Below are 141,536 nucleotides of genomic sequence, written 5' to 3' on the forward strand. Positions count from 1 at the left end.
TGACAGCTCCTTCCCCTGGCTAGGTGTGGTCCCAAAGCTCAGGCTTCCAAATCCCTTCCTGACTGGGCTGAAAGATGCTGAGGATGATGGTGCCCTCCCCGTGTTTAAGAATGGAATGTCTGCCGTTTTGAGGATATGATGAACAATAAAAGAGATTGAAATTATGATTTTCATCACCTCCTAAAATGAAAGATAATCCTTTGCAGCAGTAGTTCAAACCACTGCAGGTGATCAGAGGGAGTGCAGCACAGGGAAGGGGGAGCAGAAACACCAAGGGACAAACTCCAGTCAAGCACCCAAAGAACCAAGAGCTCTTTTTCAGCCAAGCCTGCATTGTTGGGTGGTTTTGTGTACAGACACATTTGTACCTCATGAGTTCTAGGAATTCTTGTACAAGGCTTCAGGGAGCTAAGGTCCAGCCTGGATTTTCATCTTATTGGAAGGTTTTTATCACCCCAAGTCTTTTGTGGCTCATAAAGTTTTTTTGCAGTGATCAGAAGGCAATTCTGAATATTTCAGAGAAACCAGAGGCAAAGAGGGTTTAAGCAATATCTCACACAAACTGAGCAGAAGAACCCAGTGCAGAACACAGATGATGTAATTCTACTAATTTCTCTACTCTTTTTCTTTTTAAAGATAGATAACTTAAATGATTCCTCTTAAAGGTGCTCAATTGATTTATTTCTCAATTTTTGCCCTTTTCTTCCCAGCAGATTCTGATTTCCCATCTCAAAAGGAAATTAAGTTTTCCTATTTCAGGAACACTTTTGAAGCTACAGATTTAAAATATAAAAGAACAAGAAAACCCTACTTCATTCTCTAAATCTAGAATCCTATCATAAAGAATTTCAATGCCTGCAACCAAATTATGGTACTTAGCAATTCTTTAAATCACTTGGTATTTTCATCTGTGGGGAGAGCTGCTGGTTTTATTTCTCTGTCTCTGTAGATGGAGGGGAAAAATACTGATAATTTGCCTTAGGGGAAAAAGCCTTTTTAGAATTCCAAATAAGTTTTGACATGGAACATCTTCACTTGAAAGAAACAACTTAGTGCTTTACATTTCAGGAGAGCAGGCTATAAAAAAGCCAATCAGTCTGAAAATCCAAGCATAAACCAGCACCAAATGCATGAAAGATTTTCATACAGAAGGAAGGCCAGCTGTGTACAAAAATACATATCTCTTACATTTCCTCAGCTCTCAGTCTTCCTCCTGTACTGCAACATTTTTCTTTTTTTTCTTTTTAATTTCAATTAACATCTAAGAAGCACAACAGATAGGAACCTTTCAAAACCAGTCCCTAACTTCTATCACAAACTTTCACCCTTTTGGGAGGTTCACATCCACTCAGCAGCAGTGATGAGACAGCAAGAAAATCTGGCTCCTGTTTTATTTAGCAGCATCTTATGACATACCATACATTGGACTTCTAGAATTCTATCTTCAACATCACTTTTGAGAAGAGTGCTTTCATTAATTATTAACCAGCACTTAGTTAACCACTGACTCTGGGAGCAGATACAAAAATTTCCCTCGCTCCTTCTTGGCTATTTACAGCCCCACCTACTTCCACTTGAAGTTGTATTGGCTGCAGCTGAGATGCTCCATTCTAACCAACAGGATGTGGGATACAGAGCAAATGCCAGGACTTCACCCAAGAACCAAAAAATTATAGGGAAGAATGTCCCATTATAATAACCCAATCTTCAGTCTCTCCACTTTTAGTTGTTTCCTTTCTGTTTTTATCCTTCAGACAGCTGTCCTCAGAAAGAAAAAAAACCAACTTCTGTACTTCTGAAATATCTGGAACAGGCACTTGCAGCTGTTACAGACAGGTGACTGTCTGAATCCTTCAAGTCTTGTCTAGATATGACAGAGAAGGAATTTGCAAGACCAATTTCAGATAAGACACATGACCCTGGCTTCATTAAAAGTGTGCATTTCCTTACATTGTTGCAGTTTTGAGACAATAAAGGGTGTCTTTTCTTTGTAGTCAATAGACTTGAGATAGAGCTCCCTTCTCCCCACATCTTCTGCCTCTCACCTCACTTTTGCTAAAAGTCAGGTGAAAACTCTGTGGTCTGCTGCTTCTGGGATGAAAAAGCAGCAGACTTGAAGCCTTCTCTTCTTGAAGAGAAGGCTTCCAAAAGCAAAAGGCTTCCAAACACTCATAACCAGATTATCTGTAGAACAGACACAAGAAAGCTTCAGTTGTGCTGCCAGCATGTGTGGGCAAGCAGAGCTGGGAACTGGACCTCTGTAAAAAGACAGAAAGAACATGGCCTACTGCTACACTGGAGCACTTGGAAACTTAGCCAGCACAAAGATCTGCTTTTGGCTCAGGATATGGGAAAAGCCCAGAGGAAAACAAAGCACAAACGTGTGCACCTCATGCAAATGAGAAATTGCAATAATTTGGGTGTTGAGGATGTGTTGTAAGAGGGCTGGAGGTGAGCCAGATGGGCCTGGCACACAGAATCCTGGCACAGAGCTCCGTGTATCCAAGCAAGCCAAGGCTTCTGAGCCTCAGCAAACCATGTAGCATTTTCCTCACTCTGGAAGAAATTCATCTACCCTGAAGTGTTTGCAGAAGTGTACCCTGTTGTACAGTGTCAAATGAGCTACATTCTTCAAAGTGTCAGAGGCTGCCCCTTCAGCTGTGTCACAGAGAATCCCATCACAGACCACGCTCTGGGGCTTCCTCCTGTGGAGGGAGGGTGTCATCTTGTCCAGGATTCCTCCTGTGGAGGGAGAGTGCCATCTTGTCCAGGATTCCTCCTGTGGAGGGAGGGTGTCATCTTGTCCAGGATTCCTCCTGTGGAGGGAGGGTGTCATCTTGTCCAGGATTCTTCCTGTGGAGGGAGAGTGTCATCTTGTCCAGGATTCCTCCTGTGGAGGGAGAGTGTCAGCTGGTCCGGGATTCCTGCCCCGGGAGCCCTGCTGGAATGTCGGGAAGGACTCAGCGTGGGGGAGGCGCTGCTCCAACTGAGCAATGCAAGGCAAGCAGCAGGAGCTGGATCCCAACAAATATGGGAGCTTCTGGGAGCCACAGTCAGCAACTCCAGCTGGGCCATTTGCTTAGGCTGCCTGCCAAAACGTTTATAAAAAGAACAGTAAAGAATGTGCCATGGCTTTAAATACGAATTTCAAATACAGTGCAGCCAATATCTACATTTGTTGAGGCTTCCATCCCTCAGCTTTTCTCTAAGGCTCAGTCAGGAATGCAAGGAGTTTCTCCTGCTGATCTAATTTTATCCCCCCGCAGATATCCACCAGAATGAAGGAATGAAGTAGAGCCAGGGCAGTTTCCTAATTACTTCCAGCTTTTAGAGAGGGACCCAAAAGATAATAGTGAAGCAAGCACAACACAGCAAAGATGCTAAACCAGCCTATAATTTGTGTGTTGCTGTACACAGCTCTTGTGATAATTTACTAATAGGTGACCCCAGCCTTTTCTCCAACTGGTGCCTGTCCTAATACCATAGACATTTCTATGAGTTTAACTGCAACACAGCACAATGGCAAACAAGAATGGCTGCTACACAGTAAGTGAAATATGCAGATGACTTCCCCATCAGACACATGAACTGGTTCCTCAAATGCCAACAACCACTTTTTAGCAAGATGTAACTTTCCATTACCTCAGAGGTTTTCCATATTCTATATCTGAAGCACCTTAGCGTGACTGGAGGTGGGTTTATTCAAGTTCAGCTTGTGCTGAGCTTGTGCCAGCCACAGGGAATGTCACCACCAAGGTTCAGCAACCTCCCAGGTACAGAAAGGAAATCAAATCATTAAAGGAGTTTTTGTCCTCAATATGACACACAGAACCTCACAGTGAGTATCAAAAGTCGTGTGTTCAAAAAAGTGAGTTATATCACAGAGCATAAAACCCCCACAGCACCAGCACAGTAACCAGGTCAAGTGTGGTAGCTGAATGATTTATTTGATTCTTCAATAAGCACACATATAAGCATCCACTGCTGCTGCAGACACCTGGATGAGATGGGGTAGCGCAGCTAGAAACGAGTCAGAACAATCACAGGCTTCTGATCTAATTAACACAACAAGCTGCCTCCTCCTTGTGACCGCATGTCTGTATGAGAGACTCACAGATGAGTAAAAAATTGGAGTCTGTTGGGTTTTTTTCCTTCTTGGTTTGAACACCAACCTGGAATGGAGTGTGTGCACGAGGTACACACTGCCTCATAATGCCATGATTGCTAAAAATCAAAATGCACACACACACACGCACAAACCCCTGACTAAACTGCTCCACTGAAGTGAGAGTAAAACAGTCTGACAAATTCAGGCCCCCCTCACTAGCCAAGGCTCCTCACCTGCCTTTTAAGAACCAGAAGGTGCATCTTCAGCTAACAGGATGGGTTTGCAATCAGAGGGCTCAGAGCTCCACAGGATTCTTCTTGCAGCAGGAAGGTCTCATGGTCAGCACTTGTCTGAGTGCTGTTCTTGGGAAGCTGGAGGCAGTCCTGCAAGACACTGAACATCTGCACATATTTATGGCACAAAATCTCCTTCAATCTCAAGACGTTGCTGCTTTACAGACATGCTAGAAAAGGTCAAAGTCAGGAAGTAACAGTTTAACAACAAGCAAGGAAACAGAAGGCCAAAAGCTTCTCCTACCCATAGGTCACCAAGATTCATCCCCTAGAGAAATCCAAAAGTATTCAAATTCCTCATGGGACATACTGTCATTCTAAGGTTTGTGGCAGTGCTCTTATGAAGAGTTCATGACCATGCTGTGAGGCAGCCAGCAAAAGGACTGTTTCAACACATAGAGAAAAGAATAAATAAATCAAGACAGCCTGAAATGTTTCTAAACTCAGTGTTTTATTGCTCCGTGATTATTAGTTACACTTTGACACATTGCACTTCGGAATAGATTAGCACCTACTACATAATTTAAAAACTTAGTATCTTACAACTTATATAATTGGCACCAAAGAGAAAACCCAGAGATCTGTCATTTTAACCCAAGACTAAAAGAGATAAAATGTTTACATCCTTTATTGTTGGCAGGTGAGCTTTCATTGTGGAAGGCCCTTAAAAATAGTGAACAGAAACTAACAACCTAAATGCCCTCCAAAAATATATAAAAACAATATCAGATAAATCACTCCCTTCTTTACACCACTCTTTTTGCTTTGGTACTCTTAGTACCCAAGTGCACAGTTATTCCCTCATCACTTTAAAGGAAAAAAAAGTAACATGATCAAAACTATGCTGACTACTTTGGGTGAAAAGAGGAGAGACTCCCACACACCATTCTCAGCACCCACACAAACAGCATTTTCATCAAAAGTGGCATTGTCTCAGGATTTAACACATCCCAAGAAGTTTATAAATAATAAACGTTGGGGGTTTTTAAAAAGGGAAGAATTCTTTTGAATAAATAAATGACAGCTCTAATAGCTGCATTGGCTTTGGTGACCAGTTATCTAGATGCAGCATAAGTTATCTTCATAAGGCAAGTGATGAACTAGCAGAAGTGAAGTCCCTGAGGATCAGCATCTCCACGTTCAACTTATTTGTTTCACAACGTGTGTAGACAGCCTGGAAAACAATCAGTCCCAAGGCATCTGCTTTTTAATCTCCCAGCACAGCTGCAGACCACACAATGAATTATTTCTGTACCTTTTCTGCAGGCAGGAATACATAAATAACGCCAAATACTTAGGAGGAGGAGGCAGGGAATTAGTTCTGCTAAACCTGGGCCAAGTGCTCCACCTTGTGTTCGTGCTCACGACACAGCTCAGAGCGAAGCTCCCGATGCCTGCTCCACACCTGCAGGTCCTGTGGCATAGCTTCTGATTCCTTCTGCCTGGGAGCAAGTGTTGTCCATGGTGCCGTAGGACAGCTGCTCCGTGGGGGCCAGCACCGTCCTTTCGGTGGGATGAGGACGCAAAACCTGGGGGACGTACATCTGAAATCACAAGTGAAGGCTTTTAGTGGTCTCACAAAGCACAGGGCTGGGATAACTCACCCAGGAGAATTTTTCCCCTTGTCACTCTTCTTTTCATCTTTTTCCCATTCTTCACCTTAACACCTCAGGCCTTTTGCACCCTGCTGGAGCCTTCCTGGTGCAACACTTGCCTGCACCTCTTGACTGTGGCACCAAGGCCTTTCCTTCTACCTCAGTCCTACGTCCTTCTCAGTGACATGGCAAGCAAGACCTGCTACATGTCACAACATTCAGAACCAAAGCAGTGACGACTGACTGCATTTGGCAGCTGTCCAGATGTGAGGCTCTCTGGGGCAGGGCACAGAACACAGCACACAGAGCTGCTGGAAGCAGTGTGTCTCAGCTACTCCTAAAACAGCAGCCAAAGGTACTTCTGGAACACCACCTGGGAGCATCAAGAAGCCCAGCTGCAGAGCTCTCTGGTCCCACATGCACCTGGGAAATCCCACAATCCATGCAGACTAATATGTGCTACACAAGCTCTTTGGTAAGCAGGGTGAGAAATTAGGTTTTTCTAGGAAATGCAAGGGAATATTAGTAACTCTTAGCTTCTTACAGAAGATGTTGGGACTGTTGGTACATCTGTGTCTTTTCCTCTTTCACCTTGTGTGTCTTCAATCTGTAAACAGCAATAGGTGGGGAAAGAGAGAGAGACAACATCAAAGTGGTGAGTGAAAACAATACACACAGATCATGAGCACCCAAAACCTGCACAGACAGATCTCAGTGCAGTTCTGGCACTCTCTCCACCAGTCCTTCTACACAGAATCATAGAAAGGTTTGGCTTAGAAGATCATCCAGCTCCAAGCCCCTGACATGGGCAGGGACACCTTCCACTAGGCCAGGTTGCTCCAAGTTCCATCCACCCTGGCCTTGAACACTCTCAGGGATGGGCATCCACAACATCACTGAGCAACCTGTGCTAGTGCCTCAGCAACCTCACAGCAAAGCATTTCTTACTATTGCCTAATCTAAACCTACTGTCAGTTTAAAGCCATTCCCTCTTGTCCTCTCACGACATGCTCTTGTAAAAAGTCTCTCTCCATCTTTTTTTGTAGGCTCCCTTCAGGTACTGGAAGGCAGCAATTAGGTCAGCCCAGAGCCTTCTCTTCTCCAGGCTGAACACCCCCAATTCTCTCAGCCTGGCCTCAAAGCAGAGGTGTTCCACCCCTCTGATCATCTTGGTTGTATTCTCTGGATTTGCTCCAAGAGGTCCATGTCCTTCCTGTGCTGGAACCCCAGAGCTGGATGCAGCCCTGCAGGTGGAGTCTCTCCAGAGCAGAGGGGCAGAATCTCTTCCCTCAACCTGCTGGCCACACTGCTGGATGCAGCCCAGGATACTTTTTCCATACTGCTCTTTTCTCTCAAATTCAGTTCCTGCAGACACAGAGACTTTCCACTCTGCCAAGCAGCCTACCTGCACTACTGGCTCTCTTCAGGCATCTCACCATGAACAGACAATGCCAGCAGGAAGGAAGGGACAACCCACCAGGAATAGCTGGTGCTCCATCAAGCGCACAGATAGGTGCTGAAAGGTCAGGTATCCATCACTTACCCTATAATTCAGTGGGCTCAGGTACTTGAAACAGCCAAAACAAGTGTAAGCCAAGCAAATAACGATAGTGATGTTGACAACCAGCAAGGTAAACATTGTTGTAGGTGCTTTAAAACCTAGAAAAATATCCAAAGGATACAATAAAAAAAATATAGCAGAAAAATCCAACAAAATCAAAAGAAGCCTTTATTTATCCTGCTCATTTTCAGAAGCCTCATGGATTTTTTTTTTCTTAGAGAAATGGGCAGTCCACTTCCAGCCACCAACAAGAGAATACCATTATATACTAAGTTCTCCCACTTTTCCTAGAGGCCAAGAAATGTTGCTGCAATACCTAAATGATAGACAAGACTCAGAGTGATTCTTCTCCTCCCTCATTCCTCCATTCTGGACCCACTTCTTAAGTACTTTCATTAATGATCTGTGAAATATAATATTAATTACATTGATAATTTTGATGATGGCACCAAATTGGATGGTTTGCCATCAGCTCAAAGAGATGGAGGTGGGGCAACAGGAGAATCAAAATGGTCTTGGTAGATAAAACCATCCCACCTGCTTTTAAAGGATCAAAACAAAAAAACCAGCAGCAAGATAAAACTGCATGTAGAAAACAGCCATTAAGTACAATTTGGAAGGAAAAATAAATGTAGATATGAGGGATAACAATAGCACTGCAGCATACAACTGCTAGAAAGCAGTCAATAGTGGTATCAAAGAACATGGGAAGAGAGGAAAATGAAAAAAAAAAAAAGACAAGTCTCTGAAGTCTCTGGCAGCTATACAAAGTAATTCAGTGCTACTAAGCCTTCAGACAGGTAGCCTTGTCTACAATAAAATATGGACAGAACTGGGAAGAATCCAAGGAAAAAGACCAAGAGAATGGACAGTAAATATGAACTAGGCTGATAGGTAAGTTTTAATTCAGAGAGTGTAATAAACTATAGGAAAGGACATGGTTGCCTAGCATGGAAAAAGCATTAAAGATTACAGTGACTTCTTATTTTCCAAATCCACTAGGGAAATATTCTAAAGAAATTAATCTCATTTTGCAGTAAAGATGACTTGAATAGAATATTAGGAAAAAGTATACATCACTGCAAGCCCTAGCTGTTTCCAAGCTTCTTCAGACAAAAGAGGCAACACCAACTCTCAGACATTTTTGTGGTAACCTCAGCATATGCAGTGGCACAGAATAGACAAGTTTTACACTTTGCCAGGTTATAGAAGCCCTGCACACGTCTGTTCACAAGGGGAAAACCACCACACACATGCAAAAAACAAAACCAGAAAAGCTCTACGAACACATCACTATTCAAACAAAAAAAGGGAAGTGAAAAAACCTCCCTAGGGGTATTCTGGAATGTCCTTCAGAGGGGCTTGTTTTTATAAGCACAGGTTACATGAGTATTTATCAGGTGGCAAGGTGTGTCTACACCAAAGCCATTGTATTTGTGCAAACCACAAGGCAAACAGTAGAGATTAGGGAAGGAAAAGTCTCCCACATCAGTTTTCCCTGCACAGTGTCCTCAGAACAACTCCTGCCTGCCAACAGCTCTGGAGAACATGGGATTCAAGTGACTGTCCCAGGAGATGGGGCTTGAACTGCAGATAGGACCTCACCTCCTCTGTGGTGAGAGGCCCAGTGGTGTAGGATGGGTGGGTGGGTGGGTGGATGGCAGGCAGGCATAAGATTTCAGAAAGAATACAGGCACTGAGAAGGAAAAAATGGGTGCAGCTTCTCACCTTCTGTATGCAGTCAGGTGGGTTTTGATTCTGACTGAGAATGGGGGAGAGGTCTTTCCACCTTTACATTAATGTATGAGGAGTGAGAAACCAGAGTATTGTCACTGGACTCTGCAACCAGACTGAAACACCCATATCAAGCCAACCACACAAGTCAATGACCAATCAAGCTTTATACCATAAACTGATCTATTTTGCAGATAAGGAAGCAGAGCTCTCTTATCCTTCCTTCCTTCTTTTTGGCACAAGAAACAGCAATGAAATCAATGGCAATGAAATCAAAGTATCAAATTCCTACTTCTCAGACTGCCCTGTGCACTGACAAACCACTGAACAACATCCTGCAAAACAGGATACTCTACACTGACCAAGGCAAACATGGTAACCCAGCCTGTGTTTCCCATTATTAAGGTCCCTGAAAAATGATGGTTTTACCATCCAGAACTAGAAAACATTATAATAAAGATTTCATTTTTACTTCACCAGGATTTCCTTCCTAACAATTAAAGAGGTGCATCAGAGGCTGAGTGCTTGGAGTTGATTTTTCTCAAGCATGCTCTAGAAATTCTCCTGTTAATTTAGAGGACCAGATTTGTTGGTCCTCCTGGTTGCAAAAGCAACTCTCAAAACAAAGGAAAAAACAAGCTCTCAAACATACAAGTAATGCAGGAACATCTGTTCAAATCCAAGGACAGCCTGAAGCAATAGTTCCAAGTGCCCCTTGCATCCACAGGGAGCTTTCCCTATAGCTTTACCTCTCCCTAAAGTTGGATGACAGCCTGCCAACAATACCTTTCTGAATGCTGCTATGCTAAAAAACACAATCATTTGTCATGAGGGCACAATACAGTTAGCTGTCAGGAGCTTCCTTCTAACGAAGGGGAACCCAACCCTTCCAGCATCACTGACATCCCCATTCCATGCCAAATGCTTTCTCCTGTATCATGGATAAAAACCCATAAGCTGTTGCCTACCCTTTTTTTGACATCAAAGATGTTGGTACAGCACGGCCAATACGATCAATGCCAAGTATTTGCAAAACACAGAATGTCTGTATTTTAAAGTACATACAAAACATGAGGTTTTAAACTCCAGTGTGGGAAAGAGAGTCAACATCTCACTGCAGTCTTCAATGTAAAATTTGATGGATGATGTAGAACACAGAAGGAGTAGCATTAGCCAACATTTTAGCATTTTTTCCTAAGTGATGGCTGTACAACCAAGGTAGCAGCCAATTCAGCCAGGCAAATTAAACTTATGCCCAGGCTGCACAAATGCAGGTAGTGAAGCCAGTGATCATCTCACTATAAAGAGCTAATTCTGAGTAGATTTTTGTTCTATGTAGTAATTTTTACTGTCTGTCACTTCACAGCCCAACTGGCCAATTTGAGGTATACTGATTTAAGGAATACACCATCTCCTGTGAGATGAAGGAACATGGAGTCCCATGCTAACAGTTTAATATATCAGCCATCTCCATCAAAGGCTCTTGGGCAAATCTTGTGTAGTTCAGTTCCACAGAAAACCACCATGACTCCCCCTTTAGGGAAGGAAATAGAAAAGTCCACAAAGCTTATGAAAGCTTTATGAGAGCTCACATCTAATTCAGGGATGCTGGCAAGAGAGCTGGGAGCACCTTCCAGGTTGAAACAGGTCATACTTACCCAGCCTCACAAATGAGTAAAAATAGAGCCAGAAAAGGCAGAGGATGGGAGCTGCCAGGGCCTGATTGACAGCTGCAAAGTGCATCTTCTTCTCCAGCTTGGCAGGGAGGTAGGCGTAGTAGAGGTTGTGACGGTCCACCATGTGCTTCAGGAGGATGTAGATCAAACCTGGCAGGGAAAACAGCAGAGCCAAGCAGAGGTTTGATAAAAAGCAGCAACTCTGTGAGGAGGTCTGCACTAACAGAGTGGATGTAGCTCAGACACGAGGGGGGCACAGCTGCAAGACAACCTGCTCCTAAAGCTTAGGAGCTGAGCTTGTTGCACCTCCATCCCTCCCCTCTCCACACACTCTTCTGTGGTGCCTCTTGTGCTCCCAGGGAGAGCCCAGAGCTCCTGCCAGGTGCTGGCACATGAGGCCAAGCCAGTAGGGAAGACTTCCCAACTCCCCTTCCACTGTTGCTGGTAAGGAAGGCATGACAGTGGCTTAACGTCTCCCTCTCAGCCTTCACCAGATTCATGACTGGATTTCAAGTCAGCTATTTCTTATCCAAACAAACAGCAACTGCTGTGGCAGATATGAATTGTAACAGCTCTGGGATGCAGTGGCACATTCAGATATTTACAACTGCATACAAAACAGAATGTAAGTAAATATCAATTACATTGTTACAAAAAAATTGGCCACATTCTCTCAAAAATAAGGTTGTTGATTAAACCAGTTCTGAACAATATCTAATTTGGATAATTATCTTGTATCTAGCTCTGTAAAGTTTTGGATTAGAAAATGAAAATACCAACTATATAAAATTATTTAGTACTACTTATGTCTGATGTAAACCCCTCACTACCAAAGCCAGTACACTCAAATTTGAGAAATAAAATAAATATCTAATAGACATTAAATGGACTTTCAACTTTTAAAGACAGTACAAGAGCTAAGTAATTAATCATCTTTTTCACTGTTCTTCCACGAGAAGGGAAGGAAACTTGGATCCTAGTCCTAAGGATTATCAACATTTGAATGGGAATAAGAATGCAGAGCTGAGCCTTCCAAACTTCCCACATGCCCCATCTCACTCCCACAGTGGCCACTGGAAAACTCACCAAAAGGGACAATGATGGGACATGTGATGCTGTAGGCCATGATGACAGTGAACACACACAGCATCCAGGCATACATTGCTCCAAATTCATATTCAAATGCCTGTTGCTAGGAAAAAAAACAAAACACCCAAAACTCTCAAGTCATCCATCAATGTGTCAGGAGTTAAGAATAGATTCCCTAAAGCAACAATTCACCTTATCTTATTCATTCTGAGAGATCAGTTATTTCCCTAAGAGGCAGAAATGATGTAATTAGATTAAGTATTTTGTGTTTTTATTATCTGGACATACAAAAAAATGCAGTTTCTTTCTTAGACTTAAAGTAATTTCTCAGAGAATCTGCATCTACAAGAAGCAGCTCCTTAAGATCACAAGGCAGAAAATAATTGTGCCAGACTCAGAACATTCACCTCACTGTGGTAGCTACATACAGGCTTAAGTTCCCATTGTAACACCTGGAATTTCAAGCTACAGGATGACACTTCACCTGGAAGTGAAAGTCCATCTCTTAAAATGCAATATAGGCAAAAATATATATTTTGCTAGGTGTATGTTCAGTTTAAAGCAAGCTGTACACACCTGACGGCTAACAGAAGAAATTAACTCTAGACAGATTTGAATGAAAAAACCCCTGAAGTTCAGACTATAAGATAAAATCAGAACTATTCTATAAAATCCAAACCATAAAACTCTGACTAAGAGCTATGAAGAGATTGATACCTGAAACTCAGAGCTTGTGTTTTGATTTTTGACCATCTCTGACTGGAATAAATCCCTCCCTGTTATCTGAGCTGTGAATGAAGGGAATATGAACCTGTCGTGGACAAGCGAAACAAAGGCTAAAAAAAAAATGTCAGGAGATGATGGTTAATGGTATGAAGGATGGGTGCTCCCACTGTTTCTGACAAGGATCAGTCATTGAAATGCCTCCTGCTCAGGAGGGGCTCCAATACCTGTTTGATGTTTTTCCTCTCTGCTGTGGACTTGGCCATGATCATGCGTATGGTGTAGAGGATGAGGCCCGGCAGGCGCAGCAGCTCCATCCCATTGCCCACGAAAGCTGAGGCAATCACGTAGTTCACAAAGAAAGCTCCCTGGTCAGGCAGGAAAACACATCTGCCAGGAAAGACACCAGACACTGACTGGGAGGAAGGCAAGCAAAACACTGGAGGTGTACAATGTATCCCCATTGTCTTTGGAAATCTTATGGTAAGGATAAGCACTATATAAGTTAGGAAGTGGCCAGCAGAACTTCTGCTAACCTTGTTGTAAAAGAATACATTGGAGGTGTACAATGTATGCCCACTGCCTTTGGAAATCTCTTATGGTAATGATAAGTACCATATAGGTTAGGAAGTGGCCAGCAGAACTTCTGCTAACCTTGTTGTAAAAGAATAGTGCACAGCTACAAATGCAGCCAGGTATGTAAGAGCCTGGCTGAGGTGCAGTTCAGGTGAGGAGTAAACTGTTCACAAAAAGATGCAGCAGCCTGATGGGTGGCTGACAGCAGACAAGAGCATCATCTGATGTCTGCAACAGCAACCTGACACAAGATGAGATAAGACTGCAATAGAATAATCATCTCTCCTAACTTAGTAACTCCTAATTGTCTTCCTGTTACCGATTTTGAAACTGCATTTGGAAATCTATGCCCTAACAATTGCATTCTATTCTTTCCCTCCAGGCACAGGGACTTAAAATAACCAATATCTGCACATTTGCGACATAATGTGTGCAAAAACATACATTTTTCTTAAAATCAAGGTTCACTGGATTACAGAAAGAGAACTGCTGCAGCTCTTTGGTCTCACTGTAATCCTTGAGAAGATCCCCTGTCAATCATACTCAACAATCCTCATCCAATTCCAGTATCTTATCATCCTTTCTGTGAAGAAATTCTTTCTAATGTCCAATCTTATTGTCTCCTCCCCTTATTCAGAAGCTCAACATCATCCCAAAGTAGCAACCCTGAGCAAATTTTAATAAACACTAACCAAGGACAGTAAACAGAAAAAAAAAAAATCTTAAGTCCTAAGCATTTCTTTACAAAGGAATAGCAAAGAGAGAATATTACTTAGCTAATACTTACTCCAGCCTCACTGCAGAATCAGATGATTCTCTGTCAAACAGCCAGCGGAAAAAAAAATCAAGACTGAAAGAAAGATGGTGAATGTAATTCAGTCTCCCACACCTTAGTACTGTTTAAAAATGCTTCTTTTTAAGCAGCTTAAGTCAAGATAGTGCATTGAAAGAATTTAATCAAATCATCTAAACACTACTTCAGCTTTATCACAGTTACTGATAGCTAGAAATAAGAAAAAAGCTACAAAATTGAACAGAACAAAAACATCTACTTCATATTAAAGCTTTATTATCCATTTTTATCAATTATTATACAGATAGGACAAATACATGTCATAAACTGTCATAGTGGGGAAACAGTCATAAACTGTAAAGGTGGGGAAAAAAGGACAACTCCAACTGAAGTATCAGACACGGTCAGGAAACTTGGTTCTCAGCTATAATGGTGAGTATGGGCAACTTTTAATTAGGCATTGATCTTACAAGGTCTTAAATCTCTTTGTTAAAAGAAAAGCCAGTCTTTGGAAACTTTTAAGGCTCTGAGGATCCCAGATGTAAGATGAATATTGAAACCTAATGTGTAATGATAACATAACCACACACACTGAAGGGAGTGGGGGTACATGACTACAGCTCACAACTAGAAAACACAAGATTTCTCATTATAAAAGTAGTCAGCCATTATCTCATTAAACTATGATTCTTTACCTGGTCAGACCAAGGGAAGGCAGAATCAATACCATGAAGATCAAAAATATGTAGACTTTATGCATCATTATTCTGTTCTCTGCAGATCTATCAACATAAAAAGGCACTGAGTGAGAAACTCATACAAACAGCTGCCACATATGAAGGATCTTTCCTGGACAATGCCAGCACTTGTCAGACCCCCAGCTTCCCCTACCATATCACATTGCTACCAGATAAAAACCAAACATCTTTGAGACATTCACCAATATGGACCAAGCAGACTTTCAGTACCAAAAATCTTGCTGAATGTTAATCCAGCCTCTGGATGAGCACCACTACAGGTGTGCACCACACACATGGGGACGTGCGACAGGCACAGCTGGTCTCTCACCCAAAGACACTCAATCTTGCAACAGCTTGGAAACAAACAGTTCTTCAAGTGCCATGCCAGGAGGGATTAAGCAGTTCAGAAAAGGGCACCACTGCCAAGAAACCAGACACTTAGACAACCTCCCTGTCAGGTGTCAAGTCTTGGGGAACAACATGACACTACTAATGCTACACCCCCACTACAGCAGCAGGAACGTGGATCCAGTGACACCCCGTTGCCAGAAAAGTGCAGCACTATGAACACTACAGACTCCTAGAGGTGGTATCTGATAGGGCTTTAAAACCACAGGGATTTGATTATAGGAACACTTGGGCACTGTGAGACCTATCAGTGTAACTACACCGAGGCTTGAAATCAGATCTGTGATCTCTAGTGACTTCAGAAAATTATTTTAACTGATGGAGAAGGGCTCAAAGTTCACGTGTGCAGCACAGCTACCAAAACAAAGATGATGAAAAGCATAAAACTGTGACAAATGAACAATAGAATCTAGACATGGTGTCTTAGAAAAGCATTGTATAAAAATCCAAAAGCAAAACCACCAAATTTACCTTAGAATATAAAAACAAACAATGACTACAAGCTTTATGGATAAAGACTGAGGGAAGTTGAGATTGAAGTACCATGCTTTTATCTGTGTGTAGGTAAACAGGGCATCAAATCTGGTACTCCAAACCAAGCTGTGCTGATTTCTCCAAGTCAGCAGCTCATTAGTGGGCTTGACATCTCTGGGGTGCACCAGCTCAGTGTGAAACCCTTGCATCAACACATCTGCTGGGCCTTTGGCCCTTTAAGTCTTCTCAGATCACCACTGATACCCAACAGATCTGAGCTGTGAACCAGGAGTTACATCCAGACCATTCTGTCATGCCAAACAACAAAAAGATGCATGCCCTTTTTATAAGTTGTCAGCCTGGAGGGGATCCAAGCCACATGGCCTATCTTCTCAGAGGGCAAGTTAATTATGGGATTAGAGGCACTTGCCATGCTCCTGTTGAAGCTACACCTCCTGAGCCTGCTCATACAATTTTTTTTTTTTTCTGATTAAACACAAAGAGGAGTGAGGTGGGGAGCAGGGGAAAGCATAAGCAAATCATGTGGTCATATTAGATTTGTTGTGTGGGTTACAAATTACCCAAACCCTGAAGTGTGGTTACAACACTAGAAAGAGACAAGAACAGAAAATTCCCTGCTAGGACAGGTCTGCAGATTTGAGAACTCTGTAAAAGATCAGCACTTCATTTATCTTAGTAGCTCAGCTGAAAAGGTAAAAACAGAGGAAAAAGTTGCTTACTTTGTCCAGTGGGACTCCAGCAAAGTTGAGTAATAGACAATTGTTGGTAACAAAGCTGAGAAGGACCAGAGCAAGAGAGTTGGGAAAAACTGACTGATGACAGGATTCTAGTGGGGGAGAAAATGAGAATTAGTATTAAAAACACTTTCATGCAGTTGTGGTAGAACAGAAATGCTAATATTTTGCTTTTTGTAAATTATAGCAGGATGAACTGGAGAAATTATATTCAGAAAGTCTTAAATTGAGTGCTTAGCACTGGCATGCAAGACAAAAAACCAAAATGAGATTTGGAATTAAATTTCATGAGAGTGCAGTGTCACAGTAGTTTTTATGTAGTTTACACTTGGGAAAATATTTAAAAAGAACAGCTTGTAAATTGCTCTAGCTGCAGTCAAACTAGGATCAGATATATATGCAATCTTGTTTTGAATCCTATAAGCAAAATTTAAAAAAAAATTACCTCAGAGCTAAAAATCTGAATTGCCCCCTTCTTATAATAAAAATCAAAATACAAGTTGGTTTTGAAATTGCATTTTTTGGAAAGATTTTTTGATTACAACATGTAGAATTATTTAAGTTTGGACTGCAAATTTTTACCACAAATACATAAGCATGTTATAATAATACAAAACCTCAGATAAAAATTACTTCAGACTATTATCCAGGAACAAAAGAGAGCTAAAGTCCTGATTCTGGAGTTATGGTTTTAATCAGCACTACATAAAACAGTTCTGAGAATTTCAACTGAAGCTGCAAGGTAGGAATTCCAACTGAAGGTAAAACAATGAAACCCTATCAATTTACCAAAATTTTGGTCTGATCCACAGCTATATCCAAACATACGGCAATACTCACATTAAGGTAGTGAATAGGTTTAGTGACATTGAACTTGTCCATGGTTGAGATGATTATGGAAGGAGTAGTAAGAAAAAACAGCACAATAAAAAGGAGCAAATTAATGCAAGCCCATCTAAACCACCATTTCAATCCACGCACTGAAAGATTTTTCCTGGAGAAAGAGGTAAAAATAAAAAAGGTATTAAAATAAGCAACAAGCATTTGCTCTTAAAAAAAGACATATACACTATCTGTCAAGTAACAGGTGGCACTGCTTTTTCTATGCTAAGCTTTCAAAGTTATATAACAAAGCACTACACAAGTTTCTTTATTAGAAATAAGAGAACTGTGCAACCTCTCTTGAATGATACCATAAATTGTGCTTGCAGAAGAACATATCTAATCTTTCATTACACAAACACAATATCTAATCTAGTTAAGGTTTGGGATGAAACACTTTCATTGTTCAATAATACATAAGCACTAAACAGAAATGGAACAAGAAGAGACAGAGATAGAGGACACAGAGAATTTCTGCAAGGAGAATACCTATCAGAGGCAGAATCTACCAAAAAACTGTGATTTGAAATAAAATTTCAATTTGCAAACACTGCATTCCTTTCTGCCATATTAAAAGAGCAACTGTGGATTTTACACAAGTAAAGTTCTAAAATGTTATTTGAGATGGTTGCCAAAAGGACTGGAATGATTTGAGCATCAGGCAAAGCCAAATATTCAGAACAAACAAAACAGGGATACAGAGGTTCAGTAACATCCCTGATTATGACAAGTCTTCTTGTGTACTTGGCATATCCCTGGGTCCCTCTTCTTCAAGGTTGGAGGAAGAAAAGGAAAAGAACAGGAAGAAGACAGACCAGAGTTTACAGAGTGGACCAAGTTATGCTCATCACATGGCAACTCAGAAAAATATGTACATATTTTGAGGATACTGAGCACTAAAACCAAGTTGTTTCCCTCAGATCTTAACATTAGATATTCACTAGCCTCAAAAAAAGGAAATACTGAGGGACAGATATAAACAGGATTGTTTTTTTTTTAAATTTTGGGGTGGAAAAACTCTAGTCCTTTACCCCAATAATGTCCACAGACCCAAAGTCAATGAAGAACACCAGAAATGAAAATAAAGAGGCAGAGCAGCCACATTCCAACACCACATAAAGTTTTAGTTTAGTGTTAAAAAAATCCACACTCATCCCTATTTGTCATGTGCCCATTCTAATTCTACATTATCACCAAGAAATGGATGCAAGAAAGCAATCTTACCAACAAATATTCTCAGGATAAGGAGCATATGTAACCTCCCAGCTGGACACACACAGCTCCCTGCTGTAGGGCGATGGCTGGGGTTCTCCTTTACACTTAATGCTCTGACATTTACAGGCATTGAAGTCCTTAAGGATGCTGTAAGGAAAAAGAAGAAGATTTTTCCAATTTTATACACCTGAAAATGCTAAAATTGTAATGAGAAAGTCTGGGAATAAGTGATAAAGGATTTTGGTTTTTTAAAAATTTTAATAACCTGTGATCAAGATAGGGCTTAAACAACACTCTAACATATTATCCATTAATGACCATTATTTAAACAGTTGCTACCAGAGACCTGAGATATGTTTTGTTAGAAATAAAAAGCAGTCTTGGTTTAAACTCTTTACTGCTTCTACCAACATGAACAACAGCAATGAGTCATATTAAAAAAAAAATATCAAAGTCTGAGAGCATTGGGAAAAAATAAAAGACAGAGAGTTTCCTAAACATCTTTACATAATACAGCTGCCTTCAAATCAAAGTAGACTAATGTAATGAGACTGCAGACTAATCCTTTACACTAGCATCAAACCAGCCAATTTTGCCTTGAGTACCAATTCTCAGAAGAATTTTTAGCATGCTAGTATTCTCACAATTCAAAATATTAGCCTCTTTCACCTACTCCTAAAATAATCACAGTGCTTAATTCTATCTTCCAATATTATGAGTTGACTGACACTGAAAGCACTTAAAGAAAATTTAAGCATGCCCAGAATAAATGCTATCAAAGATCTCTCAAAGGACAGCAGTAGAAGGGTGAGGCACACATTCAGAAACTATTTTATTACAGTAGCATAGAAGCAATACACATTACATTTAAATGGGGTGATGCCAAAATCTGTGAACATGCTTTTTTCTCAGTTGTGGTCTTAACATAAAGAAGACAGAGAGCCACACACACAAACACCAAACTAAAAACACAACCCTCAACCCCCCAGACTTTTTCCTTACCAGAATTCAAGCAGTGATGTCAGATTGTCAGCAGCAAGCAGCAGCAAGTATTTAAGACAGTTGATTATTCTTTGATAGTTTATTTTAAAAAATACATACAGAGCAAGTTTTAGCCATCACTAAAAAGCTTCTACAACCACCTGAGCCCCCAGAACCTCACTTCTGGTGTTCTGTTTCTCTCATCCTATTTCAGGGCCCTACAGAGCAGAGCATCCTAAGGGCACCAAGTAACTTTCTAATTTAATGGGAGCCTCAGCTTCACACATCATTTAATCTAATTTCCTAGGGAATGGAGTCCACCACATTAATTCCAAGCTAAACAAACTAAAACATTTTCAGGTCTTGATGATTGAACTCAGAGATGCCTGCAGTGCAACACAGAACACTTGCTCAAGGAGGGACTATCCCATCAAAATTGTATACAACACATCAGTAGCTAGAGAAGGAACTTCAGTGCTTATTTCTTCTTTCATTTTCACATCTCATAATGTTACTTCATTACAAAATTAAGAGAGGAGGAAGATTTCATCACACAGTCACTACTCAATGAAAGGGTAGCAAGCAAAACTTTCTCCAATATACCAAATTCTTGCAAGAAATTCTACATCTTGGACTTCCTTGAAAAACAGCCTCAAAAACTGTCTCTCTTTGACTTGAAGGCCAAAAGAATGCAGACAATTTAAACTACAGAAGCTAAGAATAGAAAAAAGCATGATGTGTTATGTTGCAATACAAACATTATTCTGCTTCCCTTTACCCACTGTGTTAACAAAAGATGTTTACAAAGTGCCAACAGAACATGAGAGGCTACACACATTTTTCTCTGCAAATGACTGAATAAAAGCACAAAACAACTTCTGCTATTAGGTCTAAACATATATCTATAACAACAGGTAAGGGATATACAGAATATGTGTATCTATCACCTGTGGCCAGGTCCCTCACTGAGCCTACCCTGCTGAGATGACTTAACTGGCAGTGTAATTTGTACCCATTCTGATAGTTTGGTAATTGCACCATTTGCACAGTAGGAAATGTAGTTGTCAGTAACTCATATTCAAGAACCAATTAGTCTGGCCTCCTAAAACCTACCCTGATGGACTGGATCCCACACAGAAGAGAAAGGCTCTTTATCCCATTAAATGTCCCAAGCCTTTTAGTCTCTTAGATAATTTCTTCATTCAAAGCATAGAGGCTAAAACACATTTATGGGAAAACTTACCAGAAAGCAAAGCAGAGTAAATCCACAGAATGGTAAAAGAGAAGAAAGGAAGAACCAACATAAGCAAACAAGGGACATAAACAAGGGATCAGTTTTATTATTTTAGTAAAAAGAGAGCAAACAAGGCAATGGACAACACTTACTAGGTTGCCATGGATTTCTCTTGAAATGTTACAAAGGCCATTCCCAGTGGGTTATTATGAACAGCTTGTTCCTCTTTTGAATATTCTTCCTCAAGTTCATTTCTAACTTTGGTATAATAATCTACAGCATCCTCCTGTGGGGAAATTGGTGGCTGTTACATGCAAGTACCAGATGGCAAATATCCTCATTAACACACAGCTTACACAAAACATAGTCACCCCTCCTCATGCCACTCCCACAAATTACTAATCATGTCACAAGGCAAAGACAGGACAAAGATTTCCTTGTACTTCAGTTTGTGCACTAAGATTACATTTCAAAAGTTTTCGGGAATTCCTTTTCTACGCAGTACAAGAACATGGCAGATTAGCTATAAATGAATAAAGAATTTTCTGAAGGTCAATGAAACATGACACAAACACTATTTTCCACTCCTCTAATAACCTACTTAGCTATAACTAGAAAAGAACAGAATCTCTCACCCTTTCACATCCTCTCATTTCACAGCAGCAGAATTGGCCACATGGCTTAGGGTTGATTTGGACCCTCTTGCCATACTTCTGATGCAGGTGTTCATAGTAAATCAGGCTTTTTTCTGCCTGTTTTCTGCACAAAAAAAAAAATAAAAAAATACATCCATAACATTTTGCAAGAAAAAAGTATCAACATCAAGCTTAAAAAGATTATAATCCCTGAGAGGAAAAAATTATGCCAAGGACTGATAGCAAATTAATCAGTCACCAAAGATATTCACATGCAGTTTATTTTGGTTACTTATATAATTTATTTGCAAGTCTGTAATATCATTATACAGCCTACACTTGTAGTGAGGTTCTAGGACTACTCGCTACTTGTAGTGAGGTTCCATGACAAATAACAACCCAATGTTACTCTTGAGAGCCCAGAAGATAACACTTGTCTCTCCTGTGATAAGCACCTCTGGCCAAAGAAGCAGGGTTAACAGTTATCAATTCAATAGTTCAGTTTTTCACTTTGCACTGCCTGTCTGTAAATAACTAAGTACATACATACATAAATAATGAGTAAGTCAAAACACAACATATCACACCAACAAGAGATGAGCTGAGCTCCATAATCTAACTGAAGTCCACAGCAGAACTTGAAGAGCAGAATCCATCTTTAGGATGCACCAGGTTAGTACTGCTGGTACACGTTGATTAAGGACTAGCAAAACGTTCATAAAATTATGCCAAACTCGTGTAGGTTACAAAAACAAGTACCTTTTTTTGAAGAGGTTAATAAGCCTGGCTACGTCGTAACACAGCTGGACCTCCAGCACAGTGCAAGTTGGGTAGGCATCCCTGAAAGGAAGTAGCACATGAGAACAATAAGAACATAAAGTACAGTGAAGCAACTGTTTCAAAGAGCAGCACTGGTATCTAACAGGCATCTCATCATTCATTTAATTTCTGAATGAGGTATCAGAGCAGAGACTTCCACAGACAGTCATTGGAAGTTACTCAAGATGAGATGCACAGCTTTATTCCAAGTAAAAGTTGTGTGGGGGCATGAGTGGCAAGCGTGGATACACAGACACTTCCTTAAATTCTGATTTTAAGATCAGTTAACTAACTTGATTGAAATATAGTCTTTTCTGAATTTTAAACAGTGCAAAATTCAAAAAACTTATCTGCTTGGGCAGGGAAAACTACCAGGACAATTTTACATCTCCTATTCCTAAACAAAGAAAGAAACTTTTTACAAGGGCATGTAGTGACAGGATAAGGAAGAATGACTTCAAACAAAAAGAGAATAGGTTTAGATTAGATATTAGAAGAAACTTCTTCACTGTGAGGGTAGTGAGGCCCTAGAACAGGTTGCTCAGAGAAGCTGTGGATGCCCCATACCTGAAAGTGTTCAGGGTCATGTTGGATGGGGCTCTGAGCAACCTGGTCCAGTGGAAGGTGTCCCTGCCTGTGGCAGGGAACTGGAATTTGATGATCTTTAAGGTCCTTTCCACGCCAAACCATTTTACGAGGCTAACGTTATTACTCAAATGTGGAACTTACGTGAAATGGTTTTGCACTATCTCTTCACTCGCGTGTTTTGGAAGACCAGTTATGAACAATGTGCACTTAACCTGGGAGAGAAAATGCAAGTTACATTTTGATGAAACACATTACAAAAGAGAAAACAAGAATGTAAAGAAGGCCAAGACACAGCACAATTAGAGTGTAGTAGAGCGGGGGAAAAAAGTAGGTAATTCTGATTTTGGTGGGAGCTCATCTATTTAAGACAACACCTTCTACACTGGCAAAAGATTACAGCAAAATTTCACTAATCACTCCCCAACCCCCTTCTCTCCATCCATTTCCACAATTCACTCAGTAGAGCATTGCTTTCAGTCAATTCCTTCACTTCTATGTCACTTTCTAGCATGCAGGAGGCACCTTAGCAATTTGCTATTTTAGCATTATCCATTGGCAAATACCCTTTTTTTCACTCCAAGACAGACACTTACTGTGTTTTCTTCTTTATATGTGACATATTTCATGTGATGTCTCATGAAGACAACAGTCAGAATCAGGTAAACAACAGCAAAAACTGTGTGCAGCCAAAGAAGATTATTGCTGTCAGAAAAAAACAGAAATATGAGAAACAGGAAGAACCAATTGTCCAGCGGATACAAGCAGCCCTCAAAATGACAATCAGATCAAAACCTCTCACTGAACACAAAAAAGGAAAAAAGGCAGTTACTGCAGTCAGCCACACCTATGCAGATGCCTTGGACAGCCAACAGGATTATTTGCTTCTCATAAAATTCTATGGATCATGGAGCTAAAAAGAAAACAGATGCTCTATGACATGGACATATTTAGGCAGTGTTTGACTTTTACTTTCTCATTCAGATGACCTGTATGCCATATATGACATATGATGCTATTTGCCAAAATAGTTGTTATTTATTTTATTATTTACTGTGCTGAGTGCATAATCAAACTCTCCTTAAACACAATCCTTACTCAAATTGAAAACAGCCTCATACAGGGAGTAAATTCTGCTCTTCTGATAGCTCCTTCTTCAAAGCTTACAGAAGTTCTGTTCTGTCAACAGCTCTTCAGTTTTGTGAAGAGCATTAATAATTGCAATTAAACTAAAATACACAAACCTATTTTACAGATTAAAAAAATCAACAAAGTAAAAAAGTCCCCATTTATTACTTAGTTTCATAACATGGTTAAACAAAACAGAAATTCTACTGGACATGGTGCCAGGGATGGATATGGATTGATCAAGAATAAATCAGAAGATTTGTGCAGCTTTGTACTTCAACTATTTTACAGACATTGAAAAACACATTGAAGTAATTTTAGTTATAATCTCAGATGGGAGAGATATGCACACACATAAATCTAATGTAAGGGAATTTAAATCATCCCAGTTGCACTTTCCAGTAAAGCTATCAGCTTTACATTCTTTCTGAAGCATAGTTTCCTTTAATGGGGAAATTTCTGAAAAGAATATCACTGGGTGAGCAGTCATTAGCCAAGAGAAACATGTGGTGTAAGAAGTGAGAGCTGAGAGACCAGAAGCCCAGCCTCAGGATTTCTTATCAGCACTGCAAGTGCACAGCCTGAAGGAGAACATATCCCAGTTTCAGCTGACAGACAGGGATTAAGTTATTCCAACCCCATGAGCCATGCTGCAAGTATCAATTGTTGTGTTTAGAGACCATGGCAGGAAACAGACTTCAGCACAGAGGGACTCTGCAAGACTCACCTGGTTTGTAAATTTACTATAGTTGTTCTTCCAAAACTATAGGGATCTTTATCTAAGAAGAACAAGAACAAGGAGGAAAATTAACTGATGCAACACTTACAGTCAGAAAGTCATCTTTTATTCTATTTTTAAAGGAGTTGATATATTTCTTTTTATTGCTGAGCAAGTTAATTGATAAAAATATTTAGAATCATAATCAATGCTAGTTTACTCTGTCCTGTGTTTTAAAGTTGGAAAAGACACCCCTAGGTTATACCACATTCAAGCCATCAAGAAAAACAGTAGAGTGTTTTGAAAATCTATACACTTGATCTTTGAAGCAGTTATCTTTCTTCCTCCAATCTCCTTCCATGTCCATTAACAATATTGCTTAGGGATTGAACATATTTCATTCACTTTTTTCTTTCATCTTAACTGATTTCTTATCTCAGGCTTTTAAGCTGCATTAATTCAGTGTTGACAAAACAGTGCTGACAACCTTGGTAAGGTCAAAAATGGGTTTACATGACATTATTTCAATAGACTGTCAAGTATTTCATAAAATTGTAATGCAAGTGAGGGAAAATTGAGCAAATGATCACAAAGAAAAAGGAGTTTAGTGTTCCTAGAAAGCTAAACAGTCCTTCCAGCCCAGACTGTTAAACCACATTGCAAGTTAAGTAATCACAACTGAAAATGCACAAATCAGCTTACAGTGGAAGAGGAGGAAGAAGGGGAGAGATACTAAACCTTTGGTTTCTGCTGTATTTCCCAGACTCACTCATTAACTCAAAGGTTAATGCAGAAAAACAGAAGCTATATTGCTCTGCTTTAATAAAACCCTCATTTTAATATAAACAGAGAATTGCCAAGAAAGAGCTCATAAAAGGGAGGTACCATAAAAGATGGAAGTACCAAAGGTAAACAGTACAAAAAGGAAAAGATACAATGTATTCTATTACAGACAAGAGCTATGTCACAAGGTTCTTAAAAACCATGAACAACACTTTAAACATCATCTTGAGGAGATTGATACAAAGTCAGGTATGAAATGGGATTGTAAGGGCTCATAATCAAAAATGGAAGAATGTATAAACAGGGTTTAACAGAGACCTCACTCAAAGAACTCAGGTTTCCCACCAGCAAACTGAATGGCAGACTAGAGGACATTGTAGGTGCCACAATGGAAGACATAATGAGGACTAGACTGCACCATGAACTTTATCTAGTCAGCATTGACAAAGTCTCTGCAAGATTTGTCCAATTTTGAGACACAAACAAAGACTTAAAGAAACAATGGGAGACAGTGTAGCTAGATTAAATAAAAATTTCAAAGCATGGTTGATGATTTTATGATCAGCCAAATGGAAAATATTTCTCATTAAAGACCAAATTAACTGGTTTGTTTATGAGAAAGAGGAAAAAGCAGATAAAAATGTTTATAATTCTCAAGCAGCTACAAGGATTTTGTAAAAAGGAAAAGAATAACCTATTATCTCAAGTGACAGATAAAAAAATTATTTTAAATTAATTGAAGCAAAAGAGGTTCAGACTGGATAATAGAAAAAGATTTCTCAGCTGTGAAGATGTTTTCCATTGACAATCACCACCAATAAAAACCATAATGATCAACCCCAGTTAAGAAGGCATGGGTAAAGTTAATTCTGCCTTGAGCCTTTTTAAGTCTTGTCATCTAAGTCTTGTTTGCCGGAGCTCTGCAATCTTGTTTCTGACAACTGTTTAAAGAGCTCCCTACAATCACACCAATTTCACATCAATCTGAGGGAGTGTGTTGGGTTTGTGTGGCCAGGTTTAGGTAACAAGGGGGCTACAGAGGTGGATTCTGTGAGAAGCTGCCAGAAGCTTCCCCCATGTCCAAAAGAGCCAATTCCAGCCAGCTCCAGGACAGACCCACTGCTGGCTGAGGCCAAGCCAATTAGGAATGATAGTAATGCCTCCATGATAACACGTTTCAGAAGGAGAAAAAAGTCACTGTGCAGATCTAACTGCAGACAGAGAAGAGCAGAGTGAGAATATGCGAGAGGAACAACTCTGCAGACACCAAGGTCAGGAGGCGCTTCAGGCACCAGAGCTGAGGTTTCCCTGCAGCCCATGGTGGAGAACCATGGGGATGCAGAGATCCACCTGCAGCCCATGGAGAAGACCCACACTGGAGAAGGTGGATGCCTGAGAGGAGGCTGCAGTCCTGTGGGAGGCCTGTGCTGGAGGAGGGTCCTGGCAGAGACCAGTGGATCCACAGAGAGAGGAGCCCATGCTGGAGCAGGTTTCCTGGTGGGATTTGTGACCCTGTGGGGCACTCATGATGTGCATGAAGGACTGCACCCTGTAGAAAAGTGACTTATGGTGCAGCAGTTTGTGAAGATGGCATCCAGCCAGAGTAAACCCACTAGTGTGGTTAAAACACTACAACACCACCTTATTAACTTAACCAAAAAAAAAAATCCTAAAGAGTTTTTGCTATTATATAAAATAAAGAACTGTTCTAAGAATACAAAATAATAAATTCTTACCAAGCAGATCACCTGAGAGATTGACAGGCAATATCACACACACAGACAAAATGCTGATAGCAATCAGCAAGCAGATGATGTGACGCTGGAAGGCGAGGTAATGGATGGCATCTTCACCACACCTCTCGTGAATCTCATCATCACTGCATCAGCCAGAAAAGCACATGGTCAGCTTACTTAATATTCTTGGGAGTGGTTTATGAACACACATTAGATCCTCAGTCTACTCAGTGACATCCCCATTCCCATCAATCCCTATTGGCTTTCAAAATGGCTGTGGTTCTTTCACGTGTAAATTCAGGTTCCAAAAGTGTGTTTTTCTTGTGCAATACCACTATACAAAATCTAACACTAGGGAATTTAAGATTGAAACAATAATCTGAAAAGCAAATATGAATCCAAATTCTTCTGGACTAGAAGAGGACAAAGTCTTTAGCTGTGACCTCCTGCTTCATGCCAGTCACAAGCCTAGCTCTCCAAATTTAAGATCAGTGACAGTACTCACTCATCCCCATAAAGGCCCCCTGGGAGGCAAATTACCATAGAACCACATCACTCTTATGACATCCAGCTAACAGGAGATATAAAAGGCTTTGGAATGAACTCTCACCATCTCTCCACAGTCAGCAGATTAGATCATTAGAATAGGAGAACTTAGAAAAGGAAGGAACTGAACTAGCAAAAATGAAGAAGGACAGGCTTAACCCCCAATCCTTTCATATTTCAATATATCCAAGCTAGAAACTGATTTTTAAAGTCATGATCTACTAAGCCCCAGAGACATAAAGAATGCACATCGCATGTTTAACATTCAGTTTCTGGGAAACACTGGGATGGACTTTCCCTAGTTAGCCAATTCCAGCCCCAACTAAACCATCAGCTCTCCACAGAAACCCTTGCAGGGAAATCCAACTGCCTGCCTGGGGCCCTACTGGCTTCAAACAGGGGAACACCCACGAGGTACTCTTTGAAGAGTAAAATTCCTAGAGTGTAATTATTAGCTCTGAATCCATATAAATGCTATAGATTCTCTCAGATTCACACACTGGCCCAAGACTGGGAAGTCCCTGGGTTTCTAGCAGGACAACTGTATCCTGAAAAAGTATTCCCATAAGTTGACCTTATTTTCACTTCCTTTTTTCAACCAACCGAAGGCACCTGTATCAGTGCTTTTATTAAAACTCTATCTACTCAAATGGGAAAATAACCCCCAAAATTTTGGAATGAAAGCCTCCTTTCTAAATTAAAAAAGATCAAAGCAAACCACAGCTCACTATTTCTGTTTCATATACTTACTGCATCCGAAAAGCAGCTGTAATCCAAGAACAAAACCCCTATTAAAAAATTTAAAGAAAAGAAGTTTTTAGGAGCTGACATACAAAAATTAGAGTCTAAACCATCCAATTAAGACAAGTCTTTCTATTAAGACAGTCTCTTAGCTAAAAAGCTGGCAGCTTGTTGCTCTGAAATACAAGGGACTAATAAAAGTTAATCAGTTAAATTCTTGTTAAAAACACTGCTGTGATTACATTAAAAGAAAGGCTTTTTATATAGGTTTACAAATCCCCCAATGAAACTGGATAGCAGAATTCACATCTCACTGAGCATCCCACGAGCATCAAAAAAACCCCCTTCTCTCTCAAAAGGGCTCCTCTTTTCAAGTGAACATTATCCAACTAAATGGGCACGTGTTACTCAACAGCTAAAGTTGCTTTAGGGTTTTAAAAAGATGAAGCAAAGTGCACAAATAGCAGAGCAATCCTTATCAACCACCAGTATGCTTTTGATGCTCAGACAAATAATTAATTGCAAGGCTAGATATTAAGTTGATGCATGTATATATAAAATGTTGAAAACAGGATGCCACCACTGGACAACTCTTGCATGGCTCATTCTGAAGTTGCAACATAAAATTGTAGGGGTGTACCAATTCAACAACTTCAGAAAGACCATGGAGGGAGCCAGTTATTGGCCAAAATATTACCCTCCACTTCAAAGCATTTTGATTACTGAGAGTGCATAACATTATTATTAGCCTCACACTTGCATCCAGTTTTCTCAACACTGTGAGGAAAACAATGTACTGTAAAGAACAACTAGGTATTATTGTCAGTGTGAACTCAATGTAATTTTTTGAACAGTTATCCCAGTACAAATTATCTACTAGTCTTTTTTTCACTCTCCCCTCCCCCTTTGAAACACTAACATATAGTACCTCTCTAAATTAAAAAAAAAAAAAATCAAACGAACAAACTAAAAAAAAACAAAAAAAACAAACAAAAAAAAAAAAAAAACCACCAAACCAAAACAAAAAACAAACCAGACTCAGAAACAATGACACAAGATACTGGTTTTATGATATGGCAATAGTTTGTCAGGAAACAGAGATTATGCCTGGTCCTATAAAAACACAGTTAACAGTGCATTATTAATTTTTACATAGAGATGAACTTCCAGTTTAATGATGGTTCATTGAACTTTATGGAATGGCAAATTACAGCAGATTCCATTCAGAAAGTGTATTCAGAACTCTAGAGTACTTACCTTATCATATTCAAGATCTTCAGGTACTGATGATGATGTTGACAGCCGGTTGTATCTTGATTCACTAAAACACATTAAATGATGCATTTAAGTATCTTTAACAACAGATGATGGAGTTTTACAGAATTACTTCAACCTTAACAATTCTGACTAAGGGATGCAGTACAAACACACACTGTTTCATTTATGAAAGCTGTGGTTTTCACCCTGTAGAACGTGCCTGATTACAGTAACTTGTGTATGTTTCCTTTTGAACAGAGAGGACGTTTAGCTCCTGACATGAGAGCACATAACTGAACTAGAAAGAAAATAACATTTTATCAGGATATTAAAGCCACATGATGTAACAGAATGCAACACAGGTTTGGGAGCCTAAGCAGGATCAGATTTGCAAGCTGGCTTCTTGTTTGGATATTCCTCACTACAAGACATCACTTTTTTCCCCTTCACTTTTCTTCCTTTATGCTACAGGCACTGCTCACAATTTCTCTTCACAACCAAATCCCTGCAAAGCCATCCTCCTCACACAAACCGTCCTGTAGCAAGGCTAGAAACATTTAGAAACTCTGTAGCCCTCAAAAGCAGCGGAGTGCCTGTTTTCAGTCTGTTGCTAAAAAGAAATGTTGCAATGGTAATTACAGGAGAACACCTGTTAGAACGGAGTGTGTTCCTGGGCGTCTCTGTAATTTTGGCCAGCAGGCTCAGCTCACAGTCCAGCAGGACAAAAACACAGGCTCCTGGGTGTCTGTCTGCTCCAGCCTGTTGGTCCCACACCTCCACAGCCCAGTACCAGAGCACCTTCATGACTACTGCCTCAGCCAGCTGGATTAAAGCCTTCTCAGTTATTGCTCATTTTATTTTACATCACCTATCTTTCACAACTGTCCATAGATTACACCTAAAAACAGGGTTTGAGTTCTTTCCAGTTGCTCAGTTGTGAATTTACCACAATTTGATTGCACCAGGAAGAGGCTCACTGTTAAAGTTTCCCCACCTCTCACACACAGAGCTTAGATTCTAAACATCCCAACATAACATCCTACATTAAAAAAAAAAAAAAAATTCAAATGCTCATTTGAAATATTACTACAAATCAGTGAAGAATTTCAGAAACCTGCAAAAGTAAGTTTTTCTTTTTGAACCCTGGGGAGATTTTGTGGCACAGGCTGTGCAGGGAGCTTTGGGAGTACACTGGGCTTGAGCCAAGATAAACAGAATGGTTAATATCCCTCTGTACAGAAGCACACTGCAAACACCGGTGTGCAGCATGTCAGCAGACAAGCAGCCTATTTCCTTCTCTCCACTTCCTTAACTCACAGCTGTTGGATGAAATCCATGGCAATGGAAGCACAGGACTTATGGCTGAAACCACAGTAACTCTCTGGGGGGGAAGTATTTCACACAAAGCTGTGTGAGGGCATTTTTAATAAACATGTGCAAGTGATTACAAGCATATCTAATTGATATAAATGCACCAATATAACCCACATTTACTGTACTTTCCTCCCCACTCCCCAAATGATTCAACAAGTCAGTCTGATTACATATCTTTTTTACCTTTCAACTTCTGACACCAGAGCAACACGACCATAGTCCCAGAATCTCTTTCTTATAATGGAAAACAGTAATATTAAAATCTAGAAAATAAAAAAGAAGATATTAAAATATTTCTTTTTCCCATTTCAAAATAATCATTCTTAGGTGTGTAAGAACTGACCAAAAATGCTGTCCTAGCTCCTAAATCAATTATCATATGCAGCCAACTCAGTGGTGGCCATGCTACAGACCAACCTGTATGGGACCAAAACTACCTATCTCTGATCTCTGCAATGTATTTTTAATCTTTTTTTAATCTTTTTTTTTTTTAATCCCCCTATATTTTCTCTTTTTGAAAGGGACAAAGAAAACAAGCAAAAAGCTCCATCACTGAGTATTTCATAGCTTACCTTCTTTCTTTTTTTTTTTTTTTAAACAAGTTGCTCTACAGAAAGCAATGAAGTAGCAAGGCCTGTTTTCTATGCATATGTAGCATACACCCTCACCTTCTGGTTCCTCCTCCATCCCATACCTGTTTGGCTGGAAAGTGGTGTTAGTGATGTAACTCACTGGGATCAAATACTGACTGGCCAGCCAGGATACATGTCCAGATTATCTCTGTGTCAAGATTACACAGCTCATTTCCACATTTCACAATTAATATAACTTTCTTATGAGAGCCTTCCTCCTAACAGGGAGGATTCATTTAGATCTTCCTCCTTCATCTGGTCATAAAACTTGGTGCAAGCAGGAAACTTCTCTAGATTCTTCACAACTCTGGCTGAAATTGGTTATAGTATTCTACAGTTATTAGGCAGGACTGCCAGATAAAAATGGGAATGAAATATATAAACCTCACTTCCTTTGGAAACCATCCTAGAAATAACATATCAGAAATCCATCAACTGACAGTTACTAAAAGGATATGCAGTAAAAATGTCATGAAAATAAGAATACAGGAGTTGATAGATAATTTTCAGTACTTGGTACATGAAGAAGAGAGGAGCCTTCTGCACTGCACCCAACTCCCTACCTAACCCTGCCTGAGTGCAGAGTTCAACAGCAAGGAACTCAAAAGCAGACTTGGTGTCTTAAAACTGAGTCACAGCTTTAAAAAAAAAGGCAAACACTTCAACTAAATCTTATTAAATGCTGTGCCATTGGTGACAAAGAGCTGTAAATACTGTACATCCTCAGAAAATGGATTTATGGTAGCATACACCAAATGAACAGCAAAGAATGCCACTATAGAACTTTGAGGAATATCCTCTACATTCCTACAGAATGACCAGCTCAGAGCACAAGTACTTTAAGTTTCTACACAGCAGATTTCTAGAACTCAGAAACTGTTATCCTTTTTGTCTATTTTACAACCACAGCCACTCTTCTCAGGCCAATTTGCAGGTCTGCAGCCCTGTTTCTGGTGGCTGAAGACCACCTATACCAAGCTTACAAAAATTACCACAAGTTTTAGTGCAGTTTCAGGCCTGTCCTGGAGCCCCCAGATAGCAACTAATCATATTCCACCTTTTGGCAGGACTGAGCTGGTCAGTACGTTATCTCATCTTCATCTACAGCTTCAGGAAATCTAATTGTAAAAAGTTGGTTTTTCAAAAGGAAATACAGTATGGAAAATCTGTCATTTTACAACTTAGTAATGGTGTCTCCTTCCTGAAATGTACCCAGTACTTAAACCCAAATGTTCTTGCAGTTAAGACAAAACATGAAAATTTGAGCTACAACCACAAAATTCACTGACTCCACAAACAGATCCTGTAAAACTGCACTCTCCCTACATCTGCACATCCAACATACGGTGACACCACCATCCCATCTGTATGGAAACATTTACCAACACTTGAAAACTGCTTTGATGTTCCCAGGATGGCCTCAACTCATTTCTTATTCTGAACATACTCAGACACCAGATTCCAACCCAATAAATAAGAGAATTCAGAACAATCTCACTTTTGAGAAGGCCAGAAGTACTTTCAATACAAGAAATTAAAAACTGGGCTTACAAAAAAGAAGGTTACATCAAGCAGCAGGACAGTTGGGATTCCACCAAAAGTTACTCCTTGGAGCACTGTGCTGCCCTGGGCAGTGCTGTAGCAGTAAGTTTCATTTGTTCTGTTGAAAGGATCACTCCTGTTCCCGAAGAAGCCTAGATGAGAATGTCCAAAACCCAGAAAATAGAAAGGGTTCATTTTTTCTATTCCTTTAAAAGACAAAAAAAAAAAAAAAAAGGGGTTTTTTTTTTTTTCTTTAAAAAAAAAAAAAAAGAAAGAAAGAAAAGGTGAAACAAACTTGTGAAAAGACTAGTTGGTATTTGTGAGACATACTAATATTACAAGTATAAAAATGCAGGAAGATGCAACCAGAAAACCAACTACTTTGGAAAAGAAGGTGCCTTTGGCAATCTCTTCCCTTCACATGTGAAATGTTTTGCAATAACTGGCAGGTTCAGCTACCAGCAGTGGCCAGACAAGAATTCCAGACATCTAGTGAGCCACATTCTCTACAGAGATCTAAGGATAACTGCAGAAGATCCCTCCCAAAGAAACTTCCCTATAATTTAATCTATAACATCTAACTACATATTCCAGCCTGGACTGTGATTCTAGGAATCACACAGGCATTACATATTCCAATAACAGCAGTTTGAAAATTTTGTTCCTAGTTGATGAGCTTGTGTGAATGCACCAGCTTGTGAACTTTGTATTTAAATGTAAAAACCTTGAGATCATTAACAAACTCACCACTAATTCCACAGAAAAGAACCACTACACAAAGACACATGTTCCTTTCTGCTCTTGGAATATTGAGTGATTTTCCTTTTTCAAAATAATTCAACTGAAAGGCCAGCACAGCTGGCCAGTTATCATATGTCACAAACAAGAAAGAACAAAGAGTATTTCTCAGAGAACAGGCATCTTAGTCAACTGACCTGATCAGATAACGCAGTAGCATACAAGAATGCACGAGATTTGGCTATTGATACAAAGTTCTTTTTATCAGTGCAGGCAATTGCTCGTTTATTTTGGGGCTTTCCACTTCAAACATTTCCTTTCTTGGATCTTATTTACTTGCTGATTCCCAAGTAATTCTTCATGCAGAACACACTTCTGACTGATAAACTCACAGAGAAACCACTCCCCGAAAAAAACTCAATCCTTCAAAAGCAAATATTCTAGGTCCTCATCACACAGGTCCAGGGACATTACTTTCGGGATGTTTTGCCTCTAACAGGAATGCACGTCTCTGACGACAGCACTATTCTGGATGCTGAAAACGAAACAAACAACAAAAAATACAAATAACTACATATTCTCCTTTTAAACAGCGGGAAAACAGCACGGAGACTACTCCTCCCAAAACAGCATTGGCTAAGTGTTGGGCAGCGCGACACGGCGAGGAAGAAATTTTGTCTCAGCTGATGTGTTTCATCACGGGGGAAAAAAAAAAAAAAAAAAAAAAAAAAAAAAAAAAAAAAGAGAGAGAAAGAAAAAAAAACCCAACAACGCCCACAAAAGTTGTGCCATGACTCTATCCTTGCTTTCTACGGACTGAAATTTAGCGCTGAGGGAAAAGAAAGCATTTTTGAAGAGCCTTGGGGAATCTTCAGCGCAAACCTGCACGCTAAACTCTAAGCAACACACTGGATTTTATCACACACTGCTTCCAAATTCTCGAAAGCTGTTCTTTTTAAACAAGCCGGCTGCCAGGCAGATAAAGGGCAGGGGAAGACCTCCCACGGGTGGGGCTGCGCCGCAGGAACCCAGGGAGCAGCGGACGGGCTCCAGGAACGGGAGCCGGGTCCGGTGTGGCGCTGGGAGCCCCCCGCGCTCCCGGCTCCGGCAGGGACGTGGAGCCGCGGCGGGCGGGACCGGCTCCTTCAGGAGCGTATTGGGAAGCGCCAGGCTCGCCACTGGAGCAGGGAGCGGGTCCCTCCGCTCGGGAGCAGGGTGGGCTGGCTCAGCTCCCCGCGGGAAGGGGGCTCAGCTCCCGGCCCTGCCCGCCCCGACCCCGCTGAGGGAGGGTCCCGCTGAGGAGGGGCCGCGCTTACCTCGCCCACTCCCCTCCCCGCGGCCCCGCACGGCGCCGCTCCCTTACCTGCGCTGGGGCGGCCTCTCCTACCCCCGCCCTCCCCTTCCCTGCCTTTCCTTTCCCTTCCCTTCCCTTCCCTTCCCTGGGCCCCCGCCCCGTCACCTCACGGGCGGCCCCGGTCCCCGGCCCGGCCCCGGAGTTACCAGCGCCGGCAACAAGTCCCGGCGCCTAGTGCGCATGCGCGCGCGGCCCGCTGTCAGCGCTCCCCCGCCCCCGGAGAGCGGTCCCCCCACAGACCGCTCCGGCCGGGACAGTGACACTCCCGCCGGGACAGGGCCGCTCCGGCCGGGACAGGGCCGCTCCGGCCGGGACAGTGACACCCCCGCCGGGACAGGGCCGCTCTGGCCGGGACAGGTCTGCCCCGCCGGGAGAGTGCGGCCCCCGCGCCTCCCTCAGGGAGCGGACGCTCAGATAACCGAGGGAAAGCTGCTGCTGTTCAGCCTGGAAAAGAGAAGGCTCCGGGGAGGCCTTATAGCGCCTACCGGTGTCTAAAAGCAGAACCGAACAGAGCGTTTTGTAGCACGGGGGGAAAAAATGATCCCCAAGAAATGTGAGATGTGATTTCCAGAGAGAATTCACAGTTTCAGGTCTGGTGAAGTGGGCAAGCACACAGGTGGAAGTGGAGCAGGCCATACAGTGAGATCATAGAATCATGGAATAGAGTGGTTTGGAAGGGACCTGAAATATCATCCATTTCCAACCCCCTCCATGGGCAGGGACACTTTCCACAAGAGCAGGTTGTTCAGAGCTCCATCCAACCTGGCCTTGAACACTTCCAGGGATGGGACATCCCTGCTTCTCTGGGCAACCTCTGCCAGTGCCTCACCACCCTCAGAGTGAAGAATTTTTTCCTGTTACCTAACCTAAACCTACCCTCTTTCATTTGAATCCATTCCTCCTTGTCCTGTCACTACATGTCCTTGTAAAAGTCCCTCTGTGCCCATGCAGAAAGTCCCTCTCCAGCTCTCCTGTAGCCCCCTTCAGGTACTGGAAGGTGCTCTAAGGTCTCCAGGAGCTTTCCTCCAGGCTGAACAATCCCAGCTCTCTCATCCTGACTTTGTAGGAGAGGTGCTCCAGCCCTTTGAGCATCTCCATGGTCTCTCTGGACTTACTCCAACAGGTCCCCATCTTTCTTGTGCTGGGGGCTCCAGAGCCAGACTCAGCACTCAGCTTGGGGTCTCACAAGGGCAGAGTAGAGGGGGAGAGTCACCCTCACTGGCCTGCTGGCTAAACCTCTTTTGACAGGTAGCTCTGAAATAAATTAACAACTTAATGGTGGTAGTATGAACGTTCCATGAAATATGAACAGCCCCTTGTCTCCACACACAACTCATATGCTGTGAATTGCAAAAAAACCCAAGACCTAGGGAGTTTATGTTAATGAGTCTGTGGCAGAGCTGGGGTAAGAACAATTCCCAGATATCCACAAGGACATCCTATCCTTTAAGGAGTTAATTGCTTCCAGACAACAGGCCAGAAACACTGTACTGCAGGTCCCTGCCTTCCACCTCTTCTCTACACTTTATTGTAGTGTTCCCTCCACAGCCATTTGATACCCAGCATTGCCAACCATCCTCATCCTCCTGTGCCCTCATCCTTTGCTCCTGACTGGCAGGACTGGCCTCAGTGAGCAGCAGGCATACGAGGAAGAAGGTGGTTATGGAAATGATGAAAATGTGACTGTTCAGAGGGAACCAGGGACCACTTGCCTTCAAAGGTTTGCCCCTGCAGTCTCATGGATGAAGCAGCAGTGATGTCTTAGAACAGAAACCCACTCTAAAACCAACTAAAAATAATTAGGGCATTGCAAAGTTTAGTCTGATGTTACATTCATCAAAACCTTGGTTATCTGCTGACGTTTATGTTTAAAAGAAATTAGTGTTCCAGCTGCCAAGAAGCCACAATCTGCTCCATCTGACAGTCCTGATCCTGCCTCTCCACCTTTAATGCCTTGTATTCCCGTGTATTCAGACTCCACGGAATACTGAGGGCCCTGCATGCACAGCTGCTGTCCTGCTCCCTGCCACTTTATTCATCCACAATTGTTTTACTCTGCCAAATCCTTGTTTTCCTTTTCAGGAGAGCCTGCTCAGTGGAGAGCAGCATCGGGCTGTATGTGTGCTATCTGCCTTCTCCCACTTCATCCCACAAAAAGGGCAAAGTCCTGGTTATCTGCAGTCACTGAGAGACATTTCAAGACAGAATTTCGTCACTTACCTAGCAGATGCATTGTAGATAATCTGTGATTTTAAATTGGCTGTAATAATTATGCTAGTTGGAAAACAACATAAAAGTTCTCAGCTCAGAGTGGTTCAGATTCACTGCTGGAATAAAGAAATCCCACTGTTGTTGAAGGATGTTAGTTTTACCTTTAAACACTTTCTCTGCTCTCTAGGGCTGTGTTGGTGGGAAAGTTGTTTGGCATGAGTGTTGTAGAGTTATTGTTCCATCCTGTCTTTTCTGGAACAACTCTTCCTGTGGACAACTTATTTCAAAACAGGATTTCACAGTGGAATAATTGTAATTACTTTCTTTTAAATTAAGTAGATCTACCATGAAGGTGAAACGTCAGTGTATGCTTGCAGCTCTTCCACTTTTAGGGCCAAAATCTGCTTGAGTGTTGGGAAAGAGCTGTGTTGGTGGGAAACTTATTTGGCATGAGTGTTGTAGAGTTATTGTTCCATCCTGTCTTTTCTGGAACAACTCTTCCTGTGGACAACTTATTTCAAAACAGGATTTCACAGTGGAAGAATTGTAATGACTTTCTTTTAAATTAAATAGATCTACCGTGTAGGTGAAGTGTCAGTGTATGCTTGCAGCTCTTCCACTTTTAGGGCCAAAATCTACTTGAGTGGTTTCTCACTGTTTCCTAAGCTGTTTGTACTCTTGATTCTTTCCAGGTTTTTAAAAATTAGGAAGGCTTGCTCTGATTAGATTATCTTACTCTGTAGTGTAAAATAGGTAATATTGAGTGATCTCAACACTGTAGTCTTGACATTCTTCAATGTGATGACTTTTGCCTAGCTACAAAATAATTTTTCCTTCTCTCTCTCTCACAAGAATAACATCAAGCTTTTGTCATTTGTTTTTGTTCTTCCTCTGTCTAGACAGGCTCTTTAGCTAAGTGGTGTGATTTTGTTTATCTCTAATTTCAACAGCAGAGTCACATTTCCCTCCTCCCTACCTCTTGTAAATAGGGTTTTGTTTACCACTGTCTGTTCTTTTGGTGACAAAAGCCACATACTGTCATTAGTTCACAAACGTTTAATTATGTTGCTAGAGCAGATGGAAAGCCACCCTCAGGACCTAGGGAGCAGGTCAAGAGGCTCTGAAATCCTTCCATCTTTCTTTTATTTTGCATCCTCCATATCCACTTCAACAGCTCTTTAGCACCAGGTCGAACAAGTGTGCAGGGTATTTACACGTCCACGTGTGACTCTTCCCTTACTTTATTAAATGACCTTATGGCTGGAGAACTCCCTTGTCACTTTAGTTTGATTTATCCCAGCAGGCTGTCCCTTGATGGGTGAATTCCCGAGAGGACTTCAATAGTCTCTGGAGGTGAGTGGCAGGTGGCCTGAGCTTTGCCATGCATGGCAACTCTCACCGTGGTTTCTTCTCTCTGAAGAAACTCATCAGCCCAGCTTGCTGTTCCCTACTTATCTGCCTATTCAAATATACCTTAATGGATTTAATTCAGGCTTCCAGCCTGGCAGCCCTTTGCTATCTTTTAATCTTTGCCTTCATCTGGCAACCTGTTTATGAGCTTCAATACACCACAGGATGCAGTGTGGGCATTATGGGATTTTCCATTGAAAGGTCTGAGCATTAAAATGTTTATAATATAAACAAACAAGTAGCAAAATTTGGACAGATACACGGACTTAAATGTCATAATTTAGATCAGCAAGCAGCAAGACTTGATTTTAATTGACAATTTATCCTTATTTTTTCCCTATTCTTTTTAATTGTTTTTGGCATGCTGCTTCTCATTCATAGGTAACATGTTGACTTTCAAGGTAGAAATTGCCTTGCATTAAAGTAGGAATGTATTTTTGTTAATCAATACAACAGATTATTATACAATGTATTTAACCAAATATATCTGGTGATATATGATAGAAATTTGCTTTTTTTTTACATTTTATGTCAGATAGGAAATTATGAATATAGCATTGGTATTGATGCTTGAGCATGATTCATTTTTCTTGTCATCTTCATCAAGTTATACTTGGATGAAAACTGGAATTTTATTAAAACACACAGGAAACTGCAATCTGAAATAGCAATGCTGAAAAGTATGGGAAGAAAAAGGAGGCTTATTGCAACATACTTTGCACAAGCTTGATTTATGAAGTAGTGAATCCAAGAGCTTCCTCATCACTCACCTCTGGGCAGGGTGAGGTTTTAAACCTTGGTTTCTTTGGAGTAGTTGCAGGTGTGGAGAATCCCTCGCTGAAATATATAGGATTGTTAGGTTTATTAGCTTGTGACAATGCAACCACTGTTGGTGTGACACACCTTGGTACAAAACTAGGGCAGGGTGGCCTGCAACGTGGGTGACTTCATTGTTTCCTGAATGTACAAATTATCTAAATGCTTATCTGTGCATTAACCCCATGTGTATGGGACCTGAAGGCACTTCATGCATGGGTGGCACAGCACTAACTATAATTAGGGCAGCTCCCTGAGAGAGAGAGGGAGAGGGAGAAACCATCTGGCACAGTCTGGTTTGTCCCACTGAAGAGGAGAGCACCTGGCCACATGAGCCATTGGATTTATCAGGCACCAGGTGTGCTTGTTACCAGTATGAAATACCAAACCACTGAGCTTGTAAAGCTTTCCCATTCCCAGGTACAGCACACATCAGTTTTCCTGAACGACTCCAGTGTCCTCAAGAGCCTCTGTGCTCCTCAGGTGTCTTCACTGTACACAGTGACTCCTGTTGCAACAGTACTGAGATGAGCCCTGGACAGATTTTAGCATCCTTGCCTGAGGTTCTGCTTTCCCTGGAGCACAGAGATGAGCGGTTGTTTGTGCAGGAGACATAAAATGCTCAAGGAGATCATGCAGTCTAAACATTGGTGAGTCAATTCAGCTGGGTTTGCTGCAGCCTTGGATTGAGAGTAAATTTTTGTGAAGCAAGCTCTGAAATCCTGGTTTCAATCCAAATAGGTCAGAAGAGGAACACTAGTTTTTCCCTTTTTATTTTTTTTTCTTTCCAAATACCACTCAGTTTGACAGCTTTGAAGAAACTACTCACAGTTGATCTGCTGTATCCACGCTCTATCTGCAGAGAGTCCAGTGAGATTCCCAGCTTTTAGACATAAGAACCCTGTTCCAAGGCATCGGCAACAACACTTCCTGATTTACTGGCTTGATTTCCCTTAAAATGTCAGCATCAAACATGCTGCTTGATAATTTATAAATTTTTAGATGAAATAGTTTTTTAAAGTACTTCCATAACGAACAGGCTTTTTTTTTTTTTTCTTTTTTTTTTCTGTTGGGCAAGAATTCCCCCTTCCCACGTGTGGATTTACAGATGAAAAGAATTCAGTGTCCAAACTGTGAGGATTTCAAAGAGCTGGCAAGGTCTGAGTTCAATTTCCACAGCAGCAGCAGCGCCTTGGCTCCTTTGCAGACAGAGCAGGCGAGCACGGGGGGCCACTAATGACAGCAGGATGATCCTGGTGAGCCCAAGCAGGGGGTCAGGTGCCAGGGATGCAAGGGGCAAGTGGCTGGGGTGACTTGGTGTCAGGATGCAAAGTGGCTTAGGCAGGAAGATGTGAAGAGCTGTGGCCATGGCAAACAGCCACGACGAAGGGCAGTGAGGCCTTTTCCAGCAAGGAAGCTCCTGAATCCAGGGGAGCATGGCTTTAGTAGAGTATGACTGGAAGTTGTGAGGAGCAGCAGCATCCAGGCAGTTCCAAGTGCATGGCTGCTGCCTGAGGCACACCACAGGCACGTGGATCCTCGCTGTGTTCTTTCTGCACCTCCACTTTAGGGAAGCAGAGTGGCCTAAATCTGCTTCCCTAAATCTGCTTCCTTAGTGTGTGATTTCCTGTTGGACATTTTATCACCATACTTTCTGATTTTCCCAATCTTTTCCATCCCTGTCCACTCTTTCCTTCCTCTTTGTGTAGTATTTTATTTCTTCCCCCATTCATCCTTTCTCATATTTCCTTTCCTGTGATTCTTTTATTCTCTCTAAATCACTTTCTTTTCTTTCTGCTTCATCTTTCTCCTTTCAAATGTATACAAAGGATATAAAGGTATTTCCTCACACCTCTTCCAGCTGGACTTGTCATGTTTGACATTGCCTCATGAGTGGGAGTGTGGCCTAATCTGTGTAAAAAGGGAAAGTAATGTAGTCACTGCAAGCTGAGCACCTTAGACACACAGGTGATCTATGGATCAATGGAGAACTTTCTTCCCTGGAACAGATGGTTTGTTTTACAAAGATACTTTAAGCACAGTAATCATTAGAGTCTATTGCTGATTAGAGTTTTGTTGGTAGAAGCTGTGGTGCTTTGAAAATCAGCTTATTTATTTTGGTGTCTAAATACAGACTTGAAAATTTTGGCCAAAGCAATTTGCTCAAGGTCATCATCCTGACTCAGGGACAGAACTGGGAAAAGAGCCCAGATGTTTTCAGCTCTCCTTTCCTACTGATGTTATGTACAGTTTCAGTAAAGCAGATGTTTCTATTTAGATTCACTGAAGTAGATATTTATATATTCAGGTTATATACCAGGTGATGGGGTGAGTGGTCAGAATTAATCTGGGAGAAGTTAAGAGCAGGTCCTGTAAAGTGGCATGGTTTCTGGAATGAGATGACCTCCAGGATAGAAGAAAGGATCAGTGTTACATGGGAACACCTAGGCAAACTATTCTTGCCTTCACAAAATGGTGCACCTTTTCTTTTACACCCTGTCTGGGTCAGTTCCTGGGGCTGGACAGGCACAGCTCAGAGAGCAGGTGCTGCATGCAGAGCCCTGGCATGAACAGACCTGAGGTTTAAGGCCCCAAATTGCCAACTGCCCTGGGCAACACTGAGCCAGGATGCTTGTGATTCCTTTGGAACCATATCTCCTGTGAAGATTAGAAGAGTTTCATACATCAGTGTAAGAACTTGAACTTATTATTCAAATTATCATAGTAAGAGCATTTCTTAGTGGACATGAAATTGTCTTAAGGGACAAGTTCCCATCCACTCAGGAAATCAGACAACTGTGTTCTATTATTGCTGTGGTTTCTGGATCACTTTCAAGGCAACTCAAGCCACAGTATATTTTCATGTCCTGTTATGAATCACAGCATCTTCTCCTTTAGGACAGCAAGTGTTCAACAGTTTACCAGCCTGGGAACACAGAGAAGGCCAGAGGTAAGCTTTCCTACCACAAGGGACTGAAAACAAATCAAACAGTGAAGATTTTAAAGAGTTTTAAGAGCCAATTTTCCAAGTCTCCTTCACGTAATGATTTTCAGATTCCTCCCATTGGATTTGCAGAAATGGAACTTCCTTGAGAACATTGTTTTCCTGTAGTCTGCCTTAGAAGTTCTCCAACAGATCTGGTCAAAATGATCAAGAATTTCAAATTAACTCAGGTCACCTATGTCTCTGCTCAAATTGCAGTAATTTTTTCTAGTTTTGCTGTCACAGGATAAAATATTCCTTGCTTGATTTTAGAATCAAAGCAGAGAAAATGGACTAAGCACCCAAATTTTGCTCAATGAGAAATAGACTCTAAATTCCTTCTTGTACCTTTGAAAAATCTTCTCCACGTGTATGATTTATCAAAAGATGCTGAATTCTGCACTGACAGCTGCTAAAGCTAAGAGCCATGCTGCATAGATAAAATAAATTTTAGTCACCACATCTTTAGTTATTCAGCCTGGAAAGCTGACAGATGCCAGCTTCAAATGCATGGCATTTCCTGCAGAATCACATGTCAAAGCCAAAATTAAGGTTCAGAAATGCATTTGGTTGCTATGTGGAAATGTTGGCCATTCCTGGATTAATGGTTTTGAATAAGCAAATGGTAAGGTAAGAAGAGGAAATAAAGAAAAAACCAAAACAACTGAAGCTTGTGTTTCACGCTTTAAGTGACCTGACCAAGTGTGGCTGAATTCCCTTTTAAAATCAAATGACCATGATGCATCTCCCATGGTGCTGCAGTATGAATGCTAAAAGGATTAAAACTGGTCAGGTCACAGAGCTTTATTTTTTGCTCTTTTAAGGGCCATGTTATATCCAAGGCCTTATATTCCTTCTTTACATAGATATGAGTGCATGGCAGGAAATTACATAATTTCCTGTGCCATGAAGTAAAATACCCTTTTCTGTTCTGTTTGGAGTCAAAACACAAAAAACCAGTCATTTTTAAAGTTCTTTTATTCTGAATTCTTTTAAATTAAATAGTAATAACATTCAAAAATGTTAGAAATAAATACCATGACAATATAAATATTTAAGTGAAAACAGCTTTGTATTAACTGCTTGAGTAGGAGCAGTCTATCCACACGCCCTCCTTTCTGAACATTGTAGCATTTTTTGAAAACAAAAGAAAATTAGGGGGCTGTTTTGGTATTTGTTACTGTGCAATTCTCAATGGTGTGACAGACTACTCCATCTAGACAGAAGGGGAATGGAATGAAGAGGATAAATAATAAATCACCACTAACAGTAACCAGCTGACTAGATTTTAAAAGTGAGTTAATGATTTGAAATTTTATTAACAGATCTAAAATCTTTTAAAATGCATTTCAAATAATCTACAGGCCTTTAAGACCATTCTCTGAACAGGCATCAGCACTCCGAAGAAAAAGAAAAGCTTCCTGCAAAAATTCAGTGCCATGCTTACAGCCTCTTCCTGTTTAAAAACAATGAACATCAAGCACCAGGATGAAGGAGTATAGTCTGATCCAGATCATCATTTCCAAGATTGTTTTGTACCTCTTGGAACTCCCAGCTTCCAGGTGTGTTCTCCCTGTATGAGTCCAGCTCACCCAGAGCTCAGACAGGCAGGCCTGGTGTTGTTGCTGGGCCCATCCAGAATTCCACCTCCCCACCCTTTTGATCACAACCCCAGTGTGCTGTAAACATCAAGGACAAAAGCAACGTGCAACTAATTATTTTTGAAATTGAATACATCTAAGTTCCATGGTGTAAAACCCACTGACATGCAATAGCCCCAGAGTCACTTCAGCAGCAGATGTTACAGTTGGAAAACAACCATGAGAGTAGTTTACCTCATTTTTCTGTTGTTGCAGGTATCTTTTTGCCAATTAGTAAATTTGCTAAGGCACTGCCCAAGCTAATTTTGAATAGCTCGGTGAGGACTAGCAGAAGCCTTTGGGCAGCTGCTCCTCACTCTATCTGATGTACCAGATTAGAGAAGTCTAAACTGTCAATTCTGTCTTGTCATGTGTGTGTGTGTTAGCACTTAATTTTGCCTTCTACAATCTTTCATTGGGTTTTGTTATTTTCTGTGCAAGTAACAGGCCTTTTTAGAGTTTTCTTGCACTCCACTAACAAATTCCTGTTTTGCACAACAGTTCATCATTTTTAGCAGAAGTTGCTTTTTAGGTCTCACTCATCTTTGCCTTTCATCTTTATTTTTGGCCTGCAGAAAAAATGTATTTTCCAGAAAAGTTAGTAATGCAAATTATTCAACTTGCATTAACACATACTTCATAATCTTTCTGCCTTTACAACTTCTTCTGGCAATAGAAATGAATTACAGCTGCTAGAATACAGTGTCATTCTTTCTCTATCTGAGTTGGGGAAAAGTGATTCATTTTCTCTCTTTCTTAGCAAAAGAGGACAGTCTGTTCAGTGAAGCAAAACTTATTAGAGCTAAAATTAACTGGAGGAAATACAATCCATAATTAAGCCAGGTTACTTAGTGCCACAGATGCATAAAAAGTATTCCAACTGTATTAGCATGACAGGAAAACGGGGACATCACTCAGTTTTTGGAATGTCAATTGCCACACAAACTTGGCACAGAATCAGTAAGGGTTATGGGACATTGAATCTGCACAATAAGGCAGAAGAAATGTACTTTTAAAGAAAAAGTTTGCTAAACTTCTACACTAAAATAAAGTTGCAAGGGAAAAGCAGCATTTTAACAAGGGTGATAAATGGGCTCTGATTAGAAATTAAGTGGTGCTCCTACAGAATTCAACTATTTCTCAGTAATTAGGACATTCCTTAATGAAGTGGACTGTGGTGTAAAACAAGCAATTCGGGGCTGTATGCTTATTTATCTGATTCAACTGCATGAGCTAAATGTCAGTGTTTTTGCCAGCAGCCTATGCTGCAGCCATCAGAGCAGTGACAAGTCCTGTTTCCCCAGCTAACAAACAAGGAACAGGCTGGGGCAGTGGGGAGGAGACTGCTGAAGGCATAGAAAATGCTGTATTTAAACAGTTGTGTTTGCTTTTCTGTTTAAAAAAAAAAAAAAAAATCTTGAAGATCTCCTTTCTGCCAGAACACTGGCACTTTGCAAACGCTGCCAACACAAACCCCTGCGAGCGAGCCAGCTGACATCAGCTGACCAAGGACATGGGGGGACTTTGGACATTTTATCCATTCCTCCTCAGACAGACAGCGTTTTGTCCTGGCCATCTGACCAAAACAAGCTCATGAGTAAAAGCAGAAGCTGCCTGTGGAAGATGTGCTTATGTCAGTGCAATCAGAGATACACAGCGCCAGGAGGGAAGGACCCAATAGGATGTGATCTTTCAGATATTCCCATTGGATATTTCAGTCTGGCCTGTGCTGGTGATGAGGAAAAACAGTCTCATGTCCTTGCCTAGATTAAATGAGCAGGACAATTTCTGTATAGCTCAAGCAGGTGATAGTTTGGACCATAAAAGTTGCTACTGTAACTGGCTCCTCAGCAGGAGAGTAAACACTAAGGACTGAGGGTGAGGTTGCAGCATCTTTGGAATGAGATCTGTGCACACAGAGCAACCACAATTCGTCTCAGACATGGGACATGAAGTTCTACTTCCCAGAGTCAAGTTAGCCAGAGCTCACAACACTGATCCAAAGTCCCTCTTATGACTTTGCACCCACTGGAAAGAGGAAGGGAATGCAAGAGAGGCAGGTAAGTCAGGTGATACCTGACTGAGCACAAAGCCTTTTGGCACAGAAATAACAAGGCCAAATTTTTGCAAAAAATCAGAAAGATCAACACAACTGCATTGGGTAGCTCTGCTGTTTTCAGTCTAGCCCTGGGAGACACCCAGATATCTTGTGTTATCAGGCTTTAGCTTCTGGAAACTTTTCCATGTCAGATACTCAGATACTAGCAGAGCAAGCTGAGGCCATAGGGAGCAAACTCCAGAGAGCTGTACTGGCCCACAGAAATTCTGGCCCTTTCACATCACTCAAGCTAGAGCCTTTTTAATATGGGCCCAGCTGTGACACAAAAGGGTTATGTCCATGGCAATTGAAATCTTCAAAAGTTTAATATTCAGACCCTCAATACTGCAAATACATTTCAAACATTCTTGTTTCCCAGGATAATAGCTACATAATTAGGGGAAGCCTTTCACACTTTCTCTTTGATCCCACTGGATTTATTTACCAAAAGTCATTGCACAGATGTGCCCAGCAAATGTCTTACAGAAGTGCTTGTAACAAAATTAAAAGCTTAAATATAGAGATCCTCTCTCCACTAAGTACTGGCTTTTATTAAAACTGGGAGTTGCTCATACTTCACCCCTTGCAGCCTCTTTGAATCCTCTGTTTGACATTTCAAAAGTGCCATGCAGGTTCTAATACACATTACACAGAAAGAGCTATTATAAAATTCCTGACTTTTTCTTGTTTGCACGACAAAGGGGGAATGGCAAATCCTCCAATTGGACCAGATAATCACTGTCCTGTGAAAAGCCTCCAATATACATCCTCTGTTTTCTTCTTAGCTGCACTTCAAGTGTGTTTGGTCAATAATTTTATTTTGGGTGTGAAGCCCATAAATCACCTTCCAATACACATTGGACAGTAGAGAGTCCTGGTGGATTTGGCATCAGCCACAGGAGAAATCACATCTGGACACAGGAAAGCTGTGTGCTGCTGGAGCAATCAGACATTTTCATTTCATGTTGTCATGGTCTTTTGATGAACACTCACTGCAGAGTAGGACCACTCTCTGGGGCAAAGACTAATTGTATGGATAAATAATTATGGGATTGTGTCCTCTGACATAAGAGAGAGACCATTACAAATCCATGGATTGCAGTTTTATCCAGGTGACCATGTAAACCTAACAAACTCCCTGCTGGAACTGAGCTGGCCAACATTTTGAGAGCCCATGTGCAGAAAGCTTTGTCAGCCATGTGAACATTGCTCAGGTGGTTCCAAGCCTCTGACACAGCCCATTGTGTGAGCAGCTCTTTTACCCCAGCCTCTGGGAATCAGTGATGTGCCATTTGACTGGAGAGAGAGTCCTGAGGGAAGAGCTGGGTGTATGGAGCTTTCCTAAAGGGATGAGGGGATGAAATCACAAAGATTTCAGGAAAAAAAACCTTCCCTTTGATTCACAAGTGCAGGAGTATTTGACATGAGCTGAACTTGAAGCCGACAAATGAAGTGGATATTTTTCACTGCTGTTTGCGTCTTGGGAATGGATGTATTTTGAAGTAATATACAAATGCATGTCTAAAATTCATCTCAAAGTGCAGGATTAAAGAATGCACTGCCTTGGGCCATGCACAGGCTGTTACTTTGTTCCATTTTCATCTTAAAACTCAATTTAGCTAAATAAGGTGCCCTTTTAACATCTAACAGGGGCTTTATCATGCTTAAGAAGACAAGTTTCTTAAAAGGTTGTAAAGACAAAGTGAGCAGTAACAGAAATGTTGAGTGGGGCTCTTTCAGACGGCTTTATTGCCTTCCCCTGGGTACAAAACAGGCTGCCTCCCTCAGCTGACACTTGTTTTAATGAGGGATGAGCCACAAAGGGGTGATTTTGTACAAGTTCATTACATTGCATCCTCCAGCCAGACTGTCCTCAGGGCACAACATTCAGCCTGGGCATTGGGTGAAACTGGACCAATTTAAAATCATTTACAGAGGCACATAAAATCCAAAAGGGCCTTTGATGCTGAAGACATTTATAGGTAGGCTCAGGTATGTGGCTGCTGGAGAGAATGAGAATCTGCCCCCGGTGCCATGATCCTTCATGCTTTTATCAATCACATTTTATTTCTTCAATTCAATTCTCCTGGGATTAGTGCCAAAAATAGGTTTCCACACCTTATGCCAGCAAAGGCTGGGGAAGAAAAGGGTGTAAGTTTCCAGTTTAAATGTTACAAGATAAACATCCAGCCTCCTCACCCCAGCCTTCAGATCAGCTTCACTCTCCAGAGCCAGTGCTCTATTGTGGCTGTTAACAGCATTCAAAATACAGATATTCTTCATCCATGCTGGGAATAGTGCAGTGGTTTCTCATGTTCACTGAGAAATGATTTGCCTTTACATAAAGCCCTCTTCTTCTAAGCATGAGTATTATGAAACCCACAGGAATCCATAAAGAGTGATGGGGCGTTTTTCTAAAATGTCACACCCGTACATCTTCCACCTTCTGTGATTCAGAAGCAGCATAAAAGCCCATCAATCATTCAACTGCTGTGACTCACTGCCCTGATTCATACACTTGATACAAATATTCAGAGATCAAAGTGGAACCTAACCCCCCCACCCCGAAGATTAAAATGATTTTTCAATGCTTGCCATAAAAATGGACTTCCAGCTAAAGGTAAAGCTTCTCCTGATTGTTATTGGCAAGTTCTCTGCAGCAAAGATTGATGCTGCCTTTAGGAATCATATGGTGTAGTACATAAAGCAATGTATTCTGCAGTTGTGCTTCCTCCCTAGCAAGGCTGAGCAGGGGACACCGATTGCTCAGGGGGCTTCTGGGCAAATATTTACAGGGGATTAAAAAAGAAAAAAGGAAATTTCTTCCCCGTGATGGAATCTAGGAGCCCCCTAAACCTTCTTGTATTAACTTTGCAGTGGATGAAGGTGTTAAACTGGCATGTGTCTACCAACAGGGGAGTGATCCTTTTAAGTCCTCTGCTTCGTCCCCACTTGTGAAATTTGTTGTGCCAGTGGGACGAGGCTGGCTATAAAACCCCAGCACCGGGGACCTCCATCCAGCTCGGGCAGCCTGCCAGCACATCTCTACATCTCTGCCGAGAGCAACCCCAGGGAGATCCCCCCCTTCATCTCTGCCGGGCAGGGAGCTGCTTTGCTGACGGAGGAGGATGGACCTGAGGCATGCCTGGATGCTCTGCTTGCTCTGCCTCATCCTCACGGTCCAGGCATTCACCCAGGAACGCTTCAAGGAGGTGGTGCTGAAGCAGCTGGGGCTGTCCGAGGTCCCTAAACTTCATTCGAGAGACTTGGTGGACCTGGTTATCCCAGACCACGTCAAGAACAAGTACATGTCCATGCTGAAGCGCCAGAGGGTGAAGCGCCGAGCTCTGCCGAGCCTGGCTGGCATCCTCAGGGGGATCCCGGGACACACAGGTAACGTTTCTGCTGCTGGCAGCATCCCAAGCATCCTGCTGCCGCCAGCGAATCTGCCAGGGCTCTCCCGGCTGGCCGCAGCATGGGGAGAGGCAAACCCCCGAGGGGAAAGGGGAATGAGGGTCGGGTTTGGCTCCAGAGCTCAGCTGGGCAGAGGAGGTGCATGCAACAGCATCGGAAAGATTAACAGGCACCCTTTGCACCTGGAGAGGGAGTCCCGCAGTCCTTCCAAAGGACAGGATGCTGCTGGAGCTTGATGGGAGCCTTGGTAGCCTGGGAACAGTCTGGGCAGGTGGAGGGGGAAAAAAAGTGCAGGCCGTGCAGGTTTTGGGTGAAATCTACAGCAAGTCCTCTAATAGGAATCACACCTCTTGGAGAATGTTTCACTCTCACTCATTTCTTTTTTGTTTAGGTTATTTTTTTACAGAAAAAATTACCAAGGAGGAAAATAGCCATACAGATACAGTAGTGGCTGTACAAGGGCACTTAGAGCTTATTGTGCTTTCAAAGGGCATACACAGCACCCTGGGCAGCAAACGAAAATACTTTTTCATTCCAAGTGGTGCAGTTTCCTGCTTTCATGCCCAGCACTGGCACCGAGGTGCACAATTTTTGAGGTCTGCTCAATTTGGTGTCATGTTATGCCAGAGATTTAGTTCTTCCAGGCTGCAGAGGCTCAGACATAGGAGAATAATTAGGGCATTTGCAAGACATTGATTCGAATATGCATTAGAAAAGGTGTGTTTAGTGGCTGTCTCTGAGACTGGGAGCATGGAAGGAGTGTGTTGTGATGATAATTGTGCATGAAATGTGGCAGCTTTTCTCAGCAGGGTGGCAGTGACAGTCCATCCTTTTTGTCCCCAACTGCACAGGTATGACAGGGGAAGTCCTCTACTCCGACACAACCACACGCCAGAAGCTGATGTTTGACATGGAAGGCAGAATACCTAAAAACAGCGAGGTCACAATGGCCGAGCTGAAACTCTTCAAAAAGCCTCTGGACAGAACAAACCTGCCTGCCAGGCAGTCTCACAGGCCCGTCTCCAACGCCAGGGTCAGCGTGTACTGGGTGCAGCAGCAGCACGATGGTACCAACAGCACCTCCCTGATAGATTCCAGGTAAGAAAGGAGCCTCTGCTGGAGTTACAGAGTTTAGGTCCTCTGGGATGCATTTGGGTGTCATGGGTTGTGCCTCAGCTCAGTCTGATGGAGTTTGCATCTCTACAACCGTGTTATATGGCCTCTAAACCCAGAATGAGCTTTTAAGAGCAGATATTATGCTGAGATGGCAATATATGACGATTCTTTGAAATAATCTATGAAATTATGTTGTGTACTGCTACATCTTCCTCTCCAAAATCCTCCACCTGGTTCAGTTGTGTGCCACTAATTCAAGCGGGGTACTGGCTGCTGGTATTCTTTCCCCTGGCCATTTTATTAGCTGGTTTAAACAAGTAAATTATGCAAAAATCATCTGATTCTGTAATGGTGAGCTCTGTGGAAGTTTTGCAACCCTTGAAGGCAGAACTAGACTGGACTGTAAACTTATGGCCTTAGTGCAGCTCAGACAGCAGCAGGTGGGAACCTGATGCTTACCAGGCTGTCGTCACCAATACTGAGGCTGCACACGATCCTGCACCACCTAATTTTTTGTATGAGCATGTAAAGAGGGTTTTTTCTGGCCCTTCAGTGTCTGTTAGATCTGCATTTTTCTTTTTGAGGTGGCAATTAACTGCTGTGGGTTCTTGCCCAGAGCAAAAATGATCGTGTAATCAAGGCATGTGACAATCTACAGGAAATAAATTATTCTGCTGCAATAACAGCGCTGCGAGCCCGGGATTTTTCTGATGGGCTTTTCTAATGCCAAGCCCTTGTCATGCAGGCTGGTTCCTATTCGTGAGTCGGGCTGGAAGAGCTTTGATGTGACCCAGGCCGTGCATTACTGGCTGCGAAACAAGAGGCGGGAGCCGATGTTCCTGGAGGTGTGGATCGAAGGGGAAAGGCTGGGCAGCTACGCCTCGGAAATGGCCAGAGCCGTGCGCTTCACCTCGCAGGACCCCAAGGACAAAGCCCTGGGCAAGCCTGAGCTGGTGCTTTACACCCTCAACTTGGACGACTACGGGTACGTATGAAACCTAAAGCTGTGCTGCCTCTGGTGTAATTTTGTGCCTGAATTATTGGGGGACAGAGGACAAACCCGGGATAGGCAGCTCTTACCCTCACCAGCGTTCACCAGCTGTGAATGGAGTAGTTAGAAAGCTGCTGCTGAATCTCGCCTCTCCCCTTCCCACATCTGTTGTCTGAATACTCGAACAAACCCTGAGCACGGCCCAGCTTTCATGTCTCAGAGCCCACCTACGCTATTAGCCTCAGGGACGATTTCTCCCACTCCCCATTTTCCAGTTGCAGCACCCATTCCTGTTTCTCCCTTGGTGTCCAGGAGCCCTGGGGACTGCAGGGAGGAGGCGGCGCTGGGGAAATCCACCTGCTGCCGGCAGAAGCACTACATCAGCTTCCGCGAGCTGCCGTGGGCTCAGCACTGGATCCTGGAGCCGGCGGGTTTCCAGGCGTTCCGCTGCTCCGGGAGCTGCCTGCAGCCGCCCCGCGCCCTGCGCCGCCCCGGCTCCGGCCAGCGCTCCTGCGCCGTGGCCGGCAGCTCGGCGCTGCCCATCATCTACCTGGTCAAGAGGGGCAACCACACGGAGATTGAGGCGGCCGAGTTCCCCAACATGATCGTGGAGAGGTGCAGCTGCGTCGCGGACGGCGTGGCGCTGGTGTGACGAGGGGGTGGCCCTTCCCCTGCAGCCCTGCCAAGCGCCACCCCGGCCCCCAGCCCCGGGGACAGCGGTGAAGGTCCGGGGGGTTCCTGCCTGCACTGGGGCCCTGCTGCCCTGCAGAGAGAGCACTTGGAGGCACTGGCCGTGTAGATGGGCTCAGAGGAGCGTGCATTTCACATGTGGGAGGGGTACCTTAGGAGCCTAGTGCTTCTCGGGGCCTCCTTGGTGCCAGCTAAATTTTGCTAAATTTATTTCAGCCCCCACCCTGGAGTAATGCAAACAGCTCCAGGTAAAAGAAGAGTGCCCATCAGCAGGTGAAGGACAAATTCGTGGGCTCAGCTTTTCGTTCTTAGGCTGCTGGGTTTGGTCCTTGTCTGCCCAAGCTGTGTTTTTGTTGAGCTGGAGAGCAGAAGCACTTACATGTATATAAACTGTACACACACGTGTACACATGTACAGAGTGTATGAATAAATGTGTGTATTGTCTACATACTGGATAGCTACATATTGATTACTTACATATATATATATATGTACATAAAATATTGCCTAGAGCTCAAAGGAGCATATTTATGTGCATAAGTATTGCATGTTCATATACATATCCACATGTACATAAAATATTATCTGAAACTCAAAGGGTTATTTTTTTGGTCCCTGCACCATGGGCTTCACACAGTTTTAGCAGAATTTAGAGTCCTGGAATCAACAGGAACATTAAGACTTGCTTGTGTGAGTAACAGTTTGTTTTTCTGATTCTGTATTACAATTATTTCAATTTAGGGATATTGTCCAAGTTGTGTGTGCCACCAAAATCAAGGAAACAATAAAATATAAGTATTAAAGTCACCATATGTTTGCTTATATTTATTCTTACATCTAGAAGTGGAGGGGAAAAGGTCTGTCATGCTTCTGTGAGTATCCAGTGCCCAGCTCCTATAAACACACACAGAGTAACAGCTCTTCTCAGCTACCTGTGTGATCTTACCTGCTCCCCCAGGGGCTGGGCTGAATCGGCAGGCAGAGCAGAGCCTGCACTTCATCCTGAGCTGCTGCGGAGTTTAAACCAACACTTTCTTAGAGAGAAAACCTAGAATCTTATCTGCCAGCAGGAGGTGATGCTCTCCTCGCGAGCCGCAGCGGTGGCAGAACCTGCAGGGGTCAGCTGGAGCTGTAGTGCAGGAAGGGATGAGCTGCCTCCCATCCCCTTCCTGCCCGTATGGAGCATTTTAATCCTGATCCTTCCTGTTGGACATACCCTGGAGAAACGCCATGATCATGTGGTTTAATCTCGTTATGAACTGTTCTGAGCTGCTGGCCTCGGTGTCACCCATGCTAATTATTTCCACCTTTGTGTCAGACTCCTCTGCTTGGCTCATAACCCACCGAGATGGCAGTGGCTCTGGGGATGAAGCATTTGCTGCTGACCATCTCTGTTGGATGGTGGAATGTGGTCCCTGAGGCTCTGGTTGAACCTGCTGCTGGTGCAAGGACTCTGAAATGTGTTTGCCTGGTTAAGGTGACCATGGATGAAGGGAAAAGAAGGACCTGTTTGACTCTGCAGTGGCTATACAGTGGCTATGTTATCCATCAGGAAATGTGAGTGTTCCTGCTGCTCTGCAGGACCCCAGGTCTGAGGTCACCCAGGCATCTCTGCCGTCACCCCGTGCGTAGGCTGGCACCTCTCACTCGTGTAAATATCTGTGGCAAAAGAGCTTTAAGGGGAGGAACAAGAGCAAAAGCACAGACTCACCATTCACCAGCGCTGGGCTACAGCACCGTGGGTGGCTGGAGGCCGAGCTGGATGAGCCAGAACGATCTCTGGCATTCCCTTCTCATGACTATGTATCTGCCTAATGGCATTGGCATTCAGCCCCAGGTCCTCTCCACCCAGCTCGGGGCAGGGCGTAGCCTGAAGGCCAGGAGCTCAGCTATCACCACGAGGAACAAAGCCCATGATCCAGCCACACACTGAGCCTGGGAAGAAAGCGTTTGAGCGGGGGAAGAAAGTGTTTGAGCTGGTTGCTGCCTGAGAAAGAAGAGCATAAACCCTGGCTTTCCTCCAACCTCCAGCACTTGGACTTGGATCATTCATCCTCCATCCCAGGGGAAATTCCGTGCAGTGCAATTTGGGGCAGGCTGTTGAGGGAATTGGGGAGTAGAGCATCGCTGGAGCAGCGGCGTGGACGAGGCTCCTCCCTCCACCAGGATCCTGGGCTCTGTCCGGCACCCCTTGCTTTGTGTCTGGCTGCCTTTGCTGGTGTCCTGCGGACAGGAGCGACACAGAAGGAGTGAGCGGTGGGTCTGTGAGCATGTCTGTGACACCTGCAGGGCAGGGGCCAAGAAGACCTGGTGTTGCTGTGGGGAGAGCTGTGGGAATTGCAGGGTGCAAATCTGTGAGTGACAAAGCCCTGCCTGCCCTGCTGCCTGCATGGACACTTGGATTTATCGCAGCTGCACGGATGTCACAGCATCTCTGCAGGGGCTGGGTTAGAATTTACATTGGGATTGAAGCTCCCCACTTTTGGGGAGACAGGACACTACTCCTCTAAACTCCAGATGGTTTTGCAATGAAAATGTTGCAGACTTGGAGGCTGGGCTGATGTGGAGAAGGCTCCAGAGATTTCTACACTGAAAACTCCTGGGCAGAAGGCTGTGGATGAAATACTGCCACACCTGGGACTTCTTCAGACATCAGCCCGTGCTACAGGTAATTATCTCCCAGCCTGTCATCTTCAATCCAGGCTGCATTTGCTGTGACACCTTCTGTGTGTTACTTGCATGGGTACAACTTGTAATGCACACAAAAGCTGCCAAGCTGTCATGTTCTCCTTTCCGTCTGAGCGGCAGCAGTCTCTGAGGAAAGGCAGAACATCTCACATACCTGGCAGCAGCGTGCTTCAGCATTGTCATTGATGCTGTGCTCTAATACAACAAAAAGGAAGAGTAGTGCAGGGGTGTAATGAACCTCATATAGCCAGAAACTATTTTAAAAAATGGAAAGGTTGTTTAAGGCAAAGCCAGCGTTAAACCATCAGGCATCCTCCTGCACTGCTAAGACACAGAGCACCCAGGTGCTGCTCAAGGAGCAGGAGGTGTGTGCTCTTCACCTGGAGGACTTCAAGAGCCCTGTTAGTCCCACACTCCAGGTTAGGCTCTTGTGTGAGCGTTCTGTTCGCGTGGCAGCCAAATCTTACCAGAAGCATGAGTTTATCGTGAGTGCCTGCTCTGGCTGGGCCTCATGGCAGTGCTCACAGGGTGACCTCTAAGGGCCTGAAGTGGTTAATGGAGCTGGACACGGCGTCTGGAGCTGGTCCCATCAGTCTCAGGAAAGCTTTCCTTAAGAGAGAGGCTTGGAAATGCCAACAGCACTTTCCCTCTCCATTATCTCTAGCCATTATCTCAGTTCTAGGAGAGAGAACAAAAGTTTCAAGCCACATTAAATGCCACTGCTAGCTGGATTACATTGCCCTTTGTGATCTTTCCATGGTTTCATTTAAATCAAAGCTGCTTTCCAATTTTCTTTCAAAATCTGTGAGAAGTTGCAGCTTTTCCCAGCTGGTGAGGCCTTATTTCCTCTCCCTCTCTTGTTTTTTCCCTTTTGCACTTCACAGGCTCCTACCAAGGGTGTCTGACACTTTGCCTTTCAGGGCAGCCTCCTAATTGCCTGTGTAAGCCGAAAGTCGGATGCCCAATCCACATCCCTGCAAAGGTGATAATCAGGGAGCTCCTCTGGCTTTGGCAGGCAACAGCTGGAGTCTGGGAAAGGGGAACCGAGGGCAAACAGGGGTGGGGAGCTGATAGGGGTGGCAGGGAGTCTGACAGAGGTCCTGCGGGACTTTGATGTTTTTAGAGTACTTGGGTTCCTCTGTCCATCCATGGGGCAGGTGCAGGAGAGCAGCGTGAACAACATCAGCACATTCCAGAATAAAACAGAATAAAGAGCTCATCATGACTACCGCCTCTGGCCTATGCTCTGGACATGCTCAGGCCCTCCACAGCTGATGGGGTGCCTTGGTTTCCTGTGGTAAAACCAGGAGGTGCAGAATGGCCAAGAAAGAGTTTTTAACCATGGCAGGAGATAATAGGTTATCTGGAGATGTTGGGCACTGGAAAGTCATGTAAGCAATCCACAGCTCTCAGTATTCTATTTTTGATAACTATTGAATCAGGGTGGGTTTTCGTTTGTTTGGGTCTTTTTCCAAGCTATTTATTAATTTTGTTTTAAAGCTTGTCCTAAAGTTTATTTATGGGTCTCCTGTTTACATATTTCCTTCTGATTTTAGTTATGAAAAAATCTGCCTCTTTGGAAGCCTGGGATGTCTGTATTCCCTTTGAAGGTCTGTTTTCTGTTTGCTGAAAATGAATGCAATCAGTTCATGATCATTACTTCCCAGGTGACTGCCAACTTCCAGCCCAGTGGTCAGGAGCCCTGTCACCCTTGGGAGGTGCCAGGTAGTTGCTGCATGCTGGGCACAGCATCACACTGGCCATAAGGTGCCATCTATAACCACCAGACCTCAGAGAATTGTTTAGGTTGGAAAAACCTCCAGGATCATCGAGTCCAGCCATTAACCCAGCACTGCCAAGCCCACCACTAAACCATGGCCCACAGGTACCTCCAGGGATGGTGACTCACTCACCTCCCTGGGCAGCCTGTTTGTGTTTTCGCTGAGGTGTGTAATGTCCCCAGCAGATGTTTCACAAGCTGGCTGGCTCCTTATAAACACTCCTCTTCTCTCCATAGAGCCCAGACAGGTCTTTCAAGAGCTCCTTGCTCCTCTCTGCTCTGCAAGTTTTGTGCAAATTCCTGATTCCTTGTGCCAGGTTAGAGGCACCCAGTGAAGGCAGCAGGGAGAAGCAGGCCAGGCAGCTCCTGCATTCAGCTGCTGCCTCTAAACCCGGACTAACTACCCTGGCTTAGCCCAGCCTCTAGCAGAGCTGGAAAGCAGCGGTGCCTGTCCAGCCCCTCCTCTACGGCTGGGTGAGCTCAGAGCTGTCACCTCCCTCCCTTCAGGTGCCATTAGGCATGTTGATCTGCAAAGCCACCCCAAGCGCTCCCTATAACCAAAGCAAGCCAGCTGGGGTGCAGGCATTACCATTGCCACACAGATGTCTTGGGGAAAGCTTTAGGATTTAAAACCAGCACCTTCCCGAGAATAGGCATCACTACAAACCAGCCTTTCAAATGCCAACATTGTCCGGAAAGCAAAATATTGGGTAAGACTGAGTTGTGGGGGGGATCAGAGGGATTGATTGCGACTGTTTCAGGAGCAGGCAGAACGGTGTAAAGGTGAGCCCGTGTCCCTGCTCCTCGGCAGCTCCCGCGGGACTCGCTCAGGTGCCCTGTGCGGAGGGACGAGGCTCCGGCAGCGCTGCTGGAAGCGGACCCGTCCTCCGCGTCAGTCCAGTGCCACCTACAGCAGCCAGAGCAGAAACTGCAGCAGCCGGCAAACCGATGGAAGCAATTCCAGCAGGCTCCAGCCAAAGGCGTGCTCACATCACTGAGTGGCCTTTGAGGAACTTTTTCCTTAGCACCGGGCAGGTGAGGACAATGGAATGGAGGCTTCTGGTTGAAGGCTGGCAGCTGTTTGTGTCTGCTGGTGGTGATATTTCTAAACCTCCAGCAGCTCCCTCAATGATCTGTCCTGTTCCTTGCTGTTTTGTGTATTAGATGTACTCATCTTTATCTCCAGGGAAGAGATGGATCCCTATGAAGTGAGGAAAAGCCCTCCCTCAGGTTTGTGCCAGTGTTTACACTCATTACTTTTTTTCAGTCGGTAACTCTGAAATGTCAGTGAAACATGAGGCAGTGCTTAGGTGCTTGAAATAAATGCATTTAAAATGACACTTCAGAAGTGTGACTTCTGTAAGTCGCACCACTTGCTTTTTGGGGAAGTGATTCCGTAGGAGAATGAATCTTTTCTCTGAAAAGATATTCACAGTTTTGGTGCATTTACAACAGAAACATCTTTGAAATCTAAAGCTGCATAAATACTTAGGAAAAGACAGACACAGGCTGCAAACCGCATTATCCTCTTGCACTGGACTAGAAAGATCACCTCTGTTCCGATGCCATTCTCTCCTACAGGAATAGCCCATGTAACACTGGAACTGGTTAGTTTATTTTTTTTTCCCAGCTGTTGACTTTTCTGTTCTTGTCCAAATTCTAAAAAAGCTCAAGCACTTCACCTACTTGTTTCTCTTCTGTTGAAGGATCAGTCCAAGTCCTGTTGTTACCCAGCTGTTTTCAGAAGGATATCCTTTGAGCATGTGAAAGTCCTGAATTGACAGTGAGCACCCCTCTGGCTCTCCAGACACAATAATGCTCCAGGCTAATCCTCGATGTGGGAAGATCCTAGAGCAAGTGCTTTTTCCTTTTTTAACTCAGCAGGAGCTAAACAATTCCCAAATAAACTTGCCAAAGTGTGGAGCTGGTTCAAGGTACAGCTCTTGCCCTCTAAGACAGATGTAGGGCATTTCTTTTAATTCTGGCACTACTGAAGATGCAGTTGGTCAATAGTATTTGGTGCTACTGGTGGTTTGAAATATCCCAACCAGTGTTTTTATGTAGTTCTGCTTCTGTTGTGCTGGCAAAAATTTGTTAGAGCCACATCAGGGAACTGATTTGGTTTAATAAGGAACCCACGACACTAAAGGCAAGTAGGTGACACATGGCTTGGAAGTCACTGCATCACTACAACTGAAACAAGAGAGCAACTGCAGTGAGGGGAAATAACCTGGGTAGGAGTTGCTGCCAAAACACACCACTGACACAGTCAATTCACTTTTGTCCCACACTCTCCTTCTCATACTAGAGAGAAGCTTGAGTGTGCTCAGAGAGCTGAAGGCTCTTTTGTCCCACTCATTGTCACTGCCTTTTAGAGCTGGTGACACCAAAGGTTTGCCCCCTGGGCAGGGATTACCAGATCTAACATCCCCAGCCACTGGCTTTAAACCAGCAAAACTTCAGCATGCTAAGGTGACCTCCCATGCCCCCTGCATCCCAGTTTCCTAATGAAGCAGTCAGTAAACACACCCATTTCCTTTCCACAGAGAGTCCACTTGTCCTGTCACAACCTCCATGAGATGTGGTTTGCAGAGCCTCAGTGTTTCTCTTCTCCCTCCAACACACTGTGGAACAGATCCCCAAGCACTGTGTCTATGATGATATCCTTCCCACCTGTCCATCCTTTCCATAACTCCTTGGGATGCTAACAAAGCTTGTGGATGTGAGTTCAGAAGCTGGGGATACTCAGTTGAAAGGATACCAAGAGCTTTTATTTAATGACATCAAATACACAGGCAAAAAAAGGTAAATATTCCTAAATCTAACCAGAGGTTTTCCCTTTAGGGGGCTTTGCAAATAGGGATGGCTTGATCTGGTCTCTAGACAGACCTCTCACTGAAAAAAGCCTTGCTGCTCTTTCCTTCAAAGTGCCTCCACATTTCAGTCCCAAAGACATCAATCCCATCTTCAGCTTCTCTAAGCCCAGGGCTTCCAGCTCAGCAGCAGAGTTGAAGGCCAGCAGGTCTATTGGTTCTACCTCCTGAAAAGAGAAAAACATTTGAGAAAAACATTCAAGAAAAAACAGGAGTTCAAGAAGCATTTGGACAATGCTCTCGGGCAGATGGTGTGATTCTTGGGGCTGTCCTGGGCTGGGCCAGGAGCTGGACTTTTGACTCTTGTGGGTCCCTCAGAAGATTCTATGATTATCCCAGGAAAGTTCAATACTCCCAAGAAAACTGAATGAAGAACATCAGTTCACCATCTTGCCCAGCAGTTCAGCAGCTTCATCTCAGCTTCCAGAGGCACAGCAAAGCTGACAGCCCCTTTCTAGCCTGATGCAGAATATAACCAATATACCTCCAGCAGGAGCAGGAAGGAAGATAAGTTATTTCTAATGCAGTCAGACTGTAATTAAAAAAAAATTATTAAGAAGCATCTCTTTTTAATAAGATTAACCCCAAAAAACAAGTTGTGAAGTTCACATCTCATCCTGCCACTAAAAGAAAATGTGGATTATAATTTCATCTTCAAAGGAAATTGGTATATTTGTAAATTAACTGAAGGTAAAAAGGACCCCTACAGATAGTCTAGTCCAATCCAGAGCCTTGTCTACAAAAAACCATGGAATAGACAGGATAATCAAATGCTGGAATTTACTAACACACTATAAAGGACACCAAAATCTAAGCCCATTTTGTTCAATATTTAAATGCACATACTGCTCTTATAGTCTGTACCTAAGAGACTTCAGAGCAAGGAATAACAGCAGTGGGAATGAGAGAACTCCCCTTATGCACTCAGCAAAAACAATTCTTGCCAGCAAAATCAGAACCTTTGTCCTGCTAAGCATACAAAAACCCAACTGGTTACCTCATTATTCTCACCCTACTTCTAAAAAAAAAAAAAAAAAAAAAAGGAAAAATTCATCAAGGACTACTATAAAAATATTTCCACCTGCAATAACAATCTGACACAGCATTGGTGGAGTTTCCTGTTCTAGGAATAGAAAGTCTCACAAATACTGAGCAAAAGGTAAACAGTGAAGAATGGTAAACATCCTGTTTAAAACTTGCTAGCTCTAATAGTACAGTAGATGGCAAAGTTCTAATTGATCAGATTACATCCCTGGTCTTTTCCCCATTGAACTGTAATGAACTTTCACACATCAGAGTTCAGTTGCCAGTGGCAGACTTTACACCCAAGGTGAAAAAAGGCAGAAAAATCCCAGTAACTCCCCAGCCTGAAAAAAAGAGCTACACTCTTTTTTTATTATTGCTAGAGTAAACCCAGATTCATTATCCCCACAAATCTTTAACAGCAATATTAGGCAAGGACCCATAAAGCAGAAGTATTGGCACCTTTTGCTGCCAAGTATCAGTTGGGCTCTCATCAGTCCAGTGGGAAAGCTGGAGCTTGTTTGCTTCTTCAGCTCTAAAAGCAGCTGAAGACACACCACATTTTGTCCTGCTTCATACTTACTGGGCTCTGTACCTGGTTTGTGTCCTGTGCCTTAGCAGGAACATTTTCTTGCTCTTCTTTCTGAGCTTGAGTCACTCCATTCTTTCCTTGGGTGTCTTCCTCTGGGGCCTCTGTCATTTTACTGTTTTCTTCAGACAGAATTTCAGCCTGCCCACCTGTGCACACCTCTCCTTGCAGATCTTTTCCAGGAGCTTCTGGCTCCTCCAGTGGTTTCTCACTTGCACTGGCAGGTGGACTGTCCTCTGCTGAAGCCACAGAGCTGCTTGAACACTCATCTGAATTTCCAACACTTCCATTAGCACTGCTGCCTGATGGACAACTTCTGTCAGATGTACAAGGGGAGTCATCCTTATTGTCATCCTCACAGCCTGAGCCTGTGGCCACCCAAGGTGAAAAAAGGCAGAAAAATCCCAGTAACTCCCCAGCCTGAAAAAAAGAGCTACACTCTTTTTTTATTATTGCTAGAGTAAACCCAGATTCATTACCCCCACAAATCTTTAACAGCAATTTTAGGCAAGGACCCATAAAGCAGAAGTATTGGCACCTTTTGCTGCCAAGTATCAGTTGGGCTCTCATCAGTCCAGTGGGAAAAGCTACAGTGCTAGAGCTTGTTTGCTTCTTCAGCTCTAAAAGCAGCTGAAGACACACCACATTTTGTCCTGCTTCATACTTACTGGGCTCTGTACCTGGTTTGTGTCCTGTGCCTTAGCAGGAACATTTTCTTGCTCTTCTTTCTGAGCTTGAGTCACTCCATTCTTTCCTTGGGTGTCTTCCTCTGGGGCCTCTGTCATTTTACTGTTTTCTTCAGACAGAATTTCAGCCTGCCCACCTGTGCACACCTCTCCTTGCAGATCTTTTCCAGGAGCTTCTGGCTCCTCCAGTGGTTTCTCACTTGCACTGGCAGGTGGACTGTCCTCTGCTGAAGCCACAGAGCTGCTTGAACACTCATCTGAATTTCCAACACTTCCATTAGCACTGCTGCCTGATGGACAACTTCTGTCAGATGTACAAGGGGAGTCATCCTTATTGTCATCCTCACAGCCTGAGCCTGTGGCCTCATCCAATCCTGGCCTGGCACAGGGAACATGTTACAAATTAACATGCATCTATCTTTTTTCTTTTAAATAATTTTTTTTAATTGCTACATTTCTCTTTCTAAAACCCTCTTCAGAGAGATATAAGGAGTCACTCTAACAGCTATTTAGGTTAGTTTAGTTAATGGAAGAGCTATCAACACTGAAAAGGAGCTACAAATGCCCAAAACAGGTATTACAGCATTCCCAATACAGAAATGACTGGAATCTTCGACTTCTTTTCCATGTTACATTAAATGAAAGATGCCAGGGGAGAAAACCAATCTTTTTAAAGTTCATTGTAAATTATAATTAATTTATGAAGAAAAGGATAATAGGAAGTAGTAGAATATAATCACTTAGAAGGGATAGGGGGAAAAAGTGCCTATTTTTGCAAATGAAGTTTGTCTGCTCCATCTGGGACAGAATTATAGTAATGCAGAAATGTTTACTTTCAGTTCTTTGATTTAATCAGTTCAGTTTTCTCATTTCTATTTCAGTCTACATCTCAGACTAGACTCTGTTTACTTGTATGTATCTAACTTTATATCCTTTCTAAGGCTTAAGGCTGGAGTATAAAAACCAGGTATAACTCTTACCAAGGACATTTTCTTTTTTCAGATTTTGTTTCGCTCTTTCCAGGCTCTCCTGGTCGCTTCCGACTCTTTCCACTTTCTGATGACACTGCTTTGCTGGCAATAACCTGCAAGCCTTCAAAACAAATTTGAAAGTGAACTTCATCAGGACACAATTAATGTCTGTTGTAAATTCTACTTTACTTTCACTTCAGATGCAATTTAAAACACTAATGGAAATAATCACTATTGGTGACACAGACTCAAAGCTTGAACATAAACTGAATAGCAGCAAAAGCTTTCCTACATGGATTTACTAAGAGTCAATTAAAATTGGATTCCTGAACTGAACTATTAGGTTCTTCATCTCATTCAGCCTCAAGTTTCACTATCTAGCTGACAACAATGTAGGGATAAACAAAGTAACTACAAAGACCAGGAAGTGAAACAAGGTATTTGGCAGTTGGATTCAATATCTAGTTTTTATGTACAACCCCTTTATAGTTTCACTGTGTAACTCTTAGAGCTCAACTAGCAACAACACCCTCACAGAGTCTGGATCTTATTAGGAGGTGACCTAGCTAAGCAAGATGAAGCATTTGTATTGTGTCATGTAGCCCAGTGGAATTTAACAGACACGGCAGACAAAGAGGAAAAAAAATCAAGTAAATTTCGCTGAAATTTAAGATTTCATTTAACTGAAAAAACCCAATTATTTTTTAGATTTTCCTGCTGGAGCGAGGCTAGATGAAGCCGTACCGATGCGCAGGGACTCCTCCTGGCGCTCGGCCATCTCGCGGTACTGCCGCTCGTACTCGGGGTCGGTGAAGGTGTGCCGCGGCTCCGCCAGCTTCCGCTGCAGCCTCTCCAGCCGCCGCTGCTCCTTCTCCGCCTCCCGCTCCGCCTGCTTCTTCACCCACTCCGCCATCCTGCGGCGACACAAGGCCCTCATCAGCGCTCACAGCGGGAACAGCAGCTCCCTGCTCTGCACTACAGAACGCTCCCACCCCTGCTGGGCTGGGACGCAAAGGGAAAAGACAACAGCACCCAGCGGAGTGACTGAGGAGACAGAGACGCGGCTGCAGAGAGGAGAGCAGGGCTTATTCTGAAAGCCAGAAACAGCAGTTAAGTTCACACATCCCCAGGACTGCGGTCTTGCAGCTTCAGAGAGAACTGTGAGAATTCCACACAAGGAATTGTGAATTCTGCACCAAGAGGGGCAGAAGAGCCTCTCAGATTCAGGCTGCAGTAAAATCACATCTATTTTTGCAATAATAGAATTACACTCAGGAAAGCCCTGTTGGCTTCCGGTCCATCTGCACTTAATATTTCACTTTTGCTCTTTTTAGTACTCAAAGCACCATTTCATTGCTACGACAGGCAGTCACTTGACCTCTTTTGTTAACAGAGAGCTACAGGATCAGGTTATTTTGTGATTTCAGCTTCTGAGAAAATGCCTTACGCTTTCTCGTGATTGACGTCCCGCAGTCTCCTTCCGCTGAGATCTCGACAAGCCTCTCTGTTTGTTGTCTTCTCAATCTGAGCACCCAGGGCTCGCAGCATCGACCCAAACCCTTCCAGAGGAACAAAGCAAACAGGAATTAGCTACACAGAAACATCTTGTCAATGTAAGGGATCCAGCTCAGGTTGAATTCTTTAGTTCTCTGGCTACTGAGATCTTGGCATTTATATGTATATTTTTAAAATAATAGAAGATAAAGTCAGTTAGGTCACATAACACACTCAAATCACAGACTATTTGTACCTGAAATATTTGCCTTAAGTGACCACTGAATGAAACCTGGTAGTCTAAGATGACAGGTCTATAGAAATGAGCCCCCTGTTGACAGAGTGTCAAAACTATCCTTTGTCCCCTTTAAAAAGAATTAAGCCCAGAAATTTCTTTTTTAAATTAGGTAAAAAGACACCTCATAGGACCTGGGGGACTTGACCTCAAAGTTAAGGATAGCCAGTTGGACAGGAGCCAGAAAGTCCCACCTGGGCAATTTACTAGAAAAAGAAGAGAAGAAAGGAACTAATTGCTTTTGTGAGGTGTTTTACCAGGGGCAAGGATCTCCTGCACCTGGCTCGGTTTCTCTCTGTAAAGAGTTCTGTTATTTTGCCTTTTATTAAAACTTTTTTGTCTCCAACACTACCACAGAAGCCATCCTGCTGATTTTACGCTTTCTAAGGTAGCTGAGCTATCTTGGGTGTGACATAGATCTCCAAGAGCTTATGAGAGAGACCTGGCTCGAGGAGACTCCTATATCACAGGTCCTTTTCAACACAATTTCAACTCTGAAGTCACTTTGGTGCATGCTACAGACTTCAACTAACAGAGATAAGCTGAAAAGGGATGTGAGGAAGATCTGGACTTCCCTGGTCAATCCTCAGCTTTGCCCAAACACCTCGGTTTTAGCTCAGAGACTTTGTATCAGTGATACACACAACAAGAGATCTGCCAGCATCTGAGACTCCTGCTATCAGTACAGACTACGGCCCAGCAGCAGTTTTTTAACCTAAGAATCTAATCACTAAGAGGCAGAATAAACAACAAACCTCCTTTTCCAGCACAGAGTCTTGGCTCCAGGCTATAAACAACTCCACTCTGCAACGCATCTTCATCGCTGACCAGTCGCCCATTACACTTCACATACAAGCTTTCTTCTGGGATGTTCTAAAAATGCAGCAAAATTCAGTCAGATCATTGAGCCAGAAAAAATGAAACATTCTGACAAAGAAAATAATTCAGCAGTCGTGTTTTCTTCCTTCCAGAGGAGGGGAAAAAAAAAAATCAGACAATCTGAAAAGCATTCTCTAGTGGTGTTTGCTTTAATTCCTGGTTACCAAAGGACTGAATACAGTCTAAATCAGCTTGCAAACGTGAACGGGGAAAAATCGTACTATGGGAAAAATTCAGAAACAACCTGTGACGATCTGACAACAACCTTCATTCCCTGTCCTCCGGTGCCACTAGTGGGAAGGAGATAGAGCCTGGGAAAGGGGGAGGGGAGGAGGGAAGGTGTTTTTAGGATTTCTTTTACCTCTCATAATCCTACCCTGATTTTGACTGGTAATAAATTAAATTCATTTCCCCAAGTCAACTCTGTTTTGCCCGTGACTGCTGAGAGATCTCCCCGTCCTTATCTCGACCTTTGACCCCTTTTGTTACATCTTCTCTCCCCTGTCCAGCTGAGGAGAGGAAGGAGAGAGCGGCTTTGGGGTGCGCCTGGAGTCCTGTCAGGATCAACCCACCACAATGTGTATGAACATATAAACACACACACATACATATATATAACGTAGATAAGAGGCTACAGGGCTCTCTTACAGCAAACCCTGCTGCTCAGCTAAGCGAAAGCAAGGTGCGCCCAGCTGGGCATCGCGGCCTCCCGGCGGGCAGAGGCCGCGGGCGGCCTGCGCAGCGCCGCCGACACCGGAAGCGCAGCGCCTCCCGAGGCCGGCGGGCCCCACACCGGCTCCCCGGCACTCACCAGCTCCCGGGCGCGGTCGCGGCGGAGGCAGAGCACGGAGCCGCCCCCGGGGGGCAGCGGCAGCGGCCGCGCCCGCGGCCCCAGCGGGTCCCGCACCCACAGCGCGTCCGGCCCCGGCGCCGCCATCGCTGCGGCCCGCTCGTCACGTGACGCGGAAAAGGGCGGGGCTGTCGGGTTGAGGCCCCGCCCCCTCCGCCCTTGCGCCTCTCGGCCCGCGTTTATGGCATTTTATAGTTCGCGGTTCCTTGTGTAAACGGTTCAAGGCGAATCCAAGGAGCCTCGCCGTTCCAGTTCTCGGAACTCGTGCGGCCCGCCGGGCTGTGCAGCCTTTCCAGAGCCCGTCACGGGCGGAGCCGCGGGGAGCGCGCGCCGTGGCTCCCGCTGGCGGCGGCAGAGCGGGACGGGAGCGCTCGCGCCCCCTCAGGGCCGGGGGCGCCGCCAGTGTGGGAAACGGGACCTGTGGGTCCTATGAGACCTAAAAATGCCGCGGACATGGGCAGCCCCGCGTTCTCCGGCCAAACACGGTGCGAATTTCACGCGAGGATTTGCAGCGCGGTGGAATCCGTCCCTGCGGCTTCTTCGCCTTGTTTACTCCCACACGCGGTTTTGCGTAGGGGTGGGAAGTGGCCCCGAACTCTGGTGTCTGAGGGCGATGCGCCTGGGTCGGGGAGATCCCAGAGATGGGGACAGACTGGGAGATAAATTCTTTGGGAGCTGCCCTGCAGAGAAGGACTGGGGATTCTTGTGGGTGAAAATCTGGACAGGAGCCAGCAGTGTGTACTTCCAGTCCAGAAACCCAAACACGTCCGGGGCTGCATCCGAAGAATGACAGCTGGCAGGTCAAGGGAGGTGTTTCGCCCCCTTTCCCCTCATGACATCCCACCTGGAGGGCTGTGCCCGGCTCTTCCTCAGCGCAAGAAAGGCAGCCTGTGGGAGCAGATCCAGAGGAGGGCTCGGTGGAGCTGGAGCACCTCAGCCATGAGGACAGGCTGAGACAGCTGGGGTGGTTCAGCCTGCAGAAGAGCAGGCTCTGGGGAGGCCTTGTTGCAGCCTTCCAACACTTAAAAGAGGCTTATAGAAAAGAGGCAGGGAGAGATAGTGATAGGGCAACAGGGATTGGTTTTAAACTAACAGAGCAGAGATTTAGATTAGATGTTAGGAAGGAATTCTTTGCGCTAAGGATGCTGAGGCACTGGCACAGGGGGTACCCAGAGAAGCTGTGGCTGCCCCATCCCTGGAAGTGTTCAAGGCCAGGCTGGATGGGGCTCTGAGCAACCTGGGCCAGTGTGTGGCATCCCTGCCCATGGCAGGGGCTTGGAACAAGATGATCTTTAAGATCCCTTCCAACTTAAGCCTTTCTATTATTCAATTACGTGGTCACATGTAATGTGTTTAAATCAGAATGAAAGTTGATCTGGAGCAGGAGTCCACAATCAGCTAGCTGTTCATGACATGTGGTAACTACCTGTAAGCAGAAGACTGAAGAATTAATTAGGAAAAAAAAAAATCCCACCTCTACCTGTTCAGGAAAGGATGTGTACAGAGGTATGATGGTGATCCAGTGCAACCATTGTACTCTTTGGTGGTTTCAGATCTCCTCCATGTCTTCATCTTCAGTATAACCATCCACAAAGAGTATATTTGAAGGCAGGCTGCTCCCAGATGTCTGTGGTGGGAGTTGTTTCAAACACTAGCAAGGATGTGGTTGGACTGCCCTGAGACCTGCAGTGTGGTACACCTGTCACTTTATCTCCACACAGCAATGTTTCCTGCAGTGCCTTTTTGTTTAATAGCACCATGGGCAAAGACTATTGCTTATGGTGTCATCTGCCCACTGCAGGTGTGTCCCCACCCGAGGTGGGACTTCCCTGCCAGGGTGGCACCTGGAACCCTGAAAATCCCTGTTAGCAGGCGAGATAGGCTCCTGTGCTGGAGCCTGCAGCTGAATCCAGCTCTTAAGCATGGTGCTGCTTTAGGAAGGTGGGGGTTGTGTCTGAGCTGCTTGGCTGTTCCCGAAAGTTTGGTGGTGTGGCTGTCCTACTCTTTAAGCCTGCTGAAGAGCCATGCTGCCTGGCCAGGCCTGTGCCAGCACGAGTAAGTGGTTCTCATGCCTGGCTGTCTTAAGCTGATGTGATAAAGAAGGAGGAAGCTGGGAAACAAAGAGGCAGAGAGATGACTTGAAGTGGAGACTTCAAAATGTAAACAAATGAGTAATAACTTAATTAAGGGGATCTCCCGATGGGTTTGTCTTGGCCAACTCACAAATCAAACATCACCCACCATTTCTTACACTGTAATTTTAGCTAAAATATTTTTGTAAAGGGTTCTGACCCAGTCCAGACAATCCCTTACTGTCTCTATTTGCTACAACAGGTTGATATTTCTGAGTTATGTGTCATGTTGACACAGTGGAGCCATTCAAACCCTATGTGTCTGTAGCCTGCAAAAGCTATGGTTATTTTTTGCTGGATCAGGCCCAAATTCAGTTGACATTGTATTTGAAGTCGTGTGGTAGTGCTTGTTTAATTCCATATCTGTAGCATGGCACCTGATGTTAAATTCCATCAGATTTGGGGTATTTTTATTCATTTGTGGTATCTGATTGAAGTGTAATTGGTGAACGTGAGGTATGCATGTATACTTATGCAGATGAATTTTCTTCTGATCTGCGGGATTTCACTTCCATTCTGAGGGCATGAATCATTTCCTCCTCTGAAACTCCTGTTCTTGACATGGAGGGTGTGGAACTTGCCAGAACAGGCCAAATAGGTGGAGTTGTCCCGGAAAGAGCTGGGCCACAGAACTGCCCTGTGGGTGTTCTGAATCAGTGTAATCCACAGGTTGTTTGAGCCGTGTCTTTTCTGAGTGTTTCAGTCTACTCTTTTATCTCTGGGATTTTGTATCACCTCAGTGAAAAGTGGACCTAAAAAGAGGCCCCACTGCATCCTGAGAGATGTCCCTCCATGACGGCAACCCATCATTCCTAACTGTGGCAGCTGGATTCTGCCTGCAGGTTGGAGCTGTGAGACCCTGAGAGCAGGAGAGCTGACAGCAGTGGGGTGCTGCTGACACAGATCAGCTCCTACATCACCACCTTACAGGTGGTTTTGGGCTTCTAATGCCATCCTCTGTCCAGTGCTGGGGCTGTGGTTGGGTGGTTGTGTCTGTGACTTGCCCAGATCCTTGCACACAGTCAGACTACAAGCAAGCAGCATTTAACAAGCAGAGGAGTGGTTTTGTCTCAGCTCAGCCCTTCAGCAGACCCTGCTCTCAGGATTTATGCAACACCATTTAGCTGGTTCATGTCAGTGGGCGAGTGTTCCTGTGTCTCTTGTTCTTCATTATGCTTCTATTCCTAGAACTCATCAAAAGTCTATTGCCTTGCTCCTCACAGAAAAGTCTAAATAAGTCAAAAGGGCTGTTATTATAATTTCCCATTTGAAATGTATTTTATGAGAAGTGTTATTCTCTTGGTAAAACAATGAACACTCTCTGATTCTGCAGTGGTGCTTTGGACTTAGTTAATAAATCATGCTTGCCACTTTTCATTTAGAAAGGATTTTGCAGACATAATTAATTAAACCTGACAGTATCCTTGTGGGATAAGTAAGTACTCTGACTATTTCAATGGTGACACTCAGGCAAACTGGTTATTCTACCTTATCAAATCAGTCAAAGGATCAAGTCTAGAATTTAAAACTTTCTTCTATCTTGACATAATTTAGGAGATGAGACCACCCATCCTTTTTGTATTTCATCCTGATATCCGTATGTGATGGAGATAGCGGGTGGGGTTCTGTGGCCTGCACGATGCAGTGTGGGAGACCAGGCTGTGATCTGCTTCAAATCTATTCCTTGATTTGACATGGAACACAGATTTTTCAGTCTGTCTGGAACCATCAGACGTGTTACTGTCATAACACTGCAATTCATTCACTTGTTCATTCATTCACCCTCATTGTTTCCTGCAGTGTGTTCCATTTTAATGGTGCTATCAATGCTTTCCAGTGTTCTTTAATGGTTTGTCAAGACCAGGATCACAGTAAGGTACTTGCTGGCCCTTGTCTTCTAATCTGCACTTGAAAGATGCTTGTGGGAGTGAAGAACACGAAACCAATTGTTCACTAGGGGCCCAGACTAGCAAGGATGGGTCAAGAGTTGTTCTGATAAGAATTCAGTGGTTTTCACTTGTAAAAATGCTCCTAGACACAGGTAAGAGAAAGGATGGAAGACTTCACTAAAAGCATGAAACAGATGTGTATGTTCCTTTTAGTATATTCTAAGTGTGCAAAGATATTAACAAAGGTGAATTTTGTCCATGAGGTCACTTCCAAAATTTGATAACATGTCCTTTAAGAGTAGGGGGGGTTTGTCTACAAGGAAGTCAGTCATGTACTATCATAACTATATGGAACTGGATCATCTGGATATATTTTGTTTTACATTTTAATGATATCCCAAAGGGTAAATTCCACATAATGCATTTGCAATTAAATGTGTTGCATGCTTTCATATTATTTTTATATGGAGGATAAGGGATGAAAAGAAACCTGTGTGTGTGTGTGTTCTTAGGACAATAACTAAGAGGCTGTATAACATGAGGGAACACTTTTTTCTTCAGACAGCATGATACTGTTTGACAAAAATGTAATTAACTCTAATGAATCTAAGCTGATACTTGCAAGAGCAGTTTCCTGCCAAATGTCAGTAGTCAGTTGCTTCAGTTTCTGTGTCGTCTACGCAATTGGGAGAGACAGGGAGTTAAGATACTTGACACTGGGATGGGAGCAGGTGAGGCAGAAATAGAAATGTTCATTGTATTAATGCAATAGATACTGTTTAATATTCTTATTGTCTCACAGGGAATGCCTGGATTTCAATCTCTGAACAAGTCTGGGGTGAGTGGCTGGATTTTTTTTATTCTTACAGCCCATAGCTGTTACTAGTGCAGATACTTAGAGATAATCAAGATTTTAAGGTAACTATAAACCCAGTTTTACCCTCACATTGTGCTTAACACCTTTATCTCCATCCTATGCAGGGATATTTAAACTTCAGTTTTTTCATGGGAGGAACATGCACTACTCTGCACCTACATATGTGAAGAACTTGAGAAACCAAGGTCCCTCTTTGTTTGGCCATAAATATCATCAGCACAGTCAGCCTTGTTAGTGTTCTTAATAGCAATTTGAAATTTGGCAGCAATAGTTTGAAATGAATTCATTAATTAAACACCCAGGTAACATCGTAGAAGGTAACACTTCAGGTTCTAAGAATTCCTTAACCTTGGGTTTTCTCTGCTCTGCTAGTCTGAATGCCTAGATTTGGTCTATTTTGGTTAATTTTAACCAAATACAGCTGAAGAGTGCTGGATGGGTCACTTACAGTGAACAGTATATTTTATAGGAAAACAATACCAAAACCAGGCCTCTGCCTCTTTACTTTTGCTCTCCCTCTGATGAAGCTTTTAATTACAGCTTGCAGACACACTGCAGAGACACTGCTTAATTACTAAATCTCTGTGTAGGGACTGGATTCTCGTTTCTTAATTATCACCTATGTGTTTGACAACTTCATAAAAATCCAAAGCTAAGAGTGAGCATCAGGTACTAAATGTATATATTATATGCAAGGTATATCTCTATTTTCTGTCAGACCCCTATCCTTTAAAGTTTTTAAGAAACAGGAGAGAGAGACTGAACATTGTACGGCTTTGCAATGTGTGCTTTTCATCCCATCATGACACTGTCTGCAATAATTAGACCAAAGTTACACTCTTCTTGAAATGATCAGCTGAAGGAGGAAAAAAAAAAAGATCAGGTATCCTCATTTGTTTTTCAACTGAGATGAAAATTGATTTGGAAATGTTCCTTGCTAGAACTGAAGTTGCATTTCCAGTAATTGGGAGGAGCTCCCAAATTATACTGCCCCACCCACGTCTGCCTGCTTTCGGTTTACCTGAAGAGACTACAAAGAAACAGAAAGAGGAAAAGAGGACAGCAACAAAAGGGAGAGCACACAGGACAGGTGTGCTCTAAAAAGACAGAAATTTCAAGCAGAGTGGGTAAGCCCTCATTTTGGGTTATGTTCAGCAGAGATATCAGCTGCTCGGCAGTCTGTGGCATGGTGATGTTCATAAATCCTGTTTAAAGCAGATGGTGACACTGATAATTTGACCTTTGATCAAGTGTTATGAGTCAGATCCTCAGCTAGTGTAAATTCTCAAAGGTCCTCTGGCTTGAGGGAGAGATGCCCCAAGTTAAGGATCCAGTCTGTAATGGAGAGAGGCCTCATTCTTTGGGTGCTGAGTTTGACATGGTTGCCTTTTGACTGGATCATACAAGCCCCATTTATACTCAGACAACATTCTTGTAGGAGTAATGTTTATCTTCTTGTGTAGAGAATGTTCTGCCAGCTTGCTGAGGACCTACAAATTAATAATAACACATTCAGATTTGTATTTGTTTCTCTTCGAAAAAAACCATACAAATATTGATTTAGGGAAAATGTGTGGGGTTTTTTGTTGTTGTTCTATACCATAAGTTTGAGTTGGAGAATACTGACATTATAAGATTACAGATATGTGTAGCTTCTTGTTGATCTGATATTGGAATATTTTGCCATTTTGTTTACTCAATATCTTTTTGCACCCATGCAATTGAAATTAAATTGTTAGTGTGATGTTCAGGGAATACCACTGGTTGGATTCCCCTCCAGTGTTTCTTCTAATCCTTTCTAAAACAGAGGTAATTCTGTGTCATCTATGAGAAATTCTTAATACAGCTCACTAGGCCCCTTGAGGATCTTTCTTAAGTCATATGTATGTGAGGCCTGGAAAAATCATGTCCTCACATGGTTATATTTCAATATTAGAAACATGATGATGATACAGCTGTGCCTTTGCTCCTTCATGTTCCTGTCAGATTTGGGCTCTGGCCTGGAAGTGATGTTGGTGTCAGAATATGCCAGATTGGTTGTTTCTCAAAGCAGGGCTATGAAGAAGTTCCTGCCAGTGTGTGAAAGTCACAGCTGGAAAATCTTGTTGATGATGGTTGTTTTGTAGTGTTTTTTTTTTTCCTCCCTCATGATCTTTTGTATCAGGAAGTTACAGGAACAGTTTGTCAGGAGAAGCCTTCATGCCAGTTGTCTCTCCCCACATGTGCAGACCTGGGCATGGCTCCTATGTGTGCTCACTCCTGGTTTGTGCAGGTAGCCCTTTGCCTGTAAAGGTTCTACAGGTGATCTTGTGCTTCTCAGAACCAAGAACCTTAAATATTGCAGATGTGGCAGGAGCAATCTCCCAGGCCCTCTGAGCCACATCCTGAAATTCAGGGCTGCCAGGCAGCCAGCTTGTCCTTCAGTGCACCACGGGAGAAGGGTGCTGTGTGCTTTTAGCAGGGGGAAGTGACAGTGACTCCCAGGAATGCTTGCTGTCCATTGGGCTAGGGCATATTGGTCAGGGCTAGGCCAAAGGACATAACCTCCAGATGGAATGAAGCATGTAATGTCAAATTCAGTAGCATCTGGTAAATGACTCCCTCTCACAGTGGGGGTTTATCCTGCATAAGCACAGCCCCTCTGCTGAATGTAGGACACAGTGCCAACATGGAAACTGTGCCTGGAAGCCTTGTAGCCCAGGGGAAACAGACTGGCAGCCTTTCCTGTGGTTCTCTGCTGAGGTTTCAAGTGGTGCTGCTTCTCTTTCTCTGTCCTGAGATCTGTGCCTAGTGGTTCATGTTTAATCCAATTGATGTTCTCCACTTTAGTTGCCCAGGCTTGTATTTTAACATCACTTGTACACTGTAAGTTGTAGTGCCAAGACTTAACATGCAGAAGTTATAGTGAATCCCCACAGAACGTATGATTTGCCAGAATCATGCAATGTTAGCACATGCTAAATTTGTGCATTCTCATTTACCTTCTGTTGCTTGCTTGTTTTGATGAGTTTGGAGATGTTAGAGGATCAAGCTTGTGCTTGCAAATACTACTGTCTGACACTTTCTTTAGATTTCAAAAACAAAAGATGAGATTTTTATGTTATCACCTGTCTGAGTTTTGGTAAAACTCCCCAGTCTCACTGTAAAACTTAAGAGGGAATTTTGTCAGCAACTGACTAAGACATACAAGTCATATATGATGAACTGGTGCTGCCTGACAAATCCTTCTCATCACCAGTGATCCCTGGACTCTTTAAGGCAGCTGGGCCCCATGAAAGCAGCTTTGTGGCACTCACAGAGCGAGTGAGGCTTGACAGGCACTGTTTGATCAGAAGGAACCACCTATTGCCACACGGTTCCTGTGTGCCCTCGCTTCCGGCCCCCTCCTCTGACACAAGAGATGTGTGGTCAGAGCGTGTTTGGGAGACAGGAACTTCTAATTCTGGCTCTGGCACTTTCTTCCTTGTGATGTGAAAGCAGCTCTATGGGCACTTTAAAGGAGTTTTTAAAAAATAGCCTCTAATTAGGGTGCCCACGCCTGGGTTTGTAGTCAGAGGCACACTAGGTCTCATTTTCAGAAGTGAATATTTGTGAATCCTTTTATTCTCAGCTGGAATTGTGGATATTGAACATTGAGTAGTCAGGGAAAATTGTTCTTCAGTAGGCTTGTACATGAACTGTGTTGCAGAAGTTTCTGAGCATTAGGAAACTAATGAGAAGTGCTACTATAAAGTGCTATTCTCAATAGCAACTGCAGTTTTCATACTGTGATGCCTTGTGAGATGTGAATTTGAGAAGAAGAGGAGGAGAAATTAAGAAAAATAACCTAAAAATATGGTACAGAAAAGTAGAGTCTACAGAGTGTGTAACTTACAAAGAATGTTGGGAAAATAGGAAGCTTTCATTTCTTTAAAAACCCCCAAAGCTCAGTAGTCTCATAAGACTGAAAATAACTTCATGTTCTTTGCTGATGCTTTAAAATATAATGTCTGCTACTCCATCTTCCCTCTCCCTTTTCTGCTCTCAGGAGACCACTTTCTCCAGAAGTGGGTTTTGAGATTTGGGAATACTTGCTAAGAAAGATGGGACATGTCAGAACACTTCTCAGCTGTCTTAGAGTCAGACCTCAGAACAGTATTTTCAATTTTGAGACCCTTCCTCAGCTGAGGCTTGAGGAAGCATCACAAGTGAGGCTTATGAAGCATCCATGCCATTTCAAGACAGTCTTATGTTTTTACAAGGAACAAGCAGATTTATTTTGAAAGCAACCAGCCTACAGAAAATTGTTCCAAATAAATTAAGATATAGGGTGTCATAGCTGGTATTTTGATCTGCTGTTTGCTGTTGGAGCCTGAGTACTTTGGTCTGTGCTGTTTGCATTGTACTGAAGAGTAGCTGAGTTTCATTCTGCCTGCTATCCCCAGGGCCCTCATGAAGAAGAGATTCATATCTCATGAGATTACCCTACTGAGCAAAGAAATGAAATAAATAATATTATCTTTTAGTTCTGTCAAGTATAGTAGCTCTCAGAGCCTTTCAAGGCAGTGTCAGCAGGGGCTGCAGCCTGCATCAGTGTGTGAAAAGGCATCCTTTACAAGAGCAGTGCTGCAGAATGGAGCCAATGGGAGCCTAATGGGTGGTGGGAAAGAGTGAGCCTTCTTTTCCCCTCCCTAATGCAAGCCTGCAGGGGTTTGTTTTCCAGCAGGTGTGAGCCTTGGGGCAAATCATCCTGCTGGAATTCTCCTACAACAGGAGCTCCTAGGAAATCAGTGTACTTGCAGTAGGGATCTTATTTGGGAACCAATTAGGGCTTGTCTTGGTTGTTCTCCTTGGCACTTTTAATGAACTCAAAACACAGAAGTACTGGAAATAAAAGATTTTGCAGTAGTTTCTGTTAGAAAACCATGGGCTACCCAATTCCTTCCACAGTACAATACAATGCTTCAAAAGACAGCAGAGGTTGTTATCATAACTTAGTCATGTGTGAAGAGCCAGGAGAGCTAAAATCAGTTAAATAATTTTATTATGCTGTAATGTTGGGAAGAAATATTCCCCAGAACAATTGTTCTTCCCTGTTCTGCAGAAAATTCTGCAAAAACCCACTTGAAATGTGTCTGTCAATGCAAACTAACTCAGGCAGCTACAGTAAATTTCAGATTCTTGCATTATCATTACAGAGGAAAAACTCCCTTTTCTTTTTACTTGTCCACCAGTCTTTTCACCCAATGCCTTTAACATATTTCTATAATTAAATTTCACATCATATCTCTGAAATATGTTATCATGTTTGATCATACTTCATCTGAAAAATCACAGATACTCATTGTCACACCATCCAATTTCCAGGCTTTGGCAGGGCTGTACAACAACATGACAATTATCTGTTGTGCCCTGTTCCCTATCGGGTGCTAGGACTTGGTTTCTGTTTCAGTTAACCCTTCAGTACACTCCAAACTGGCAGAATCCAAGAATAAAGCACAATACTTTCCTGAGAAATGGAAGAAGATTGGGCATAAGCTTAGAGAAGTCAATAAGAAGCTGCAGTGCTACTGACAAGGGGTTTCTGTTTAGGATTTTTATAGTGTCAGTGTAATAGGAATACAGCTTTTTTTGACATGATATTGCAAGTCCTGTTTCCACCTTAAGATACTGAACTGTTGCATGCCAGTCCTTCAAAGCTGATAAGAAGAAATGAAGACTGTGGTTGCAGCTACAACTATGTACCTGGAACTCTTCTTAGCTCTGGATCAGGCAATTAAAGATATTTTTAACTTCCAGTCTTCAAAAGGTAATGGAGTTTTTTTACTTTCTATTAGAAAGTATACTAAAATATTAAGCATATCTAAAAGGCTATTATGAACAAACAAATAAGCAAACTAGATAGGAATAGGAATGGAGTCTCAGGATGTCATTATAGGGTGCTCATACAGGATTTTTATGACTCTTTCCACCAGTAGAAACTCACTAGACCACAGAAAAGAAAGAATTAGCACTATTCTATGGTAATGTTACTTACTCTTTCATGTTCTGTGGGACCTCATTAGAAGGATGAGAGATGAGTTCCAGCAGTGCATGTGTTTTAATAATAATACAAATGAGATTATAATAAGAAAATCCTGGATGATACATAAGGAATTAGAGCCACGAGTCCCTATATAAAAGCAGGCATATACTCAGTGAAACTAGGAGCTTGGTAAGTCTTTATAGGAGAGGATCCTACAAATCAAACTCACCAAGCTCCTAAAAATGAGTGGTAATCTAAAAAGAGAAGCAAAATCCAGAAGTCTTGAATCTTATTCTCTGAACTATTGTAGGCTTATTTTCATTCTTTTAGAATTTTTGTCCTTGAAATACCTTTTGGAAAAATTTTTCCATTGAAACAGTGTTAATTACCAAAAAAGGTTTGGAAAAAAAACCCAGATTTACTGCTTTTGGGTTATGAGACATTAGAAAAATGCACTTTGTCTCCAGAACAGGTTGTCCTCAATCCCCATGCCATATGTGATGCTCAAAGTGTGAAAAGAAGTACCTTTGGACTTTGGATGTCAGGACTGATGATTTTGCATTTTAAAGTAGCTGTCTCTTTTAAACTTTCCTGAAGAACACAGGAATTCCAATTTTTTTTTTTTTTTTTTTTTTTTTTTTGTGTGTGGCACATGTACATTCTATTGTTATTTAAACAGGGAGACTTTCCTTCGGGCTCAGTTTTCAGGGATCCACTTTTTTTACAGGCGTAAATTAAAAACTATGAATCCTTCCCAGGAACCCATGGAGCTTGAGAGCTGCTTAAAAGTAAACACTTGTGGAAGAGTTTTCTTTGAACAGTGGGACCATAATGTCTGATGTATGTGAAGCATTTCAGAGAACTGCAAAAGGCAAAAGACACTATTAAAAGACACGATAAAAGTAAGGAAAATGCTGTGTCTACTACTACTGCTACTACACAACTACTTCTTATCTGTGTTTGCAGTAGGTGCCAATCTCTAAAGATAGGTGTACCACACAGCTGCTGGTTCTGGCCAGGGTACTTTTGGTGTCTGTATTGACAGAGAATATAGATATTCCAAAGGACAGGAAGGTGTCCTGTGTGATGGGCAGCCCAGCATATCAAACAGTTCTGCAGTACAATGGCTGCTGTTACTGTGCTGCAACTTCTATGCTCTACAAACCCATGACACAGAAACCTTCACAACAAATCCTAATAATCCTCTATTTACACAGAGGCAAGATTATTGTAACTCATTTTGAGGTTTTATGTGACTTTTCCTTTCCTTTACAGGTGCCAATGATTGCCACCCCTAGTAACTTCCCAGGAAAAAAACAGCAAATATGTATTTTTGTCTTTTATGTAGATGATTATTTAGGAATATGTTTAAATCTGCACCAAATGTACTGTTAATGCTAAGTTAAGGCTACAAATATTTTAATTCTGTCAAAATGCACTTTAAGAGGAAGATAGTTTTAAAGCTTGTGAGCATTTTGTACTGACAACTTTAATTTCCAGGAGAAATTGTAAGTGCATAGCAGCCATAACCACAAACTGGGTGGCACGCCTGCCAGGACTGGAGTGAGGATGAAGCAACACATTCCAGTGTTTTGTAAGGATGGGATTAAAATTGGCTAGGAAAGGCTGTCCAGCCTGGGAGCTGCAGAAGGGAACACAGCAGGTATGGGACTGGGGCTGGCTGAAAAACTAGGGGAAGGTGGGAACTCTTTGGCATCAGAATCAAGAGGATGAAAGACAGAGATGGAAAAAAAACAAAGAGAAAGAAGAGAAAAATGCAACTGTCTAAGCAAATACATTGAGTCAAAGAGGTGTGTAGGGAATATGGAATAAGGAAATGGCCACCAGGCTGGAAGCTGGGGCAGGGAATAGGTGAGAACTTGCAGATCTGGAGTGCAAAGGTTAATTGGAGCTTCAGCAAATTAAAGAAGGGAGATTGAGAACAGAAATAGAGAATTGGGTCTGGGAGGAGGCGAAAGAAAGTAGGAGTCAGGTGAAGGCTGTAGATAAATAAAGGCAGTCTTTTATACTCCTTCCATCACCAGAATGTTAGAGTAGCTTTTTAGATAAAACTAATAACAACCCCAGTTTTCCCTGGGTGGCAGGAGAGGACCTTTATCTGTTGAGCTGGATCTAGACTAAGTGGGGGGATAGGGAAGAAATATTTCTTCTTTGATCAGAGACCCTTTGGAGTTTGGTGACAAACTGTGAATGTCTTTTGTAGTGGGAAGCCTTTATCAAATGATTCTGAAAGATTAACCTGCAGTGTTGCTTGAAAACTCTGATCATACTCTTGACTCCCTTTTTTTTCTTTTTTGGTCCAGTTGACCTCAAAAAAGGCAAACTTCATCTGCTCTGCTGTGTTTTGCTTGGCTTGTAATCTGTGCTGTTGCAAAGGGAAGCAGCTGCTGCAGTTTGTAGATGTTCCTGCAGTCTGTGATGTTACTGGGGTTGATCGGGTAGCTCTTCCTCCAGCTGGTCCAGTGCATTACACTGGCGTTGGAAGCTGACTAGGAGCTATTTGGAAAGGTCCAAAGCAACAACGTGTTAGTTTTGATTGTTTTGTGTTTCATTTTGTTTCATTTAGTTTGGGTTTGGTTTTTTTTTTTCTAGTAACAATTTGAAACAGTGTTTTTAGGTTGATATAATAGTTGCAATTAATGCATCCTGATGGGGAAAGTGCTTGCCTTCCTCCGCCCAGAGTCTGCCAGGCAAGATGAGAGTTTCCCAACAAGGGAAAGGTGAAAGAGATTATTTTGGAAAACATCTGCTACTTGGACAGCCCAAAGAAGTACAAGCAGTGGAAATCCGCCTCTTTTTTTGCTGAATGAGGGCTGTCTACTTTCTGTGAAAGGTGCTGAAAACAACTGCTGATTTGAGTGTTCTTCTTTTCTATTCATTATCATTTGAGTCTTCTTTGGCTCCAAGCTGCACCAGCTGTTTTCCACCCTAATCTTCTTTCCCGTAGCAATCTGGCCACGTTTGCAGCAGCGGTGGTTGTGCTGGGTGAGGATGAAGTACTGCAGTTGTCCTTGGCGTGTTATTGCCGGCTAAACCAGTGGAATCTCATTAGGTTAGATTTCTTCATGGCCGCTTATGGATGCCTTAGGGTGGAAGATGCCTGTGGTCTGCAGAGATAAAGGCCTTTGGGAAGGAGGAGCAAAGGCTTATCGGTGCTGCCAGTGAAAGATGAGCGTCTGGAGTCTTTGTAGAGTTGGGCCAGCTCTTTCTGTGCTGTTCTGTAGGCACTCGAATAGCATTTGTGGTAAAGCTCAAAGGGCCGTACCTGTTCCTATAGCTCTGGAAAAGCATTAATCAGCGAGGCTGAAATGAAGGTGGAAAACCTGATAATACAGGAATAGTTTTTCCTTCCCAGTGCTTTCCCTGTGTTCCGCTGTGGGCAGTGGGCAGACAATACCCTGTAGTCCTGCCTGCGGTGTTCCTCACGCCTTTGAAACCAGCCAGAGCTGCCAGCGGCAGGGCGGGAGCAGCTCTGCGGCCCTCCAGGAGACCCGAGAGCTCGCTCGGCCGCCGAGTTCCCGGAGGAAAACACGGGCTCGCCGTGGGAGGGGGCAGCGCCGGGGCCGGGACAGCCGCGCGCCCCGCCCCGCCTGGCGTCATGGAATTCCAGGGCGCTCCCGCCAATGGCGGCGGGGGCACGTCCGGTGCCACCCGCGGCAGCCGCGGCGCGGGGGGGTCCGGGCCCCGCCGGTGACCTCGGGGCTCGGTCACGCCCGGCCGCCAGCGGGGGCCGAACCGAGGAGCGCGGAGGAGCAGCTCCTCCTGCGGGAGAAGGGTCGGGAACAGCCGGACACCCCCGGGAGTTGGCAGAGCTAAAGCTGACAGGGACAACCTATGGATTATTAACCTCCATGCAGCTTCTTGCGGCTGGGAACTGGCGCTGCCCTCTTTTAACTTTTCCAGCTGCTCGTCATGGGATGTGTGTGTTGTGTGGGGAATTGATGCCAATTTCGGTGCCTGACTTTTAGAGTTTACTGAGCATTTGCAAATAGTCTTATTGTATAATACTGAACAGCTCAGAGTTCACTTCAGACTGTCCAGTAAGGTGCTGTTCTCTCATAAAATGCTATCAATAGATAAATCAATCCACCAATACTTCTGTAAACATAAATAAAATCCTTTGTGGTTTCTCTTTCCTGACAGCCACCTCTCATAAACTCACTCTAGGGTCAGAGGTGGGTGTGTGTGTGTGTGTGGCATGTCTGGTCATGTCTGTGTAGTGCAGCCCTTGTTTTTATCTGAGCACTAATGCAGACTATATCTATTTTAGCAGGGTGTTCTGCCCACGATAACACTCTCTTTCTTGTCAGGTTTGATTAGCCCCAAGTGAATGCTCACATGGCTAAACCACTTCTGCTGCTGGAGGTAGTTTGGATGTCTCCACGCAGAGCTGCATTACATCATCATCCGTAATAAAGGTTTTGCAAATCAAATATGGCTCCTTCTAATGCCTAAATGACAGACAAGATGGTGGCACCAGTTGTGTGAGCAGAGGAGCTGACTCGGGAGCTGAGATGTGCTTATGACAATTGCTCGTGGCTGTTCAGTTGTATTAGAGTGCAGGTTACATTCCCCCAGGGCATTTTCATCCTGACATTAATAGAAAATAAAGAGCAAATTTTCTCACTAAACATCATGGCAGCTGATACAACTGTTGGGGTCTGCTGGCGATGCCAGTGCTAAACTTAGAGTTGCTTTTGCAATAGCTGCATCTCAAACCCCAGACAGGGGCACAGTGCTGGTGCAGGAAATGAGGCTCCTCTTCCTTCCCCAACAGCAGATTTTCCCTGTGAACCATCGTGCCTGCAGTGTGTTTCTGAGACAGAAGTACCCCCAGCAGCCCCCTCCTGACACTCAGCTCTCATTTTACAGACCAAGTATGGCCCTCCCACAGCAGATCCTTGCTGGGTGGGCTCTGATCGGTCAGCTTACTGGGAGAAATGTTGTTTTGCTTCTGTGTAAAGAAAAAAGCCACGGAATCAACTAGGTTGGAAAAGATCTCTAAGGTCATCGAGTCCAGCCTTTGTCTGAACACCACTTCCTAAGTAGACCATAAGTTCTATGTCCAGTATTTCCTTAAACACATCCAGGAGACTGTAACTCCACCACCTCCCAGGCATCCTGTTCCAATGTCCAGTCAGCCTTTCAGTGAAGAAATTCCTCCTAACGTCCAAACTAAACCTGCCCTGGTGCAATTAGAGGCCATTTCCTCTTGTCCTGTCACTGGTTGCCTGGGAGAGGAGGCCATCCCCACCTGGCTACAACCTCTTTTTCAGGGAGTTGTAGGGAGCAATAAGGTCACTCCTGAGCCTTCTTTTCTCCCGGATAAACACCCCAACTCCCTCAACAGCTGGTCGTAAGACGAACGCTCCAGACCCTTCCCCAGCTCCGTTGCCTTTCTCTGGACACGCTCCAGCACCTCCATGTCCTCCCTGTAGTGAGCGGCCCAGGACTGGCCGCATCCCTCGATGTGCGGCCTCACCAACGCCGAGTAGCGGGGTGGGAAATCACTCCCCTAGTCCTGCTGTCCAGAGGGTGACCCCCAAACCGAGAAGAGCCCAGCCAGAGCCCAGCCGCGGGCGGGGGCCGCGGGCGCAGGGAATCCCCGGGCGCGCGCGGCGTGCCTTTTGTGTTTGTACACACGGGCCGGGGGCGGGGCCGGGGGCGGGGCCACAGCCCGTCAGACCACGCCCACCAACGCTCCGCCCCACCACGGGGCTCCGAGCCGCCGCCAGCGCCAGCCGCAGCAGCTCCGGCTCCTCCTGCGCCCGCCCGCCTGCCCGCCCTCCATCCCTCCCTCCCTCCCTCCCGCACGGCAGCCGCGCTCGCCCAGCGGACGGGGTAAGTCTGGCGCCGCGCCCGCCGCCCCCCGCGCCCCGACACCCGCCGCCGCCGCCCCCCGAGCCTCCCCACAAACTTTTGGGGGGCTCGGGAGGCGGCGGCGCCTCGGGTTCCCCTCGGCCGCGCCGCCTTCCCGGCGCAGCCGGAGCGGCTCCCTCCGCCGGCACCCCCGGCCCCGCTTCGCGCGGTCGTTGCCCCCCTCTGCTCCCCTCGCCCCCGCTCCAGACCCCCACCAGCGGCCTCCCCAGCCCCTTAGCTGCCTCCTCAGCCCGGCATCCCCCGGATCGGGGCCGGGAAGCGCTCGCAAAGGGGAGCCGCTCGCCAGCCCAGGGTAACTCTCCTGCCTTCCTTCCCCTGCTCCCCACAGTTGTTGCTCAGCTTCACCATCTTGTCTCTTTTCTCTGGTCACCGACCATATTTTTTTCCTATTGCATAAAAAACAATAAAAAGGGAAAGAAATTCGCCGAAGGAACGACCCAAACGCAACGCAATTTTTTGGTTTTCGAGTGCAAACTTTTCCGCTGCCTCCCCCTGCATCTGCACCCGCATGGTTTGGAGTTCCTGGCGATATTTTTGGCGTTATTTTTTGCAATTTATTTTTTCCTCCTTTGCAAAAGGACTAGGGCTGCGTTTCGTGATTGTTTCCATTTTGTTCTGGCTCTGGGAGCTGAGTTTGCCTGTGAGAGGCGCTTGGGAGCGAGGCAGCTCTTGGGGAAGCAGTTGCACAGAAAGAGAAGGACGGCACCCAAAAAACAACCCCCCGAAAACAAAGTTTGTTGCTTTCTCGCACTTTATCCGGCCCCTCTCCTTTTCGCACGATAATCGCCGGGCTGCCTGCGGTTGCCGGCGGGTCGGGGAGCGCGGGCGGGCGGCGCCGGGCAGCCCGGGAGGGCCGGCGGGGGCTGCCGCTCCTCCGGCCCCCGCTCCGCAGTTTCGGCGGAGGTTTTCCGGCGGGTGGGAGCGGCGGGTCGGTGCCAGCCCCCCGATGTTTGCCGGGCGGTATTTGCAAACACTTGGCAGGTGACGGGCGGCCGGCGGGGGGGAGGCGACAGCCGCCTCTCCGCGCCTGCTGCCGTGCGGCTCGCTCGGCTTCAGCCGCCGCCGCTTTGATATTGAATTCGTGGGCAAAAAAAGCTGTATTTTAATATTCCGCGATCGGCAGGCGTTTAATTTCTAATTTAATTTTTTCCTTTTTTGGTGTGGGTTTTTTTTTTTTTTTTAAATTTTTTTTTTTACGGGCCGCGGGGGGGGTGGCCGTCGGAGGCGTTCGGCCGCCGCGGGCTCGGCGCTCGGGGCCGGCGGGGCAGGGACGCGTTGCGCGGGACGGGGGCCGCGCTGCCGGGGGCAGGTGCCGCGGGGGGCGCACGCCGAGCGGGGCGACCCCCTGCCCCGTCTGCCCACGTTCCTCCTGGCAGGTGTAAGGCAGCGACGTCGGCAGGAGCATGGCCCGTACCAAGCAGACCGCCCGCAAGTCCACCGGTGGCAAGGCGCCCCGCAAGCAGCTCGCCACCAAAGCCGCCCGCAAGAGCGCGCCCTCCACTGGCGGGGTGAAGAAGCCGCACCGCTACAGGTAACGCAGCGCCGCGCACAGGCGGCCGCGGGGCGCGACCGGGCAACCTCCCCCCCCCCCAAAAAAAAAAAAAAAAAAAAAAGAGGAAAAATATATGTATATACAACTCCTTTTCGTCTCATAACACCAGAATATACAGGAGTGTACACGGAGTACACAGGACATATGCTTAATTTTTTGAGTTTTTAAGAACCAAAGATAGAATGAAAACATTCCTAAATATTTGCCCAAAAAAAAAATCTCTCCTTCTTCCCCCCCACCCCGCGGGGCCGATGGGGGCGGGGGGCGCTTCTCCCCGCCTCCTCCGCGCTCCGCTCCCCGAGACCGCCCGCCTGCCGGCAGAATAACCAAAAAAAGAAGGAAAAAAAAAAAAAAAAGAAACCCGACCAAAAAGAAAGCAAGCGCGGGTCTCCGCCAGCCGCAAAAATAACCAGAAATTCCCAGGGCGGCACCGACCCCCGGCGTTTGTCATCAGCTCCTTTCCGGGCGTTCCGGTGCTGGTGACTACAAAATCGACACCCCTCCCCCCGCGGCGGACGCGGCTCGGCGGTTCTTTTAAATTTTTATAATTCCCTACTCGCGGTTATCTGGAGGCCGCAGCAGGGCTGCGCCGCCGCCAAGTTTATTGTTACCGGCGCGCTCCGCGCTCCGCTCGCGGCGCTGGATCCGGCGGCGCTGGGCGGCGCGGGGCCCTGCAGGGCGCGGAGCCGCCGCCAGAGGGAGCCGCGCACCCGCGGATGCGCCGGGGCTCCCGCGCCCGTCCCGAATCCCGGCCTTGGGATGAGGGGCCCCAGCGGAGCGCAGCCGGCGGCGGGGCTGCCACACAGCCCCCCAGTCCTGGCCTTCTCCAGGCCTGCCTCGGTGCAGAGCGGCGGCAGTCGTGTTTCAGCTTGGGGGATGGTTTTGGGCCGGGTGTAGGTGTTCCTTGGGGGAAACATGGATGGGGAAGAAGAGGGTTTTGAATCTAGAAGTCCACGAGGGGATTTATTAATGTATCGAGGAGTCTGAAGAGGATGGAGCCAGGCTCTTCTCAGTGGTGCCAAGTAGTAGGACAAGAAGCAATGGGCAGAAACCGATGCACAGGAAATTGCACCTGAACATGAGGAAGAGCTTTACTGTGAAGGTGACTGAGCATTGCAACAGATTGCCCAGAGTGGTTGTGGAGTTGTCATCCTTGGAGATATCCAAAAGCCATCTGGACACAATCCTGAGAAACAATCTCTGGGATGACCCTGCTTGAGCAGGAGGTTGGGCCAGGTGACCCACTGTGGTCCCTTCTAAGCTGACCCACTCTAATTCTTGCTCTAGGTGTGAGGCAGAATTCATCAACTGTGAGAAAAGTAATAAAGCTGGAGCAGGAAAAGACAAAGCTTCCACGGAAATAAATGTGGTATTAATTTCACAGATGGACATCATGTTTGGAAACATATGTTGCTATTCTGAATTTGTCATTCTGACACCAAAACTAACATGAGGAAATACACTGGATACTTTTGACTGTCAATATAACAGAGAATATACATTTTGTTCGTTCTGTGAATGTTGACAGTAGAGAAGAAGAACCGATTTTCCCTTAAAATCAGGGTTCCTGTCAGGCCCCTTGGGGGTACCTTTGGTGCAGCTGAGCTCAGGGCAGCTCTGTGGTTTGCCACATCTGCACTGAGCTGTGTTGGACAGGACACGTTGGCCAGCTGTTCCCTTGGTGAAGTCAGGCCTTGCGAGTGTGCCTGAGGGATCCCTGCTGAAGCCAGTGGAAGTTGGCAGAGGTTGGTGGTGAGAAGACAGTGACCCTTTGCCAGCAGAACTGATGTTGTGTTGTAAAGGTTGGGACTCTCCTAGGGAAAACAGGAGCCTATGGTGCTTGGTTTAGTCTGGAGGGTGGACCCATATTTTTAAGGCAACACAGAATGTATTTCCAATACTAATTATCTTTATTTTCCCTGTGTTTCATTTCAACAGGCCGGGTACTGTGGCTCTGCGTGAAATCAGGCGCTATCAAAAGTCCACCGAACTTTTGATCCGCAAACTCCCCTTCCAGCGTCTGGTGCGTGAAATTGCTCAGGACTTCAAGACAGATCTGCGCTTCCAGAGCGCTGCCATCGGTGCTTTGCAGGTGAGCCTTGCCGGGCCCCGGGAGTGCCCCATCCCGGCCGGGATTCCCTGGAGCCCCCGGAGCTCCACCCCGCTCCCCCATTGGCCAGGCTGTTTCCAGGGTTCCTCTGGGCGCCCTCTGATTGGTGGGAATGGCGCGGTGGGCGTGGCCCGCACCGCTGGGGAGGGATGCGCACCTCACTGAGCCTTGCCCAGGGGGATCTGGGAATGCCTCTGGGTACCATGGAATGAAACAGCGCAGGGGCAGCTCAGCAGCTCCTGACAGAGCCCAAAAGTCTGCTTTTGTGGGTGGTGCTTTGGTTTTGTTTTGTTGTTTTGTTTTTTTTTAAGTAGCCCCTTGATTTGTTAGAATAGTGCTTGTGATGCTCAAGAAAAACACATTTCCTCCACCTTTGAGCTCTGCAGTTGGAGAGGCAACATTGTGTAAAGTGGGTTTTGGGGTCCTCATGGGGAGGTCTTGGTGTCCTCAAATGCCCTCTAAAGAAAAACACCCAATAAGCCACGTCTAAACACAGTTAGGGAAATAGCTGCTTTCCTAGGATGTAGTTGATGCTAAGCATATTTTAAAAATATATTAGTTATGTAATTTCTTTAGATTATACAGAGAGAAAAATATTCATTGCTCTTTCTCGCCCAAATTTCTGAATCTAAGTTAGGACCCCCCACAAGACTGAGTTCTTATCATGGGGACATCTCCCTCTCATGATAAAAGACAATTCTGATTAAAGATAGCTGTTGAAAGATTGTTCCAGAACGTATCTGTAATTGTAGTCCGTCTGACATGCAGACAAAATGGTCTCTTTCTAGTTAATGACTTCCACTTGATAAGGGGCCAAGATGTTTGCCATGAGAGCCCATAAACTTGGGCATATGCTTAGCTTCAAAAGGTGCCTGTGTGTGTTGGCAGAGTTGCTGCTTTTGCTTTTAGTTATGTGTGGTAGTTCTTAAATGCTGAGGTTTATCTGTGTGTCTCTTTATCTAGATCTGCCTATTAAAATTTAGTAGCTGATACACTTTCAGAAAGTTCCTGGTTTGAATGTTCCTGGTTTTGCATTAAGGAGTTGTTGGTATAGAACCTGGTCACATACAATTCCTAGTGTGTTCTGCTTGCATATTTGAAAAAACAAACAAATTCAAAAAAGTAATTTTTTTTTTTAAATTAACCTCTTTGGTACCATGTTTGTGCCAGCATGGATATTTGGTGAAGTGTCTTAACTTTTCACTGAGTGATTTGACAAAACTTTATTAGGGATTCTCATATCCTCCTGCAAATTAAATTACTTAGTAATACCACAGTCCTCATCTGCTGTAGTAAATATTGGGGTTTTTTCATATTGGATAATCTTATGTTTTTAAACAGGATCTTTGAACCTAATAAGTTGATTCTTGGAGTTCCTGGCAATGAAGTGGTTCACACAAGTTGTTCTCTTGTGTGTATTGTAGAAAGGGTGACCTCACCTTCCTTTCTATAACTGAGCCCCATCATTCCCACCTTCTCAGCCCAGGAGTGGCTGTGTCCAATACTGACACACTAAGATGCTTCCTAGGAGATTGATAGGTGCTGGAATTCCATGTGCTCCAAAAGTGTTTGAACAATTACCATTGCTGTGCTGGGCTTAGCAGCAGCTAACTTCACGTGAGTCAGGAAAATATTCAGGTCCAGCTGAGCATCTGTCCAGCTCAGAGTCCTGTCTGCAGCTGTTTAGCAGCAGGGAAAACCACTGTGGTCAGCTTTGTTCTTGTGCTGGCCCTGGTTCCCTGTGGTGTGAGCTGAGAGCTGTCTGTGGTGGTGGGTCCAGTGCTGTGTCCCCAGATAGGCAGGAAGAAAGTACAGGAATGGGACAAGTGTCTGATGGTAATTCCCTGACTGATGTCCTGGTTTTGATGGTTCAAGGAGCTCCTGAGCTAAAGGAGTTCTATTTCTAATAGTTCTCAGTACATTTTTTTTTCCTGCTAATTTTTGACTTAAGCTGCCTCTTCAGTGTCCGTGGAAGGAGCTGTATGCCTGAAATGTGTGTTGGGAAGGAATACATGTTCTTCTTTTCCCTGGCACCTCCCAGTTTCACCTGACACTCAGTGCCTCTTACTCTGGAAGAGGCAACAAACAAATCCCTCAAACAGTGTAACCCAGCCTTTGAAAAGAGAATTTCCTAAACAAACTCACCTGCTAATAATGAATGTAACCCCTTCCTGTCTCGTGAGAGTCCCATGGGAGTATTAGTTCTCTTGTGCTCTGGAGGATGTCCTTACCAAATAGCAGCAGTACACTACTTTAGACATAAAATATTATAAGAAAGTGAAGGTTTTTAATTTCTGAAAAATCCAAAACTTTTGATATTTGTGAGTAATAAAGATCAAAATATCAACTTAATGCCGCATTACACTGTACTTTTAATTCTGAACTGAGTCTGTTTTTTTAACTGGTCCTCAGAGATTAAAAATGTTCTTACCTCTTTTCTTCCACACTAGGAGGCAAGTGAAGCCTACTTGGTTGGCCTGTTTGAAGACACCAACCTGTGTGCTATCCATGCCAAACGTGTCACAATCATGCCAAAAGACATCCAGCTAGCACGCCGCATACGTGGGGAGCGTGCCTAAAGCCTCACCACGATGGGTTTGTCATTCTCGAAGCAAAATCTTCTTCCTGTTATTGGTAGTAATGAACGTTAGATATTTTTTCCATGGGGTTAAAAGGTACCTTAAGTATATGGTTGCAAGTGGAAAAATAGGGGACAGAATTGGGTATTGGCAAGTTTTCTTTCCATTTTCATTTGTGTGTGGATTTTTAATATAAACAAGGGGACATAAAAACAAACAATGTGGTCAAAAAAATAAAAAACATGAATTGTTGAAACTTGTTCACCAAAACAACTTTATAAAAAAATTATAAATAAACCTGTCAAATTTTTCTGGACAATGCCAGCATTTGGATTTTTTTAAACAAGTAAATTTCTTATCAATGGCAACTAAATGGTGTTTGTAGCATTTTTATCATACAGTAGATTCCATCCATTCACTATACTTTTCTAACTGAGTTGTCCTACATGCAAGTACATGTTTTTAATGTTGTCTGTCTTCTGTGCTGTTCCTGTAAGTTTGCTATTAAAATACATTAAATGATGCCTGGTTTTAGTCTTGATTTTTAAATATTACCCATGGGTTATATTGATTGAAAAGTGATCAGCCTTTCCTCCCCTTTTGCTCTTCAATGCATGGCCTAATTCCTTGGGGCAGACCTAGGAAATGCTGGGGGTACTGCCTTGGCTGAAGTAGTGTATATGTGCAGTTCTTTAAAGAGTATAAAACTGGTCTGCCCAACATAAAAGCGAGTTTAGTGAGTATAGTACCAGACAGAGTCTGGAGCTGAACTGAGCTCTCTAAGCTACAGTGCTGAAAAGCAGCAATTTGTTACTTAGATTCCTTTCTTATTTGATTTTGTGCTGGATTTGGAAGCATTTCTGATTTTAGTGGTTTTTTTAGTATGGTATAAGTGGTGGAATGTAGCGGTTTGGATTTTTCTGTTTGGGGGTTTTATTTTTCTTGGGTGTCTTTTGTTTTGGTTGTTTTTAGCCTTTTTCACTCTGTTAGTTTCTTGGTTTGTGGGTGTTCCCTTTTTGGTTGATTACCTTTCTGTTTCCATCACACCCTCTAGCATTTTTGAGAGCTTAGTCCACGTGTGATTAGTTTCAGCTTTTACACTCCAATCTAAAAGATACTTTTTTATCATTTTTGTTACAATTCTTCACAGAAGCAGTACTTGGACAGGATCACACATTTAAAACCAGCTGGGTTTTTACGTTCTCCCGCAATTGCTGATGAAAGTTCGCATGAAGAAATTTACTGCTGAAATTCCGTCCTGTGAAAACCTGGTTTTAATTTTTCCCCCTGAAATTTGTTTAAGGGTTCTGGCAGACCAGTCTGGAAACGAGTTGTGTGCTGGAGTTCTTGATAGCTCTTGCAGATAATGAAATGAGCTCCACAGAAAAAAACGTAGGCGGTGAGCAGATTTCACCTCCATGCTAAGGCTCCTGCAGAGCTTATTTGCTGCTAACTTCTTTCGAGAGGTCTTGAGTGAGCTCTAAACACAAGTGAATTTGTCTGAAGATTTCCAAAGAGGATTAATAGAGATATATTATCTGCTTTGGTATCTTGAGCAGGGAGCCAAAAATTACAGAATAAATCACATTATTCATAACTCGCTCGGCTTTGGTAATGAATGCTGTCTGCCAGGGTTGTGCAAAGTAAAGTCTATTTAAATGGAGTAGCTTGTCACAGGCAAGACTAATGCTAGACAAAATGTGATCACATCCTTTTGATGCCAAGCAGTTCATAGCTATCAACTAAAAATTAAGGAAGACTTGTCTTGGAGCACCCAGAACAACAGAAATATAAAAGGTGAGCAACTGAGATGGAACTGATTTAAGATGTCACTTCTGTCTACTTGGTAACAAGCCTGTTAAACTTGCTATCAATGCATTTCAATATAATTAACTACTTGTTTTGTCCTGTGCTTCAGAATTCTGTTTCACCTATCAGTCAGCAGTGCTGCAAGCACCTACACAAACAGGTAATTAGGCTGGGAGGTTTTTTAATTAAACAATCTGGAACTGAAGTATAGATAAGGAACGTAGGCTTTTTTTCTTTCTTAGGAATATTAGGAAACCAAATATCGAAATTTTGGTACTTAAATACTGAGCTCTCTCTCTTTGAGAGAATTGGGGTGAGGAATATCCCAGTTTAACCAACAGTGCAGTTAAATTGTTCAAGGCAGAGGAAATCCTAATAGAAGATGAGGGGATCAGGAATCTGAGCAGATGACATTTTAGTGTGCAGTGCTTTACCTCCAGCTTAGGGATAAACTTTGCCTTTTTGAAAGTTGTGGTCCTAGAGATGCAGGTGAATCCTTTTAGTGATTAGCTGTCTGTGCCTGAAGCAATGCCAAGAAACTTCAGTTTCTAAAATAGTTTACCTCTTCTCCCCTCCTTCCCCTCCCATACCAGTTTTGCTGTTTCCTGGGCAATGCAGCTCAGCTGAGATTTTGAATACCAGACACAATTTCTGGTCCTGTGGGTGTGCTTCTGTGGAGCAGTTTAACTGTACTGAGTGGAGGGATGGATGTGAAGTGGCTCCTTGTTAGTATCAGTCATTTTCAGAAGCTGAACATGTCTTTAAGATGTTTGATGCATGTCCAGTGCCCAATTTCTGAGTTATTTTGCTGAAGTCCTTTATAAGGTGTGTGTGATAATTGGTTTTTAGGTCTCTGTTTTACATTTGTATTTTAGCAGCTGTATTTACTTGCTGTTTCCTCCAGAGTAGATACAAAACCTTGTTTTAAGTTGGTTGCTTTGTATCAGCAACACAAAAAGCCAACTTGCTTACCAGAGCCAAAAATTAACATAGTGGGAAATAATTTCAGACACAACATCAGTCCCTCTTATGTGGCTTTATCAAATTCATCTAGCAGTTCTTGAGAGCTTGACTAAGAGGGAGCTTAAACCCAGCATTTCAGACTTTATTTAGGAAAGTAACTTGCTGACTATAAAGTAACTAATATTAGTGCATCTGCGTTTCAGTGTTGCATCTGTGGGCTGTGTTCCTCCAGCCCTTTATCCCCCCTGGCAGTAGTTATTAGGTGATCCTAATCCAGGCACCAGATTGCACTTTTTAAAGTCACTGAAAGCAGTGTGTCTCACATCCATACTCCCTGTGCCACCTTTTTTGGTCTCTGCATATGCCCTTGCTCTGAAGATCTGGAGCTTAACTTTAAGATTCAAAGTTTAATAAAATACAGGCAATATTCTGGTCAAATATTTTGTTCACTGCGATTTTATTTCTTGCTCTGGCAAAAAAAAACCCCAAAACCACATGACTTTTCTTGGCCTTCATAGGAGTAAGAACTTAATAACACTTTTCATGTAACTTAGTTTCAAAGGCTGGAATTAAGAGGAGGATTTTTAGTGTCAGGATAGTTGTTGGGTTATTTTTTCCCCCTGGTTCAGATCAGGAGGATATTGAGGAGCTGTTTGCTCAGCTTTTACTTTGTCTTGCTCACACGTATAATGACTCATCCTCAGTGATGAAATGTTTTTGCACTAAGTGGATGTTGCAGACCTGTTTGTGGCAGGTTGGCCTCTAAGTATTTTGTTGAACAGAAAGCCACTGTTCATGTATTCTTTTTTTTTTTTTTTTTTTTTTTTTTAATCTGTGAGGAGGCTTAGATCTTTTGACCTTGGTAATACAATGTCAAAAAGATAGCTGAGTGTGTAAAAAGCTTTACATCTGTAAATAGTAGTGTTAAAAAGGGATTGTTAGGATTGCATGGGCTTATAGGATCTTAATGTAAGCTACCTTTTTGATTGCCTTCCTGGGAATATTACCTGTTACATGATCAAAACTAAATAAATATACAAGAAATTACTTATTTTAAACAAAGTGACTTGCCTAATTCTGAGAGATGGCTGCAAAATGCTGAGGCTCAGAACACTCTCAGCTGCTGTACACCTAGGCTGAAGGTTTTTGCTTTTTCCTAGGTGTGATCCTTACTGTCCCTCCTCAGCAGTAACACCCAAGATCAGGACACTGGGGTAAGATCCCACAGAAAACAAGGCTGGGGTCAAAGGCAGGGTAGGTGTGCTCTCCAAGTCAACGTCATAGTTGCTCTTCAGTGGGAAATAAACCTGGATTTTCTGTCCATCTCTCTTGAGAGCACATTTGTAGGTTTATATGTGGCTCGTGGTTTGAGACGTGCGCTCACATCCTCTGCTGTTTCGTCCCCTGCCGGCAGCATCCCCCTCATCTCCTTCTGCAGGCAGGCTATTACACACAGCAGGGTCTCTAGCAGCAGGGGTGCTTTATGTTACTGAAAGCTCCTGTGATGTCAGAGAGATTTAAGTTTAAAAAAAAAAATCCTGGAAAAGAAAAAAAAATAAATCCCTACAGCTCTGGAAACCACTCGTGTCTCCCGATGGTGTCAGGGCTGAGGGTTCTCACCCTGCTCCCATGGGAGGAGCTGCCCTCACCTCCTCTTTGTGATCATGGATGTGCTGTTGCATGGAGGCATCCCAAGCACAACCCAGCTGGAAAATTCTGTTGTCTCCACATCCCAGAGTAAGTGAGAGCTAATCCCACATTCCTCTGTGATAAATATTGACCCTTGGGTTTGCCCCTACCACTCCTTGCTCCTGAGGGAGTTGCTCCTGAGGGCAGTTGCTCTCCGCTCCTGCCAGCCTAGATTTGCAAGAAATTGTGTGATTTCGGCCACTTTAATTTTCCCTCAGCATCTGTTGAGCTGGTGAGGGGTAAATTCTCCCTTCTGCCTTCATCTTGCACCTTCCTTGAGGAGAGGCTGGGACACCACCTCAGGTGAGGGATGGAGGAGCAGGAGGCCTGCAGGAGCAGCTCGGGCCGCCCTCTCCGGGGCCTGCAGGAGCAGCTCGGGCCTCCCTCTCCCGCTGCATCCATGCCTGGCGGCTGAGCCCTGTCGGGCAGGCTGTGCCTGGGAGGGCTGCCAGGTGAACACATGGCCGCGGATGCCGGCCCTGAGGAGCCGGGCATGGCAGGATGGGCATCCCGGCTGGAAGCGGCCCCGGGACCGGCTCCCGCTGAGGGGCTGTGTGTCCCTGCATCTGGAGCCTGGAGCTGCTTCCAACAGCCCCGGAGCCGGGACACGGGAGGGCTGCTGGGCTCGGGCAGGCAGATCCAGGGACGGAGCTGGCAGGAGCGGCACAAGCTCCGTGTGCTGCCCTGCTTTGCCTGGAGGGGCTGTGGGTGGATGGATGGATGGATGGATGGATGGATGGATGGATGGATGGATGGATGGATGGATGGTGGCTTTTCCGTAGTGCCTCTTGCCATCTGCACCACGCTGGGCCGAGGGTGGGGAAGATGCTCAGAGGAGGGGAGACTTCTCCAGCAGATCCTGGGGCAGCATTTGGAGCACGGGAGGCAGGCTGAGGGCAGCACTGCTCTCCCCGGAGGATGGGGTGGGAGCTGGGGCTTCAGCAGGCAGATGTGAGCAACAGGAGCAGTCCCAGGTGTTGGTTTGAGGGATCCTGCTGTGGATGGATTCGATGTCTTCCTGGCATGGTTGAGGCCTGTTGTTCCAGGAGGGTTTTGCCATATTCCCAGGGCATGCGTGGTTTGCAGTGCTGGCTCTCGGAGCAGCCGCTGGAGCGACACAAGGGAGCTGTGACTGGGCTGGAACTGAGCTGGGTGGGGAGCTCAGGTGTTTCCTGAGACAGCACAGCCCCAGCGAGGGAAAGCGTTACACAATGTGGGGACATGCAGTAGCTCTGGGCTCCCTCCAGCCCCCTCTGCGGGTCTGTGGCTGTAAAAAATGAGCAGAAGCCTTTCCTTTGCATTGTTGAGGCAGAGGGGCTCATTTTAGTGGATCGGGGTTAGGAGCTTTTGTGGTGATGCCATCCCCACCCCCAAGAGAAAGAAATCCTTCCTCCCTCCCCTTCCCTGGGACTTTAATGCTTTAAAATTATGGTATTTGTCTTTGTTTTGAAGGGTGGAACTGGCTCTTTGATAAAACCTCCAGCTCTGCTGTGCAGCTCCAACAGAGTGGAGTTGAGAGATGTTTTCTGCCTGGTGTCATCTTGGAGCCTCGCAGACACTGAATCCCTCTAGAGGAGGGCACATCTGTTCAGGAATCTGATCTCATTTCTGCCTTATAGGTTCTCCAGCTAAATGGACCATTTGCTTTCATGAAAGTAATTGCTTTGAATGCTGTGGAAAAGAGAAGCCAAAGCCACAGACAGCATCTAACCTCGCTGGTGTTTATTCAATAAATTAATAAACACTAACACTAACATTCAAGTTCACAACAGCACACAGCCTATTTTTAAGCCATCCTGGATACTGCTGGAGGAGCACTCAGCGCAGCAGCCGCTCTCTGCAATGTGCAGACCCTGGCTGTGGGTGCAGACAGGGCTCGCAGTGCACCCGGGAGCATCGTGGAGCCGGGGTGTAACAGCTCCATAGAAACACATCTGCTCCTGCCCTGCCGAGGAGGAGCTGCTCTGGCTCTGCTGCTGCTGGCACTGAGCTGTCCCCCTGGTCTGCCTCCCCTGAGCCTCGAGAGAGGCTGTGAAACACACCGGTGCTAGCAGCAGGATGCTCTCGGCCTTGGCACGCTGTTCCTGAGGCTGCCCGGGTGCTGTGCAGGCAGGGAATGTGCTCCCAGCAGGGAAGGAGCACAGCCAGCCTGGGAAACCCGGGTCGCTCAAACTCCGTGTCACGGTGACTTGTGCGCTCTCTCTGCTTGCCAGAGAGGCTTAATTCCCTTCCTGCCATCAATCTTCTTCTCTCCCCTGCTGCACTGCCCTGCCCCTCCCTGCACATCCACAGCCCTGCTCCCTGGAACACAGCAGTGCCACAGCATTCCCTGTCTGAAAGGAGAGAGGGTCTTGCCCTTGCACAGGCTCCCTCTCTGCCACTGCACCCACCCACAATAAAAATAATGTTATATATATACATATACTTATTGTAAATATGTTATTGTGAATTGTATGTAATTACATATGTGCATGCTAAAATATATGGTAATAATATGTTATTATTAAAGCATGTGAGGTTAGACAGATGCTTTTTTAATGTTTAAATTATAATATATTTATGATAATTATATATTTAGGCTTATTAAAAAACATTTCCTCAGTCTCATACCAATGTCACAAGGGGAGAGGAATGGAGTATTACGATAGAAGCTTGCTGCTAGCTTTATATATATAACTCTATAAAAATTATATTTTTCTTTAGGGCTGTTGAAGGTAGGTTGCCCTAGGTTTACTTGGTAATATTGCCTTTTCTGTATATTTTTTTAAGTAGTGAAAGTGATGTGGATTCTTCTGAAAGAAGAAACATTTTTACTGATGTACAGTGTTTAAATGGCACCAACCAAAGTGTGGAGCTCACGTTCACCACCCAGGCCACAGCCACCAGGGGCCAGCCCAGGCACTTTCTTTAGAGGCTGTGAAGGGCTGTGAGGAGATTTCTCTCCCTCCTGCTCTGTCCTGCCCTCTCCTCACCTCTTCTGAGAGCCACCCTCACAGTCTTGAGACAGACAGCACAGTTCTAATGATGATTTCATTCTTGGTTCTTTTTTACTAAATATAAGGAAATTAATTTTATTTCTGCAGCAGTCTTCCATCCTGGTGGGATTGCAGCACGTGCTCTGCAGAGCAGCTCAGACTCAGGGAGTTTCCTCAGCCTCCAGCTCGCAGAGGTGAGGACTGGGGTGCAGTAAAGCCAGGGGCAGAACAAGTGTCCAGTTCCAACAGGCTCCTGGCTGGATTTGGAGTAGCACAAACCTGTGGGGTTGTGGGTTTTACTGCCAGATGGATGAAGATGGCTCCCCTGACTGCAGCTCACTTTGAAGTGAAGTGAACAGGGAGCAGATAAGGTCCATTGAGCTGGCTGGCACCACATGGAGCTGCTTTTATTTAGCCCCACGGTGCTGCTGCTGTCCTCAGGATGCAGCGTGGCACTCGTCACTTCCTCAGCTGGCCTGGTTATGATGTGTTGGTGCTGCTTTTATCCCATCACCGTGGGGATTCACAGAGTACCTGTTGCTGCATCCCATGGGTGCAGGCAGCTGCTGGACCAGGGTGCCAAACCTCAGCCCCTGGGTGAAACCTGCAAGGTGCTGAGCTACAGCTTTGGGGTGAATGCAGCCAAAATAAAATTAAATAAATACCCACAGGTATTTATACAATGGCACAGTTGTGACCAGGCTGAGGAAAGAGCACGAACTGAGGAAAGAGCACACTGGGAGTGTTTCTATATCAAATAAACTCAGGACCAAGTACAACAAACCACAGGGTGGAGCAAAAGCATGATGGAGACTCAAAGAAGCAAAAAATGAGGACTGGGGATGCAGTCAGCACTGGGAATAGACATCCAACTCTCTCTGTGAGCCCAGGAGCAGGATTTCCCTTCCAGCCTCACCCCAAGAATGACTTTGTCAAGTTTTTGGGCAAGTTACTTCACTTCTGCTTTTTTTTTTTTTTTTTTTTTTTTTTTTTTCCTCTCCTAAACATGAGGTTGCTGCTTTTATGCCTTGGCAGTGTGGCTGGGACACGTGTAACTGTTTGCAGCACGCTCCAAAGAGCCACCAAGCACCAGGTGAGATTTACCCAGGAGAGGAGGGGTTCAGCTCCTGAAATGCACCCTCCTCCCATTACAGGTCCTCTGGAAGCTGGAATGGATGCTTCACTGTTGGCAGAGCAGGAATTCGGGTGGGACCATGGAGGTCTCTCCTGGGAAGCTAGGAGAGGAGTGCATTCCTGCTGATGGAAATCAGCTTTCAGCAACGTTGTTGAGCTCCCTGCTGCTCAAAATGCTTGCCTAGATGTTAATAATAATGTTGTTCCATAGCTGAACAGATTCAAACAGTGGGAAATACACCCACCTTATTTAGAGGTGGCTAAATAAGCATATTTTATTTAATAAAATGTCATAACACTCTTTTGGCATTAGGCCTGTTCTTGGTGTCCCCTGTGCTGGTTCCTGTGTCTCTGTTGGGTACAGGGCTGCCTGGTGCTGATATTGGCAGACAATTTTTTTTTTTTTTTTAATGAGGAACCAACATTTTTGACTGAGGATTTTGGCTCCACTTTGTGACTGCAATCAGCCAGTGACAGTTGAAGACTATGACATTAAAAATATATTTTTTAACTACAGTTAATTGATCCTCATGGGAAATTAGCATGCAATGGGCTGTTTGCTCTCTATTTATCACTCTGCTGTGCTGAATGAGCCGGGCTGTGCTGTCTACTCCTGCATTTCCACCGTCATCCATGAATCCCCCTGTGCCTCGGTGATGCCAGGCTTGGATTTCAGAAGGCAGAGGCTTAACCCCAGGCTGGGACAGGCAGCACCCAGGTGCCACTGGAGGACCTAGGCTGCTGGATGGTTTCACACATTCTGTGGGTGCTCTGCTCCAGTCTCCATCCCCATTTTTGCTTTTTGCTGCTTTCCTTCTCCTGCCCTGCCGTGGCTCCAGCTGGGAAGCCAGGGCCATGTGCGTCTCCAGGCTCCTCACACATGGAAACTCGGCTTTCTGCCACCGACCGTGCCTCTGCCACAGACAAGGGGAGCCTGCCCTGCCTGGCTGGCACATTGAGCAGATGTTCAGTCTCCAGGCCTCATCTCAGGCAGACAGAAATGAGAAGGGAGAAGAGGATTTTCTCTCCTCCCCAAGAGCCAGCGATGCCCTCGTGAAGCTCCTGCAGACCCGGCATGGGCAGCTGTGCTGGAGCTGCTGGCTGGAGTGCAGGGATGCTCCCTCCCAGGATATCTGGGTGTGTGTGGGGCTGGCTCCAGCTGCAGAGATGGAATGGGCTGAAAGGATGCTTTAGAGGCACTGAAGAAATGCTGAGAGAATCTGCTGGAAGCCGGGGGGTTATGGGGCTGTGTCACGGCTGAGCTGACCGCTTTAGCTCTCCTTCCAGCTACTCTATTTATTTCTTTCAGAAGCAGCTCCATTTTTCATAACTGCCCTGTGTGAAAGGCTTATTATTTTCTGTTGCTGTTGTTATTCTCCAAGGTTACACAGCATCTCCGTGGCAGAAATGCAGCCCCAGGAAGGAGCTGAGCCATCTCGGCTCCATTTCCCCATCCGTGCAGACACCTTTGCCCTCATGCCCAGGCAGCAGTGATGGAGAGATGTCCCATTGGTACATGGATTAATAAGGGTTATAAATGAAATAACTGGGCACAAAGAGCTAATTAATGTGTAGATGTGCTCTAGTTAATTGGGGAGGCCATAAACACCACTCTGCCTGGGCTGGACACTTAAGGGGAGGTGGTTTGCTCCTTTCCATCCAACACATGAGGAGAAGCGAGAGAAGTTCTCAGCCTTGTGTTGCAGATAAGAGGTCAGCTTTCCCATTTCCAGGTTAGCCACACTCTCCAACCTCCAGCTATGCAAACAGTTGTTAAAATGACTCCTTGTGTTCCCATTTAAGTTGTTTTAACTGCACAAATTACTTCTGTATAGCCATCAAAATTACAGGCAATGGCCACTTGGAGAGCAGAGCATCCGTGCAGCAGGCTGGGGAATTCTGAGTATTTCTTGGAAGAAAAAGAAAGGCCAGTGGTGCCCTATTAAAGCTGTTCCAGAATAAATCCAGCACTGAGAGGAACCACTTCAATCCACATGCTTCCTAAGGAAGGCTTTCCTTTCAGCAGCAGCACAATGGTCACCACAATGGGATGCTCCAGCAAAAACCATCTCAGGGCTGCTCCAGGCAGCGTCTGCCTTTCACAGGATGCTGCAGGAGTGACAGGCTCCAGGCTGCTTTCCCCTGCTTGGCTGCTCAAAAAAAATCCAGGAGCATCACTTGTAGTGACAATGGTTGAGGCTTTTTTGGGTGAAAGGCTTCAACTTCCCATCCCAACCACAGTGTCCTAAGGCTTCTCCTCAGTCCCACACCCACCCAGGGAGCGCTGCCGGAGCTGCAGTGAGAAGAAACCTGCTGCCAGCTGATCCAGGTACTCCACTCCCAGCAAGGCAAGGCTGTGGGAAGCATTCCCATGGGAACCTGTCCAAGCTGTGCTCCCCAGAGCTCCCCAGAGCTCACTTTGCTGTGCCCTCAGTGGGACAGCAGAGCAACCTTGTCCAGGGCTGCATCCCCAGCAGTGTGGCCAGCAGGACAAGGCATGGGATTCTGCCCCTCTGCTCTGGACAGACCCCACCTGCAGGGCTGCATCCAGCTCTGGGAACACCAGAGCAGGGAGGACAGGGACTTGCTGCAGTGAGGAGAGCTGGCTGTTCAGCTTGGAGAAGAAAAGGCTCCGGGGAGACTTTGCAGCACCTTCCAGTACCTAGAGGAGACCTAACAAAAGAGCTGGAGAAAGGTTTTTTGTGAGGGTCTGTTGTGAAAGGACAAAGGGTGATGGCTTTAGACTTAGGTTTTAGTTAGATATTGGGAAGAAATTCTTCACTGTGAGGGTGGTGAGGCACTGGCATAGGTTGCCCAGAGAAGTTCTGATGTCTCATCCCTGGAAGTGTTCAGAGCTCATTGGATGGGCTTTGAGCAACCTGCTCTAGTGGAAGGTGTCCCTGCCCATGGCAGGGGGGTTGGAACTGGATTTTTTTAGTGTCCCTTCCAACCCAAACTATTCTGTGATGATTCAGTAACAGATTACTTTTCTAAAGTAATTGAAAATTGCTCCTGCTATTATGCACATATTCAGGGAGCAGTGGTTCTGAAGAATTCCTGAAGATTTTTGTGAGGGGTTGTTTTGTGTATGGGGACAGTTTTCTTCCAGCAATAAGGCAAAAGGAAATGAGGGTTAAAGACTCACATGGAACAAAGTCTGCGTGGGGCTCAGAGTCAATTCAGAGATGTCCTAGAGTGCCTGTGTGCAGGAAAAAAGTGATTTAACAGAACACAGGGCTCCATTCCCCACAGTGTGGGACACCTCGAGCCTAAGGGGAGGTTTTCCCTGGAGCTTCTCTCTTTGGCAGGGCCTCTGAGGGCAGTGGCCACCCCAGCACCCAGACCAACAGCACAGGTCACTGCAGCTCCACCAGGGCACCCGGCACTGCTGGCTCACCTGGAGAAAATGGCAACTGGGGCTGGAAAGGAGGAGGTTCTCGGGTTCCCTGTGTTCAGGGTGACCCAGAGAGTCCTTTTTTCCCAGCCCGATGGTGGAAGAAAGAGTCAGAATTCTTCAGCTCTGGTTCACGAGGTTGTTTATTGTCAATTGTCTAAAACATTCTTTTTCAGACCCGCAGAGGTCTGATCTGCAGGTCTGTCAGGGGCACACTGCCCACCCTTGGGCTGGTGCCAGCATTTAATACTGCAAACTACGTGTACTTTATTTACCATTATTTTCCAATACCTATCACTTACGTTAGACTGTCTACTTCTACCCTAAACCAATCCAAAAGTGCCAACATGACACAGAAGATGGAGGCTAGGAAGAAGGACAGGACAACACCCAAATCCCTCCATCTTGCCTCCTAGACCCCTATAGTAAAAATCCCTAAAATTCCACTTTTCACCTGGTGATTAATTCATTATTTCAATGAATTTATTTCAAATAATTAAAATAATTCATTATTACTCTATTTAAACTTCTGTGACTTGTGATTCTTCATACAAGGTTGTTAATTTGCTCCATGGGTTAAGATTGAAATCCCAAGTGTCTTTGGCTTCCTGCCAGGATTCCTGAGCCACCTGCCAGGGGCTCAAGCCATCCAGGGCACGCAGAAGGATGTCCTGGGTTCTGACAGGAGGTGACAGGGCTGGAAGGTGATTTTTGGGTAGCAAGAGGGAGAAACTGAAGGTGTTTGCTCAGCAAATGTGCTGAGGCTGCCCAGCACAGAGAAAGATGGATCCCTGCCTTCCTCTGAGCTGGTCTTATCACATGAAAACAAGAGGCCAGAGAAGGAGGTTTATGGCTGCTGTGTCTGAAACAAATCAAAGGACAGCATATTTGGCTTGCCTGAGCATGGCAGGGAACATGCCAGATATTTCATGTGGGAGCACAAGGGTCAAGGTGCTGCCGTGCTCTGTGTTGGAGTGGCACATCCTGATGGGCAGGGACTGATGGCAACAGCAAGGAATGGGCCTAAAGTCACAGATATTCAACCAGAATTTAAATAAAAACTCTGCAATTTATTATACAGCTCAGTGGGACACAGTTGGGAACAAAAATCTGGATGTCACCCCAGGGGACTGCAGTCTGCTTTAGGGACCTCCAGCTGCACTGCACTGCTGATTTCCTGCCTTCCCAGTCCCTTCCCAATCCCTTCCCCTTGCCACCTCCCTTCTGCAGCTGATGTTGGCTATAGAAAAGGACAGGATTTCAGAGACAAGACAAAAATGCTCTTTCATTTCCATCCACCTGTGTTTGCTCACTCACTTATCTCTCCAACTTCCTGAGTCAAAATTTATCACCTCCCCTTCCCACCCCCCCTAGTTTTTGTGATTTGGGTTTTCCCTGGGCATTACCCTACTCCTTGGGATGCAAAATTTCCTGCTGGGGCATCACTTGAATATACATGCAATATCAAGGCTGACAAGGGGAGATGGGAAGCATGGAAGCCAAGCGATATGTGTGGTGTCTGTACAAATCTTCCAGAAATGGCAGACCACTGCACTGGATGGCAGGAATGGCTCTGCAGCCTGAGCCAGCTTTGGGATGGAGGTGGGTATGGTGCTGGAGGGAATCCCCTCTCCTTGGGCAAGCTGCTGGAGGAGCAGCAGAAACTCCTGTGCAAGCTGAGCCAGACAGAAAGAAACATTGTCGTGTCTATTTTAGGATTTTCGTGCTGCTGCTCCTCACCACCCTGTCCAAATACATCCCTTTAATGGATGCTGCGCGAGAGGAAGCACATACATCCTCCTGTGAGAGGGTGCCTGTGCCCATAAGCCTGTTTCCCAACACTATAAATTGGTGCTATAAAAGATGTTTCTCCTCAGTCACTCCGTGCCGTGGCCATAACAGCTTTGCTGCCAGCATATTTGTCACCAGCCCCCCTCTCTTTTTTTCCTCCTGGGTCCTGAACAGCTCCCAGCAAAACCAGGCAGTTCAGCATCCCAGAGGGGTCTGAGGGATGCTCTGGGGGAGGTGGGACACTGGGTGCGGAGGGGAGGGTGCTGGCAATAGGGCCAGGGGGGAATTTGGGAGCTGAGTGGGTGCACAGAGTGAGGCACCAGCAGCTCTGCAGCCACAAGGGTAAATCCCCTGCTTTTCCAGGCTCACCCTCCTGGGATGGTTCCTCTGAGGATCAGCCAGCCCTGAGCCAGCAGCTGCAGTGGGGTCTGTGGGCTCGTCCTCAGGGGCTCAGCATTCCTTGTTGTGTGAGGAGCTGCTCTCATCCAGCCTGCCTTCCTGAAGGATTGCGCTGCCCAGTGCCCAACAGCACAAATGTGGGGGTGAAATGGAGCAGGGAGGGTTCCCAGCTGGCTGCCCCATCTCCTGCCCATCCCAGCACACCCTTGGCACAGTGCTGGGATGCCCAGGGAGCACCAGAGACCCTACTGACACCACTCAGAGGGGGAGACTTTCAGCTTTGTTTAAACAGTAAATGCCCAATTCCCCCTAGAAGTGACCAAGTGGGGAAGTGCCCATCTGCTCCCAGTTCCCCCCTCCCCAGTGCCACTGGGACCAGTAGTAAAGTTAGGTCCCCCCTGCATGGCTGGCACCCAAGTTGTGGCTGATAATGTCTTTTTGGGGCTGCTGCTGGGGGCTGTTCCTTTTCCTTTGATGCTTGGGGAATGCAGCAGAGTAATTTGTGTCTGGAAGTTCGTGTTCCCAGGTTTCTTTTCCCTGAGGAGGTCAGAGCCCTTTCACTGAACACTAAAGAGGTGACGTGGTCTCCTTCAAAAATAAATGCATTCCTTGGGTGCTCAGTGCGTAAGCAGAGAGCAGGGTGGCTGCTGGAAATCTGCACAAGCCCAGCATCAGGAAATTATTAAGATAATAAAGGTTTAAAATAAACCCTTAGAGGGTTCTCTGACAGCTGAAGCTTGGGAGCATCCCTGGGTCACTGGGTAAAGCCCTGGGGGGAGCTCCAGGATGTGCTTCTTGTGTCACTTGTGTGCATGGCTGGGTGCCTTGGGGGTGACAGGCAGGGCTGGGTGCTGCAGGGGATCCCCACACCTGGGAATCCACAGGGTTGCATCCCTCTACACAGAAATGGGATTGAAACACGCTGATCCTCACTGGTGCTCGCTGTGTGAAGGAGAAGGGGAACAGCTCAAAGCTATAAAATCTTGTCAGCTCACATCTGGCACGTCCTGCCCCACAGGTTGGGTAAAACCACGCAGCTGCAAAGTCTTCTCTCTCACTTGTTCCTGGATTTTTTTAACAGAAGATCCCTTCCCCTAGCTTTTCATTCCCTCTCAGCTGAGCTGTGACTCTCCTGCTGCAACCCTGCAGCAAGTTGCTGCTGTCAGGAGCAGCCCCTTTGCTTTATGCTCTCCCAACAAAGCATGGCCAAGTATTTGCATGGGGGCAGCTTTAATGAGCTGCTTTCCTGACAATGTAAATAATCTTGTCATCTTCCTGACAAATTAATGCTTAACCCCCCTCCCCCACCTCTTTCTGACTGACTAAAGTGTTAACCATTATTGCTTTGGGGCTTATTAATATTTTGGAGCACAGCAGTGACACTGGGAGGATGCCAGGAGGTTGTGTGAATTAATGCTCCTTTGCCTGTCAGGGTGTTTAATTCTTAGGTTTGGGATGATTTAAATAATTCCCATGGATTCCTCAGCTTCCCTTGTCACATGCATGGGGACAGGAGAAATCACACGTACAAGCATGATTAACTAATGCGCTGTCTAATGAAGTGCTTCTGACTACAGGCATTAACCATCTACTGACATACAGATCTGGGAGGGAAAAAAAAGCATAATCCCATGTCAGAGTTCCCTAATGTGTCACCCTGTCTGTGGTGACAGAGGCTGCTCCCACCCCACGTGTGAGAGATGCTCCCTTCTGATAGGGAGAGGTTTGTTTAACCAACTCAAATGAAATCGTCTCATTTAGCAGCCTGGAGCAGGGGGCTGCCAGCTACAAAACCCAGCAGGAACCCAAACAAATAGCCCACAAAATGAGGAGAAATTTAATAAAAGCAAAAAACCCCAGAATTTTTCATGGCTGCATGTATAAAACACAGATTATCACACGGATGCTCTGACAACACACCTTTCCAATATGCAAAAGTCACTCCCTGTCTCTGGAGCTGGATTTGCCAGCTGCAGGCACTGCCTCTACCAAACAGGGGCTGCAGGGCCAGGAAACAAATGCAGCTCTGCTTCCTAAAGCAGCTAAATCCAAAACTTTCCATGGAAGCAGGAAAAACCCTGTCTGCAGCTGGCTGAAAAGCTGTGCATGGGTCAGCAGTGCTGCTGGGGATGTGGAATGTCACCTGTGGGATGCAGGGAACTACACCAGGCAGCCACTGCCTCCTCCCAGATTACTCCAAGGAATTAGAAGCATCTCCTGGGGCTCCAGCCTTCCTGCCCCTTGGGTTGGGACTGAGTTTTTTATCCAAACATGACATTTCTCAATCCCCAAGTAACCAGCCTGTCTCCCTGCTTTTCTCCTGGAGCAAAGGGGGGTGTTGAAATAAGGGTGTCCCTGCAGGCACACGGAGGATCAGTGGCATTCCTAGTGGCCTGCTCCTCCCTGGGAGGGGTTTTGTGCTGAGCTGGGATGCAGATATGGATCCTGGAGACTTTGGTCCACCTGTTTTCTGAGGTGAAGAGCCATTCCCAAATCCAGGATTTGTGACACATCAAATGGGATTTTTGCTGTGGGTGTGGGCTGCGAGTTCCCATCTCATTCCCTGTGTTCAGCCTGTTTCCCCAGGGGCTGTGTGGGGCCCTGCTCAGCCTGGGCTGGGCATCTCTGCCGTCAGTGTTTCCTGACTCCCAGCGCACAGGAAGCGCTTTGGAGGGATGGTGCGGAAATTCTTTGTCTCCACTTCCTCCTTCTTTTCCTGCTCCCCCTCCTGATGCAGGCACGTGTGCTGCCTGCTCCAGCAGCCCTGGCCTTCCTTCTTCTGGGCCATGTCTGCTATTTTATGCTTGACAAAGGATGGGAAGGGCTGGATTTGGATTACCAGTGGTGCCCGGTGCCCTTGGTGTGGCGGGGCACTGGTGTGGCTCTCCTGGTGGAGCGCTGGGGCTTTCTCCAGGCTGATCCATCCTTCCCAGGGGCTGGGGTGGCCCTTGCTCTGCTGAATGTCCTCCCATTCAGGTGCTGGGAGAGCAGAATGGGTTTGGGTGCATCCTGAGGGCATAAATGGCTTTATTCCTACAAATACCAGGAGGTGGGAGCTGCCAAAATTCCTGGTGTTTTCTGCCGGCACTGTCAGCGGCTGTTCCTGGGCGCTCCTGTCCTCGAAGGGACAGCAATTTTCCTGCTGCAAAGTGAATTTCTGCTGCACAGAATGTGCCTGTGCAGGGAGGAGGCCAGTGGTGGTGCCTGCAGTTTGGTGCTGTGGTCTTTGATCCAGCAGCTCCCACTGTGGCGGGAGAGGTGCTGATGCTGCTGGGACGAGGGCCAGCCCAGCTCCTCTGCCTGCAGCCTCTTCCAGCACCCCAGAGATTCCTGAGCCTGCAAAAGGGATGGGATGGGATGGGATGGGATGGGATGGGATGGGATGGGATGGGATGGGATGGCCCCATGGCAAAGGTGTCTCACTGTGGCTTGGAAAACCCTGGGCAAGCTCTGCTCCGTGATTCATCCCCCAGCAGTGCCACGGACGTGCTGGTTCCTCCCGGTATTATTTTTGGAGCTTCAAAATCTTCAGCTGGATTTTTTTTTTCCCCCTAAACATTTACCCAGCTCCTGCAGCCTCGGCAGTTCTCTGGTTTAGGCCAGGAGCTGCTGAGACTCTTCCTGCCATTCCAAAGAGCCCATGGGCAGATCAGCACCAGGCACCTGCCTTGGCCAGGCATTTCTGTGATCCATGATCATTTCCCATTTCTGTCATCTGTGTGCCAGGGGAAAACCAAGGGATGTCACAGGGGAATGGGGGTGGATGAACTGCAACAGCAGGAGTGGAAATGTGCTAACTTCTCCCACCTACAGCTCCCCCCAGACCAGGTGGGACTCCCATCCCTCCTGCCGTGCCTCTGCATCCCACAGGCGCCCATCCCGTGTCTCAGAGCGTCAGACCAGGGCAGGGATGCCCAGGACTCACCTGCTGACCCCGGGCAGGTCCGACTCGCGGTCTGACAGACAAATCCTAAATCTTTAACCACAGCCCCCTCTAATGGCCCGATCCCAGCAGCTCCGCTGCTCGGCGGGATGCAAACCCTGCTCGGGAGCTGGGGCTCCTCCCTGGCAGGACACGGCAGCAAGGCTGCCCTGCCAGGAGCGGCTGAGCAGGGACACGGCTCGGCTGTCACCTCCCTCGGGACACCGCCGCCTCGGCTGTGCCCCACGGCAGGTCGGGGTTGGTTCCCCCGCTTTGTACTGTGTGAAAAAGCTTGGATGGGCTGTGCGGGGCTCTGGCTCCTGCAGCCGGGCTGGGCAGCGTTCCCTGTACAGACAGCCCTGCAGGAGCGGGGTGGGACACAGAGCAGCAGCCCGTGGGGACACGGAGCAGCCCATGGGGACACGGAGCAGCCGTGGGGACACAGAACAGCCATGAACACAGAACAGCCCATGGGGACACACAGAGCAGCCCATGGGGACACACAGAGCAGCCATGGGGACACAGAGCAGCCATGGACACACAGAGCAGCCCATGGGGACACAGAGCAGCCATGGCGACACGGAACAGTCCATGGGGACACGGAGCAGTCCATGGACACACAGAGCAGCCATGGACAGACAGAGCAGCCCAAGGACACACAGAGCAGCCATGGACACACAGAGCAGCCATGGATACACAGAGCAGCCATGGGGACACAGAGCAGCCATGGACAGACAGAGCAGCCCAAGGACAGACAGAGCAGCCCAAGGACACACGGAGCAGTCCATGGGGACACACAGAGCAGCCAAGGACACACAGAGCAGCCATGGACACATCTCCTGGCTGCTGCAGGGGCTGGGGCACTGATGGAAACCCAGACTCAACCGGCTCCCTGCCCTTTCCAGCAAGGACAATGGGGAAATCTTCCAGCAAAGCCATGGGGTGGCCTCGGGGCACAGAGCTGGGACAGGCACTCTCTGCTCCTGGGCTGAGCTCTGTGTGGGACCCTGCTCTGAGATCCCAGAGGCATCAGAAATGTGACCTGATGGTGACTCCAGCTGGATTTCAGTGCTGTCAGTGGCTGAGGATGGAAAAGCCATGAGAAATCAGGCCTGTGGGGATTGTTTTGCCAGGATGGCTCAGCCCAGCTGCTGCCTGCAGGAGGGGTCCTGCCTCTGCTTGGTGCCTTGCTGGCTGAAGCATCCCTGTCTCTTTTGCAGGGGGGCTGCCTGGGGCTGGCCTGAGCTTTTGGGGACAGTTTCATGGCAGCCAGGCCAGTAGCTGGTTTAGGGTGGTTTGGTTTTGGGTTTCTTTTTTAACTGCGTTTACACACATCTTCAAATGTTGTTGTTGACTCAAACCCAACTCCTAGTGCCAGATGTGGCTGATCTTGTGTTCTGGAGCCAAACTGTGGTGTTGAGATGATCTAACAGCAGGCTGGAACTCCTGGATGCTCTGCTGTGTCCAGCCAGGGTGGAGTGAGGTGGGCAAGCCCTCCGTGCTGCCCTGGGGATGTTTCAGTCACATTGTCCACCTGGCTGTGTCACCCAGCCCCCCTGGCTGAGCTTGGCTGGGTCTTGGTGCTGCCAACAGCAGCACGCAGCAGGGAAATGAGGAGCAGCAGGGAAATGAGGAGGATGAAGGCCCAGCAGGAGCCCGGCTGCAGCTCCTCGCCTTGCAAACAACTTGGGGTTAAAGCCAGGATCAGGATTTTTCCAAGCCTGGCTGAGAGAAATGCTCCTGTGGCTGAGCAAAGGAGCTCCTCTGAACATCCTACACCACTTCCAGCGCTCTGGGTATTTCCCTTCAGCTCCCACGTCTCCATGCACGGGGCTGTGCCCTGGCCTCCCCTGTGACCTGGTCCCTGAGACCCTCGTGCTGGTTGAGTCTGAATGGGGATGGTGATTTGGGGATTTGGGGGCTTTTTGGGAGCCCTCGGGGGCACAAGGGCATTGAGAACAAGGTGGCACCATCAGGAATTGTCCCTCTGGCTCTGGAGCACGCACCATGGTGGGAGCAAGCCCCCGCTCTCCCACAGCAGCAGGTCACACACTATCCCCCAAAAGCACAGAAATGCAGCAAGCCAATGCTGGAGCCTCAGGATATTTATTTTCCCACTGTTTTCAGTCTTTGCCCTTCCCTTGGCATGGGGCAGGGGATCCTCCAGCAGCTGGGGCCGTGGCACGGCTGTGAGTGGCCAGGCTGGCAGCACCAGCCCAGCCAGCCCTGCTTGGGCTGCCCATGCCAGGGGCTCCCTGCTCCTCCATGGTTTTCCTTTGCTTTGTGGCCACTGCAAGTTCCACCAGCCAGGCTGGAAGGGAAACCTGGCCCCTGTTCCCCTGGGCTGGCTCCAGGGGAGCAGAAAGTGGCTCTTTGTGGGGTCCCTTTTGCTGGGAGGGGGAGCTCCCCCCCAGCCCCTGTTTACCCAAAGCCTACCTGTAAAAATGAGTTTTGGCACAAGAACCCCAAGGAGAGCATTTGCCAGGGAAAAATCTTGTCAGCAAGCTTTAGGAAAACAGGATTAGTCATCCAGGGGAAATTCACCCAGCCAGGCTGAGCACCCAGACCTGCTGAGCACAGCTTTACCTCCAGCTGCAGAAGGTGCCTGCAAAAGGATGCTGCTCCTCCTCAGCGCTGCCCACCTGGGGTCGGTGCAGACTTGTGCGTCCCCACTCCCCTCTGGGGGACACATCAGGGCACAGGGGACATTTGTGGGGCGAGGCTGGCTGGGGCAGGGGGGGTTTGTGTGCTGGGAGCTCTGCTGAGCCAGGGCACAGCCCAGCCCTGGGGCACTGCCTGGGGGCTGCTGATTCTGCTTCCTGCCTGCTTCTTCCCATCACCTGCATGAAGTCACTTTTCCCTGGGCATGGAGCAATCCAAGCTTTAGCGTCACTTTCTTTAAACACTAAAAACCTCTGTTCTCTTCAAACCAGAGCCAAATTCAACAAGCATCAAGCAAAACTCTGCTCGGTGCCCTGAGCTCACTCTGTGATCCTGTTTGACTGTCCTGACACAGGCTGCAAACAACTTCCCAAAGTTTTGCACAGCCTGAGAGATGGGATTGGAGAACTGCAACCCTCCAGTGCAAACCACCGCCATGGGCAGGACATGGAGTGGGATATGTGAGGAAGGAGACCCCCTTCATAATGTCCATGCAGGCAGGTCTAGAAAGGACACCTGGGTCACAGCTGGGTCACAGCGGGTCACAGCTGGGTCACAGTAAGCAGCTCAGTGGCACAGGAAGGGTCTGAGGGCCATGGGGACAGCCAGAGGGGCCCGTGCCCAGCCTGTGCCCAGCCCTGGGGCAGCAGAGGGTTGTGCTGGGCTCCCCCAGCTCCGTGGGCAGAGCTGCTCCTCATCCCTAGAGCAGAGCCTGTTCCCACATGCCCTAAAGGCTGTCCCAGGCATCCTGTGCAGGGGTTTCCCTCAGCAGAGCCTGTTCCCACATGCCCTAAAGGCTGTCCCAGGCATCCTGTGCAGGGGTTTCACTGAGGGTGGTGGCAGAGGGCCAAGCATCTGCTCTGCTGGCTGAGCAGGGACTGCTCTCCTGCCCACAGGTCATCCAGAGGGCAGGGGAGAGCCTGTCCTCCAGCAGCCCTGGATGTCCTTCCCCAGGACATTCCTGCCACGCCAGGGGATGCAGGCACAGCAGGAAAGGAGCTGCAAGCAGGGCTGGAGGGGTGGCACAGCAGCTCAGACATCCCTGGGGAAAGGGAGGGGTGAACTGTCCAGGCCAGGGGAATCGGCTTTTTCCACTCAGACCTGCTCCTCCATCAGGGGAGCACAGCCAAGGGGAATTTTTGCTCAAAGGCACTGGGAGGGATAAAACATCAAAGCTCCTGCTGAGCCTCAGCACAGAGCAGCTGGCAGGACAGGTGAGAGCAGTGCCCATCACCCAGCAGCTGCTTCCTTAAAACAAATCTGCACAAAAGCTGAAGTCCAGCACTGAGGAAAACACCAAACTCCAGAGAAGTGGAGGCTGAAATAGGGAATTACTCCTCCAAATCTGACCACCAGCAAGCCATGCCAGTGCTGACCCCCTGAGTAAACAGAAAGGAGCAGGTTTCTCACCAGCTTCATGATGGAGATGGCACAAGATGAAAATAACAAGGGCTGGGAGAAGAATTTCTTATAGAGAACCAGTGTTGCCTTGTTTTTCCTCATTCCTTGCAAGTTTCTTATTTTTAAGATACCAGATGATAACTGTCTATCATATTGCATGGCCATATCTATATCTCTACTAGTCCAAGCAGTTTAATGTATTTCTTTAAGCCAGTCTGATGTTTCAGTAGAACTTTTGATGTCCAAGGGGCAGGCCTCAGATGAGCAGCATTCAGGGAAAGATTTGGGATGGCATTTCATGCCTTGCTTAATCTTCCAGTACATGGGTGTAGCTGTGGTGTGAGTTTAGAAATTTTTTAAGCAATTGAGCCAAAAGCAGGTAGCTGACATTTGTAACCTGCCCTCTGAAGCCAGCAAGCTGCTCACCCCAGAGCCCAAGGCAGGTGTGCTGCTGCCCCAGAGCATGGGGCCAGCATTAGCACAGGGACCTGCACATCTCCGTGGCAAATAAAGCAGTGACACAGCCTCAAATTTGTCCCTTTGACTGCAGAGCTTGATGACCCTGCCCACTACAGTTACCTCAGAGGCTGCTCTAAACCACAGCCTCTCATCTGCGACGGGCAAAGCACAAGGCAGAAAGTGCCCAAAGCCAAGGGCTGGGAAGGACAGCAAAGGGGATAAGCAAGGATAACGTCACAGAGCAGACAAGTGGCTTAATGAGGAAGTTGTTTTGAGCTCACTGCTTATCCTCCTGGGATAGCAGAGCCAAGGAAGGCCCTGCCTTGCTGTCTCCCACCAAAGTGCCCCAAAGAACCTGTTCTAACAATGTTTTCCAACAATCATTTAGCTTTTCTCAAAGGACCAGTGCACTCAGAACAGAGCTTTGTCAAGCTGTTGGTGTTGTGTCACCTGGTGCCACTGCCAGTGACTCTGCTCATCGCACAAAGTGTTTATAGGAACTCCTGTGGAAGGGAGCTGCCCAAAGTGAGCTGTGAGGAGCACAGTGCTACCCTTCTAACTGGGGAAAGGGGAATTTATACATGCATGAGACATGTAAAATAGGCTCAGCTGGGGCAGGCTTGCTGCTGTAATTACTTTGGTTTCAATGCACTTACCGATTTTGTGTGAAATTAGCTTTAGCATACCCAGACTATGGTACACTGAACTTCTCAGTATCTTGCACAGCACTTGCTTTGTTCTCTCTCAAGGGAATTCTGTTCCCCAGGTGAATTCTGGGACCAAATTAAGGCACATCCTGGCCTCAGCTCCAGGATAAGCTGCTTACCAGCAGCAGCAGCTAAGCAGTAAAAAGTGACTGACACAAACCTCAGCCTAACTTGCCTTTTTGCCACTAGGTCCTTCTTGTTCAGCCTAAACCATGCATGATCCTGTCTCCTGCCCTCCAGGTGAGGGATTTCAGGACTCTTGGAGGAGAGAGCTTACAGGTTTCACCTGCCCACATCCAACCCCTCCTGCTACCCACTCAAAACCCAAAGAGATGATGCAGCTCAAGCTGGGCTCTTCCAGTACTGACAGATGGCCCCATGCAGCGAGCCAGAGACATTCCTGGGCACAGGAGTGAGAGTGAGCGTGGTGCTGAACCTCTGAACATGAGAGAGATGATGACAAGCTTATCTTAGCTCAAGAGCCATACACAGCAATGCCAAGGTTTGCAAATTAATAAAAAGCCAACAGCATTACAGATAAATGTCTTTTAATTAGGATTAAATACTATCTCAAGGTATCTTGAAATCGCACTTGTACTGTACTATCAACAGCCAGAGGCAATAAAAAAAAGTCTGAAAATGTAGAAGTTCTAGCATTCAACACATGACAGTAAGTGCTGCCATTTAAAGCAACAAACACCGCTCCCAAGAACAGATACTCTTAAAGGAAGAAGTTGTAACATTTTTGTATGGACAAAAAAAAAAATGTAATTTGAAGACCAGAAGAAATATATTAGTGCCTGCCTTTTTCAAAGGTTTTTTTTTGTTGTTGTTTTTCTTTTTTTTTTTTTTTACATTAAATAGTAGTTTCTTTAAAAGCAAGGTACTTTCTAAATTCATGGTTTATATACTGTATGTACACAAGAGCAGAACATTGTACAGTGTTTTTGGATAAAGCAGCACTAACTAGCTGTAAGCTGGTACGGTGTTGCTGACCCAAAAAGCAAGATGACAAGTTAAGCACTCTAGGAGAAGTATCTCCGTGGTTGGTATGAGAAAAGTAAAGTATCATGTATGTACAAACTGACCCTTCACACAAACCCTGCCAACTCAGCGTCATTTCCCGTGGAACTGCACATGCTGCAGCTGGTCAATGGAAGCCTGACTGCAAGAGCTGCTCTGAGACCCACAGCAAACACTTCCCTTCAGTAACAAGGTGCATCACCCATGCAGAGAGCACTTGCACAAGTCATTATTGCAACCCCTGGGCTCTGGGGGAGCGGATTCTCACTGCAGCCTCAAGCCAAGGGACACCTGCACTGCTTTTTCACTTTAGAAATACAAAATGCCCCAACCAGACCATGTGAAATTGAGATTAAAGCTACCTTAAGCATCTGTATGTGCAGCTGGCCTTTCTGCCCACAGCTACCAATTAAAGCAGAAAGTTTGCACCCCACTATCACCAGTTCAGACTAAAAAGGAGTGGCAGTGATTTCCATCATTAGTGCAACATTAACTCCTATACTCTATCAAAGTGACTGACTGCTCTCCAGATGCACAACATGCATATTCTGGTCTTACAAAACTGGTTTCAAGTTTGTAGCCTTGTAGGTTTTTTTAGTCTACCCTATTAAAAACCCCATTAAACTCAGGAATAGTCTGTGTCCTGTTCAAAGTCAATTGCATTAAAATATGACTTTTATTCTAGGGTTATCAGTGGGGCAGAGATTAAGGTTCTTCTTGTTACACATACTTTTAAACACCATTCAGCTTATGCCTGCAGAAGAGGTTATTTGCTGTACTTTCAGGACGTTGTTCATCCTTGTCTTGCACACTACACTGGTTTAAGGAACTGAATGTTTCTTCTTTGATGAGGACAGAAGTGAGACAACTTGTTTCTAAACTGCATAAACTTAAAGTTTCAAGTTTTAATGGTGTAAAAAATCTGACATTCAGTTACAGTTAAGAGAAACTTGCTACACAGCAAACTGCATCCAAATCTACCAGTTACTGATGGGACCTTTAAATTAACCATCAACGAGTTATTGAAGGCATCCAGACCTGGAAACATCAGATCACCCAGCCAGTGAGCCAGCAACTCCCTCCCCCTTTTTCATGAGGCTTTAACAAGTGCAATGGATGTGACCTCAGCACTGGAGCCAATGACTCCAATACCCAAAAAGGTTAGGGAGATCCTGTGTTAAGCCCAATGCAATATGCATTAGTGTCATGGAGCAGGAAGATCCCAGTGTCTACTTGTTAAAAGTTCACACAAACCATACAGATACAGACAGGATGAAACACAGACTCAAAAGGATCCATTATGCTTGAAGAAAATTCCAAATAAAATGACATCTTCTGCACAGCCCAGCCTCAGACACAGCCACACCTTTATCTAGTATAATAAACTCTGTAGTAAACTGTTTTTGACCTCCATAGAGAGTAGGAGTTGTCAAATTTAAGAAGATAAACTCCTCTCCCTGGGTACTGGTGGCTGCCAGCATACACTTCTTCGTGACAGTCTCGTCTGTACACAGGCACTATTTCATCTAGCTGAGGCTTGTTGGCATTCTTTTTGGCTTTTTCTTCACTGCTAGTATTTTCTGCAAGGGAAAAAAAAGAGGTGTCAGTGAACATGGGTGGATGCTTTATGAAAGAAAGTCAGACTAATGTCCAGGGGACAAAGCCCTCTTTGTTAGTTCAGGAATGAGAGGAGTCACAGGGATCCATACCAAGGCTGGGGCTGAAGCACTCAGAAGCAGGAGGAACAGCAAGGATGCTCATTTTATCATGATTTTAGCAGTGTGATATTAAAACTCACCACACCCATCTCCCCAGAACAGCCAGATCAGTTTGTGGAGATGCCAAACTCTGGTTTTCAGTATGACAACCACCCACCACTGATGTGCCATACTGACCAGCACAGATTACTTGGCAGTGACTCCCAAAAAGCCACTGCTTCCTAGGTCAGGGCAGCTCCTTCCAAGCAAATCACATGCTCATTTCAAAACACTTCTGTGATGGTATGCTGGACTCCTCCACAGGCAAAGGCTGTGACCTGTGTCAGCACTTGCTCTCTGAGGCTGTTTTGCTGCAGCCTCAAGGAAATTCCTCCCTAGAAACACCTCCTGAACAGCAGGACAGGATTGTTCCCAAGGTTTCAGAGGGCAGATCCACTGTGCTCTGTTACACCAGGGGTTTCAGCTCACTGAATACCTGACTTAGGAAAAGGATTTCCCCAGCCTCAGCTGCTTTAACCTGCCTGTGACCCAAGGAGGGGACTGAAGCTACCTGCAGAACTGCAGCTGCTATTCAAAACTGAAAACATGACTCCAGCCAGATGGAAGCCAGGGAAAGCAGGAGATTACACAAGACCATCAGTGGGGGTTTCCCTCACAGCAAACCCTGACAGTTTACACACATTAGCGTGCTTACCTTCCTCTTCCTCCTCATCATCACTGGACTCGCTGACATGCACACTGACTGCAGTATTAGGGGAGTCTGTCCATTCAAAATACACCCCAAAACCAATGTCATAATTGTCTGTAGCAAACTCCCAAAAGAGGTAAGAGCCCTCTTCATGAGTTGGGACTCTGACTGTAACCACTTCTCCTCGGCCCACTGTGATCACAGAGTCTGCATCCTGACGGATTTTTTCCTTGAAGTCTTTGATCTGGGGTCGTGTCCACATGGATGGGGCAGCAATCACTGGGACAGAATCTGGAGACAGGGGAGGAAATACTCCAGTTAGGCTTTGTTTCAGTTATTTATGCTGCATAATTAAGTGTGTTCCTTAGGTACACTTGAGGGCCCCAAGCATTAAAGTTGCTTCCAGGTGATTTTTTTTAACAGAAGCAGCAAGTTTCAGCTCTGAAAAGATGTATGAATCAGTGCAAATTTAGTTATAACACTACTAAATGCTATCAGTTCACCCACCCAGCACATTTAAAGCCACACTGCTTATGCAGAAAAGCCTCAGAAGGCAAAGGTACTGCTACAGGTGACAGGCTTATACTGCACAGAACCCTTCACTGGAAGGATCTTTAAACAGCTCTTGACTCAGCTCAAATAAAACTAAGTCTATTTCTGCCCAGAACAGCTTTGTGCTAGAACTTTTATGCCCCTTTCCTTCAAGCCTAGAGTGAGAGGAGGTTCTGGATCCCATCAGCTTTGCTGAAATGCTCCTCTTTCCATCCCCTCCCAAAGCTGAGCTTTGCCTATGCAATATTATCCTCCCATGAGAGACAGAAGTCCCAGGAATCAAACCTAGCTTTTCCACAGGCAAATGAAACCAAACAAAGAAACACAGTAACCATACTTAAGACACCTGAACCCTAAGAAAGGCTTTTGCTATTTATTTTTAATTAAGAAATTCTATTTATTTTTAATTAAGAAGTCCCACCTTTTGGTCCATTCTCCAGTGCTTCTTCCAAAACCTCTGGATCCAGCTCTTTCTCAGGGCTGTCTGCATGTGCACTGGCCTGCCCATTGATGGATGGGGTGTCCCCTGGGGCAGGGGTGTTCACCTTCGATGCAGTAGTCAGCGGTGTCCCTGTGGCTGCCACCACTGCATCCTGCTGCTTCTGTAAGGCTGCCTAAAACAACAGGAATTTAAAGTCAAGTACAACCAAACACCAATGTTACGCCTTCCAGCAGAAGGCATAAAGACAATTTAAAGAAAAAACCTTCCCCTTCAGCCTACAAGGAGGCTTGACCCCAAAGACCAGAAGCAGCACACATTGACCAGTTCCATCTGCTCAGTCCCAAGGGATGTGAAGTCACTTGGTTCTAGGCTGGTGGATACAACCTGAACAAAAAAAATTCAACTTTCAAATTAATTATGGTGTACACAAACTCTTGCCTTTAACTATGGAAGTTTTTCATTCCTATAACATTTCTATCAAAGTTGGAAGTGTGACTTGTTTGCTGGGTTGTTTTTTTTTTTTCCGCTGCCTGTAAGGGTTCCATCCAGAGTGAGCTCATCCAGGTATAAAAAGAGCTGACTATTGAAGGTCTATAGTAGCTACTTGCCAATTTATAAATCAAACAGAGAATCTCCCTGTCCCTTGTTACCAGCCCAGAGAGAAAACACAGGCTTTTTTGTTGGGACAGGGAAAAGATATAAGTAACAGTGCCACTCTAAAGGATAACCTAATAATCACAAGATTTTGATGAGCAAATGGAATATAGGTATCCTGCAGGAATATGAAGACAATATAGAAAAATATCAGTTAAGATTTCAAATTTAAGCCAGTTGCACAGATGCTGTCCAAATTTCACTATCTACTACAGCAGTTTTGTGCACTGAGAGAAAGGTGGTGTGAACTTTTCTACTTCTAAATCAGTAACTATTGCACACAGCCTTTCCAAGATTAATTGCATCAGAAGCTGATCTGTAAGCAGAAGAGCACTAACAGATCCCAGTGCACCTGACTCACAGGCATCCAAATAAAGTATTCCTCAGAAGTGTTACAGAAGCTACCTGCTGGAAGCCCAAAGAGTAATTATAACAGGGCAGAAAGTCTCTGACTTTCCTACACCACCTCAGCTCCATCCAGTCGTGGGCAGCTTAAAAGGGACCTATAAAGATCATCTAGAGCCACACCCCTGCCATGGGAATGGACACCTTCCACTAGACCAGGCTGTTCAAACTCCACCAAACCTGTCCATGAACACTTCCTGGGATGGGGCTTCCACAGCTTCTCTGGGCAATCTGTGCCAGTGTCTGACCACCCTCACTGTAAAAAAGTCTTCCTTGTGTTCAATCTAGACCTACACTCTCACAGATGAAAACCTTTGCCCCTCGTCCTGTCACTACAGGCCCTGGTAAAAAGGTCTTTATTACAAAGCCCCTTTAGGTACTGAAAGGCTGCAGTGAGGTTTCCCCAGAGCCTTCTCTTCTCCAGGCTGCACAGCCCCAGCTCCCTCAGCCTGTCTTCATAGCAGAGGTGCTTCAGCCCTCTGAACATCTTCGAGGCCTCCTCGGACTTGCTCCACCAGGTCCACATCCTTCCCACGCTGGGGACCCCAGAGCTGGATGCAGCACTGAGCTGGGGTGTCATGAGAGCAGAGCAGAGAGGGAGAATCATCCCTCTCCCTCAGCCTTCTGGCCACACTTGTTTTCCTGCATCCCAGGATACAAATGACTTCCTGAGCTGCAAAAGTCCACTGCAGATCATACCCAGTGTTTCACTCACCAGGACAGCTCTCAACCCATTCACCCCAAGACTGTACTGATACTGGGGAGTGCCTGACTTGGCCCACTGCAGGGGCCTTGCTGAACTTCATGAGGTTCACATGGTTCCCCTCCTTGGACATTTCTTTACTGAGAGCATCAGCCTCCACAAAATACAAATGACTTAACAGGAAATCAGTTACTGAACTTTAGGTCTTGAGCTCAAGTACAGGCCTCAGGCTGGCAGCTACAGTCTGTCCTCCCACCCAAATCATTGCAGCAGCTTATTGCAGGCAAGCAACTTCATCGGGTATTAGTGTGTGATGAAGTCAGGCAATAGGTGCAGAAGGAGAGAGAAGTCAGCAGTGCTCAGGCTGGCAGGGAGGAGCAACCTCCAACGCAGCAGTGATGCTACAGTGCTGCATATGCATGCTCAGCTAGAAACACAGGGCTGACCACAGCCTGCTGCTCTGCACTGATCTCCAGGAGTCACCTGAAGAGGTCTGTTCATGCTCAGATGCACTGGTGTGTCATTAAATTACACACACACACACCACCAACGCTGCAGAAGAGCGGCTCACATTTCATCTCTAACAATAATATTGAACCAAGTCATTAGCAAAGAATGCTTAATGTTTTCTTAATTAACAGCTGCTTCAGAAAACTACTCCAAAAGATGAAACAAATAAAGGGGCTTTGGTGTTTGAATCTGAAGCAGCATTAGTCACTAGCAGGGTAGCTCTCCCTGTGGCAATTATCTTTCCAAGGAGATAACAGCAGACAAGTTAATGTATCCCAGTGACAGCCTGGAACACAAAGGCCAGGTTCCCCAGGGACAGCCTGGGACACAAAGGCCACGTTCCCCAGGGATACAAAGGCCAGGTTCCCCAGGGACACAAAGCCCACGTTCCCCAGGCATACCTGCTGCTGTGCCAGCTGGACCTGGTAGAGCTGCTGCATGTACTGCTGGTAGTGCTGCTCCTGGAGCTGGCGGATGAGGATCTGCTGCTGCTCGTAGTTGCCCGGGTACTGCTGTGCCGCGTACTGCTGGAACTGCACGGCCGTCTGCGAGTTCAGCGCTGCCATGATCTGCTGCCTGCACAGCACGGGGAGCACACACAGCCTCACCAACAGCTCAGCCTCTGGGCAATCCCTGCACTTAGCTGCCTTTCAGGCCACTTACAGCACTTAATGCCATTCTGCAAAACCCAATTAAAATGAAGCTACGTAATGGAGCGGAACCCAGAGCTAAGGCAGATGTGTGTTTTGCCCAAAAATATGCTGAGAACAGAAGAAGGGAGCAACGTTTTCTACCCATTGTTTGGAAACATCCAATGTTAAAACAACAAGAGCTCTTACATAGTTCCAATCTGTAGTCTGATAAAGAAGCAGGGCTACACAAAACCCACATGACTGAATTTCTCAAACAAGCAAAGGAAAAAACCCACACATGCTTTTTCCAGAAACCATCCTTCCAGCAGACCTTCTATAAATATTGGTAGGAACAACCTGCTGTGGCACAGCACACCAGTGCTTTTTGGTGATCTAAGAAAAACACACCACATAACTATCTTAGTTTTCCTGGTCAGTATGCAAACAATTATGAAAAACATGACTGACAGTGGCCTAATTCAGGAACAACAACAAAAAAATGCTGCCAGATGGGGCATCTGCATCTCCAGTAAACTCAACGGCTGAAACTTCAGGAGGAACACATGGGTTACATACACACAGGCTGTTTTTCTCCTCTCCCCAAAGAACTAACAGAAATCCTATGGCTAAATGACAAGATAGATCAAGGGCCTGTCTCATGTTACTTCCATCAGTCACCAGCTATCAGTGTTTGAGAGGAAGGAAGAAGTACCACACAATTGCAAGAAAAATTCTTTCCTTCTCACTCTTCCATCCCCAAAATTCACATTCTAAAGCACCAGTATTAGACTGGTCTAATCTAGTCTAATATCACAAAGAGCAGGATTTACTGCTTTTCAGCAAAACTATGACCAGTTTAGATGCACTTGGTACCCACATTCCTTTTCTGTCTAAACTCTGTAACCTGCTATGACCACTTAATACACAACTCCTATTCATGTGAAAAACCCTCTCAACTTCAAGGCATACCACACTTCTTGTTACTTAGCACTGTGCAACACTTTCTATTGTATATATAAATTCACATCTGTCTCTTACACTCCTCTGGCTCTCACCAGGTAAAACAAGCAGCAAAACTTGTGGTTTAATTATTTGCTCCCTTCTCAAAACCACTACATGGCAAGCATTGGGTCTACTTCAGAGACACCCCCTGCAAAGACATTCTTATGGTGGAAAATAGTTGCTGACTGATGGGGAACAGCTTTACTATTCTCTTAAATATTACATGTGCAAAGCCAGATCTGTGTTCTCAGCATCTGGATGTGATGGGAACAATGGAATACAATTAGAACTGTATATTCCAAGTATACAATTGTCTCAAATGCAAGGCAGTGGTTTTCTTTTAAGTGTTGTTTCCACTACTCACTTCTGCTGCTCCATCCGAAGCCGTTCCTCCTCTATTCTCCTCCTCTCCTCCTCTTCCCTTCTCAGCCTCTCCTCCTCTTCTCGCCTCCGTTTTTCTTCTTCCTTTTGTAACCGCTCCCGCTCCTCCTCCTCACGCCGCCTTCGCTCCTCCTCTTCTCTCCTGCAACATCCACTCAATAAGCCATTTCAGCACTCCTACAATCCTAGCATGAGTTAGTGCATTCCTACAATCCTAGCATGAGTTATTTTCAACATGCTGTAACCTGCCTTTTGCCTGCCCAGTGAGCCTTTTTGTCTGGTACCACCTCCTCACAATTAAATTGGCCTGGAGAAGTGTCTTACTGGACACACAAAAAAACCAGATTATTGCAGAGTTTTATTGCACTCAGCAGCATGACAAGGGTAAATTCTGTGTTACAATTTGATAGTCATGCTAACCTGTTACTATGCCACCTGCATTGCAGAAAAAATTGCCTGGAAGCTTTAAACACATCTTCCAAGCTTTCACACATGTTCCATAATGATGTGGATACTATGGTTTAATAATCACACCTGGAAGCAACAATAAGGCAGCCTTTATCAAGCTGCTAACCCATATTAGAAGAGAAGTTTAAAACTGACAATTTAATATTCTCTGTATATTTAGTCCACAGACATATTGGGACAGACATTTTGTGAAGCATTTCTTCTAAAGCAGATGACAGTATAAACAAAATTTTTAAAACTCCTAAAAACCACCCATTACTGGCAAAGTAAAAAGGCTTACAGAGATCAAATGGTACCACAACCACCTACATTTCAAGCATTTCCCTTCCCAAGACAACTCCAACCTAAGCTAGCTGTGATACTGTCCCCAGGCCAAGAGTTACACACTCCATAGCTGCCAACACCAAAGCACCCAAATGTTACCTTTTCTTTTCTTGCTCTTCTTTCTCTATCTTGTGGGAAGTGACATACGTTGAGAACAAGTGGCAGCACCTATGTAGGAGCTTGACAAACTCTGTCATAGCTTTTTGCTTTGACATGTTTCCAAGGGCAGCCCATTCCTTCCTGAGAGAGAGAATTCAGCTGAAATAACAGACTCAACTCTTTTTAAGCCAGTAGTGAGCACTGACAACCCAGAAAATAAAAAAAAAATTGGAAGACCAGGAACCAAACATTATCATTTGCAGTTTCAGAGAACCAACAACTTCTTCCCAAAGACAGTAAAATGTTCTCTTCTGCCTGCACAATGTTCTCTTTTCTTGCGTCTTTCAAATAGACATAACTCAGCTCTTACATGAAATTTCATACATCCCATCGACCCTACTTTGAATTCTGAGCTATGTCAAAAAACTTCCCAGCTACAAGTGAAGCTGAAGTATTTTTTAACCTCCTCCCACTCTAGTTTGTATACTTTTTTTTCCCCTACATTTTCCTGAATGAACAAACACGGTAACAACTATTGATTACAGCACTTCAGTTAGCTGAAAGACACAGCCTTGCTCTTTCTAAGAAAAGCTACATCCTTTTGTGCAAAAGCAGTGCACTGGATCCACCTCAGAAAAACCACTGCTGTCTTGCACATTGCCTCCAGTCTAGAACACCAAAAAGAGCAACAATGAACAGAAGTGCAGCCTGAGCTGCAAGCAACACAAGAGACATACCTGAGACATCCCAGGTCTCATAAAAGATTTACTCAGTGTTTGAATGCATCAGGTTTTAATTTTGTGACTTCAGAAATCAGCTTTGGTGTTAGGACAAGCTGTGATGAATGCTTCTACCACTGGCAAAAGCCTTGGCCTGCTGTAGCCATGGTGTGGAGTTTGAATGAAACATGGGCCTGCACAATAATGCATCTTAAACTGCTATGAGAAACTGGACTGTCAGCAGAGCAGCTTCTAGTGTGGTTGAAAAAAAACCCACCCAATAATCTTCTGTTAGTTCCTGTACTGAACTGTGACTCACACTTCTTACATGTATTTGAAGAGGCCACTTTCACTTTCCACTAGCACAGACACTTGAGATAACCCACACACTTGCAGAAATTGGATGATGTTATCTCCTCACAGGAAAAGCAGAGTTAAGACCAACAAAAGCACCAGCCCTTTTACCTTCTATCATTGCCCAGCACATCAAAGAATCCAACTTCAGGGCAAGTGTCAGGGTTGTAAGGTCCCAGCAGAACCTGCTTGTGCAGTGCCACAAGTTTGAGCTTTTCTTCATATGTTGGATGAAAGGCTTTGCCATCTTTTTCTGTAGGGAAAAAAAAAAAAAAAAAAGAAAATTTCACTGCTGTGATTAATTAAGCACAGAATATGAATGAGTATGTTGCATAACCATTACCATGATTTCCACCATAAAAAAAAAACAGAAAAAAAAAGTCGAGTCACAAAAGGTTAGACAAATTAAGTCAGTTCTATTTAAAATATAGATCTGTCCAGAAGAAACACATCTACTTCAGCTAATGAAAACTTCAGTGTGGAATGCTTTGCATCCCACTATCTACAGCCAGTCATCACATAGATATTTACATTAATTTGTTGAACATCACACCATATGGATCTATATCTCCAAAATATTTAAAGACCTTAACTGAATTCAAATGTGTCTGACAAGTCTACTCTAGTGTGCATAGGAAGGATTTCCACAAAGAAAGATGTGATGTTAGCTTTATAAACTGCTCTCCTTTCAGTCTCTTCACACCGATGAAAGCAGAACAACCAAGGTTGAAGGCAAGGAGGACTGCAGAGAGCAAAAATTAAGAGTCAAGGAGAGTTTTCCTTGAGGGAATACAATTGCTGCCCTTGGCCAAGGCAGCTGGAACAGCCTCTCACAATGAAAAGCCTTGCAGCTGGCTCCATCAGCTCCAACACATACAGTGAACTCTGACAATAAGAAGGCAACATAAGCCTGAAAATGTTCCAGTGGCTCCACAGGAACATCTTCTGAAGCATTCCCAGTTGGATCCCACCATGCTTTTAATGCTAAGAAGATACTTGCATTGATTTAAAATTATATGTGAATTAGTCAGCTAGGACTTACCTCAACACATTTAAATTGCCAAAACAAATCAAAGAAACAGGCATTGCTCTGTGTGACTACACTGCTCATTAAGAAAAAGACATTTTTCTAGAACAAGAAAACAAATAAATAAGCACCATCTCCTTTTGGAAGGAGAAATGAGGAAGCTACTACCAGAGGTAAAAGATAGTCACTTCTCATGAGAGCTGGAGACAAAGCTGCCACTCATTCCCAGTTCTCCTTTGGAGCAAGGAGTTTACAGCCCCAAACTGAACACTCCACACCTAAATTTCAGGCTGACACATACTGCAAAACTGCTTGGCTGACACTTGTGAACACTTTTTTCCTGTTATTAACAGGAAAACAATCTTAGAACTACAGAGGAAGGAAAATACGCCTACTACAGTATTGAAAAACTCAGAGCAAACCCTTCTGGAAATAAGAAATAAAGCTAGTGGGAAAGTGCTTGCAGGTCACAGCAAGACATTCTATTTTTGACAGACAAAGTTCAGTACGTTGCTGGACTTACTCAGCTGAAACATCAAAAGGAACTACTACACGCATGCCACTTATTTTGAAGCCACAATCAAATGATTAGGAAGGTAAATATTTAATTACTTATTATCCATTCCTAGAAGTCCACATCACTGTTGCAGAATTTCAAGTATTTGCTCTTGTCCCAGTGTCACACAACCTTGCAGCAAATATAATTGCCAGCTTCAAGAACAGAAGCATTTCACCCTAAAAATATCTGCTTCCAAAAAAAAAAATCGGATGGGGTAGAAAAGGGGGGGATGTAAAAACTGAACCAGAGTTTACTCTGTATACACTGAAAGGACAAGAGGCAGATGACACAAACTCAAGTATAAGAAATAACACTTGCCTTTTTTATGGGATTTTGTTTTGTTTGTTTGCTTGAAGTTTTTGGGGTTTTTTTTAATGTTGTTGTTTTTGAAACTGACAGTGATCAAGCACTGGAACTGATGGCCCTGAGAAGTTTTTTAAGTCTCCATGACTGAAGATGTTCAAAACTCAAAGCGAGACAGTGCCATGAAGCCTGAACTGAAAAGGAGGGCTAAATCTGACAATCCCCAGCAGTCTCTTCCCACCCAAGTCTGTGATCCTTAAGGGATTCAAATCACCATATTCCGGTGAGATTTCAGCTCCTGCTCTCAGGCCTGCCAAAGAGCCCTTTGGCTTTTCCTCAACTCTTCACACTTTACACTCAGCTCAGAATTTACTTATCAGGTAACAAGCACTTCCATTAGCCTCAATAAACAGCACTACTTTGAAATAATGCTTAATATCCTGGGGCATCATGCTACAAAGCAAGTCAATTGACAAAGGTACCACGCTGAAATTTTGCCAGGCTTCTGAGCAAAGCATGATTCTCAAGGGGGTCCCTCTAGCACAGTTAAATCTTCACAGCCTGTGTACCTACATCTGTCTGGCAAAACACACAGCTATTTGCTGTACTAAACTGCTACCTAAGCAGGATAACATCATCAGTATTTGAACTCACTCCTGGGGAGAGTTAAAGTGAGAAAACCTTCATTTCCCATGCAACGCACAACACATCTGCATTTTCACAGAACAGAGAAGTCAGACCTCATGCCCTAATTACTGTGAGAAGCCAAAATCTGCATTTACAAAGAATGGTGACCCAAGGGAAGAACAACAAACAAGCTAAATAAGAGAGGGGGAAAGACAGAGGACAAAAATACAAGACAAGATTTCAGTGACTTGTAGATAATGTAACTCAGAAGCAAATTATCAGAAAAACACTTGCAGCCAGTCAGAAAATGAAGTTTCACACTAACTATTTTGCAGTTGAACTCTACAGCATAAACCACACTGTATGATCACCCCAAAGATCAGGAATTGTTGGTGTTTAACTGAACCAGAGGACCTGAATTCATCTGCAGAGTCAAATATGCCAAAAAGAGCATTAGTGTGTCTAGACAAGTACAAGTGCCAAATGTATCCAAGCATCCGTGAAGGCGCCATTGAAGCAGGCATTACCCACACACCTCACACAGCTGGGGCAAGTGGAAGAACATCAAAGAGGTCCAGGGAACACACTGAAAAATCCAAAGGACGTGCACAGCAGTAACACAGCAGCTGCACAACCTTCCCTATGGCCACTGGGATCCCTGACCCAAGAAGGCCAGGAAGATGCCCAGTTTTCAACCACAACAGCAGGATGAAGCTGTTACTAGCAATTTGAGGAGCTTATGTCACTGTGTGGCACTGTATTATTGACATGGATTGATAAAAGCCCGCAAATTTAGACACAAAGGAGTTTAAGAAACATGCTTAAGAGATTGCATTGTGCAAGATACTGTTACTGCTCTGTAACTTCAGATTTTTTTTCCCCATCAGAAACACGGCACACCATGCTGCACCTTCCACTCCAACCCCACCTACTGCACCCACTCTAAATACCTAATTCCATTGGGATAGCATTCAGCTGAGTCATCCAGAAAACAATTTGTGAAGAGTGATTTTTCACCTCATAGCTTTTAAAAGCAGAAGTCTCATATGTTAATTCTATTCATTTGCAACGTTTTAATGAGCAAGACCAAAACTGAGAAGTGTGAGGAATGAACTGCTGCCTGCAGAGCCCAGTTCACTCTTACACTCCTAATCCCCCTCTCCTGAAAGTGTGTTCTGCCTCAACAGAATTCCAATTAAACAAGATCAAAGCTCAACTTCACAAATGTATATACATTACAGGGGTTTTCATATTCTTGACAACAAGAGCCTACTTAACTTACGAATTACAATCATACCATCAAATTAGTGCTCAAAAAAAGAGGTCAAACAATTAATCGAGAAAGATGTTCTGCTGAGGCTGAAGATGCATTCTTGTTAGGATAAGAGAAAATAACTTAGAGCAGTCAAAGAAAATTAGAGTACTTAACATTCCAGGAGAGCTTTTAGATACCAAAATGATATGGTTTGTGTACTGTCTGCTCAGATGTGCTGCACTGCAAATCACTTTAGACAGTGCATGAACACTTCAGGGACTGTCATATATTGAAGGTTGGGTGCAATGGTATTTCAATGACAGGATGTGGAAAACAACAAAGCCAGGCTGATCCTGGGAGAGATTTGCTGGCAGAGCTATGCAAGCCACCCTCTCCTGCTTCAGGACAAAGCTTGAACAGGTTACCTTCACTGGCTTAACTCGTACCAGCTCAGCAAGCAGAGGAAGCCATCAGAGACACTTGTACTGTGCCAGATGCCCCAGGGCTCACAATTACAGGCAGTCCTAGAGACACAGAAATGTACAATGACTGTAACAGGACTGTTCTCCACTGTACACTGGATCCAGCACAGTGGAGCAGCTTCTTAATGGCAGCTTCTAGTGCTGCTTGACCTGCACTAGGCTTAACAGAGCAGGAAGGGTAAGAGTGCATAAGGGAAAGAAAAGAAGGCTCGTGTTTCTCACAGAAAAATGGACTGGAACACTGTTACCATCTATTTTCTATGCCTCTGTTATTCCGGAAAGCTCTCTTCACAAGCCATTATGAATCTTAAAAAAAAAAAAAAAGATAGTGCACATCTCCTGCACAGCCTAAGGCCTGACAGCTGAAGTGACCCAGGGTCGAGCATTTTAGATCTGCTTTAGATTTGTCTTTATCAGAGACAGAATAAAGTAGCTTTTGAGTCTCTTTAATATCCTAGCCTAGTTTCAGTTTGTTTTGCTCATTGTTTATGCACACTCTCACCCTGTCTTGCCTCTGAGCAACTCTGTTCCTGCAGTGGTGTGCCACCACTGACAAGTGCCAGCAGTCGTAGCAATAAGCAAACTCGAAGTATTTTGATCAGATTCAACTTCTCTTGGACAAAAGTACCCCAGGAGTTACAGACAACTCGGGCTGCACACTGAAGCAGAAAAAAAGCTGCTTAACTATCAGCATAGTTTTTAGAAGAATGGTCAGAAACAAGATCTCAGCACTGACCTATTAAGATGGGCCACTCTTCAGATAGATCAGTTGCCTCTTGAAGTACAGGAGGAATCCCTGTTTGCTCCTTGGCATGCACAGGGCTGCTAACCAAGCGTGCCCACTCCCACAGTTGTTCTGACAGCATGAAAATAATTTGGAAACGAGACCACTTATTTTTGGAGCTGCGCAGATATAGAACAAGCTGGCAGAATCAGTAACCCAAGTATTGCAAGCTCCTGTAGCTCCCCATCAGATCTATAAATAAAAATCTTTGTGTTATGTCACTTTTAGGAAAAAATCTACAGATAAAATGACGGGCAATGACTTTGTGTGAGTTATTCCAGCCACAAGGATAGAGAAACAAGGTTTTCACTGGAAAGATTGATAACACAACTGAATGGGGAAAATTATCATCTTATGAGCACAACCACTGCAGAAGGTTAAAAAAGGAGCAGGAGTAAACTGAAACATGTTGCTATTAAGTTTTGATTAAAAGAACAGCAACAAATAAAAACATTGCTAAGAGAGCACAAGGCAAGCAACTGGAACCTACACACAAGTAACACCCCACAGATTTCACCATCAGAGAGGAGATAAAGCCAGAACATAAATTCTGTTCAAACGTGATATAATAGATATAGGTTATTGCTACATAGCAACAATATAGATAAAGTCATTCACAGCATGCAAGGTTTGCACTGTAAACACAAGTTCACACTGTAAAAACAGGTTCCTGTAGAATATTCAACCCAAGACAGAAAAAGACCACAGCTGACCAAGAACAGGAACTTGCTGCTGGAGACACATTTCTTTCTGCATCATTAAACACAACCAGAACTCTTTTAAGCAACTTTTACAGAAAGAAGAGAGAGACATAGAGTACAATGCTTCCACAAGCTGATAAGCTCTGATACAGGAGGAAAAAAAAGATCTTATGATCCCTCATGCTTTTTACAGCTTAAAAAATAACACCTCTCTATATTAGCATGCTAACAAAATAACTACTTTGTGGAAGGGCATCAGAACAGAGTCAAAGAACCTCAAAGGCTTGAGAAAACTGCTTAGAGCCTTACATGCTCCTAACAGCTACCAGGTGCAGGTCAGCCAATGTGAAGAAAGACAGCTTTGTCCTTCCAGCTGCATTTCCACCTGCCAGCAAGTGCTTGCCCTTAGAAGAGGCAGCCTCCCTGGGAGGTCATCTAACAACTGATTGCCACAGGACTGACCTTTCCAAGTGCACAGCTTGTCTTCCCTAGTGCAGGCATGAGGCTGGGCTCCCTGCTCCACCTGAAGCAGTGTCTGCCTGAAAGCCACAGGAGCGACACATTGCTGAAATGTGCTCAATGCAGTGAGCACAGCTCTTCCCTCAAAACCTCACAGCCCACTTCATCCTTGGGAGGAAACGGAGTGTGGCAGGGTACATCCACCTTTCCACAGAAGCAAACCTGGCTACAGGGGATCCCAGCAAAAACATTCCAGGTCTACACCCTCGGTATTGCACAGCTGCCTGCTGGGGTCATGGCGGCACACAGAATCATAGAATCACTTAGGTTAGAAAAGACCTCTGAGACCATCGAGTCCAACTTCTTACTGAACACCACTGTGTCAACCAGACCACGGCACCGAGTGCCACGTCCAGTCTTTCCTTAAACACCTCCACGGACGGTGACTGCACCACCTCCCTGGGCAGCGCATTCCATTGTCCAACCACCCTTCTTGTGTAGAAGTTCTTCGCAATGTCCAACCTGAACCTCCCCGGGCACAGCTCAAGACTGTGTCCTCTCGCCCTGAAGCAGCACAGCCAGCCCTGCAGCTGGCACGCTGAGGAGGACACGATCCGGGCTGGCAGCGGGCGCGGCACCGCTCACGGCGAGCGCTCCTCGCCCTCGTCCGGGATCTTTCCCCTGCCGTGCCACCGGCACGGAGCTCTGTCGCTGCGGTTCCAGCCGGGGGGCTGCACACCCACCCCGGCAGTGCCACACCGCGGCCCGGGCCGGCCGTCCGGCACCAGGCAACGCGCATCCCCGCGGGCCGCCGGGACACGCCGCTCGCCCCGAGCCCTCCTGCGGCCTATGGGAATAGAACCGCGGCTCTCGGGGCTCCGCCTGAGCCCCGCAGCTCAGCCCGGCGGGCGATGCCGCCCGGGGCTCCCCGGTGCCGGCAGCTGCCCCGGTTCCGGGGGGGCGGTGCGGGCCGGGCCGGGCCGGCGGCCAGGCTCACCTTTGAAGAAGCGCAGCGCCAGCCCGTAGAGCTCCTCCAGCGCGAAGCCCCAGCGCCGCTCCAGGCTCAGCGCCGCCTCCTCCGCCGCCTCGCCGCCGGCCTCCGCCGCGCCCGGGGAGCCGGGGCCCGCTCGGCGTTGCGTGGGTGCTTGGTTGATAATGGTTTTCCAACAGCGATATCTCCCTCGTGAGGAGAGACTGAGGGAGGCCTGTTAAGCCTGGAGAAGACAAGACTGAGAGGGAATCTCATTAACGCATTAAAATATCTGAAAGTGCCGAGACTTTCGGTGGTGCCCGTGACAGGATGTGGAGCAATGGCTGTAAACTGTAACACAAGAAGTTCCACCTCACTCAGCCTTTGGCACTGAGGCTGGCAGAGCACTGGCACAGCTGCCCAGGGAGGTCAGGGAGTCTCCCTCTCTGGAGACCCCACCTGGATGAGTTCTGTGTCACCTGCTCCAGGTGACCCTGCTTTGGCACGGGGTTGGACTGGTGGTCTCCAAAGGTCCTTTCCAACCTTGACAATTCTCCGATTCTGTAAAATCCTTTTGGTCCAGCTGGAAGGTGCTGTTGGGTCTGCTGCTGACCTCTTGTCCTCCTCTCTAGAAATCATGCTTCAGGCCTCACACAGGAGAGGAAAGAAATGAGCCAGAGAAGAGTAAAAAGAGCACAAGGCAATTACTTCTCCAAGAGCTGTATCTGCAATTAGCTCATTCCCTTGTGACCGTGAAACACTGCTTACAATAATACTATTATCGTGGAAAGGGAGAGAGTCGCTGCCATGCACGGCTGCAGAGGTTTATTCCCAGCTCACACAATCTTGCTTGCAGGATTTTGAGAGATTGTGTTAGCATGGAGTGCTTTTGGTCACATTTTTCAGCCAAACCACGATTCAGGCTTCACACCTGGGAAGTGGCACATCCCTGCCTGCTGGTTCATGAAGCCAATGCTAAAGAAGACAACTGCACACCTCTTCAGCCTCCTGAAACTCGAGGGGGTGGGAGTCTCACCCATCTCCCCAGAGCCTGTGCCCCCTTCTAGGGTTATCCCCTGAAGTTTGTCACACTGGCTAGTTTATCTGCCAATCAAAGGGGCTTTGGATCCATCTGTTGATCTCTCGAATGTTGAAGAAATTTCATTTTCACACTTACAAAGTGCTTAGAAGCCTTTGGGTGAAAGGGACAGTGAAATACATTTCTTTACAAGAAATGTAAAGCTTTAAATTAAATTACTTCATTTCCAGTTAGTATTTCTTGGGAGACAATGCTACTCAAGGCACTGTTTACTACATGGGGCAGAATTTGGTTTGGATGATGAGTCATCTAAGCTTCAAAATAAATTTTACAACTAACTGGAAATCCTTTGTAGCCCCTTCCACTAGCATTTTTGTTTATTGAGGATCAAATGTAACACCATGTAGTTTGTTTTTTCCTGCCAAAGACTGCAAAATGAGGCTGCATCCTCCCCTTTTGTTGGCTGGAGCTCCAGAGCACACAGTTCTCTGTACTGACTATTTGGTGCTACCTCACAGACCAGTCTAACAACAGAACAGATGATTTTATCTCCTCATACAAGCCTGCACCCTGCCTTACAGGTCTGTCACTTCACCATCATAGCCAGCTTCACTTTAACGTTTAATAGTTAATTTATAAATCACTTCTATTGAAATTTCAGTTTTCAAAGTTTTGGTCTGACACATTTCCTTCTTGGCTTGAGGAATATGCACTTCATAAATATTTTCTTCTGTCATTAATTCTACGCTTTAATCCATAGTTCCTGCTTTAAGAAACTGAATTCTTTATCCTTAAAATGCATCCTCAGAGTAAGAGAAGCTGAAGTTCTAACTGAGCACTATAGATTTTCTGTTTTACCCAAATGGAAGAAAATACTTTCTCTGCTGTTAAAACCAGAGGTGTTTCTGCTTCATGGAAGGAGACTGGCCTGAAACCTGGCAGCCCTTTGTGTGTTTGGAGGCCAAGCTAAATTCAAGGTGCCGATGAGCTGATTTTGGAATAATTACAGAAAATTGATTTATCTCCTGCTAGGCTGTGTCCCGCAGCAAACGCTCGGTGTGCTTATCAAATGTGAGGCCATTCCTCTCTCCTCGTGCCAGCTTTGCTCTGCCATGCAAGGGGCATGTGAGCTGGCACCAGCAGAGCAGCTTCCTCCAGGAAGGGCACCATAAACTCTTGGAGAGGTCCCAGCTGCAGAGTCAGAGCGAGGTGTCTCTGAGAGAGCTGTGTCTGACTGAAGTTCCGTCAGGAGTAGCTGTGAGGTGGTATTTTAGGAAAAAATTGAACTTTAAATCTTGGGAGGAGTCAGGAAGTCCTGGTCTGGGATCACGTAAATGATGAAACATTTTTCTAGAAGAAAATTTTGAATTTGCAGCGATGGTTATTTGAGCTGACTGTTCCCTGGCATGCAACCAGTATGACTTGCAACACCTTCAGTGAATTGCTCATCAATTCTGTAAATGGAGACATATTTCCCACATGATTATGACAAAGAGTTCCCAATAATTTATGTGTTGGAGAAAACCCTTAGCTTAATTCACAGATAAGATGAAAATCCTAAGTTCAGCCAGTAAATTGTTCATTCATTTCTTGGAACAGCAGCTTCTGCGTGGGAAAAGAAGCACTAAAGAAATACAAGTCCCAGAGAGGGAGTCTGGTCCTTTAAGTACAGTGCTCTCCAGTAAGGAACATAGACCTAGAAATTTTATAGAGAATAAATCAATTATTTAATTCAAGCTGCTGAATGTTTGACAATTAAAAATACCAACCTACTCACTGAAATTATACAGTAAAGAATCAAAACGTTCATAGGGCACTGGCCTCATGTAAACAAACAGCTCTTCCACTCTTCCTGGTACCAGAGCAGCAGCCCTTCCTCCCAGACAGCCCTGGATGAAACCCATGTGCTTCCTGTGGCTTTGGCTGTCCTTTGGAGGAGTCCCACAGAGTGGTGGTGTCCAACAGAGGAAGAGCCCCACTTTGAGAGATGTGGCCTAATGTGGTGTTTGCTGCAGCAGCAGCTGCTAAATATTTGATTATCTCAAAGGAACATCTCTGAGCAGCTGGGTCTGGCACTGTGCTGTGGGCTCAGAAATGCAAATCTCTCGCTCAGGAAATATTTTTATCAGTTTCTCAGGCATGGCTACGTTCAATAAACTGGGTGTGACCATCACTCCCAGCCCTAGTGCTATGGTAGCAGCCCAGGGCTTCCATAGCTGGGAAGGAGTGCAGTGCCTGGTAGGTAAGGCTACATGTCTCTCTGGGAGGGTGACCAGATTAATAGATTAATTAAATTCCTCAAAGTTTGGAAATTGAGTTGCTTTTGTGGGTATTAACAGGATTGACCTTCCTCCATAACATGACAGTCCTATTCCTCTTCTTACTGTCTTTGTTTTCTGTTCGTGGGAGTTGTAATGGCTGAATAGTACCAGGACCAGAATGAAGAAAGTGTTTGAGCTCTTTTGGTTGAATTAAAGGTTTTCTCTTGGTCTGCCTGCCTTTCCTTACAGGACAGAGATCAGTTGTTTTGTTAGGAGCTGGTCTGACACTCTCCACCCAGGGAGGCAGTGTTACGGTGTAGTGGACTCTCAGCTCTGCTAGAAACATGAAGAAAACCAAATTTTATTTGTGCTTATGTCTGATACAAGCCAGAGTAAGAGTATATTTTTGTTTTCCCCTTATAGTTCTCTTGATCACAGTCATTTCATAGAAATTGACTTTGGATGTTGGAAAACATCTTTTTCCAGGACTTAGAATGAATCATAGAGTCATCATTATCATGTGCCCTTGTTGCCCATTTCGGTGACCACTCAACCTCATTTACCACCAAACTGCTCTTTTTTTGTCTACTTGTTGCTTTTCCTAAAGTTTAGGAGTTCATGGTGACCCTAATGTACGTGTGACAGACAGCAGATGTTCTCAGTAACTCTTTAGATGTTCAGGACGTGTTGAACTCAAGGATCACACTCCAATGCCTTGCATTTCTATAATTTATGATGACATTCACACCAATTTCTCTAACTTACTGTATGAGGTGCAGAACAAGTTAATTGGATGTAGGATCTTGGCAATAGCTTTTTAGCCATGTCAGCAAATCCTGCTGAAATCAGGTTTATTGGCAGGGTGCTCGAGCAACTCCTGAGGAAGCATACACCTGCTAAGGTCCATCTTCACTAAATATTCCCATTCTGAGAGACAGGAAACATCCCATAGCATGGAGGCAGCTATCCCAGCTCCAGGTGACCATAAAAGAGCAGCTCAGCCTCATAAATGAAGCGATACCGGTTCCATTATCTCACGCTGATATGATTGCATCTGCTGCCGTGTAGCTGTGTAAACAGGCACACCCTTCACAGGCACAGGACCTGGGAGAAGCAGCACTGCACTTTTATCTGCAAGTCTTTGCCAAATGAGATATGGCCAGGAGTTGGAGCGCTTCCTGAATTTAACCAACTCCTCTAATGAAGTGATTTTACAGAAGAGAGAACAGGGAAATTGATGCAATTAGCAACTGCAATTTTGGATATGTGCCCGGAAAAAACCGTGAACCAACAGCCAGAGGAATAATTTCTATCCATGTAAATTCAGAGCACCTATGGATCCTCTTTTCAAACACATCCAGAAAGTGAGTTGTATCTCTGTGGCAGGGTATGACCTCAACTAGCACGTGTCCCCAAAGAGGACAGAGGTGGCACACGGGTGACCCTGAGCTCTGATGCTCCAGACACGTCCTTTTCTGTGCTGTGCTACATACCAGCTTCTTCCCTCCTGTGTCCTTTTCTTTTTTGGCTTTATTTTCAAATTAACTGTATCTACCTCTGAGACTCCAAGCTATCCAGTGGCACAGGAAATGTTAGGAGAGGAGATTTCTCTGCAAAACTGCTGCCCCTGCTGCCTCTCTCTTGGTGAGAGCAAGGCTGTGTGTGCAACACGTGTCGCCATCCACGTCACCCCTTCTACTCAGCAAACAGAAGGATAGCACACCTTTCAAAAGCATGCAGTAAGCCTGTCCCTCTTCCTCTGCACTCTTTAATGGAGAGCATGTGGTTGGTTCTCAGCTGCTCAGCTATGGCTCACTTTTTTGTTGTTGTTGTTTGGGGTTATTTCTCCTGCTTTGAGTTAAATTGAGAATGAGGTTTCATGAAATGTCTGCAGCCCTGGCCTGCTCCCAGCCATACACCACACACTCCCATCAACATCCTGGTTGCCAGCTATTAAGCTAGCTGGCCCTCTCAGCAAGCCTCTTCACCTTTTTAAGCAGCTGGGTTAGTTCTCTGTTGGCTCAGAGGGCAGGCCTGGTTCACCAAGGGGTCGGGAAACCACTGGCAGCAGCAAGAGCATGCTGCCAGGAGCAGGGAAGTGAGGATGGGAGAGCTTTGGGCACAGCAGTTACAGCCATGAGCTAATGCCAAACAGCAGTGGTTGCTCCACTGCTGCTCCCAGCTGCGTTTCCTGCCCTTTCCCTTGCACTGCATCTAGCAATGGAGTGGCTTCAGGGTGAGTTGACCCAGCTGGCCTATATGGCTGAAAACTCCTCATTTTTATGGCATGGTTGGTTTGCCCCTCTTGTAAGCCAGATGAGCAGATTCTCCCTGTGGCTGCACAGCCACTAAATGCAACATAAGGAAAGCAGTGCAAATGGGAAACAGAGACAGAAACCAGCTCGTACATAGCCCAGCTGCAATACCAAACTTCAGCCTAAAGAGCAGCCACGCCTATCCAGCCATCCTGCTGTTCTGCCAGAGTCAGATCACTTGATAGTTTGCTTCCCTACCTGTGCTCTTCTGCTCTAATGAACATCTTTCCAATACAGGAAGTGTATTTTTATCTCCCTTGTTCAGTATGAGTAGTACTGCACTCCAGCAGGTAATTTCAACCTGCTCTCATTTGTGGACTGCTAGTGGAGAGGCTGGCAGGACTAAATCTATTGACTTCCGTTCCTTTGTGGCTTTTGTGGACCTCGGAAGTTACTCACAGTGGCAACAACTATAGAATGAAATGTACTGCACAGCAGAACTGCTGAGAATCACATAGGACTCACCAGACTGGCAATAGTCTTTTGACACCTTTTTCTCCTCTCATTTCTTTTTATTTCCTATTGAGGATAATAAAATCAGAGCAGATTATGGAGAGTGAGGGTAGTGAACAAAAATGGAAACTTTGAGCTAAAACCTTTTCAGTTCAGTTTCCTAATGGACAGCACAGAACAAACTACTGAGCCAGGACTTCCCATTCTCTCAGTGAGTAGGCTGTCTTTTCAGGAGATAAGCAGTAACATCCTTTCTCAGTAGTGCAAGATCCTTTGTTGCAAGCAGAGTCACAAAGCTAAGTTTGTGTAGGGGCTGCAGTGGTTAACTGTGCCTTCTCTTGGCTTACAGATACTCCTTTTGGAAAAGCTGTGGCTCCTCTCTCCATCATTGCAGAAGGCTGTATTTTGGTATGAGGGGGTTTCAGTGGCAATACTGGTTTGCAGTGAAATGCAGCCTCCTTCCTTTTATACCTCTTCTCCCTCTCTCCCTCTCTCTCTCCTGGCCTTATTCCCAGATCTGATTCACAGCCCAGCCCTGTAAACTGAGTCAGTACAATTGTCAGGGTGAAAGGCTGCAAGGAGAGGAGTGGGAATGAGGGAGATGGCAAAAGAAACAGCAGGGGGGATCTGCTCAAGCTGCCAAGCCCTTACTTTTCACCAACCCAGACTTCAACACTGTCATGTTTAGTACATCCATCGTCTGGCCCAGCCCCTTCAGCTAAAATTGTCTGTAGTTTATTTACACACCTTCTGGTCCCTATCTTGCTGATGACTGAGAGGAATTGCTGCTGAAGACATCATACATTTTTCTCTTAAGTACAGAGATACATGAATAATTTTCCTTTCACATGCCTTGCTAAAAGATAATGAAACCTTTGACTGAAGAGGGGAACAACATATTAACATATGATTTAAAGTAATCATGAAGTCATCCACTGGGGACCTCATAATGTACCTTGTTAAGTGGGGTCTGGGATGGCTGGCACGTGTGGGAAAAACAGGGCAATAGTTCTCAAAGGAAAAGCTTAACCAAGGTCAGTACATTTCACCAGCTAGATTCCTGAACAACATTCCCAGGGAGAGAAGTATCTGAATGCCTGATTCAGTGGTGATGTGCTCCTACACACCAGTCCTAAAGCAGCAGAGGTTAACAACGCTCAGAATGTCAGCACTGGCCCCCGTGATAAAACACTGTCATGATGAAAGGAGCAATTCTCTGGCGTCCTTCTGCCTGCAGAATCTATATAAGCTGGGCTGCACTCAAGGAGCCTTAGCAGTACAATTATGTGAGTTAAGAACTGGGTCTTTTGCTGATAAAAGCCCTCTTTAAGGTGTAGCTATACACACATAGGCATGAGGAGTGTCTTTAACATCACTGAGATACAGCAAAAAAAATGTATCTCTAGTATAGACAAGCCCTTAGGATCAAAATACATGAATATTTCAAGGTGTTGATTTTAATACAGGCCTCCACAGAGTGCCCATCACTGCAATTCTTCAGTAGCCTTTAAACAACAACAAAGTAATGGTATTTTCCAGCTAAAGAATGGGCTCTAATATTTGGAGCATCAACTGACATTTCTTTCTAGATCAAAACCTGGGAAAGGAAATTCCTTGCTGGATGGAGTCCCAGGCATCACTGGTAGTGTGCCCATAGCCTGTTAGCCATGACAGACAGCTGGTTCTTGCTAATCCTCTCTATCCAAAAAGAGGGCAGTAGCAATCTTTGAGGGTTGAACCTTATCACTGTGGTGTGAAATGCCACTTGCAGGTCAGTGACTACTTGTTCCAAACAGCCTCACTACATCTTGGGTGCAAAAACGTAATTATCTCACTGTTGATTACTTTAGGAGAATAGTCCAGTCCCCTGGCTTAAGTGGTCAGGAAGGGGCTGATCCTGATTAGGACTCCCAAATCCCACAGAAATAAGTAAGAGTATCCAGTATTATCTGGTTTGATGAGAATAATGCTTACTTAGAGGCAAGTAACGTAATGCACAACAAAATATCTAACAATTTTCATCTTTCTAACTGTCATCTAAGAGACAAGAGAAAAATCCTTCAGAAGGGCTGGAAAGTCATGAAGATCCAAAGAAGAAAAATTGTTATAACCACATGTGAAAGAAACAAGATGTTATCTTTGTGATCACATTCATTGCAAAGGGGTCCAAATTTTCAGTTAATTTTATTTTTTGAAAGGGCTTGTTTTTTTCAACTTGTGAAATATATTACAGGGAAAAACATGTGTTTTGAAAGGAAGTAGGTTTTTTTATTCCCCAGTGATACAGCACAAGATGTTCCCTTCTAATGTGTTGCAGGAGTTGGTTTGATGATTCCTCCTGACACCTCAAAGATCCAAGACTACAAAGAAGTAGTGAAAGGATTAAATAAATCACTTGGTCACTGTGGAAAATCATAGCCAGGGAGTCAGAACACCGGGAGCCAGAGGTTTCCATGGCTGTTGTATGAGACAGACAGTTTCATCTTGTCACACATCTAGGATTGCACGGCTGTTTTTTCTCTTCTTTAATCAAATGGGCTCATGACCAACAATTTATCAGTCTCACTTCTAGAAGTGTGGAAGCCACTTGCTTGTCACAAATCCTCAGACAAGGGTAGAGAAAAGCTTTGCGAAAAGTTTCAGCTGTCCCTATTTAGAATGGAGGCTGCTCAACATCTAAAGAACTGAGCTCTTAGTTTTCAAGGGATATAGTAAAATCTTAAACAGTCTGCAGACTGTTAGAGGGAAGTTATTGAGTGGTCAAGGATTTCCAGTATCCTGTTTCCTAGGTGCTGTTAAAGAAAACACAACCTTTAATTCCACAGCAACTCATCTCCCCCTGTGATACCATTATGTGTACATGGCTGGACACGAAAAATGCGCCAGCTCTGACCTGACACCATATTGTTACATACTGTAGCATGTAAATTAGTCCCTGTGTGTTGACACAAGTCACCTTTCTTCAGCGTCACTTTATTTAAGCAAGCATACGCTGTGTGTTTGCATGTGTATCTGTAGGTAGAGGAAACCACCTCCCCAGCCAGGTCCTTTTCCTGCTCACAGCGTGCACAGCCAGGAGCCCTGGCAAGGTGGGGAAGCCTGAGGGGGTTTCCAGAGAGCTGTCAGGGAGTCAGGGAAGGATAGGCACCGGGGCTGCTCCCTGGCTCCTTCCCAAGCTTTCTGTCTGCCTGGAGACTGCTTGCTTTCATTTCTGGGTGCCTCTGATTCCCTCATGGATCAAACATCCCTTCTTGGGAGGTGGGTGCAGCCAGTGCTCAGAGACATGCCAAGCCCATCCCATGGTGTGCATGTTTACATCCCAATGGCTTTGGCTGATGCCAAACCATTGCTCACATTGCCTGACTGTCCTGTCACCTCTGGGAACAGCCGTGTCTGGCAGCGACCATTTCCTCACAGACTGGTGAGCTCACGGCTGCTCCAAACTCCTGTCACAGGAGTTGGCATGTCCCTTGGAACAGCCTGCTCCACACCCACACTACAAAGGCCTATCTGCACTACAAACCAAACCACCCTGCCTGCAACATTGCAGCCACTTTGCGCTGATTAGTCCTGTCAAGGATGCAGAAAGGAGCTGGAAGCTCTGCAAGGCAGGAGGGTGCTGTCCCTCAGCCTGGCTGGTCCCCACTACCGGCCCTGCCAAGCCACAGCTCAGCCCAGCAGGACTTCCACCAACCACTACAGCAAACTGGGCACTCATGAGATTTTCTTCTGAAACTTTCCTTCTTTTTTTTTATGTAGCTGCTGCTTCCTGGACTCATATTATTTCAGCTGCCTCAGCTGGTTTCAGAAAGTGGAATTGCATGTGCCACTGGTGATGTCAGCTCACCAGATGGCAGGCCAGCAGCTACGGGGAAGGGGGAAAGCACAGCCAGGCTCACCTTCTTGCTCTGCCACTCACTGACTCTCACATCATTGTGGGCAGGTTGCTCAACCCTTCCCATTTTCTAGTCAAGCAGACATATGCCTGGAAGATTTTTCAAAGTCCTCAACAGAAGCAAGTCCACAGTGAAATGCGGGGATCACTCCTGAATGTCTATTGCTCAGATTTTTGGGGAAAAAAAAAAAAAAAAAAAAAGGACTCATATTATTTCAGCTGCCTCAGCTGGTTTCAGAAAGTGGAATTGCATGTGCCACTGGTGATGTCAGCTCACCAGATGGCAGGCCAGCAGCTACGGGGAAGGGGGAAAGCACAGCCAGGCTCACCTTCTTGCTCTGCCACTCACTGACTCTCACATCATTGTGGGCAGGTTGCTCAACCCTTCCCATTTTCTAGTCAAGCAGACATATGCCTGGAAGATTTTTCAAAGTCCTCAACAGAAGCAAGTCCACAGTGAA

The 141,536-nt window shown here is 45.2% G+C and overlaps 5 protein-coding genes and 1 long non-coding RNA gene across 10 annotated transcripts; 3 read left to right on the forward strand and 3 right to left on the reverse strand.

Moving 5' to 3' along the window:
• Positions 1–4,838: 4,838 nt before the first annotated feature.
• TMEM63A (transmembrane protein 63A) lies at positions 4,839–35,593 on the reverse strand. Of its 2 annotated transcripts, none has more exons than XM_041474095.1 (24): positions 35,531–35,593; positions 34,464–34,606; positions 33,343–33,539; positions 31,343–31,422; positions 29,786–29,849; positions 28,538–28,575; positions 27,242–27,384; positions 24,732–24,783; positions 23,473–23,581; positions 23,021–23,091; positions 22,232–22,312; positions 21,473–21,596; positions 20,990–21,123; positions 18,632–18,769; positions 17,366–17,519; positions 16,511–16,617; positions 14,844–14,930; positions 14,143–14,205; positions 13,007–13,169; positions 12,054–12,159; positions 10,950–11,117; positions 7,540–7,655; positions 6,541–6,603; positions 4,839–5,945 (listed from the first exon to the last, which is right to left on the reverse strand). In XM_041474095.1, the coding sequence occupies exons 3-24, from the start codon at positions 33,526–33,528 to the stop codon at positions 5,775–5,777; spliced, it is 2,418 nt and encodes an 805-aa protein (XP_041330029.1). In that variant the 5' UTR covers positions 33,529–33,539; positions 34,464–34,606; positions 35,531–35,593; the 3' UTR covers positions 4,839–5,774. The 2 variants fall into 2 exon arrangements, with proteins under 2 accessions (XP_041330029.1, XP_041330028.1); XM_041474094.1 differs by having other exon boundaries at positions 34,269–34,606.
• A 14,139-nt stretch (positions 35,594–49,732) lies between these two features.
• Positions 49,733–52,995, forward strand: LOC121357085 (left-right determination factor 2-like). The gene is made up of 4 exons (XM_041474064.1): positions 49,733–49,976; positions 50,858–51,095; positions 51,859–52,098; positions 52,417–52,995. Exons 1-4 carry the CDS (start codon positions 49,733–49,735, stop codon positions 52,754–52,756), a joined length of 1,062 nt encoding a protein of 353 aa, XP_041329998.1. The 3' UTR covers positions 52,757–52,995.
• A 1,160-nt stretch (positions 52,996–54,155) lies between these two features.
• On the forward strand, positions 54,156–64,245 carry LOC121357038. Of its 2 annotated transcripts, XR_005955668.1 has the most exons (5): positions 54,156–55,051; positions 55,339–55,463; positions 56,368–58,298; positions 58,428–58,493; positions 64,114–64,245. It is a non-coding gene; the product is annotated as an uncharacterized LOC121357038 (long non-coding RNA). The 2 variants fall into 2 exon arrangements; XR_005955667.1 differs by having other exon boundaries at positions 54,156–55,463.
• Positions 60,013–67,042, reverse strand: SDE2 (SDE2 telomere maintenance homolog). Of its 3 annotated transcripts, none has more exons than XM_041473973.1 (8): positions 66,885–67,042; positions 65,950–66,067; positions 64,853–64,964; positions 64,150–64,319; positions 63,415–63,526; positions 62,791–62,813; positions 61,755–62,116; positions 60,013–60,303 (listed from the first exon to the last, which is right to left on the reverse strand). In XM_041473973.1, the coding sequence occupies exons 1-8, from the start codon at positions 67,008–67,010 to the stop codon at positions 60,085–60,087; spliced, it is 1,242 nt and encodes a 413-aa protein (XP_041329907.1). In that variant the 5' UTR covers positions 67,011–67,042; the 3' UTR covers positions 60,013–60,084. The 3 variants fall into 3 exon arrangements, with proteins under 3 accessions (XP_041329907.1, XP_041329906.1, XP_041329905.1); XM_041473972.1 differs by having other exon boundaries at positions 61,743–62,116; XM_041473971.1 differs by lacking the exon at positions 61,755–62,116 and having other exon boundaries at positions 62,417–62,813.
• A 16,518-nt stretch (positions 67,043–83,560) lies between these two features.
• LOC121357018 (histone H3.3A) lies at positions 83,561–90,489 on the forward strand. Its single transcript, XM_041473937.1, has 4 exons — positions 83,561–83,687; positions 85,103–85,257; positions 87,217–87,370; positions 89,839–90,489. The coding sequence occupies exons 2-4, from the start codon at positions 85,130–85,132 to the stop codon at positions 89,965–89,967; spliced, it is 411 nt and encodes a 136-aa protein (XP_041329871.1). The 5' UTR covers positions 83,561–83,687; positions 85,103–85,129; the 3' UTR covers positions 89,968–90,489.
• Positions 90,490–113,802: 23,313 nt separating this feature from the next.
• ACBD3 (acyl-CoA binding domain containing 3) lies at positions 113,803–132,152 on the reverse strand. The gene is made up of 9 exons (XM_041473934.1): positions 132,044–132,152; positions 131,140–131,322; positions 124,057–124,198; positions 122,873–123,013; positions 121,965–122,123; positions 120,368–120,542; positions 117,674–117,866; positions 116,707–116,991; positions 113,803–115,874 (listed from the first exon to the last, which is right to left on the reverse strand). The coding sequence occupies exons 1-9, from the start codon at positions 132,150–132,152 to the stop codon at positions 115,663–115,665; spliced, it is 1,599 nt and encodes a 532-aa protein (XP_041329868.1). The 3' UTR covers positions 113,803–115,662.
• Positions 132,153–141,536: the final 9,384 nt, after the last annotated feature.

Source organism: Pyrgilauda ruficollis, unplaced genomic scaffold, assembly GCF_017590135.1.
Source record: "Pyrgilauda ruficollis isolate IOZ18807 unplaced genomic scaffold, ASM1759013v1 scaffold31, whole genome shotgun sequence".
Taxonomy (NCBI): Eukaryota; Metazoa; Chordata; class Aves; order Passeriformes; family Passeridae; genus Pyrgilauda; species Pyrgilauda ruficollis.

Excerpts from the sequence above, each read along its gene's own strand:
- ACBD3 (XM_041473934.1), bottom strand. The coding sequence starts at position 132,152 with ATGGGTGAGACTCCCACCCCCTCGAGTTTCAGGAGGCTGAAGAGGTGT. Across the intron at positions 123,014-124,056 it reads GTGCTGGGCAATGATAGAAG|GAAGGAATGGGCTGCCCTTG; the intron begins GTAAAAGGGCTG and ends TCTCTCTCTCAG. Across the intron at positions 122,124-122,872 it reads GAAGAGCAAGAAAAGAAAAG|GAGAGAAGAGGAGGAGCGAA; the intron begins GTAACATTTGGG and ends TGGATGTTGCAG.
- SDE2 (XM_041473972.1), bottom strand. The coding sequence starts at position 67,010 with ATGGCGGCGCCGGGGCCGGACGCGCTGTGGGTGCGGGACCCGCTGGGG. Across the intron at positions 64,965-65,949 it reads ACTCTGTGCTGGAAAAGGAG|GGTTTGGGTCGATGCTGCGA; the intron begins GTTTGTTGTTTA and ends TTCCTCTGGAAG. Across the intron at positions 64,320-64,852 it reads GACGTCAATCACGAGAAAGC|GATGGCGGAGTGGGTGAAGA; the intron begins GTAAGGCATTTT and ends GTGTCGCCGCAG.
- LOC121357018 (XM_041473937.1), top strand. The coding sequence starts at position 85,130 with ATGGCCCGTACCAAGCAGACCGCCCGCAAGTCCACCGGTGGCAAGGCG. Across the intron at positions 85,258-87,216 it reads AAGAAGCCGCACCGCTACAG|GCCGGGTACTGTGGCTCTGC; the intron begins GTAACGCAGCGC and ends TCATTTCAACAG. Across the intron at positions 87,371-89,838 it reads CTGCCATCGGTGCTTTGCAG|GAGGCAAGTGAAGCCTACTT; the intron begins GTGAGCCTTGCC and ends CTTCCACACTAG.
- TMEM63A (XM_041474095.1), bottom strand. The coding sequence starts at position 33,528 with ATGAACCCTTTCTATTTTCTGGGTTTTGGACATTCTCATCTAGGCTTC. Across the intron at positions 13,170-14,142 it reads GATTCTGCAGTGAGGCTGGA|ATGTGTTTTCCTGCCTGACC; the intron begins GTAAGTATTAGC and ends CTTTCCTGGCAG. Across the intron at positions 11,118-12,053 it reads TCCCATCATTGTCCCTTTTG|GTTTGATCTACATCCTCCTG; the intron begins GTGAGTTTTCCA and ends TTTCCCTGCCAG.
- LOC121357085 (XM_041474064.1), top strand. The coding sequence starts at position 49,733 with ATGCTCTGCTTGCTCTGCCTCATCCTCACGGTCCAGGCATTCACCCAG. Across the intron at positions 49,977-50,857 it reads GGGGATCCCGGGACACACAG|GGGAAGTCCTCTACTCCGAC; the intron begins GTAACGTTTCTG and ends CAGGTATGACAG. Across the intron at positions 51,096-51,858 it reads ACCTCCCTGATAGATTCCAG|GCTGGTTCCTATTCGTGAGT; the intron begins GTAAGAAAGGAG and ends CTTGTCATGCAG.